The sequence below is a fragment of the Triticum aestivum genome, chromosome 3D (assembly GCF_018294505.1).
Source record: "Triticum aestivum cultivar Chinese Spring chromosome 3D, IWGSC CS RefSeq v2.1, whole genome shotgun sequence".
Lineage (NCBI taxonomy): Eukaryota > Viridiplantae > Streptophyta > Magnoliopsida > Poales > Poaceae > Triticum > Triticum aestivum.
Genome location: NC_057802.1, coordinates 237,034,931 through 237,179,109, shown reverse-complemented (window position 1 = coordinate 237,179,109; position 144,179 = coordinate 237,034,931). Strand labels below are relative to the sequence as shown.

The 144,179-nt window shown below is 46.9% G+C and overlaps 1 protein-coding gene across 5 annotated transcripts; it reads left to right on the top strand.

The window, feature by feature from the left end:
• The first annotated feature begins 64,545 nt into the window (after nucleotides 1-64,545).
• On the top strand, nucleotides 64,546-111,677 carry LOC123078303 (protein FAM91A1). Of its 5 annotated transcripts, none has more exons than XM_044500761.1 (10): nucleotides 64,546-64,925; nucleotides 76,711-76,828; nucleotides 78,798-78,894; nucleotides 100,552-100,658; nucleotides 102,966-103,088; nucleotides 103,211-103,364; nucleotides 108,624-108,684; nucleotides 108,800-109,164; nucleotides 109,426-110,965; nucleotides 111,206-111,677. In XM_044500761.1, exons 1-10 carry the CDS (start codon nucleotides 64,807-64,809, stop codon nucleotides 111,450-111,452), a joined length of 2,931 nt encoding a protein of 976 aa, XP_044356696.1. In that variant the 5' UTR covers nucleotides 64,546-64,806; the 3' UTR covers nucleotides 111,453-111,677. The 5 variants fall into 5 exon arrangements, with proteins under 5 accessions (XP_044356696.1, XP_044356699.1, XP_044356697.1 ...); XM_044500764.1 differs by lacking the exon at nucleotides 64,546-64,925 and adding an exon at nucleotides 76,403-76,423; XM_044500762.1 differs by lacking the exon at nucleotides 64,546-64,925 and adding an exon at nucleotides 76,428-76,547.
• Nucleotides 111,678-144,179: the final 32,502 nt, after the last annotated feature.

The window sequence follows — 144,179 nt, the reverse complement described above, 5'->3', positions numbered from 1 at the left end:
AAAGTTGCTAAAATCTGCCAAGAACTAAAATTGGGAAAAGGCTAGATTTTTATTTGGTCAAGTAGTCTAATCACCCCCCCCCCCCTCTAAACATACTTTCGATCCTACAATAGCACACTAGGGTTCATCCATATCCCTGAGAACTAGGGGAACTACTCACTCATGAAGGAACAAACATCATAACATTAGTGATGGAAGACATGAATGAATCATACATGTAATATACAAGTCGCCCCCTTTAGGGTTCTTTCTTTAGATTTCAATGAATAGGATGTGGGTGATGATGATGATGACAATGGTGATGATGTTGAAGCCTTCCCGGTGACGGTGTCAGAGTCGACAACATCCTCCTTCAGATGGCTCCGGAGGCTAGGGTTCCTGCTTTTGGACTAGTTTCTGGTCTCCGTAGGTATCTGATCCATGATCCGATTCCACGGGGTGGAAATAGTTGATCTGGTGGCGGTGATGGCACTCCATACGACCGCCCATACGAGCAGGTGCGATCGTATGGAACACCGTCTTTTGCACTTGAGGCTCGGCGATGATTTCTTCTTTGACCTTTTTGCTTGATTCTTTTATGGTAAGTGATAATCACTTTAAATACGTGATTCCACTACCATTACCTGAGATTTCTTCCATAAAATATTGTTGGGTCCAAAAAAGCCTTATTTGATAAAAACGACAAAAAGAAGTGTGCGAACACTGTAAAATTCCACAAAGCCTACCGAGTAGGCACAAAAAATACTAGCAGAATAATCACATAATTTGGACTCATCAAATGAATCTAACCCTACAACCAAATCCCTCGGCTTATATAGGCACCGCGGGTACCTAGGGTTACATGTAGGTCGGCTACATCAAGGGATAAACATGTCGATGATTCAAATGTATCTTGGAGTATGCGCCAAGTCTTCGGAAGATTCCATCTTGAGGCAAATGTGTCCCACGGCTGGGGGTCCTCGGCCCAACCAATGATTGGGGGACCGACGTGGCTAGCACCCTCTAATTCAGGACACCATCACCATGCAACCCACATTGCATTGAATAGTGTCACATGATTATATGATTTGGTTGTATGAACCCTAGAGAGAGCATTCTATCACACCTCATTTATCATCTCTTCCGGTTCTATTAAAAAGTTAAGTTCCGCAACTTCCTTCCCATGCAAATTTAGCCCCTCAAAACGATCCTCCATAGTTGGGATTATGTCACGCCCAATATGTGATCCTATCAGAGAGGAACTCGAATGTCCCACCAAGGATAGAGCCACATATGCAAACGCTTTTGCAAGGTGGATATCATTACATTGTACCATTACATAATAGATGGGGATACATACAAAGGGCATACAAATGCCACAAGAATACATCAACATCATACATGAGAACAACATCCGACTATGGATGAAACACAAACAGAAACTCAAACAACATCCACCCTACTAGCCCAGGCTGCCGACCAGGAACCTATTGCTACCTCTTGAGCATGCGTTGGTTTTCCCTTGAAGAAGAAAGGGTGATGCAGCAAAGTAGCGTAAGTATTTCCCTCAGTTTTTGAGAACCAATGTATGAATCCAATAGGAGGTTACACGCAAGTCGCCTTGTACCTGCACAAACAAATAAGAACCTTGCAACCAACGCGATAAAGGGGTTGTCAATCCCTTCACGGCCACTTGCAAAAGTGAGATCTGATAGAGACAATAAGATAAATATTTTTGGTATTTTTATGATATAGATTGGAAAGTACAGATTGCAAAATAAACGGCGACAGAAATAGCAAATTGATAGGAAAATAATATGATGGAAGATAGACCCGGGGGCCATAGGTTTCACTAGTGGCTTCTCTCAAGATAGCATTATCTACGGTGGGTGAACAAATTACTATCGAGCAATTGATACAAAAGCGCATAGTTATGAGAATATCTAGGCATGATCATGTATATAGGCATCACGTCCGCGACAAGTAGACCGAAACGATTCTGCATCTACTACTATTACTCCACACATCGACCGCTATCCAGCATGCATCTAGAGTATTAAGTTCATAAGAACAGAGTAACGCATTAGGCAAGATGACATGATGTAGAGGGATAAACTCAAGCAATATGATATAAACCCCATCTTTTTATCCTCGATGGCAACAATACAATACGTGCCTTGCTGCCCCTGCTGTCACTGGGAAAGGACACCGCAAGATTGAACCCAAAGCTAAGCACTTCTCCCATTGCAAGAAAGATCAATCTAGTAGGCCAAACCAAACTGATAATTCGAAGAGACTTGCAAAGATATCAAATCATACATATAAGAATTCAGAGAAGAACCAAATATTGTTCATAGATAATCTTGATCATAAACCCACAATTCATCGGATCTCGACAAACACACCGCAAAAAGAATTACATCGAATAGATCTCCAAGAGAATCGAGGAGAACTTTGTATTGAGATCCAAAGAGAGAGAAGAAGCCATCTAGCTAATAACTATGGACCCGAAGGTCTGTGGTAAACTACTCACACATCATCGGAGAGGCTATGGTGTTGATGTAGAAGCCCTCCGTGATCGATTCCCCCTCCGGCAGAGCACCGGAAAAGGCCCCAAGATGGGATCTCATGGGTACAGAAGGTTGCGGCAGTGGAAATAGGGTTTTGTGGTGCTCTCGGATGTTTTCAGGGTATATGAGTATATATAGGTGAAAGAAGTAGGTCGGTGGAGCCACGAGGGGCCCACGAGGGTGGGGGCGCGCCTCCCTACCTCGTGGCCGCCTCGTTGCTTCCTTGACATCCACTCCAAGACTCCTGGATTGCGTTTGTTCCAAATATAACTCTCCCGAAGGTTTCATTCCGTTTGGATTCTGTTTGATATTCCTTTTCTGCGAAACTCTAAAATAGGCAAAAAAAAACAGCAATTTGCACTGGGCCTTTGGTTAGTAGGTTAGTCCCAAAAATAATATAGAAGTGCATAATAAAGCCCATTAAACATCCAAAATAGATAATATAATAGCATGGAACAATCAAAAATTATAGATACGTAGGAGACGTATCAAGCATCCCCAAGCTTAATTCCTGCTCGTCCTCGAGTAGGTAAATGATAAAAACAGAATTTTTGATGTGGAATGCTACCTAGCATAATTCTCAATGTAATTTTATTTATTGTGGCATGAATGTTCAGATCCGAAAGATTCAAGATAAAAGTTTAATATTGACATAAAAATAATAATACTTCAAGCATACTAACAAAGCAATCATGTGTTCTCAAAATAACATGGCCAAAGAAAGTTATCCCTACAAAATCATATAGTCTGGCTATGCTCTATCTTCATCACACAAAATATTTAAATCATGCACAACCCCGATGACAAGCCAAGCAATTGTTTCATACTTTTGATGTTCTCAAACTTTTTCAATCTTCATGCAATAGATGAGCGTGAGCCATGGACATAGCACTATATGTGGAATAGAAGGGTGGTTGTGGAGAAGACAAAAAGGAGAAGATAGTCTCACATCAACTAGGCGTATCAACGGGCTATGGAGATGCCCATCAATAGATATCAATGTGAGTGAGTAGGGATTGCCATGCAACAGATGCACTAGAGCTATAAGTGTATGAAAGCTCAACAAAAGAAACTAAGTGGGTGTGCATCCAACTCGCTTGCTCACGAAGACCTAGAGCATTTTGAGGAAGCCCATCATTGGAATATACAAGCCAAGTTCTATAATGTAAAATTCCCACTAGTATATGAAAGTGACAACATAGGAGACTCTCTATCATGAAGATCATGGTGCTACTTTAAAGCACAAGTGTGGTAAAAGGATAGTAACATTGTCCCTTCTCTCTTTTTCTCTCATTTTTTTATTTGGGCCTTTTCTATTTTTTTATGGCCTCTTTTTTTTCTTTTCGTCCGGAGTCTCATCCCGACTTGTGGGGGAATCACAGTCTCCATCATCCTTTCCTCACTTGGGACAATGTTCTAATAATGATGATCATCACACTTTTATTTACTTACAACTCAAAAATTACAACTCAATACTTAGAACAAAATATGACTCTATGTGAATGCCTCTGGCGGTGTATCGGGATATGCAATGAATCAAGAGTGACATGTATGAAAGAATTATAAAGGTGGCTTTGCCACAAATACGATGTCAACTACATGATCATGCAAAGCAACATAACAATGATGAAACATGTCATAACAAACAGAACGGTGGTAAGTTGCATGGCAATATATCTCGGAATGGCTATGGAAATGCCATAATAGGTAGGTATGGTGGCTGTTTTGAGGAAGGTATATGGTGGGTGTATGTGAAGGAAATATGCCCTAGAGGCAATAATAAAGTTATTATTTATTCCTTATATCATGCTAACTTTTTATTATTCATGCTAGAATTGTATTAACCGGAAACATAATACTTGTGTGAATACATAGACAAACAGAGTGTCACTAGTATGCCTCTACTTGACTAGCTCGTTGATCAAAGATGGTTATGTTTCCTAACCATAGACATGAGTTGTCATTTGATTAATGGGATCACATCTTTAGGAGAATGATGTGATTGACTTGACCCATTCCGTTAGCTTAGCACTCGATCGTTTAGTATGTTGCTATTGCTTTCTTCATGACTTATACATGTTCCTATGACTATGAGATTATGCAAGTCCCGTTTACCGGAGGAACACTTTGTGTGCTACCAAACGTCACAACGTAACTGGGTGATTATAAAGGTGCTCTACAGGTGTCTCCGAAGGTACTTGTTGGGTTGGCGTATTTCGAGATTAGGATTTGTCACTCCGATCGTCGGAGAGGTATCTCTGGGCCCACTCGGTAATGCACATCACTTAAGCCTTGCAACTAATGAGTTAGTTGCGGGATGATGTATTACGGAACGAGTAAAGAGACTTGCCGGTAACGAGATTGAACTAGGTATTGAGATACCGACGATCGAATCTCGGGCAAGTAACATACTGATGACAAAGGGAACAACGTATGTTGTTATGCGGTCTGACCGATAAAGATCTTTGTAGAATATGTGGGAGCCAATATGAGCATCCAGGTTCCGCTATTGGTTATTGACCGGAGACGTGTCTCGGTCATGTCTACATAGTTCTCGAACCCGTAGGGTCCGCACGCTTAAAGTTTCAATGACGGTTATATTATGAGTTTATGAGTTTTGATGTACCAAAGGTTGTTCGGAGTCCCGTATGTGATCACGAACATGACGAGGAGTCTCGAAATGGTCGAGACATGAAGATTGATATATTGGAAGCCTATATTTGGATATCGGAAGTGTTCCGGGTGAAATTGGGATTTTACCAGAGTACCGAGGGGTTACCGGAACCGCCCCGGGACTTAATGGGCCATAGTGGGCCTTAGTGGAGAAGAGGAGAGGCGGCTAGGGCAGGGCCGCGGACCCCTCCCCCTCTAGTCCGAATAGGACAAGGAGAGGGGGGCGGCGCCCCCCCCCCCTTTCCTTCCGCTCTCCCTCCTCTCTCCCCCCTTCTCCTAATCCAACAAGGAAGGGAGGGAGTCCTACTCCCGGTGGGAGTAGGACTCCTCCTGGTGCGCCTCTTCCTGGCCGGCCGCATCTCCCCCCTTGCTCCTTTATATACGGGGGCAGGGGGGCACCCCAAAGACACAACAATTGATTTGATCTTTTAGCCGTGTGCGGTGCCCCCCTCCACCATAGTCCACCTCAATAATACTGTAGCGGTGCTTAGGCGAAGCCCTGCGTCGGTAGAACATCATCATCGTCACCACGCCGTCGTGCTGACGAAACTCTCCCTCAACACTCGGCTGGATCGGAGTTCGAGGGACGTCATCGGGCTGAACGTGTGCTGAACTCGGAGGTGTCGTGCGTTCGGTACTTGATTGGTCGGATCGTGAAGACGTATGTACATCAACCGTGTTGTGCTAACGCTTCCGCTTTTGGTCTACGAGGGTACGTGGACAACACTCTCCCCTCTCATTGCTATGCATCACCATGATCTTGCGTGTGCGTAGGCAATTTTTTGAAATTACTACGTTCCCCAACAGTGGCATCCGAGCCTGGTTTTATGCGTAGATGTCATATGCACGAGTAGAACACAAGTGAGTTGTGGGCGATATAAGTCATACTGCTTACCAGCATGTCATACTTTGGTTCGGCGGATTGTTGGATGAAGCGGCCCGGACCGACATTACGCGTACGCTTACGCGAGACTGGTTCTACCGACGTGCTTTGCACACAGGTGGCTGGCAGGTGTCAGTTTCTCCAACTTTAGTTGAACCGAGTGTGGCTACGCCTGGTCCTTGCGAAGGTTAAAACAGCACCAACTTGACAAACTATCGTTGTGGTTTTGATGCGTAGGTAAGAACGGTTCTTGCTCAGCCCGTAGCAGCCACGTAAAACTTGCAACAACAAAGTAGAGGACGTCTAACTTGTTTTTTGCAGGGCATGTTGTGATGTGATATGGTCAAAGGATGATGCTAAATTTTATTGTATGAGATGATCATGTTTTGTAACCGGGTTATCGGCAACTGGCAGGAGCCATATGGTTGTCGCTTTATTGTATGCAATGCAATCGCCCTGTAATGCTTTACTTTATCACTAAGCGGTAGCGATAGTCGTAGAAGCATAAGATTGGCGAGATGACAACGATGCTACGATGGAGATCAAGGTGTCGCGCCGGTGACGATGGTGATCATGACGGTGCTTCGGAGATGGAGATCACAAGCACAAGATGATGATGGCCATATCATATCACTTATATTGATTGCATGTGATGTTTATCTTTTATGCATCTTATCTTGCTTTGATTGACGGTAGCATTATAAGATGATCTCTCACTAAGTTTCAAGATAAAAGTGTTCTCCCTGAGTATGCACCGTTGCCAAAGTTCGTCGTGCCCAGACACCACGTGATGATCGGGTGTGATAAGCTCTACGTCCATCTACAACAGGTGCGAGCTAGTTTTGCACACGCAGAATACTCAGGTTAAACTTGACGAGCCTAGCATATGCAGATATGGCCTCGAAACACGTAGATATGATCAACATAGTGATGTTCACCATTGAAAGCTACTCCATTTCACGTGATGATCGGTTATGGTTTAGTTGATTTGGATCACGTGATCACTTAGAGGATTAGAGGGATGTCTATCTAAGTGGGAGTTCTTAAGTAATATGATTAATTGAACTTAAATTTATCATGAACATAGTACCTGATAGTATCTTGCTTGTCTATGTTGATTGTAGATAGATGGCCCGTGTTGTTGTTCCGTTGAATTTTAATGCGTTCCTTGAGAAAGCAAAGTTGAAAGATGATGGTAGCAATTACACAGACTGCGTCCGTAACTTGAGGATTATCCTCATTGCTGCATAGAAGAATTACGTCATGGAAGCACCGCTAGGTGCCAAACCTGCTGCAGGAGCAACACCAGATGTTATGAACGTCTGGCAGAGCAAAGCTGATGACTACTCGATAGTTCAGTGTGCCAAGCTTTACGGCTTAGAACCGGGACTTCAACGACGTTTTGAACGTCATGGAGCATACGGATGTTCCAGGAGTTGAAGTTAATATTTCAAGCAAATGCCCGGATTGAGAGATATGAAGTCTCCAATAAGTTCTATAGCTGCAAGATGGAGGAGAATAGTTCTGTCAGTGAGCATATACTCAAAATGTCTAGGTATAATAATCACTTGATTCAACTGGGAGTTAATCTTCCGGATGATAGCGTCATTGACAGAATTCTTCAATCACTGCCACCAAACTACAAGAGCTTTGTGATGAACTATAACATGCAAGGGATGGATAATACGATTCCCGAGCTCTTCGCAATGCTAAAGGCTGCGGAGGTAGAAATCAAGAAGGAGCATCAAGTGTTGATGGTCAATAAGACCACCAATTTCAAGAAAAAGGGCAAAGGGAAGAAGAAGGGGAACTTCAAGAAGAACAGCAAGCAAGTTGCTGCTCAAGAGAAGAAACCCAAGTCTAGACCTAAGCCTGAGACTGAGTGCTTCTACTTCAAGATAAGAAGGATGGCAAGGTGAACAAAGGTATATGTGATATACATGTTATTGATGTGTACCTTACCAGAGCTCGCAGTAGCACCTCGGTATTTGATACTGGTTCTGTTGCTAATATTTGCAACTCAAAACAGGGACTACCGATTAAGCGGACACTAGCCAAGGATGAGGTGACGATGCGCGTGGGAAACGGTTCCAAAGTCGATGTGATCGCCGTTGGCACGCTACCTCTACATCTACCTTCGAGATTAGTATTAGACCTAAATAATTGTTATTTGGTGCCAGCGTTGAGCATGAACATTATATCTGGATCTTGTTTGATGCGAGACGGTTATTCATTTAAATCGGAGAATAATGGTTGTTCTATTTATATGAGTAATATCTTTTATGGGCATGCACCCTTGAAGAGTGGTCTATTTTTTATCGATCTCGATAGTAGTGATACACATATTAATAATATTGAAGCCAAAAGATGCAGAGTTGATAATGATAGTGCAACTTATTTGTGGCACTGCCGTTTGGGTCACATTGGTGTAAAGCGCATGAAGAAACTCCATACTGATGGACTTTTGGAATCACTTGATTATGAATCACTTGGTACTTGCGAACCATGCCTCATGGGCAAGATGACTAAAACGCTGTTCTCCGAAACTATGGAGCGAGCAACTGATTTATTGGAGATCATACATACTGATGTATGTGGACCAATGAATATTGAGGCTCGCGGCGGGTATCGTTATTTTCTTACCTTCACAGATGATTTAAGCAGATATGGGTATATCTACTTAATGAAACATAAGTCTGAAACATTTGAAAAGTTCAAAGAATTTTAGAGTGAAGTTGAAAATCATCGTAACAAGAAAATAAAGTTTCTACGATCCGATCGTGGAGGAGAATATTTGAGTTACGAGTTTGGTCTACATTTGAAACAATGCGGAATACTTTCGCAACTCACGCCACCCGGAAAACCACAGCGTAATGGTGTGTCCGAACGTCGTAATCATACTTTACTAGATATGGTGCGATCTATGATGTCTCTTACTGATTTACCGCTATCATTTTGGGGTTATGCTTTAGAGACGGCCGCATTCACGTTAAATAGGGCACCATCGAAATCCGTTGAGACGACGCCTTATGAACTGTGGTTTGGCAAGAAACCAAAGTTGTCGTTTCTTAAAGTTTGGGGCTGCGATGCTTATGTGAAAAAGCTTCAACCTGATAAGCTCGAACCCAAATCGCAGAAATGTGTCTTCATAGGATACCCAAAGGAGACTGTTGGGTACACCTTCTATCACAGATCCGAAGGCAAGACATTCGTTGCTAAGAATGGATCCTTTCTAGAGAAGAGGTTTCTCTCGAAAGAAGTGAGTGGGAGGAAAGTAGAACTTGATGAGGTAACCGTACCTACTCCCTTATTGGAAAGTAGTTCATCACAGAAACCGGTTCATGTGACGTCTATACCAATTAGTGAGGAAGTTAATGATGATGATCATGGAACTTCAGATCAAGTTGTTACTGAACCTCGTAGGTCAACCAAAGTGAGATCCGCACCAGAGTGGTACGGTAATCCTGTTCTGGAGGTTATGTTACTAGACCATGACGAACCTACGAACTATGAAGAAGCGATGGTGAGCCCAGATTCCGCAAAATGGCTTGAGGCCATGAAATCTGAGATGGGATCCGTGTATGAGAACAAAGTGTGGACTTTGGTTGACTTGCCCGATGATCGGCAAGCCATTGAGAATAAATGGATCTTCAAGAAGAAGACTGACGCTGACGGTAATGTTACTGTCTATAAAGCTCAACTTGTTGCGAAAGGTTTTCGACAAGTTCAAGGGATTGACTACGATGAGACCTTCTCACCCGTAGCGATGCTTAAGTCTGTCCGAATCATGTTAGCAATTGCCGCATTTTATGATTATGAAATTTGGCAAATGGATGTAAAAACTGCATTCCTGAATGGATTTCTGGAAGAAGAGTTGTATATGATGCAACCAGAAGGCTTTGTCGATCCAAAGGGAGCTAACAAAGTGTGCAAGCTCCAGCGATCCATTTATGGACTGGTGCAAGCCTCTCGGAGTTGGAATAAATGTTTTTTTAGAACAGAGACGCTAGGAGCGTCCGGCTTTAATTTAATAAAGCCCACAACATAGGCAGCGTAACAGACACAGTTTGAACCTCGAACACGAGCACGGAGGCTCGGGCCACGACGACGCGTAGGCACAAGAGTTTAGACCGGGCCAACAGACGCACGCAGCAATGCAATACAGGCCCGGAGGCAGAGCATAGAGCACGCAGGCTCGCTCGCTAGACAAAAGGGCCACTTCACGACGTAGAAGTGGCGGATGGCTCCCTAGCCAAAACGTAGATCTGGCGAAGACGTTCTTGGGCATGCTTCAGTTTTTCAGCATCCTTGCGCCTCGCCAACGGACTCCACTGCTGCAGAAGAAGTTTGCATTTGTAGATTATGTTAGCAGGGTGTGATGGGAAGATACCCTCGATTGTGAGTTTGTTCCTAGTGAGCCAGACGGCCCAGGTCAAGGCGCCGATGCAACTCCAGAGCACACGTTTGTTGCCACCGTGAACCGAGTCTACTATGGTAGCGAGGTCGGACGCGGACCGGGGGTCCCAGGAGGTGTTGGCCGCTGCACGAACGGCGCTCCAAGCAAAACGTGCCAGCGGACAGCGGAAGAATACATGGGTCGCATCCTCCATGACGTTACAAATCGCACACAGGCCGGTCGACGGCCCATTGCGTTTGGCGACGTTTGCCGAAGTGGGCAGTCTATTACGGAACAGTTGCCAAAAGAACACCTTAATCTTAAGCGGAAGGCGCGCGCTCCACAAGCCATTTGGCACCTGGAAGGATGGGCCCTGGCAAAGCTTACGGTAAAGAGACTTGACCGAAAACTTGCCCGACGGGGTGAGGGCCCAGGTGACTGTGTCCTCGGTCGACGACAGCGAAACCGGCGCAATGCAATCAAGCAGTTCCGTTAAGTGAGCTTGTTCTGCTCTCGTTAACTCTCTCCGAAAATGTAACGCCGGAGGGGAAGAGGCAAGAGCCATGGAAACTGTTTGCTCTGGGTTCACAGCCAGAGCATAGAGGTTTTGGAAATCAGACCAAAGGGGTTGGGATCCCACCCAGTGGCCGAGCCAGAAACGAACCGACCGACCGTTACCAATGGAGAACTTGGCTCCCATAGTGAAAGCCGGCCGGACCGCTTGGAGATCGTTCTAGAAAGGACATCCCCTCGTCGCACCCTCGAAGAAATTCCCGTTCGGGAAGTACTTGGCACGCAACAGGTCGACCCACAGACCCGTCGCTCCCTGCGAGAGCTTCCAAATCCATTTGCACATGAGTGCAATGTTCTGGATTCTGGTATTTGTGATCCCTAGCCCTCCTAGGTCCTTGGGACGGCACACCGCAGCCCACTTCACCATGTGATACTTGCGTTTTGGTCCCGATCCTTCCCAAAAGAAATGGGACCGCGGTGTGTCCATCTTGGCGTGAACCCCTTCCGCCAGGAGGAACAGACCCATAGCAAATTGCGGCAGCGAGGAGAGGCTCGCGTTCGTTAGCACCAGCCTAGCTGCAGAGGATAGGAACTTCCCCCTCCGCGGGCAGACCCGCTCTCCCACCTTGGTCCAGAGCGGAGCCCACCCGTCGATCTTGATGCGTTTGGCATCCAACCGGAGACCGAGGTAGGTAAACGACATATTGCCAAGTTTGCAATTGAGCAGGTCCGCAATACGTCTACCTTCAGCCACCTCCATGCCCATGGGCATCACTTCACACTTGTGGAAGTTGATTTTAAGCCCTGACATGAGCTCAAAGCTAATCAGCAAGGCTTTGACCGTAGCCACACTATGGAGGTCGGGTTGGAACAACAATAGCGTATCGTCCACGTATTGCAAGTGTGAAATCCCCCCTGGGATGAGGTGTCCCAACACCCCTTTTATGTGTCCTGCCTCCGTTGCTTTCCGCAGCATAGCCGCCAACGCATCGGCGACAAAGTTGAACAAGAGCGGCGACATGGGATCGCCTTGGCGTAAGCCACGCTTGTTCCTGGAGAAGTGCCCTACTTCTCCATTCACCGATACCGCAGTTTGGCCCCCCGAGACCAATTGCATGACTCGGTGCACCCATAACGGCGAGAAACCTCGATTGGTGAGGATCTGCCTGAGGCCAGTTAACGCGGTCATAGGCCTTCTCGAAGTCTAATTTAAGGAGGATCGCGGGTTCGTGCGTGCGCTTAAGCTCGTGGAGGGACTCTTGCAGAGCTAGCGGCCCCTCCAAAATGTTTCTACCACGTATGAACGCCGATTGAGAGCGACTAATGGTGCTATGGGCGATCGGTGAGAGCCGAGTGGCGCAACCTTTGGCGCAGATTTTTAACGGAACGTTAATCAGCGTGATGGGTCTGTACTGGCGAATGTTTTCTGCCCCAGGCACTTTTGGGATCAGCGAGAGTACGCCGTAGTTTAACCTAGCATTGTCCACAAAGCCACGCATGAAGCCATTACACACCTCGTATATGGGATCGCGAAGCAATGGCCAAAAGTGCTTAAACATCGCCACCGGCCACCCGTCCGGCCCCGGAGCCGTGTCTGCTCTCATGCTTAGGAGAGCGTCATCAATCTCCTTAGGGAGAAACGCGAGCCCCAACTCTTCGTTCTCGCTATGGAGGACCTTTTGGGATGGGAGCCACACGTCCGCGCTCAGACACGCGTGTTGCGCCTCGTCAGTCCCCATCAGACTTATGTAGAAGTCGTAGATATGTTGGGTAATCTCCAATTGTTGCAGAAGAGGCCCCTACTCCGTCTGCAACCTAAGAATTGAGCATTTCCTGTGCCTGCCATTCGCGTACGCGTGGAAATACTGAGTATTCACATCTCCTTTGACCATCCACTTGAGGCCTCCCCTACGCCTCCAGTATTCCTCCTCAGATCGCAGCAGAGCTTCGACTTGCCCTTCCAAGGCGTATCGATGCGCCCATTCTTGCTCTGAGAAAGGACGTGTGTCCGCTTGATTGTCTAGCAGAGTTATTTCATCAAGTAGCCTCTCCCTGAGGACCTTGTCAGCATGCCCCTGGTTCGCACCCCATCCCTTTAGGCTTGCGCGGAGGCGACCCCCGACAGCGATCCAAAACTCCATAGGGCCGCGTTGCTGGCCTGCGAGTTGGACGCTTCACAACCATCTCTCCCTAAAGATGGTGTCGAAATCAGGAACCTCAAACCACGCGGTTTCAAAGAAGAAACGCGTGCTGCGGCGAATCCTATCTTCCCCTGAAGATAAGATGAGGGGAACATGGTCCGATCCGATCCTTGTTTCAGCAAGGAGCGAACATAGCGGAAACACCACTTCCCAGTCCGGAGACATGAAAACACGATCCAAGACAGATCGCACCGGGGCTAGTTGCTTGTTAGTCCAAGTATACCTTGCCCCAGTTCTGGCCACTTCCCTAAGTGCCATAGACGCAATAGCATTGTTGAACATGGCCACCCTTGGCCAATTGATATTGTCGTTGTTTTTATCTGCACCCAAACGAATCAGGTTAAAGTCACCTCCCACCATTAACGGGATTTGAGCTGCCGAAACCTCCCTCACCTTGGCTTCAAGTTCTCCCAAGAACTCGGCCGAGCGTGAGTGATCTGCTGATCCATAGACTTGCACGATCACAAGCTCGCGTAGCGACGCTCGCACGCGGATGTTAGCAGCAATGAAGAAGGTGCCGACCTCCCAGGTCAGCACCTCGAACGTGGCGTTGCAGAAACCGAGCAGCATACCGCCCGAATGGCCCGTCGCCGGCTTATGGTGCCAAACAAAGCGCTCTAGGGGATCTATGGCTAGGATATCGTGGTGTCTAAACTCTGATCTAATCGTTTCCTGAAGCCCTACGATATCGATGGCTTCTTTCCTAATATATTCCTTGAGTTGGATGCGCTGACCCGCGTGACCGAAGCCACGAATGTTCCAAAGGAGCGCACGCATCTAGATGACGCGGTTGCGCAGGCGCACCCCCCTGGAGGTGATCGCCTTGGCCACGCGCCTGACCTTGCCGCAGCGAGGCGAGGAAGGAGCAGCAACCCCTGTTGCTGTCTCCCCTTCGGGCCGGATCGCTAGCGACGTCGAGGGCTCAGCCTCAAGTGCCAGACGATCCGCGTGTTGAGCGGCCGCCGCTGCCAGCGCCGTCTGCGCCATCTCCTTCGCACGCACCAACGAGATGAGTTCGCTCACCCCTCCCTCACCCATCGATTCCACCCCACTCACCCCCCAAAACCTCACTCAAATGATCATCCGAAAAGGAGTCCAGAATTGTAAAACGGGGCAAGGGGTTACCGGAGGTTTCCAGGTTCTTCTGGGCTTGTAGGAGTTGGGCGCGTTGGAGAGACGGAAGGTTCCCTTTGGCACCCTTGGCCCGTGCACTGACCCGCACTGGAGCCGCCTGCCCCCCCCCCCTACCACGGCCTTGGAGCGCTTGGCCTTCGGGAAGGGCGCCGTCTTGGACGCCTCCTGAGCGAGCGGGCCGGGGATAGGCACAGCCAGAGCCATCAATGCCTGGCGCGGTGTCGCCGGAGCCCCTAAGAGCTCTGCAGCACGCCCGGCCTCCGCGGTGACCTTGCGAACCGCCACCTTCTTGAGCTGCTTCACCGCGCCAAGCTTGTTGCTGCTGCGGCCGCCTTGGGTCGGAGAGCGCGAGGAGAGAGGCAGCGAGTCCACCGACGCCGCGCCAGGGGTGCGGGCATCGGCCAGCGGCTCCACCATCAGGTCCGAGACCACCGCCACCGCCATCCTCGCCGGAGGGGACGTGACCGACCCCAGGTTGGAGCCGTACTGGTTCGGGATCGAGAGCTCCATCTCCGCGGACCCCCCCCCTCCCCCCCGCAAGTGGCTGCTCCATCATAGGCATCTGCACATGATTCGCCGCCCCGCCTTTGTTGGTGATGCCCAGCTTCTCCCACGCCGCCGTATCGATGGAGTCGTCCTCCATACTAGCATCAAGGTCCTTGTCACCAGCCTTGTCATCGTTACGCCCCATCCCATCCGGACCCTGGCTGCGGTTGGGGGGAGGGGGGTTAGGGGAAGGGAGGGCAGGCGCCTCGAGTTGCTCCGGGGGAAGCTCGGGCTCGACGGAGATGTTGAAGCCTTCGCCGTTAAACCAAATCTGGACCTGACCGCGGATCTTGCTTGGATTGCGGCAGGCGAAACGCATGCGGACCGGCCCCGGACGGATCAGCGACTCCTCATCAACCAGCAGTGGACGGCCGAGCATAATGGTGGCCGCCATGAGCCGGTCGGAGCGGCGCTGCTTGGGTGGGATGCCGCCTAGCTTGACCCACACCTCCGGCATTGCCAATCCCTTGGGCGCATCGAGGACCGCATCTCGAATATCCACCATGAGGTTGTTGAGGGATAAGAAAAGCTTGCCGCTCCGCGTAGCCATCCTGAGCATCGCGGGATCTGGGAACACCACCATGAATGCGCCACCTTGGAGAGGAGAGCTCTGCCAGTCCCAAGCTCCCTCAAAAAGGTGCGGCAGCTCCACTTCTAGGATCTCTTGCGTGAGCGCACCTGAAGGCATGGAGAGCACCGCCGTGTTGGCCCCCAACAGGATCTGCGGCTCCTCCAACGCCTCTTCCGGGAACTGGAGGCAGAAGAATCCCTCGCCGGAGATGGCGTGCCCCGTGGTTTGGAGGAGCAGGGGCTTGCCACGGGTCGGGCACTGCGCCGAAGTGTGCCCCTCCTTGGTGCACACCACACACAGCGGCTTGAAGGTGCAGAGGTTCTGGAAGTGGCCCGTGCGTCCACATTTGAAGCACTCCGGGCCGTCGACTTCTGCAATGGGGATCGGCTCCTCCTCCGTGCCCTTGGACGAGCCAGGCGCCTCAGATCTGGGCGGGAGGGGCGGTTTGGGGACCGCCGCCCCCGCAGACTTGAACTTCTGTTTCTTCGCGAAGGGGTCGCCGACGCGGTCGCCACCCGCAGTGGACTGCTGCCCCTTGCGCTTGAGCTCGAGACCGCGTTTCTTGTACTCTTCCTTCTTCTTCTTCTTTCGTTCCTGCTCCTTGAGCCACCAGGCGGGAGGCGGACCCCATCCGCCCTCATCGTCGGCCCGCCCGCGGTTGCGATCCCGCGGCGGCTCCATGGGCGGCTTCTCCCCCCGGCGGTCTTGCTTGGATCCCATCGCCACCACTTCCGCGACAGATCTCAACAGAGGAGGTGGGGAAGGAGTGGGTGAGGGAGTAGGTGTGAGAAACCGGGCAGAGTGGCCGAAACGCCGCACCTCCGATTTGGAGGCTGGAAACCCTAACGAAATGTTTAGGGTTCCACGGGGTAGCCAGAGCCATTTATATGGCTGCGCGGAACGTGGGGGCATGGGCTGGGCCTCCACCAGTGGACCGGGCTGGGTCCTGAGAGCGGGCGAGACCCCCTGCGCCACAGGCGCTACCCGAGGCTGGGCCGCCGCGCGCGTTTGCCCCGGACTTGGGCCGCTTGCCACCCGATGGGCCTGGCCCGCCAACGCCCCCGGCGAGACATCCCCAACCCTAGCCTGCGCTCCGCCAGGATCCGCCGGCGCCACCACCGTGGCCGCGGGGGCCGCCCGCACCGGCCAGCGCAGAGGCTGCGCTGGCTGCAGGAGCAGCCCCGCGTCGGAAGCTTCAGGGCTGCCTCGGCCCTCACCCCGCGGAGAAGCGCATGGCACCCTGCCCCCGGCAGCGCGGCCCACCTTGGGCCATGACCTCCGGGCGCAAAAGCACGCCGGCACCTGGCCTTGAAGGAGCCCCCGAGCTCCTCCGCGCGCGACACGAAGTCACCAATGGAGCAGGCCGCACGGCCGCCCGCCCCTGACCCCGCCTCGTCACACGGCTCCACCTCCTCTTCGCCGTCAGAGACCTCGTCTGCCAGAACCCAGAAACGACTCCCCGACCACTTGGCCGCGCCCTGGGAAGGCACAGCCGCCCTCCTGGCCGCCGGCGAGACGGCCACCGACCAGCCTCCCTCCAAGGCCTGAGCACCAGAGCCGAGGTCACCGGGAGCGAGGCCAGGTGCGGAATCGCCACCAACAGCGCCTGGGGCGCCCGCAAACGCCTCCATCTCACTCGTTCAGCTCGCAGGAATAAATGTTTCGATAGTGTGATCAAAGCATTTGGTTTTGTACAGACTTTTGGAGAAGCCTGTATTTACAAGAAAGTGAGTGGGAGCTCTGTAGCATTTCTGATATTATATGTGAATGACATATTGCTGATTGGAAATGATATAGAATTTCTGGATAGCATAAAGGGATACTTGAATAAGAGTTTTTCAATGAAAGACCTCGGTGAAGCTGCTTATATATTGGGCATCAAGATCTATAGAGATAGATCAAGACGCTTAATTGGACTTTCACAAAGCACATACCTTGACAAGTTTTGAAGAAGTTCAAAATGGATCAAGCAAAGAAAGGGTTCTTGCCTGTGTTACAAGGTGTGAAGTTGAGTAAGACTCAATGCCCGACCACTGCAGAAGATAGAGAGAACATGAAAGATGTTCCCTATGCTTCAGCCATAGGCTCTATCATGTATGCAATGCTGTGTACCAGACCTGATGTGTGCCTTGCTATAAGTCTAGCAGGGAGGTACCAAAGTAATCCAGGAGTGGATCACTGGACAGCGGTCAAGAACATCCTGAAATACCTAAAAAGGACTAAGGATATGTTTCTCGTTTATGGAGGTGACAAAGAGCTCATTGTAAATGGTTACGTTCATGCAAGCTTTGCACTGATCCGCACGATTCTAAATCGCAAACTGGTTACGTGTTTACATTGAACGGTGGAGCTGTCAGTTGGTGCAGTTCTAAACAAAGCGTCGTGGCGGGATCTACGTGTGAAGCGGAGTACATAGCTTCTTCGGAAGCAGCAAATGAAGGAGTCTGGATGAAGGAGTTCATATCCGATCTAGGTGTCATACCTAGTGCATCGGGTCCAATGAAAATCTTTTGTGACAATACTGGAGCAATTGCCTTGGCGAAGGAATCCAGATTTCACAAGAGAACCAAGCACATCAATAGACGCTTCAATTCCATCCGGGATCTAGTCCAGGTGGGAGACATAGAAATTTGCAAGATACATACGGATCTGAATGTTGCAGACCCGTTGATTAAGCCTCTTCCACGAGCAAAACATGATCAGCACCAAGACTCCATGGGTGTTAGAATCATTACTGTGTAATCTAGATTATTGACTCTAGTGCAAGTGGGAGACTGAAGGAAATATGCCCTAGAGGCAATAATAAAGTTATTATTTATTTCCTTATATCATGATAAATGTTTATTATTCATGCTAGAATTGTATTAACCGGAAACATAATACTTGTGTGAATACATAGACAAACAGAGTGTCACTAGTATGCCTCTACTTGACTAGCTCGTTGATCAAAGATGGTTATGTTTCCTAACCATAGACATGAGTTGTCATTTGATTAACGGGATCACATCATTAGGAGAATGATGTGATTGACTTGACCCATTCCGTTAGCTTAGCACTGGATCGTTTAGTATGTTGCTATTGCTTTCTTCATGACTTATACATGTTCCTATGACTATGAGATTATGCAACCCCCGTTTACCGGAGGAACACTTTGTGTGCTACAAAATGTCACAACATAACTGGGTGATTATAAAGGTGCTCTACAGGTGTCTCCGAAGGTACTTGTTGGGTTGGCGTATTTCGAGATTAGGATTTGTCACTCCGATCGTTGGAGAGGTATCTCTGGGCCCACTCGGTAATGCACATCACTTAAGCCTTGCAACTAATGAGTTAGTTGCGGGATGATGTATTACGGAACGAGTAAAGAGACTTGCCGGTAACGAGATTGAACTAGGTATTGAGATACCGACGATCGAATCTCGGGCAAGTAACATACTGATGACAAAGGGAACAACGTATGTTGTTATGCGGTCTGACCGATAAAGATCTTCGTAGAATATGTGGGAGCCAATATGACCATCCAGGTTCCGCTATTGGTTATTGACCGGAGACGTGTCTCGGTCATGTCTACATAGTTCTCGAACCCGTAGGGTCCGCACGCTTAAAGTTTCGATGACGGTTATATTATGAGTTTATGAGTTTTGATGTACCGAAGGTTGTTCGGGGTCCCGGATGTGATCACGGACATGACGAGGAGTCTCGAAATGGTCAAGACATGAAGATTGATATATTGGAAGCCTATATTTGGATATCGGAAGTGTTCCGGGTAAAATCGGGATTTTACCGGAGTACCGAGGGGTTACCGGACCCCCCCCCCCCCCCGGGGACTTAATGGGCCATAGTGGGCCTTAGTGGAGAAGAGGAGAGGCGGCTAGGGCAGGGCCGCGCGCTCCTCCCCCTCTAGTCCAAATAGGACAAGGAGAGGGGGCGGCGCCCCCCTTTCCTTCCTCTCCCCCTCCTCTCTCCCCCCTTCTCCTAATCCAACAAGGAAGGGAGGGAGTCCTACTCCCGGGGGGAGTAGGACTCCTCCTGGCGTGCCTCTTCCTGGCCGGCCGCACATCCCCCCTTGCTCCTTTATATACGGGGGCAGGGGCACCCCAAAGACACAACAATTGATTTGATCTTTTAGCCGTGTGCGGTGCCCCCGTCCACCATAGTCCACCTCGATAATACTGTAGCGGTGCTTAGGCGAAGCCCTGCGTCGGTAGAACATCATCATCGTCACCACGCCGTCGTGCTGACGAAACTCTCCCTCAACACTCGGCTGGATCGGAGTTTGAGGGACGTCATCGGGCTGAACGTGTGCTGAACTCGGAGGTGCCGTGCGTTCGGTACTTGATCGGTCGGATCGTGAAGACGTACGACTACATCAACCGCGTTGTGCTAACGCTTCCGCTTTCGGTCTACGAGGGTACGTGGACAACACTCTCCCCTCTCATTGCTATGCATCACCATGATCTTGCGTGTGCGTAGGAATTTTTTTGAAATTACTACGTTCCCCAACAGTATGATACCGGCGAAAGGTGCGCAGTATTAGAGAGGCTAGCAATGGTGGAAGGGTGAGAGTGTGTATAATCCATGGACTCAACATTAGTGAGAAAGAACTCACATACTTATTGCAAAAATCTATTAGTTATCGAAATGAAATACTACACACATGCTCCTAGGGGAATAGATTGGTAGGAAAAGACCATCGCTCGTCCCAGACCGCCACTCATAAGGAAGACAATCAACAAATAAATCATGCTCCGACTTCATCACATAACGGTTCACCATACGTGCATGCTACGGGAATCACAAACTTTAGAACAAGTATTTCTCAAATTCACAACTACTCAACTAGCATGACTCTAATATCACCATCTTCATATCTCAAAATAATTATCAAGTATCAAACTTCTCGTAGTATTCGATGCACTTTATATGATAGTTTTTATTATACCCATCTTGGATGTTCATCATATTAGGACTAATTTTTATAGCCAAAGCAAATTACCATGCTGTTCTATAAGACTCTGAAAATAATATAAGTGAAGCATGAGATATCAATAATTTCTATAAAATAAAACCACCACCGTGCTCTAAAAGATATAAGCGAAGCACTAGAGCAAAATTATCTAGCTCAAAAGATATAAGTGAAGCACAAAGAGTATTCTAATAAATTCCGATTCATGTGTGTCTCTCCCAAAAGGTGTGTACATCAAGGATTATTGTGGTAAACTAAAAATCAAAGACTCAAATCATACAAGACGCTCCAAGAAAAACGCATATCATGTGGTGAATAAAAATATAGCCTCAAGTAAAGTTACCGATAGACGAAGACGAAAGAGGGGATGCCTTCTGGGGCATCCCCAAGCTTAGGCTTTTGGTTGTCCTTGAATTTTACCTTGGGGTGCCTTGGGCATCCCCAACCTTAGGCTCTTGCCACTCCTTATTCCATAATCCATCAAATCTTTACCCAAAAACTTGAAAACTTCACAACACAAAACTCAACAGAAAATCTCATGAGCTCCTTTAGTATAAGAAAACAAATCACCACTTTAAGGTACTGTAATGAACTCATTCTTTATTTATATTGGTGTTAAACCTACTGTATTACAACTTCTCTATGGTTCATACCCCCCCCCCCCGATACTAGCCATAGATTCATCAAAATAAGCAAACAACACACGAAAAACAGAATCTGTCAAAAACAGAACAGTCTGTAGTAATCTGTATCAAACATATACTTATGTAACTCAAAAAATTCTGAAATAAATTGGTGGAAATGAGGAATTTGTCTATTAATCATCTTCAAAAATAATCAAACTAAAAGCACTCTCCAGTAAAAAATGGCAGCTAATCTCGTGAGCGCTAAAGTTTCTATTTTTAACAGCATGATCATAAAGACTTCACCCAGGTCTTCCCAAAGGTTCTACTTGGCACAAACACTAATTAAAACATAAAACCACATATAATCAGAGGCTAGATGAATTATTTATTACTAAATAGAAACAAAAATCAAGAAACGAAAATAAAATTGGGTTGCCTCCCAACAAGCGCTATCGTTTTAATGCCCCTAGCTAGGCATTGACAATTTCGATGATGCTCACATGAAAGACAAGAGTTGAAGCACAAAGATAGCATCACAAATCTCATGAAAAACACATCTAAGTCTAAGATACTTGCTATGCATAGGCATTTTATAAGCAAACAAATTATCAAGACAAGCAAAAACTAGCATATGCATGGAAGAAAAAGGAAACGATAGCAATCTCAACATGACGAGAGGTAATTTAGTAACATGAAAATTTCTACAACCATATTTTCCTCTCTCATAATAATTACATGTAGGATCATAAGCAAATTCAAAAATATATCTATCACAAAACATATTCTTAACACGATCCACATGTATGCAAAGTTGACACTCTTCCAAAATAGTGGGATTAACATTAGCTAAAGTCATGACCTCTCCAAACCCACTTTTATCAAAAACTTCATAAGATTGAACATTCTCCAAATATGTGGGATCTAAAGTTGACACTCTTCCAAACCCACTTTCAATAATATTGCAAACACTATTATAAATCTCATATTCATCATGTGGCTTAAATAAATTTTCAAGATCAAAAGAAGAATCACCCCAATCATGATCATTGCAACAAATAGTAGTCATAGCAAAACTAGCATCCCCAAGCTTGAGGTGTTGCATATTATTAGCACAATTGACATCAAGAGAATTTATAGTAAAATCTTTGCAATCATGATTTTGATTCAAGGAACTATCAAGTATGGGTGCAATAGCAATAATCTCATGTTTAACATAAGGAACTATAGAAAATTCATCTCCATAAATATTGACATCATGGCCATAAGAATAGCAAGCATCATGTTCATCAAGGGATATTTCAATCAAATCATCGGAATCATAATTGTCTATAGATTTGTGCATATCATTATTTTCTTCCAAAGCAACGGTCATTCTCTCAATAAATTCCTTAACATAGGCATTATGAGCATAGTTTTCATAGCAATATTTAAGTATGTCGGAATTTTCAGATTTGTAGAGATTAATATCATACTTTTCAATCAAAGAAGCAACTTCATGAGCACCCTTAAAAACGACAAATTCTTCAATTTGTTCGATATCATAGTAACTATAAACACCCTTTCCATAAGAAGATAAGATTTCATTATCATTAAACTCACATAGGTAGGGAAGGTGTTTTTTAGGGTTCTTAGAGCAACAAGTAAAATCATAAATTTCACAAAGATTCCAAGCATAGCATAGCAAACTATTTATTTGATACCATAAGAGCTTCCCCTTTTCAGACTAACGATGGCGCACAAAATGAGCATGCTCATCTAAAGATTTCCCATCAACTAGGCTAGTTGGGGTTTCAGCATGAGCGCATAAGGATCGAAGATGATCCAAGTAGAACACTTTAAGTGGACCCATATTATAGATTTTTAGCAAGAAAAGATGCAAGAAAATACAAGGCACATGGAAACACAAACAAAGATACATACGGGAAGAAGGCGAAGAAAAGGCAAAGGTGAAGTGGGGGAGATGAAAACGAGAGGCAAATGGCAAATAATGTAATGCGAGGGATAAGAGTTTGTGATAGGTACTTGGTATGTCTTGACTTGTGCGTAGATCTCCCAGGCAACGGCGCCAAAAATGGCTAGTTGCTGGGAGATCAAATCTTGACTTGAGTTGGCGTAAGCCTCCCCAGCAACGGCGCCATAAATCCTTCTTGCTACCTCTTGAGCATGCGTTGGTTTTCCCTTGAAGAGGAAAGGGTGATGCAGCAAAGTAGCGTAAGTATTTCCCTCAGTTTTTTGAGAACCAAGGTATCTATCCAGTAGGAGGTTACACGCAAGTCGCCTTGTACCTGCACAAACAAATAAGAACCTCGCAACCAACGCGATAAAGGGGTTGTCAATCCCTTCACGGCCACTTGCAAAAGTGAGATCTGATAGACACAATAAGATAAATATTTTTGGTATTTTTATGATATAGATTGGAAAGTAAAGATTGCAAATAAACGGCGGCAGAAATAGCAAATTGATAGGAAAATAATATGATGGAAGATAGACCCGGGGGCCATAGGTTTCACTAGTGGCTTCTCTCAAGATAGCATAATCTACGGTGGTTGAACAAATTACTGTCAAGCAATTGATAGAAAAGCGCATAGTTATCAGAATATCTAGGCATGATCATGTATATAGGCATCACGTCCGCGACAAGTAGACCACAACAATTCTACATCTACTACTATTACTCAACACATCGACCGCTATCCAGCATGCATCTAGAGTATTAAGTTCATAAGAATAGAGTAACACATTAGGCAAGATGACATGATGTAGAGGGATAAACTCAAGCAATGTGATATAAACCCCATCTTTATCCTCGATGGCAACAATACAATACGTGCCTTGCTGTCCCTGCTGTCACTGGGAAAGGACACCGCAAGATTGAACCCAAAGCTAAGCACTTCTCCCATTGCAAGAAAGATCAATCTAGTAGGCCAAACCAAACTGATAATTCGAAGAGACTTGCAAAGATATCAAATCATACATATAAGAATTCAGAGAAGAACCAAATATTGTTCATAGATAATCTTGATCATAAACCCACAATTCATCGGATCTCGACAAACACATCGCAAAAAGAATTACATCGAATAGATATCCAAGAGAATCAAGGACAACTTTATACTGAGATCCAAAGAGAGAGAAGAAGCCATCTAGCTAATAACTATGGACCCGAAGGTCTGTGGTAAACTACTCACACATCATCGAAGAGGCTATGGTGTTGATGTAGAAGCCCTCCGTGATCGATTCCCCCTCCGGTGGAGCACCGGAAAGGCCCCAAGATGGGATCTCACGGGTACAGAAGGTTGCGGCGGTGGAAATAGGGTTTCATGGTGCTCTCGGATGTTTTCGGGGTATATGAGTATATATAGGTGAAAGAAGTAGGTCGGTGGAGCCACGAGGGGCCCACGAGGGTGGGGGCGCGCCTCCCTACCTCGTGGCCGCCTCGTTGCTTCCTTGATGTCCACTCCAAGTCTCCTGGATTGCGTTTGTTCCAAACATAACTGTCTTGAAGGTTTCATTCCGTTTGGATTCCGTTTGATATTCCTTTCTGCGTGAAATAGGCAAAAAAGCAGCAATTTGCACTGGGCCTTTGGTTAGTAGGTTAGTCCCAAAAATAATATAAAAGTGCATAATAAAGCCCATTAAACATCCAAAACAGATAATATAATAGCATGGAACAATCACAAATTATAGATATGTTGGAGACGTATCACCTATCCCAAGATCGACGAAGAAGAAGAACTCCAAAACAAGTAAACATCGCTCTCACGTCATGATCATCGCATTACGTGTACCTGCAACTGTTGTTGTAGTAGTCTATGAGCCACGAGGACTCAGCAATCCCATTACTATGGGTATCAAGACTAGCAAAGCTTAATGGGTAAGGAATGGATAAGTGGTGAGGTTGCAGCAAGCGGCTAAGCATTGTATGGTGGCTAGCTTACAAATACAAGAATAAGATGAGAAAATACGCAAACGGTCGCAAACTAGTAATGATCAAGAAGTGATCCTGAACTACTTACGTTCAAACATAACCCCACTCTGTTCTCTTCTCGAACTCACTCGAAATAAGACAGTCACGGTTACGCACGCGGTTGGTGTATTTTATTTCAAGTCTGGTGTCAAGTTCTCTACAATCGGATATTAAAAATTCCCATCTGCCACATAACCGCGGGCACGGATCTCGAAAGTTTAAACCCCGCAGGGGTGTCCCAACTTAGCCCATGACAAGCTTAGGATCCGCAGAGACAATCCTCCATTGCGGGACCCTTCGATCAGACTCGGAATCCCAGTGCACAAGACATTTCGACAATGGTAAAACAAGTACAGCAAGACCTCCCGACGTGCCGACACCCTGATAGTAGCCGCGTGTATCTTGTCTCATGCCACGACGGATGAGTGACGGTACAGGTGCCAAAATAACCCAGGTTGCCCCGGGGCGGCCCCGCACAATGCTCTAGTTTGGACCAACACTCATGAGGAGCATTGGCCCGGGGGTTGATTAATAATCCTCGGGTGCTAGCCGGTCCCTATGCAAGTTTTAGTTGTTATTAAGCAAATGGTAAAACCAATGTTGGGCCTTGCTGGAAGAGTTTTATTCAAAGTGAACTATCAAGAGGGGCCCATAAACCCTCATCGTGGTAGGGACGCAAAATCAAGGAACATAACACTGGTATGACGGAAACTAGGGCGGGAAGAGTGGAACAAAACACCAGGCAAAAGGCCGAGCCTTCCACCCTTTACCAAGTATATAGATGCATTAATTAAATAAGAGATATTGTGATATCCCATGATATCCATGTCCCAACGTGGAACAACCTGCAACTGCACCTGCAACTAGCAACGCTATAAGAGGGGCTGAGCCGGTAACATAGCCAAACAACGGTTTGCTAGGATGGTGGAAAAGGTTAGAGGCTATCATGGCAATTTGGGAGGCTTGATAAACAAGTGGTAGGTAGCGCGACATAGCGATAGCATCGAGACAACTAGCATAGCAAAGATAGTAGTGAGATCCAAGGTGATGGTCATCTTGCCTGAAATCCCGCTAGGAAGAAGAACGAGTCCATGAAGAAGACGAACCAACATAGCCAAACGAATCCTCACGGTCGCAACGAAACAGGAACTATCGAGAAGAAGCATGATAATCCACAAGTATAGGGGATCGCAACAGTTTTTGATAAGTAAGAGTGTCGAACCCAACGAGGAGCTAAAGGTAGAACAAATATTCCCTCAAGTTCTATCGACCACCGATACAACTCTACGCACGCTTGACGTTCGCTTTACCTAGAACAAGTATGAAACTAGAAGTACTTTGTAGGTGTTGTTGGATAGGTTTGCAAGAAAATAAAGAACACGTAAATAAAAGCTAGGGGTTGTTGTAAGTAAAGAAGCAATAAAGTAAATATAGCGAGTGTGGAAAAGTGGTGGTAGGAGTTGCGAAATTGTCCCTAAGAAATTGACTACTTTACTAGACCGATAGCAAGTTTCATGTGGGAGAGGCCACTGCTAGCATGTCAACCCTTACTTGGAATTCTATGCACTTATGATTGGAACTATTAGCAAGCATCCGCAAATACTAACGTTCATTAAGGTAAAACCCAATCATAGCATTAAGATATATTGGTCCCCCTTCAATCCCGTATGCATCAATTTCTATGCTAGGCTGAAGCTTCTGTCACCCTTGCCCTCCAATACATAGTCCTATCACCATACAACTAACCCTATGGTGTGATCCACGCGCACGCTCGTATGATGGGCACCAAAGGACAGCAACATAACCACAAGCAAATTAAATCAATCATAGCAATTCATCAACCACCGATAGGACAACGAAAATCTACTCAGACATCATAGGATGGCAACACATCATTGGATAATAATATGAAGCATAAAGCACCATGCTCAAGTAGGCATCTTACAAGCATCAATACAACATGCTACTAGAGCAATATTGACACAACAATGACATGAACTTGAATAGCAGGTAACATGCTTCAAATAACATCAAGGTTCAGGTTCATAGTCATCAGGATTAATCCAACATGATCAATGCAACAAGCCACTTTATAACACAGATTATGACTTGGTGAAAAACAGGGCATACAAGTGAGCAGGAATAACATGTTGACATGTTGGTGTCATGAAACAATGATGCGACAGTGAAAGATCGTAGCAACCAAAAGTATGGCATTAAAGTATAGGCTATAAGTGGCAAAACATGATTAGTAAGCATCTCCATATAACCTCCAGATCAATGGCATTCATCAAGACAATATTGCAAGTTATAACAGATTCTCAGACTTGTGAAAAAAACCAGAGCAAGGCTGAAAACAGATTTATGATGCATACTTTGATACAACAAAAGTACATGCTACAGGAACATTTCATGGCATAAAAGGGCAAGGTAAGTATGTACATATCATGAACTACAAAACATGAACTCTGAGCTACTGCTAGAAAACAATAGAACATGCTCAAAACATCATGGCAAGAACGCAAACGATAACAGATTCACAGACAGTGGAATTTACTGGACATAGCAGGAACAGCTACAAGTAGACATGCTTGCAAACTTGTTTAACTCAACGTAATGCATATAATGGAAAGTGAATGCAACCAACAGTAAGATGGCATGTTTATGCAACTACTCATGTCAAGACCATGGTCATAGGATGCATAGAACACTAGCTATTCACATGGCAAAACTGAACTTACTGATAACAGGCTGACAAAAACATTATTTAGCAAGTTTCGAGCACGGTAATGACAAGCTAAAGCAGGCGACGATTACAAACAAGGGCATGTACTAAAAGAGCATAACAAGATCTACAAAACATCCTTACTGAGCATCTCTAGAGTATGCATAGATTCACTAGTAGCATCAAGTTAACATGGCAACATAATATAGCAGGTTCAGACTTACCAGAAAACACCGTCACTGAAATCAGTAACAACAAGTACCGTACTTTGCATGCTTGTGCTAGTCACCACAAGGCATATCAAAATACATGGATTGCACCACAGCAAATATGGCATGAATGTGCTCCTAAAACATCTGGCCATGATGCTGAAAAGAAAATCACACAAAATACTATGAAAAAGACAAATAGGCATGTTATGACAATTTCCAGCAGATAACATCACTTAGCACTTTTGCAACATGATTATGACATGAAGATGCACCCTATCATGAATGTAACCACCACCATCATCAAGATCACAGAGAGCAGATCATTTGCATATGTAGATCATTCCAATCGGACAAACACACACATACTTATGACATTCACAAAATGCATGTATGATATGAATGTCCAGGGACTTGGCCGTTTTGAAGCGAAACAGAGTGAGCGCGAGATAGTTATGGAGTGCACAGGGCGGAGGATAGGAGGGCTCGCTCACCTCGGGCCCGTGGGCCGGCTCGGGGCGGATTGGTGGCGGGCCGGTCCGATTCGGCTGAACCGGACGGGTCCTCTCCGGTTCAGGGGTGCGGGTGGCCAGGCCCATACGTCGGTGACGCGGATGAGGCCAGCAGGAGGGCAGGGCGGCAGGGTGGTACTCTGGTGAGGGCGCGAGGGCGGCGGCAGGATCCAAAGGGGCCGGGGACGGGCGGAGACGGGCGCCGGCGGCCGGATCCGGGCGCGGCCCTCCGGATCGGAGCACGGGGCGGAGACGGCGGTGGTGGGCAGCGCGGGACGGCGATGCGGCAAGGTGGCGGCGCACACGAGGCGGAGGCGGCGGGGTCGGCGACGAGGAGGCGCGGGGTGCTCGGGGCAGTGGAGCTCGGCTCCTGGGCGGCGTGCGCTTGGCAAGCGGGCGGCCAGCGGCGCGCCCTTCCGATTCGATCGGGATCGAGCATGAGGAGCGGCGCGACTCGGGAGCGCGGGGTGCTCGGGCCCAGGGCGGGCCGCGGATGGGCCTGGCGGCTAGTGCGGCGGTGGACAGCTGGGGGGCCGACATGGCAAGCGAGGAGTGGGCGAGGGGAGCGACTGGCGGCGGCGCCACTGGAACGCCGCCAAGTGGTGAAGCGGGGTTTGCCGACACTGAAAACGAGGCCGGCGGTGGCTGAAGGTAGGTGGGGGTAGGGTTTCCGAAAATGGGGGGTGTAGGGGCCTATATATATGCATGAGGGGCTAGGATTAGGGGTTTTAGTCCGTTTTCGGACCTTACGATCTCGATCGTGCGGCTCCGAGTGGAGGAGGGGGTTAGGTGGGCTTAGATGGGCTGTGTAGAGCGGGTTGGGCAGAGAGGAGAGGGGAGAAATGCAGCCCAGCAAGGTTTCCGGAGACCGAAAACGTCCGACGAATAAACCAGCAACGGTGTCGCTACGAATGACGGTTGGGCTATCAAACGGACTCCGAATGCGATGAAATTTGGCAGGCGGTCTACCTACAGCATAACGAGACCGCACGCCAACTTTCACCCCATTCCGAGAACATTTTATGCCACTTATAAAATAATATTTCGGAGGTGTCGCGGGAGCGTGCAAGTGTAGCTGGGCTCAGAACGGGCAATAGGGAGAACTAGGAGACCCGAACGGATGCAAGTTTTGAAAAACATGCAGATGCAATGCACATGATGACATGGCAAAGTGCTACACGCAAGCGAATGACACGGCAATGACGGTGAATAACTGGAAGACACCTGGCGCATCGAACTCGGGGCGTCACAACTCTCCTACACTAACAGAAGATCTCATCCCGAGATCTAGGGATGAAAACCGGAAGGGAAGAGGAAGATGCAAAACAAAGTTGCTCCTTCGACAAGTGAGTGAAACCAACGAATCTTGGAAGGTTAGAAACATATGAAGAATGGTATGAGGAAGAAGCAAGAATTTAAAACCACTCCGGTTGAAACCAACTGAGAAAGGAAGAATTTTGGCATCACTCTTGTTGAAAAGAGGGCAAGACTTGATAAACATGAAACAAAATTGAATAGAGGACACAGCACTCCTGTTGAAAAGAGAACCAAAACTTAATGAGATGGAAAGAACATGGAAAAGAGAGTAACAACACAATGCCTGTGGAATAAATGAACAGAGAAGAACTAGCATCTTCTACCACAAGTTAATTTGAAAGCATCCTTGCGAAGAAGGATTGAATGGAGTTGTTGGAAATTCAACAACGAAAAGAATAAGCTTGTTGTGGGCTTATGGAAAACATCTCAAAATTATGAGGTGATAACCGGCCACTACCAAATGATTGAATAGCTCGGAGGAATGAAGAAATGCAAAACTCCACTTCAAAAGACTACGGAGAATTATTTGCACCTCAAGAAGTAAGAAGAAGAATACTTGAGCTTCGCCTACAAGAATCTTGATGAACACTTGAGGAATGACTTAAATCATGAAGAACCACCATGAAGAACTCCGGTAACAAAAGGATGACGAGATAGAAATGAAGGATGAAAAGAGTAAGATTAAACCTTGCGGTGATTTAGATGGAGGTTCCGACGAGATAGCCGAGAAAACTTTGAACTCCAGAAAGAAAAGATGAAAACACTTGGGATTAGAATTTATTCATCATGAACAAACTCTGAAGGAAGGGATTAATCAACTTGATGAAAGAAGAATAAGAATTATGTTATGCTTATCCTGCATCAATTAAATTGATGAGAAGCAATGGATTTACATACAACTTATTCGCATTGGATAAGATTAAGGGGAGATATAGCGCAAAACTTGGGAAGGTCTTCCTGAACCAGTGATAGGACTGGAAAGAACGAATGAATTGATATGATAAAAAAGGAAAAGGAGTCTTGAACGAACCACCGTGAGAATTTTAAAATGAATAAAGAAAGAGAATTACTCTCCAGAAATCATTACAGACGCATGAAGATACTTGAAGGAATTTTTTACAAGAGAACGAAGAGATCACGAGCCGATTAGAGGATAGTTGAACGATGCACCGGAAGAATATGGAGACGAACGAAGAGGCATCAATTCCAAATAATTGGAGAATGAAGTTGAAAACTTAGAACAAAGAAACATTCTGAAATGAAGGCCTCCGGATAATCAAAACGGAAAACAACTCCTGAAATACTCTGCATGGTAAGAAAAGAATCGCACGCTTGGAAACAATTTGAGAGGATAACATCGAGCTAGCACCGCGAATCTTCAAGAGAACGGAGCAAGATTTAGAGAAAAACTCTTCTTCGGTCTTCCAATGTTGAGAATGACGACGAGGAACACTGCCAAAATTGTTGAGATACTCCGGAAGAATGAAAAACCCAAAGTTGAAAAGAATTTGAAAGCGATCTTGGAGAAGACATTTGACTGATGAGAATTCATTCTTACATCAAACTTTGACAGAATTTGATAATAACTCCTTGAAAATATTAGAAGATCCAGGTAAGATCCTGGGAAAAGACCTGTGGGTTAGCGCCCACTGAAAGAAACACCGTTGAGAATGATCGGTTGAGAGAGAGATGATACGCCGAAACGATTGAAAGACTTAAATGAGGTGATAACCTCGAATTAACTTGAATGCAACCGCGAATCTTCTGAGATGTCCTCAGCACTCCGAGATGATTTAATGACGAGAGGCGAACGATCAAGGAAAGCATTTGAGCCAAGGCAAAGAATACGATCAACAACGAAAAAACTTGAATTGGATCCACCAGAAAGAAAACGAGGCGAACTGATACGTCCATTTTGCATCATGTTTTTATATCGATATTTATTGCATTATGGGCTATTACTTCACATTATGTCACAATACTTATGCCTTTTCTCTCTTATTTTACAAGGTTTACATGAAGAGGGAGAATGCCGGTAGCTGGAATTCTGGGCTGGAAAAGGAGCAAATATTAGAGACATTCTGCACAACTCCAAAAGTCCTGAAACTCCACGAAAGTCAGTTTTGGAATATATTAAAAATATTGGGTGAAGAAAGCACCAGAGGGGGGCCACCCACTGTCCACGAGGGTGGAGGGCGCGCCCTACCCCCTGGGCGCGCCCCCTGCCTCGTGGGCCACCTCGAAGCCCCCCGATGCCCATCTTCTGGTATAAGGTGTCTTTCACCCTGGAAAAATCAGAAGGAAGCTTTCGGGTCGAAGCGTCGCCGTCTCGAGGCGGAACCTTGGCGGAATCAATCTAGGGCTCTGGCGGAGCTGTTTTGCCGGGGAAACATCCCTCCGGGAGGGGGAAATCGTCACGATCGTCACACCATCGATCCTCTCATCGGGAGGGGGTCAATCTCCATCAACATCTTCACCTGCACCATCTCCTCTCAAACCCTAGTTCATCTCTTCTATCCGATCTTTGTCTCCAAACCTCAGATTGGTACCTGTGGGTTGCTAGTAGTGTTGATTACTCCTTGTAGTTGATGCTAGTTGGTTTATTCGGTGGAAGATCATATGGTCAGATCCTTTATGTATATTAATACCCCTCTGATTATGAACATGAATATGATTTGTGAGTATTTACGTTTGTTCCTGAGGACATGGGAGAAGTCTTGTTATAAGTAGTCATGTGAATTTGGTATTCGTTCGATATTTTGATGAGATGTATGTTGTCTTTCCTCTAGTGGTGTTATGTGAACGTCGACTACATGAAACTTCACCATTATTTGGGCCTAGGGGAAGGCATTGGGAAGTAATAAGTAGATGATGGGTTGCTAGAGTGACAGAAGCTTAAACCCTAGTTTATGCGTTGCTTCGTAAGGGGCTGATTTGGATCCACATGTTTCATGCTATGGTTAGGTTTACCTTAATTCTTCTTTCGTAGTTGCAAATGCTTGCGAGGGGGGTTAATCATAAGTGGGATGCTTGTCCAAGGAAGGGCAGTACCCAAGCACCGGTCCACCCACATATCAAATTATCAAAGTAACGAACGTGAATCATATGAGCATGATGAAAACTAGCTTGACGATAATTCCCATGTGTCCTCGGGAGTGCTTTCCTTTATATAAGAGTTTCTCTAGGCTTGTCCTTTGCTACAAAAAGGATTGGGCCACCTTGCTGCACCTTGTTTACTTTTGTTACTTGTTACCCATTACAAATTACCTTATCATAAAACGGTCTGTTACCGATAATTTCAGTGCTTGCAGAGAATACCTTATTGAAAACCGCTTGTCATTTCCTTCTGCTCCTCGTTGGGTTCGATACTCTTACTTATCGAAAGGACTACGATAGATCCCCTATACTTGTGGGTCATCAAGACTCTTTTGTGGCGCCGTTGCCGGGGAGTGAAGCGCCTTTGGTAGGTAGAATTTGGTAAGGAAATATTTATATAGTGTGCTGAAATTTACTGTCACTTGTTACCATGGAAAATGATCCTTTGAGGGGCTTGTTCGGGGTATCTTCACCCCGACCAGTAGAGCAAAGAGTTGCTCCTCAACCTACTGAACCTACTGAAAATGTTTACTTTGAAATTCCTTCGGGTATGATAGAGAAACTGCTAGCTAATCCTTTAACAGGAGATGGAATATTACATCCCGATATGCACAAGTTTGTGGATTATTTAAGCTTGCAGGTATGCCCGAGGATGTTATCAAGAAGAAGGTCTTCCCTTTATCTTTGAAGGGAAAGGCATTGACATGGTTTAGGCTATGTGATGATATTAGATCATGGAACTACAACCGATTGAAATTGGAATTTCATCAGAAGTTTTATCCTATGCATCTGGTTCATCGTGATCGTAATTACATATATAATTTTTGGCCTCGTGAAGGAGAAAGTATCGCTCAAGCTTGGGGGAGGCTTAAGTCAATGTTATATTCATGCCCCAATCATGAGCTCTCAAGAGAAATTATTATTCAAAAAATTTATGATCGGCTTTCTCTCAATAATCGCTCCATGCTCGATACTTCTTGTACTGGTTCTTTTATGATGAAGACTATTGAATTCAGATGGGATTTATTGGAAAGAATTAAAAGAAACTCTAAAGATTGGGAACTCGACGAAGTTAAGGAGTCAGGTATAACACCTAAGTTTGATTGTGTTAAATCTTTTATGGATACCGATGTTTTTCATGAATTTAGCACTAAATATGGACTAGACTCTGAGATAGTAGCTTCTTTCTGTGAATCATCTGCTACTCATGTTGATCTCCCTAAGGAGAAGTGGTTTAAATATCATCCCCCCATTGAAGTAAAATTTGTTGAACCTATTAAAGTTGAAGAAAAGACTATCACTTATAATGTTGATCCTATTGTTCCTACCGCTCATATTGAGAAACCATCTTTCCCTGTTAGAATAAATGATCATGCTAAAGCTTCAACTGTGGTTCGTAAGAGTAATGCTAGAACATGTACACCCTCTGAGAAAATTAAAGTTGAACCTAGTATTGCTATGGTTAAGGATCTCTTGGTCGATAATATTGATGGGCATGTTATTTACTTCTGTAATGAAGCTGTTAGAATTGCTAAACCCGATACTAAAAATAAACATAGACCTGTTGTCGGCATGCCTGTTGTTTCTGTTAAAATAGGAGATCATTGTTATCATGGCTTATGTGATATGGGTGCTAGTATGAGTGCAATACCTCATTCCTTATACAAAGAAATTATGCATGATATTGCACCTGCTGAGATAGAAGATATTGATGTTACAATTAAGCTTGCCAATAGAGATACTATTTCACCAATTGGGATTGTTAGGGATGTTGAAGTCTTGTGTGGGAAAGTTAAATATCCTACTAATTTTCTTGTTCTGGGTTCCCCACAAGATGACTTTTGTCCCATTATATTTTGTAGACCCTTCTTGAATACTGTTAATGCTAGGATAGATTGCGAAAAGGATATTGTTACTGTTGGTTTAGGGGATATGTCTCATGATTTTAATTTTGCTAAGTTTCGTAGACAACCCCATGATAAAGAATTGCCTAGTAAAGATGAAATTATTGGTCTTGCTTCTATTGCCGTGCCTCCTAATGATCCTTTAGAACAATATTTGCTAGACCATGAAAATGATATGTTTATGAATGAAAGAAGGCAAATAGATGAAGTATTCTTTAAAGAGGGACCTATTTTGAAACACAACTTGCCTGTTGAAATTCTAGGGGATCCTCCTCCACCCAAGGGTGATCCCGTGTTTGAGCTTAAACCATTACCTGATACTCTTAAATATGCTTATCTTGATGAAAAGAAGATATATCCTGTTATTATTAGTGCTAACCTTTCAGAGCAGGAAGAAGAGAAATTATTGAAAACTCTGAAGAAGCATTGTGCTGCTATTGGATATACTCTTGATGATCTTAAGGGCATTAGTCCCACTCTATGCCAACACAAAATAAATTGGATAAAGACGCTAAACCGGTTGTTGATCACCAACGACGGTTAAATCCTAAGATGAAAGAAGTGGTAAGAAATGGAATACTAAAGCTTCTGGAGGCAGGTATAATTTATCCTGTTGCTGATAGTCAGTGGGTAAGTCCTGTCCATTGTGTCCCTAAGAAGGGAGGTATTACTGTTGTTCCTAATGATAAAGATGAACTGATCCCACAAAGAATTGTTACAGGTTATAGAATGGTAATTGATTTCCGCAAATTAAATAAAGCTACTAGAAAAGATCATTATCCTTTACCTTTTATTGATCAAATGCTAGAAAGATTATCCAAACATACACATTTTTTGCTTTTCTAGATGGTTATTCTGGTTTCTCTCAAATACCTGTGTCAAAAGAGGATCAGGATCTTATAGACGTATGCCTTTTGGTTTATGTAATGCACCTGCTACCTTTCAAAGATGTATGACTGCTATATTCTCTGACTTCTGTGAAAAGATTGTTGAGATTTTCACAAATGATTTCTCCGTGTATGGAACTTCTTTTGATGATTGCTTAAGCAACCTTGATCGGGTCTTGCAAAGATGTGAAGAAACTAATCTTGTCTTGAATTGGGAGAAGTGCCACTTTATGGTTAATGAAGGTATTGTCTTGGGGCATAAGATTTCTGAAAGAGGTATTGAAGTTGAGAAAGCTAAAGTTGATGCTATTGAAAAGATGTCGTGTCCCAAGGACATCAAAGGTATAAGAAGTTTCCTTGGTCATGCCGGTTTTTATAGGAGGTTCATTAAAGACTTCTCAAAAATTTCTAGGCCTCTGACTAATCTCTTGCAAAAAGAGGTTCCTTTTGTCTTTGATGATGATTGTGTAGAAGAATTTGAAATACTTAAGAAAGCCTTGATTTCTGCACCTATTGTTCAGCCACCTGAATGGAATTTACCCTTTGAAATTGTGTGTGATGCTAGTGATTATGCTGTAGGTGCTGTTCTAGGACAAAGAGTTGATAAGAAATTAAATGTTATCCAATATGCTAGTAAAACTCTAGACAGTGCCCAGAGAAATTATGCTACTACTGAAAAATAATTTTTAGCAGTTGTATTTGCTTGTGATAAGTTCAGACCTTATATTGTTGATTCTAAAGTAACTGTTCACACTGATCATGCTGCTATTAAATATCTTATGGAAAATAAAGATGATAAACCTAGACTTATTAGATGGGTTATCTTGCTACAAGAATTTGATTTGCATATTATTGATAGAAAGGGAGCTGAGAACCCCGTTGCAGACTTGTCTAGGTTAGAGAATGTTCTCGATGACCCACTACCTATTGATGATAGCTTTCCTGATGAACAATTAGCTGTCATAAATGCTTCTCATACTGCTCCATGGTATTCTAATTACATTGTTGCTAAATTTATACCACCTTTCACATACCAACAAAAGAAAAAAAATCTATGATTTAAGACATTACTTCTGGGATGACCCACACCTTTATAAAGGAGTAGATGGTGTTATTAGACGTTGTGCACCTGAGCATGAACAGGAACAGATCCTACGCAAGTGTCACTCCGAGGCTTATGGAGGACACCACGCTGGAGACAGAACTGCACATAAGGTATTGCAATCCGGTTTTTATTGGCCTACTCTTTTCAAAGATGCCCGTAAGTTTGTCTTGTCTTGCGATGAATGTCAAAGAATTGGTAATATTAGTATACGTCAAGAAATGCCTATGAACTATTCACTTGTTATTGAACCATTTGATTGGGGTTTTGATTATATGGGACCTTTTCCTTCCTCTAATGGGTATACACATATTTTAGTTGTTGTTGATTACGTTACTAAGTGGGTAGAAGCTATTCCAACTAGTAGTGCTGATCATAACACCTCAATTAAGATGCTTAAATAAGTTATCCAAGGTTTGGAGTCCCTAGATACTTAATGACTAATGGTGGTTCACATTTTATTCATGGTGCTTTTCATAAAATGCTTGCTAAGTATGATGTTAATCATAGAATTGCATCTCCATACCACCCACAGTCTAGTGGTCAAGTAGAACTGAGTAATAGAGAAATTAAATTAATTTTGCAAAAGACTGTTAATAGATCTAGAAAGAATTGGTCCAAGAAACTTGATGATGCATTATGGGCCTATAGAACTGCATATAAAAATCCTATGGGTATGTCTTCGTATAAAATGGTTTATGGAAAAGCATGTCACTTACCTCTTGAACTAGAACATAAGGCATATTGGGCCATTAAAGAGCTCAATTATGATTTCAAACTTGCCGGTGAGAAGAGACTATTTGACATTAGCTCACTTGATGAGTGGAGAACCCAGGCCTATGAGAATGCCAAACTGTTTAAAGAAAAAGTTAAAAGATGGCATGACAAAAGGATACAAAAGCATGAGTTTAATGTAGGCGATTATGTTTTGTTATACAACTCTCGTTTAAGATTTTTTGGAGGAAAACTTCTCTCTAAATGGGAAGGTCCTTACGTTATCAAGTAGGTCTATCATTCCGGTGCCATAAAAATGAACAACTTCGAAGGCACAAATCCAAAGGTGGTGAACGGTCAAAGAATCAAACATTATATCTCAGGTAATCCCATAAATGTTGAAACTAATGTTATTGACATCGTAACCCCGGAGGAGTACATAAGGGACACTTTCCAGAATGTTTCAGACTCCGAAAAGGAATAGGTATGTGGTACGGTAAGTAAACCGACTCCAAAACAGTTCTAATAGCAATTTTTCTCCGTTTCAGAATATTTAAGAAAATAGGAAAATAAGAAGTAGTCCGGGAAGGACACGAGGCATCCACGAGGGTGGAGGGCGCGCCCTACACCCCTGGACGCGTCCACCTGCCTCGTGGGCACCTCGTGTGCCCTCCGGACTCCGTTTTCTTGCACAATACTTCTTTTAGTCGGTAAAAATTCATTATATAATCTCCCGAAGGTTTTGACCACGATACCATGACAAAACCCTCTGCTTTTGTTTCGAGCTGTTTTTCTGACAGATCTAGATCACCATGACGTCTTCAAGTGCCCCCAAGGACAAGTTTTTCGAGAAGGTCATCAACCCCTACCTCGCGGAGCTGCTGCAACACCCTCAAACCATTGAGATGCGTGAGGGGGTGCTGCACATCAGCGATGTTGAGGGACCAAGGAGGACCGGAAGCATGGAGACAAGACTCGAAGTAATGGAGCAACAAGTTTTCAAGTGCCAGGGGATGGTGGAACACGGACTCAACACCAACCACATGATGATTGGTGAGTTCACCAACAACCACAAGCTAGATGCCAAGAACATTGGGGAGACCATCTTCAAGCTTCACGAGAAAATCGAGCACCTCCAAGCCCAGATCTATGACTTGCAAAACCAAAAGTGTGAGTATGAATATAGATTCAAGAGGATGAGTTTGGCTGCAGATTTGTGGATCCTGGAGACTCGATCATCCTTCTATGATGGTGAGCCTATGCCTTGGAAGATGGACGACAAGCCTACATCATCAACAACTCCATCATCACCACCTCCGAAGAAAGAGACATAATCACATGGGTATGGGCACTCCCCTTGGCAACTGCCAAGCTTGGGGGAGGTGCCCCGGTATCATATCACCATCACACTTCTATCCTAACCGTTTTTCTTAGCTCGATCCTTTTGGTTATATCTTGATCTAGTAGAATAAAGTTTAGTATGATCTAGCTTTGAGTTTTTGTGTTGATTCTTATCTATGTAATCGAGTTCGTGAGCTATATATAATAAAGATTAGTCTTGAGTCGAGGGCTTGGTTATCTTGCTATGATCTTGAGGGAATAAAAGAAAAAAGAAAGAAATAAATAAAAAGATCATATTAATCTTATGGAGAGTAATGACTTCACATATAAAGAGTATGATCAATAAAAGTTGTTGAGAGTTGACAAACATAGTTTTGGTCATCGTTGCAATTAATAGGAAGTAACAAAGAAAGAGAGGTTTTCACATATAAATATACTATCTTGGACATCTTTTATGAGCACTCATTAAAATATGACATGCTAAAAATTTGATGTTGGACAAGGAAGACAACGTAATGTGTTATGTTTTCTTATATCCGAAATAAATTATATTGTCATGGATCTCCAACATGTTGAGCTTGCCTTTCCCCCTCATGATAGTCAAATTCTTTGCACCAAGTAGAAATACTACTTGTGCTTCCAAATATCCTTAAACCCAGTTTTGCCATGAGAGTCCACCATATCCACCTATCGATTGAGTAAGATCCTTCAAGTAAGTTGTCATTGTTGCAAGCAATAAAAATTGCTCTCTAAATATGTATGATCTATTAGTGTGGAGAAAATAAGCTTTATACGAGCTTGCGATATGGAAGAAATAAAAGCGACATACTGCACAATAAAGGTCCCTATCACAAGTGGCAATATAAAGTGACATTCTTTTGCATTAAGATTTTGTGCATCCAACCATAAAAGCACATGACAACCTCTGCTTCCCTCTGCGAAGGGCCTATCTTTTATTTTTGCCTTATACCTTATACAAGAGTCATGGTGATCTTCACCTTTCCTTTTTACACTTTATCCTTTGGCAAGCACTATGTGTTGGAAAGATCCTGATATATATATCCAATTGGATGTGGGTTTTCATAAAGCATTATTGTTGACGTTACCCTTGAGGTAAAAGGTTGGGAGGCAAAACTATAAGCCCCTATCTTTCTCTGTGTCCGATTAAAACTTCATACCCATAAGTCTTGCGTGAGTGTTAGCAACTGTGAAAGACTAAATGATAGTTGAGTATGTGGACTTGCTGGAAAGCTCTTATCTTGACTCTTTCCGATGTTATGATAAATTGCAATTGCTTAAATGACTGAGATTATAGTTTGTTAGTTTTCAATGAAGTTTCTGATTCATACTTTACATTGTGAATAGATTGTTACTTCAGCATAAGAAATCTTATGACAATATATATATATGCTGCTGTTTTAAGAATGATCATGACGCCCTCATGTCCGTATTTTATTTTATCGACACCTCTATCTCTAAACATGTGGTCATATTTTTCGATATCGGCTTCCGCTTGAGGACAAGCGAGGTCTAAGCTTGGGGGAGTTGATACGTACATTTTGCATCATGTTTTTATATCAATATTTATTGCATTATGGGCTATTACTTCACATTATGTCACAATACTTATGCCTTTTCTCTCTTATTTTACAAGGTTTACATGAAGAGGGAGAATGCCGGCAGCTGGAATTCTGGGCTGGAAAAGGAGCAAATATTAGAGACCTATTCTGCACAACTCCAAAAGTCCTGAAACTCCACGAAAGTTAGTTTTGGAATATATTTAAAATATTGGGCGAAGAAAGCACCAGAGGGGGGCCACCCACTGTCCACGAGCGTGGAGGGCGCGCCCTACCCCCCTGGGTGCGCCCCCTGCCTTGTGGGCCACCTGGAAGCCCCTCGATGCCCATATTCTGGTATAAGGTGTCTTTTGCCCTGGAAAAAAATCAGAAGGAAGCTTTCGGGACGAAGCTCCGCCGTCTCGAGGCGGAACCTTGGCGGAGCTGTTCTGCCGGGGAAACATCCCTCCGGGAGGGGAAAATCGTCACCATCGTCATCACCATCGATCCTCTCATCAGGAGGGGGGCAATCTCCATCAACATCTTCACCAGCACCATCTCCTCTCAAACCCTAGTTCATCTCTTATATCCGATCTTTGTCTCCAAACCTCAGATTGGTACCTATGGGTTGCTAGTAGTGTTGATTACTCCTTGTAGTTGATGCTAGTTGGTTTATTCGGTGGAAGATCATATGTTCAGATCCTTTATGCATATTAATACCCCTCTGATTATGAACATGAATATGATTTGTGAGTAGTTACGTTTGTTCCTGAGGACATGGGAGAAGTCTTGTTATAAGTAGTCATGTGAATTTGGTATTCGTTCGATATTGTGATGAGATGTATGTTGTCTTTCCTCTAGTGGTGTTATGTGAACGTCGACTACATGACACTTCACCATTATTTGGACCTAGGGGAAGGCATTGGGAAGTAATAAGTAGATGATGGGTTGCTAGAGTGACAGAAGCTTAAACCCTAGTTTATGCATTGCTTCGTAAGGGGCTGATTTGGATCCACATGTTTCATGCTATGGTTAGATTTACCTTAATTCTTCTTACGTAGTTGCAAATGCTTGTGAGATGGGTTAATCTTAAGTGGGATGCTTGTCCAAGGAAGGGCAGTACCCAAGCACCGGTCCACCCACATATCAAATTATCAAAGTAACGAACGCGAATCATATGAGCATGATGAAAACTAGCTTGACGATAATTCCCATGTGTCCTCGGGAGCGCTTTCTTTTATATAAGAGTTTCTCCAGGCTTGTCCTTTGCTACAAAAAGGATTGGGCCACCTTGCTGCACCTTGTTTACTTTTGTTACTTGTTACCCGTTACGAATTACCTTATCATAAAACTATGTGTTACCGATAATTTCAGTGCTTGCAGAGAATACCTTACTGAAAACTGCTTGTCATTTCCTTCTACTCCTCGTTGGGTTCGACACTCTTACTTATCGAAAGGACTACGATAGATCCCCTATACTTGTGGGTCATCACTAACAATGATTAAGTAGACGAAAATTCACCGGTTGAGACCATTGAGGAAAGAATGAAGAGGCTTCGCACGGATGAAATTGATGCTCGCATAAAGGCTAAGACTCCGGGAAGAAAAGGGGTGGGAGGGCGGGAAAAACGAAGGCAACTTGGAACGGGGAACCAACGAATAACTTGAAGAGAAAAGCACCGGTTGAAATAATTGAGGAAAGAATGCAAAGGTGAAAGAACATGCGGTGCCCCCATCTTTGGTTTTGGTAATTGATGACAATCTCTATGGACTAATGGTTGCCTTGAGTTATATTTGAAGGATTTGTCCATAGGCATTTCTTGAAGTCCATGTGTTGGTTTCAAGGAGTTTATGTGGTGACCAAGGTGTTATTAAGGAATTATCCAAAGATTGGTCATGTGAGAGTTGAGCTTATTGCAAGCATGTCTTGAAGAAGAAGATTGTGTGATCATTCATGTTTACCTTCAAGACATCATCCAAATGAAGAGAGTTGGAAAGAGTCAAGGTTGATCAAGACTAAGTCAAGAGTGAATCAAGTTGATCAACACACAAAGCGCACAAGATGTACCAAGGGATCAAGCGGTCCCATGGTATGGTAAGCATTGTCAATTACGCTTTGTGTACTAACCCATGGTCTTCGTGAGAGTTCTTTGTGGGGTTAGGTTGCGGTGTGCAAGTTCAAGTGAAGCGGGCAAGTTCAAGTAAAGCATCACGAAGAGATCAAATGCTTGAAGCCATTGTGGTGACAATGGTCTTGTGAAGATGTGTGGAAGGGTGGCTCACCCATAGTGGAGTATGGGGGAGCAATCAACTAGTCTTCATCGAGCCAACGCAATCAAGAAAGGTGGTCCATCTTGAGGGAGTCAAGATCGTCATCATCTAGCTCAAGTGGACCATGTGCAAGGCAAAGGTTTGCTCTTGATAGGTTTTCTATTTTACCGGTCTCATGATGGTAGTTGGGAGACCGGGTTATAGGATCGATTGTCGTACTATCAAGGGGGGCTCTCGATGAGTAGCTTGATCGTATTGTTCATAGAGAGCTCAAACCATTGCATCCTTGCATCATCTTTATTGGTTCTTGTTTGGTTCTTCTCTTTGTGAGTTTTGGAGCTTATGGTCATCTTGATGACAAGCTCGAGTTCATCAAAAATGGAGTTCACTCGCATCTTCTATGATGTTTTTGATGTTGGAGGTTATGCCGGTTCTTCTCGGTTGGAGGTTTCACTCCTCTATTTGTTGGCATACCTCCCCTGCCTCTTCTTACTATAACCGCCGTTTTGATGCTACTCGTCGTCTTGTATCCAACAAGCTTGAGTTTTCTCAATTCGGAGCTCATATGAAGAAGTTTTGGCAGTTCTGTTTTTCTCCCTGCGGTAGTACCGCGGTGGCAGCGGTAGTACCGCTTGTAGCGTCAAGCGGTAGTACCGCTCCAGTACCGCTCTACTACCGCCTCGATTTTGGGTCTGCTCTTTTCGTGTCGGGTTCAGCGGTAGTCGCGCGGCAGTAAGGCACGGTAGTACCGCCTATTAGCAGTAGTACCGCTCCGGTCGAGCGGTAGTACCGCTACTACACTACTGCCACCGTACTCTGCTCTGTCCTGCCTCCTTTTGTCCCGTGTTCTGCTCCTCCAGCGGTAGTACCGCTGGGGTGAGCGGTAGTACCGCTTATCGGCGGTACTACCGCCCCAAGGTTCTTGTTTTGTTGCTCCTTTTCACTGCTTCTTCCGCCCGAGCGGTAGTACCGCTCGTGTGCGGGCTGAGCACATAACGGTTGGATTTTCCCCCTCCTATAAAAGGGGGTCTTCTTCCCCAATGAACCTTATCCTTTGAGCTCGTGTTCTTCCCCCATTGTTGACCTTCTTCGAGCTTGCTAACTCTCAATCCCTCCATGGATTCTTGCTAGTTTTTGAGGGAAAAGAGAGGGGAGATCTAGATCCACATTTCCACCAATCACTTTCTCCTCTATGTGAGGGGAACCCCTTGGATCTAGATCTTGGAGTTCTTGGTGTTCTCCTTCTTGTTCTTCCTCTCATTTTCCTCCCTAGCATTAGTTGCTTCGGTGGGATTTGAGAGAGAAGGACTTGGGCACTCCGTGTGCCCTTGCCATTGCATTTGGTGCATCGGTTTGAGTTCTCCACGGTGATACGTGGAAGTTACAAGTTGAGAAGCTTATTACTCTTGGGTGCTTGGTACCCTTGAGCTTGTTCCTCTTGGGTGCTTGGGCACCCTAGACGGTTGGTGGTGTTCGGAGCTCAATCATTGTGGTGTAAAGCTCCGGGCAAGCGTTGGGGTCTCCAATTAGGTTGTGGAGATTGCCCCGAGCAATTTGACGGGTTCTGGTGACCGCCCCAAGGGTTGCCAAAGTGTACGGGTTCGGTGACCGCCCCCAAGGGTTGCCATTTGTACGGGTTCGGTGACCGCCCTCAAGGGTCCCTTAGTGGAATCACGGCATCTTGCATTGTGCGAGGGCGTGAGGAGATTACGGTGGCCCTGGTGGCTTCTTGGGGAGCATTGTGCCTCCACACCGCTCCAAACGGAGATTAGCATCCGCAAGGGTGTGAACTTCGGGATACATCGTCGTCTCCGCGTGCCTCGGTTATCTCTTACCCGAGCCCTTTACTTATGCACTTTACTTTGTGATAGCCATATTGTTTCTTGTCATATATCTTGCTATCACCTAAGTAGTTTTTCTTGCTTAGCATAAGTTGTTGGTGCACATAGGTGAGCCTAGTTGTTGCAGGTTTTGTGCTTGACAAATTAACCACTAGGTTTATTCCGCATAGGGGGCTCCTATGGTCGGTTGAGGCTCTGATACCAACTTGTCACGCCCAATATGCGATCCTATCCGAGAGGACTCGAATGTCCCACCAAGGATAGAGCCGCATATTGAAACACTTTTGCAAGGTGGATATCATTACATCATACCATTACATAATAGAACGGGATACATACAAAGGGCATACAAATGCCACAAGAATACATCAACATCATACATGAGAACAACATCCGACTACGAATGAAACACAAACAGAAACTCAAACGACATCCACCCTGCTAGCCCAGGCTACCGACCAGGAACCTATCCCAAGATCGACGAAGAAGAAGAATAACTCTAAAACAAGTAAACATCCCTCTCACATCATGATCATCGCATTACCTATACCTGCAACTGTTGTTGTAGTAATCTGTGAGCCACGAGGACTCAGCAATCCCATTAGCATGGGTATCAAGACTAGCAAAGCTTAATGGGTAAGGAATGGATAAGTGGTGAGGTTGCAGCAAGCTGTTAAGCATTGTATGGTGGCTAGCTTACGAATACAAGAATAAGATAAGAAACTACGCAAACGGCCGCAAACTAGTAATGATCAAGAAGTGATCCGGAACTACTTACGTTCAAACATAACCCCACCGTGTTCTCTTCTCGAACTCACTCGAAATAAGACAGTCACGGTTACGCACGCGGTCGGTGTATTTTAGTTCAAGTCTGGTGTCAAGTTCTCTACAACCGGATATTAAAAATTCCCATCTGCCACATAATCGCGGGCACGGCTCTCGAAAGTTTAAACCCTGCAGGGGTGTCCCAACTTAGCCCATGACAAGCTCACGATCCACGGAGACAATCCTCCATCGCAGGACCCTCCGATCAGACCCGGAATCCCAGTGCACAAGACATTTCGACAATGGTAAAACAAGTACAGCAAGACCTCCCGACGTGCCGACACCCTGATAGTAGCCGCGCATATCTCGTCTCATGCCACGACGGATGAGCGATGGTACAGGTGCCAAAATAACCCAGGTTGCCCTGGGGCGGCCCCGCACAGTGCTCTAGTTTGGACCAACACTCATGAGGAGCATTGGCCTAGGGGTTGATTAATAATCCTCGGGTGCTAGCCGGTCCCTATGCAAGTTTTAGTTGTTATTAGGCAAATGGTAAAACCAATGTTGGGCCTTGCTGGAAGAGTTTTATTCAAAGCGAACTGTCAAGAGGGGCCCATAAACCCTCATCGTGTTAGGGACGCAAAATCAAGGAACATAACACCGGTATGACGGAAACTAGGGCGGGAAGAGTGGAACAAAACACCAGGCAAAAGGCCGAGCCTTCCACCCTTTACCAAGTATATAGATGCATTAATTAAATAAGAGATATTGTGATATCCCATGATATCCTTTATATCCATGTCCCAACGTGGAACAACCTGCAACTGCACCTGCAACTAGCAACGCTATAAGAAGGGCTGAGCCAGTAACATAGCCAAACAATGGTTTGCTAGGATGGTGGAAAATGTTAGAGGCTATCATGGCAATTTGGGAGGCCTGATAAACAAGTGGTAGGTAGCGCGACATAGCGATAGCATCGAGACAACTAGCATAGCAAAGATAGTAGTGAGATCCAAGGTGACGATCATCTTGCCTGAAATCCCGCTAGGAAGAAGAACGAGTCCATGAAGAAGACGAACCAACGTAGCCAAACGAATCCTCACGGTCGCAACGAAACAGGAACTATCGAGAAAAAGCACAACCGGAAAGAAGCAAACAACATGGTAAACACACAACACATAACATGGCATGATGCTCATTCAAGTATGATGCATAACAAGGCTATATGATGCTACTCATGGCAAGAGAGGATGCATACTAGAACCACACATCAAAGCAAGTTTAAATGAGGCCGGAATCAACATACAACAATTCCGGAAACTCCCCATATGCAAATTTCGAAATTGGTCCAGATCTGAATAACACATTATGTTGAAGTTGTTAAAAGCAGGTTAAGGTGCACCATGATGATCTACGCATCTTTCTAGTCAAGTTACATATAAAGTTTATTTAATTCGGAGCTACGGCCTAGAAGATATGAGCAAAACAAGTTAAACATGGCATTGATGCAAATGCAAGCAAAACACAATCACAAACACTCCAAAACATGGATGCAACAAGGCATGATGAAACTACATGCAAAACCATGAAAGTTTCATATAGAGCACGCTCAAAATGGAGCAACGGTTCAACACATACACATGAAACAAGTTTAGAGGACAAGCTGTCCAAAACACTAGGCATCTTACAAGCATCAATACGACATGCTACTAGAGCAAGATTGACACAACCATGACATGAACTTGAATAACACGTAACATGCTTTAAATAACATCAAGGTTTAGGTTCATAGTCATCAGGATTAATCCAACATGATCAATGCAACAAGCCACTTTATAACACAGATTATGACTTGGTGAAAAACAGGGCATACATGTGAGCAGGAATAACAGGCTGACAGAAACATTATTTAGCAAGTTTAGAGCATGGTAATGACAAGCTACAACAGGCGACAATTACAAACAAGGGCATGTATTGATAGAGCATAACAAGATCTACAAAACATCCTTACTGAGCATCTCCAGATTATGCATGGATTTACCAGTAGCATCAAGTTAACATGGCAACATAATATAGCAGGTTCAGACTTAGCAGAAAACACTAAGTCACTGAAATCAGCAACAGCAAGTATCCTACTTTGCATGCTTATGCTAGTCACCAAAGGTGATGAGGACATCAATACCATTGTTACACCCACATCCCCTGCTGCTATACATACTGGACCAATTACTAGAGCTCGCGCACGCCAATTAAATTACCAGGTACTTTCGTTTCTTGGTAATGATTCTAATGTTCATGAGAATATGATGCTGCCTAAATTGGATACATTTGTTTTGCTTACAAATGAAGGGCCTAGCTTTGAGAAGGATGAACATTGGAGCAAGAACAAGCATGGAGATGATGGCATGCGCATGGGGGACAAGAACGGAGTTACAAGTGATGATTTCAGGACGTTGAAGCCACCATAATGCGTGCATGAAGCCTTGGACGAAATATACAAGATGCTACTTCATAACTTTCGTCCAGAGGCTATTCTAGGTGCTGCGTCACCTTATTATTGGGCCAGGCCCACGTAATTTCGAAATACTTGAGTATAGGCTATTTTTAGAGTCCGTATGTGTGGGGAAACAAGAGATAGGGTTGGTTTCGGACCCCTTCCCCAAGGGCCACGAAATTCCCCCCTCTTCCTCCATATATACAGCCCTTAGGGTGTCGTTTAGTTTGGGGTTTTGTTTAGATTAAAATTTCGCCATAGCTGCAACTTCGCGTACTTCGTTTGTGTTCAACGACCAGACAAAGGCGTCACAGAACCCCACCTTGATCAATAAAGCTTTCATCTTATATTCGCAATATCCAGATTGCAATCTCAGTTTCTTGCTTGTTCTTCGTTTGCTAGCAGGAAACAGACCCTCGTGGTCAGGTTGATCGTGCTCCGGCGTGGTCAATAACCTCTCAGAGTTGGTTTAGCGATTGCTAAGGCGCGACGTCCTCGCACGTTCGTAGTCGGATCGTCAAAGTCGACTTCCATCAAAGCGATATCCATCATCTCATCGAAAGATGGGACACCTTTGCCTCTATCAAGTGGTATCAGATTTCCAGGTTGCTCGGTGAGATTTTACAGTTTTTCGTAGTTTATATCAAGTCTGTTCTTCATACCTACAGTCCACGAAAAAGCCACAAAAAAATTAGGGTTAGTTCAGTATATCCGAACCAATCTGAGCATTTGCATAATCTTTTTAGGGTTTTTGCTTTGTTGAATTTGCGGTTGCATCGTCGTGTCAAGTTGCTGGTCTTAGAGTCTAGTCTTTTAGAGTTTCGAGTTCTGGTCATAAGTTGTCACGTCGCCGCCGCACCATCATCATCGCCTTGCCATCTACCACTATTGCTTATCTGCCACCACTCTGAATCCGTATCCATATACCACCACCAATCCGTATCCATATACCACCACCGCTACCATATACCACCACCGCTGCCATATCCTACCACCATATATCCACCACCAATCCGAGTTCTTTTCATATTCGGTTTGTTTTAGATATCCATCTATTTTCCGTTTCGTGTTTCCTTGCCTGAGTAGGTCTCGAAAAAAAAAGTCTGGAGACCCCCGGGCAGTTTTTAGGCCAAAATTTCGGCAACCAATTTTTTTCCCTATCCTATTTTTAGGTCCCGGGGAGTGTTTTGAGACACTCGCCATCATAGTGATTTTTTTGTCGCACTTTTTCGTCGTCGCTGCCCTGATTTCCGAAAAAAATAGTCAAAAAGATTTTTGCCCATCCTGTCAGTTTGACCTGGGAAGAGTTTTGAGACACTCGCCATTATAGTGATTTTTCGCAAAAAAAAGGAGCGCAAAAAGAAGAGAGCGAAAAAAAGAGCAAAAAAAATTCCAGTGTGTGCTTTTCCCTTGTTTACGTGCAGCGCCGTGATTTTGTTAGTGTTCTAGGCTCGCGTCTCTAGCACGGTCTAGCCTAGGACCAGCACAGTACCGTCGTTGAGCGTTTCTTCAACTTTGCATCTCTGAATTGATTATTGCAGACCATTTTTGCTACCATATTATAAGCCTTCCCAGCTCCACATACATCTACATCGTGCGTTTGACTCTCCCTGGTAATCGCTCTATCCAAGCTTTGAGAGTTTTGACTACAACGGTTGCCGATCACCACCTGCTGCTGGGTAAGAACTGGTAAGAATTTGAGATCCGCTTGAAGGTTTTGTGACACACCACCATTTCCTAGTAGTCTGCAGGATCATATTCTTTTGTGTTTCTATTGCTGCTAACTATGGCAGGATCACAAGCCGATGAGACTGATTGGGAGAACATGACGAACAAGGAGTTGCATGATAAATTTCAGCAAATGATGAGTGGCCAGGTGGGAGATGTGCTAAACAGTTTTGAAGAGGCTATGGAGAAGATAGATGCCGTGGAGAAGTCGTTCGAGACAAAGCTGGATAACAAGTTTACTGAATTACTCAAGCGTCTTCCCCAACCACCACCGGCTGCACATGTGGCACCTCTACAACAAAAACAACCACATCTCCAACGCCGCCTTCCAAATCAAGTGGGACGAGCACAGCGCGTTCCAATTGAGACTGGTCAAAATTCGGGTGCCGCTGCACCTACTGTTGATGCTTCTTTGGCTCCTGCTACTGCGGCGGCTGAGGAGGATGACGATTATGCAGGCGATTATGAGGATGAGGTTGATCAAAATCAGAACTACGTGCAGCCACCAGCACCACCACCAGCAGGTCAACCTCAGGTATATATTCGCAACGGTAGGCCGGCACCACCACCTCAGGTACGAGATCATGACCATCTCCCTAAACTGAAATTGAATATTCCACCATTTGAGGGTAGATATGTTCCGGATATATATCTTACTTGGGAGTTAGAAACTGAACAATGATTTACATGTTTACAATATCCTGAGGAGAGACGTGTTCCTGCTGCTGTTTGTGCTTTCACTAGCTTTGCATGTGTTTGGTGGTCTGAACATTGTAGATTATATCCTGTTCCAGCTACTTGGGCTGCTTTGAAAACTGCTATGCGTACTCGTTGGGTTCCACCATATTATCAACGTGAATTACTTCAAAAATTGCAGCGCTTAAGACAAGGGAAAAATTTATTAGAAGAATATTACCAGGAATTACAAACCGGCATGATTAGATGTGGTATTGTTGAGGAGAATGAAGCTATGCTTGCATGTTTTATGGGTGGATTAAATAAAGAGATTCAGACCATTCTAGAGTATAAGGATTATAATAATATCACTCGTTTATTCCATCTTGCTTGTAAAGCTGAACGTGAAGTGCAGGATCGACAGCCATTGGCGCGAACTAACTTTTCTACAGGTCGACCTTCATCATGGACACCGCGTGCATCTTCTAATTCCACTGCACCAGCACCTCCATCAGGTTCCACCTCTAGCCGTGATACAAGAAAGCAAGCACAACCACCACTATCTGCCAAGAGCGCACCTGTCGGGCCTGCACAGAGCTCTTCCTCTTCCATGGCATCGACAGGGAACACAAGTGATATTATTTGTCGTCGTTGTAAGGGAAGAGGACATTATGCGAGAGAATGCAAATCTCAGTGTGTAATGATTGCTACTGAGGATGGTGGGTATGAGTCTGCTAGTGACTATGATGAGGAGACTTTGGCTCTTATTACACGTGAAGAACATGGTGGAGATGATTCTGAAAATGAGACGCAATACATGGCTCCTGAAGACGCTGACAGGTATGAATGTTTAGTTGCTCAACGTGTTTTGAGCGTGCAGGTCACACAAGCAGAGCAAAATCAGAGGCAGAATTTGTTCCATACAAAGGGAGTTGTGAAGGAACGTTCTGTTCGCGTCATCATAGATGGAGGGAGCTGTAACAACTTGGCTAGCATGGAGATGGTGGAGAAGCTATATCTCACCACAAGACCACATCCACATCCTTACTACATCCAATGGTTCAACAACAGCGGCAAGGTTAAGGTAACACGTACTGTTCGTGTGCATTTTAGTATCTCTACATATGCTGATTATGTTGATTGTGATGTGGTACCCATGCAAGCATGTTCCTTATTACTTGGTAGACCATGGCAATTTGATAAAAATTCTGTACACCATGGTAGAAACAATCAGTATACTCTTGTTCATAAGGATAAAAATATTACTTTGCTTCCTATGACTCCTGATTCCATTTTGAAAGATGACATTAATAGAGCTAATAAAGCAAAACAGGAGAAAAATAAGAGTGAAAATCAGATTGTGGCAAAAGAATTTGACCAACAAATGAAACCTAATAATAAACCATCTAGTGTTGTTTCTGAAATTAAATTGAAAAGTGCATGCTTACTTGCCACAAAATCTGATATTGATGAGCTAGATTTCAGCAAATCTGTTTGCTATGCTTTTGTGTGCAAAGAGGCATTATTTTCATTCGAGGACGTGCCTTCCTCTTTGCCCCCTGCTGTCACTAACATTTTGCAGGAGTTCGCTGACGTCTTCCCACAAGACGTGCCACCGGGATTACCACCTATTCGAGGGATTGAGCATCAAATTGACTTAATTCCCGGTGCATCGCTACCCGACCGTGCACCATACCGTACCAATCCAGAGGAGACGAAGGAGATTATGCGTCAAGTACAGGAGCTGCTCGACAAAGGTTATATACGCGAATCTCTTAGTCCTTGTGCTGTTCCTATTATACTAGTGCCTAAAAAGGATGGTACGTCGCGTATGTGTGTTGATTGTAGAGGCATTAATAATATTACTATTTGTTATCGTCATCCTATTCCTAGGCTAGATGATATGCTTGATGAATTGCTCTACAATATTCTCCAAAGTTGATTTGCGTAGTGGATACCATCAAATTCGTATGAAATTGGGATATGAATGGAAAACTGCATTTAAAACTAAGTTTGGTTTATATGAGTGGTTAGTCATGCCTTTTGGGTTAACTAATGTACCTAGTACTTTCATGAGACTAATGAACGAAGTTTTACGTGCTTTCATTGGACGATTTGTGGTAGTCTATTTTGATGATATACTAATTTATAGCAAATCTTTGGAAGAACATTTGGAACATTTACGTGATGTTTTTATTGCTCTACGTGATGCACGTTTGTTTGGTAACCTTGGGAAATGCACCTTTTGCACCGACCGAGTATCTTTTCTTGGCTATGTTGTTACTCCACAGGGAATTGAAGTTGATAAAGCCAAGATTGAAGCTATTGAGAGTTGGCCGCAGCCCAAAACGGTCACACAAGTGCGGAGTTTTCTTGGACTCGCTGGTTTCTATAGGCGTTTTGTGAGAGATTTTAGCACCATTGCTGCACCTCTCAACGAGCTTACAAAGAAGGATGTGCCTTTTGTTTGGGGTACCGCACAGGAAGAAGCCTTCACGGTATTGAAAGATAAGTTGACACATGCTCCTTTACTCCAACTTCCTGATTTTAATAAGACTTTTGAGCTTGAATGTGATGCTAGTGGAATTGGATTAGGAGGTGTGTTATTACAAGATGGTAAACCTGTTGCATACTTTTCTGAAAAATTGAGTGGGCCTAGTCTGAATTATTCTACTTATGATAAAGAACTATATGCTCTTGTTCGGACTTTAGAAACATGGCAACATTATTTATGGCCCAAATAATTTGTTATACATTCTGATCATGAATCTTTGAAACATATTAAAAGTCAAGCTAAACTGAATCGTAGACATGCTAAATGGGTTGAATTCATTGAAACTTTCCCTCATGTCATTAAACACAAGAAGGGTAAAGAAAATGTTATTGCTGATGCATTGTCTCGTCGCTATACTATGCTTTCACAACTTGACTTCAAAATATTTGGTTTGGAGACCATCAAAGATCAATATGTGCATGATGCTGATTTTAAAGATGTTTTGCAGAATTGTAAAGAAGGAAGAACCTGGAACAAGTTTGTCGTTAATGATGGATTTGTGTTCCGTGCTAACAAGCTATGCATTCCAGCTAGCTCTCTTCGTCTTTTGTTGTTGCAGGAGGCGCATGGAGGAGGATTAATGGGACACTTTGGCGTGAAGAAGACGGAGGACGTACTTGCTACACATTTGTTTTGGCCAAAGATGAGACGGGATGTTGAGCGTTTTGTTGCTCGCCGCACTACATGTCAAAAAGCTAAGTCACGAATCAATCCTCATGGTTTATATATGCCTTTGCCTGTACCTAGTGTTCCTTGGGAGGATATATCTATGGACTTTGTTTTAGGTTTACCTCGAACAAAGAAGGGGAGGGATAGCATATTTGTTGTCGTGGATAGATTCTCAAAAATGGCACACTTTATACCATGTCATAAAAGCGATGATGCTGTTAATGTTGCTGATTTGTTCTTCCGTGAAATTATTCGTTTGCATGGTGTGCCAAATACTATTGTTTCAGATCGTGATACTAAATTTCTTAGCCACTTTTGGAGATGTTTATGGGCTAAGTTGGGGACTAAACTGCTTTTTAGTACTACTTGTCACCCCCAAACTGATGGACAAACTGAAGTAGTCAATAGAACATTGTCTACTATGCTTAGGGCTGTTTTGAAGAATAATAAGAAAATGTGGGAAGAATGCTTGCCTCATATTGAGTTTGCTTATAATCATTCATTGCATTCTACTACTAAGATGTGCCCTTTTGAAATTGTGTATGGTTTCCTACCTCGTGCACCTATTGATTTGTTGCCTTTTCCATCTTCGGAGAAGGTTAATTTTGATGCTAAACAACGTGCTGAATTGATCTTAAAAATGCATGAGTTAACTAAGGAAAACATTGAGCGTATGAATGCTAAATATAAACTTGTTGGAGATAAGGGTAGAAAACATGTTGTGTTTGCACCTGGAGATCTTGTTTGGTTACATTTGCGTAAGGATAGATTTCCTGATTTGCGAAAATCAAAGCTAATGCCACGTGCTGATGGTCCTTTTAAGGTGTTAGAGAAAATAAATGATAATGCATATAAACTTGAGCTGCCTGCCGATTTTGGGGTTAGTCCCACTTTTAACATTGCAGATTTGAAGCCTTATTTGGGTGAGGGAGATGAGCTTCCGTCGAGGACGACTTCATTTCAAGAAGGGGAGGATGATGAGGACATCAATACCATTGTTACACCCACAGCCCCTGCTGCTATACATACTGGACCAATTACTAGAGCTCGCGCACGCCAATTAAATTACCAGGTGCTTTCGTTTCTTGGTAATGATTCTAATGTTCATGAGAATATGATGCTGCCTAAATTGGATACATTTGTTTTGCTTACAAATGAAGGGCCTAGCTTTGAGAAGGATGAACATTGGAGCAAGAACAAGCATGGAGATGATGGCATGCGCATGGGGGACAAGAACGGAGTTACAAGTGATGATTTCAGGACGTTGAAGCCACCATAATGCGTGCATGAAGCCTTGGACGAAATATACAAGATGCTACTTCATAACTTTCGTCCAGAGGCTATTCTAGGTGCTGCGTCACCTTATTATTGGGCCAGGCCCATGTAATTTCAAAATACTTGAGTATAGGCTATTTTTAGAGTCCGTATGTGTGGGGAAACAAGAGATAGGGTTGGTTTCGGACCCCTTCCCCAAGGGCCACGAAATTCCCACCTCTTCCTCCATATATACAGCCCTTAGGGCGTCGTTTAGACTTTGGGGTTTTGTTTAGATTAAAAGTTCGCCATAGCTACAACTTCACGTACTTCGTTTGTGTTCAACGACCAGACAAAGGCGTCACAGAACCCCACCTTGATCAATAAAGCTTTCATCTTATATTCGCAATATCCAGATTGCAATCTCAGTTTCTTGCTTGTTCTTCGTTTGCTCGCAGGAAACTGACCCTCGTGGTCAGGTTGGTCGTGCTCCGGCGTGGTCAATAACCTCTCGGAGTTGGTTTAGCGATTGCTAAGGCGCGACGTCCTCGCACGTTCGTAGTTGGATCGTCAAAGTCGACTTCCATCAAAGCGATATCCATCATCTCATCGAAAGACGTGACACCTTTGCCTCTATCAAAAGGCATATCAAAATACATGGATTGCACCACTGCAAAGATGGCATGAATGTTCTCCTAAAACATATTGCTATGATGCTGAAAAGAAAATCACACAAAATACTATGAAAAAGACAAATAGGCATGTTATGACAATTTCCAGCAGATAACATCACTTAGCACTTTTGCAACGATGATTATGACATGAAGATGCACCCTAACATGAATGTAACCACCACCATCATCAAGAGCACAGAGAGTAGACCATTTGCATATATAGATTGTTCCAATCGGACAAACATGCACATACTTATGGCATTCACAAAATGCATGTATGATATGAATGTCCAGGGACTTGGCCGTTTTGAAGCGAAACAGAGTGAGCGCGAGATAGTTATGGAGTGCACAGGGCGGAGGATAGGCGGGCTCGCTCACCTCGGGCCCGTGGGCCGACTCGGGGCGGATTGGTGGCGGTCCGGGGGGGTTTCCGCGGGCCGGTCCGGTTCGGCTGAACCGGACGGGTCCTCTCCGGTTCAGGGGCGCGGGCGGCCGGGCCCACGCGTCGGTGACACGGACGAGGCCAGCAGGAGGGCAGGGCGGCGGGGTGGTATACCGGTGAGGGCGCGAGGGCGGCGGCAGGGTCCAACGAGACCGAGGACGGGCGCCGGCGGCCGGATCCGGGCGCGGCCCTCCGGATCGGAGCACGGGGCGGCGCTGGGGTGGAGACGGCGGCGGTGGGCTGCGCGGGGCAGCGATGCAGCGAGGTGGCGGCGCACACGAGGCGGAGGCGGCAGGGTCGGCGACGAGGAGGCGCGGGGCGCTCGGGGCAGTGGAGCTCGGCTCCTGGGCGGCGTGCGCTAGGCAAGCGGGCGGCCGGCGGCGCGCCCTTCCGATCCGATCGGGAACGAGCAGGAGGAGCGGGGCGGCTCGAGGGCGCGGGGCGGGCCGCGGATGGGCCTGGCGGGCCGGTGCAGCGGTGGAGAGCTGGGGGCCCGACGTGGCAAGCGGGGAGTGGGCGAGGGGAGCGGCTGGCGGCGGCGCTGGCCACTGGAATGCCGCCAAGTGGCGGAGCAGGGCTTGTCGATGCTGAAAACGAGGCCGGCGGCGGCTGAAGGTAGGTGGGGGTAGGGTTTCCGAAAATGGGGGGGCTAGGGGCCTATATATAGGCATGAGGGGCTAGGATTAGGGGTTTTAGTCCGTTTCCGGACCTTATGATCTCGATCGTGCGGCTCCGAGCGGAGGAGGGGGTTAGGTGGGTTTAGATGGGCTGTGTAGAGGGGGTTGGGCCTAGAGGAGAGGGGAGAAATGCAGCCCGACAAGGTTTTCGGAGACCGAAAACGTCCGACGAATAAACCAGCAACGGTGCCGCTACAGATGACGGTTGGGCTATCAAACGGGCTCCGAATGCGATGAAATTTGGCAGGCGGTCTACCTACAACATAACGAGACCGCGCGCCAACTTTCACCCCATTCCGAGAACATTTTATGCCACTTATAAAATAATATTTCGGAGGTGCTGCATAGCTGGGCTCATAACGGGCAACGGAGAGAACTGGGAGACCCGGACGGATGCAAGTTTTGAAAAACATGCAGATGCAATGCACATGATGACATGGCAAAGTGCTACACGCAAGCGAATGACATGGCAACGACGACGAATAACTGGAAGACACCCGATGCATCGAACTCGGGGCGTCACAGATTAGTCGTGCGCTAGGCTCTCCATTATCGTACTCACGACCACTACCGCCACTTCCCCCACCATCCATTGTCGGCGGACCACCCGCAACTCCTTCGTTTGCCCAACCATTGACGATTCCCCTGACATCGATTGGATCCTTCCCCATGTTTTCGCGAGTGCCTTTCCCCTTGTGTTCTTGTTCCACCATGTAAATCTCTAAAAAACTCAACAAACACAAGAAACCTAACACTCTCAACCGCCTAGGAAGGTCTGGCGGGGATCAGCCGGAGAGAAAGTAAACCCTAGCGTGACCATAGGGGAAAGATTTCGCGCTTAGGCAGACCTCACAGAATTATGTAACCTGTTTTAGAGATGGGGGTGATGCAGCTGAATCAAAAAGTTTAGCACAGCATATACACTTCTTTAAACATACTCTACTATCGTTTTTGCCTTTGGGCCATGAGAAACGTAGTGTATATACTCTCCGAGAAAGGAGAAAACTGGACATTGACGTGAAGTAGTGAGGAGACCCGTTTGACATGGTAGTCGGTGTTCCGCAACTCCGCCGGCGAGTCCGGTCCGAGGTTGCGGAGCGAGAGCGAGCGTCGTAGACGAAGTAGTCGAAGTATGCGAAAGTAAAAGTGACACAGGGAGATGGACGAGACCAGCTTTATTAATCAATGATCAGGTGTTACAATGATGGCTCCTCGTTGCTTTATATAGGGGGTAGGTGGTCAAGGGATAAGTACCCACTTAGCAAAAAGAGGGGAAACGGGAGGGGCCGGCCTGTAGCGTTGCACGCGGCCACCGCCACCCCATCCGGGTGACCCGGTTTCCCAACACTCCCCCTTGGGTAATTATCCGTATATCCATGCCTCAAAACTCCGAAAAACCCAGTGGGAAAAAATGTGGAGAAAGAACACACAGTATACGTTGTTGTATTGCACGAATTGCCTCGTCAAAAACCTCGTGTGAGAAACATCAGGAAAACTCACTCAAGGGAAAAAGAGTACAATCCACTCAACCATCAAGTTGAGTACTCGATCATCAGGATTGAGATTTTAGCGACGAGTTTGTGAAGTTTCTCCCCCTGAACCTTGCATCTCTCTAAGTCTCATCATACCGATTCCACGCACACACCTCTCTAAGGTTGATGCCGGTAATGATTTAGTGAACATATCAGCAAGATTGTCACAGGACTTAGTATGCAAAACTCTCACCTCGTTCAACTGTTGCAGCTCATGTGCATAGAAGAACTTGGGACTAATATGCTTTGTGAGGTTACTCTTCACATAACCCATCTGGACTTGTGCAACACAAGCAGCATTATCTTCATAGATAATGGTAGGGGTTTGTACGGTGTTCAGCCCACATGTCTGCTGAATGTGGCCGATCATCCGCCGAAGCGATACACACTCTTTTGACGCTTCGAATAGTGCCATGATTTCCGAGTGGTTCGTGGAAGTCGACACAAGTGTTTGCTTGGACGATTTCCAGGAAAACGCAGTTCCACCACAAAGGAAAACATAGCCAGTCTGCGATTTGCAATCATGCGGGTCCGACAGGTACCCAGCATCGGCATAGCCTGTAATAGATAGGTCTTGATTCCTATTATAAAATAGACCAAGATCTTTGGTCCCTTGCAGGTAACGGAAGACGTCCTTGACACCTTTCCAATGTCTTTTGGTAGGTTCAGAACTGTACCGAGCAAGCAAACTGACGGCGAACGCAATGTCTGGCCGTGTACAATTTGCGAGGTACATGAGTGCTCCAACTGCACTCAGGTAAGGAACCTCTGGTCCCAGAGTTTCCTCCCCCTCTTCCTTTGGCCTGAACGGGTCCTTGTCTGGCTGTAAAGATCTTCCGACCATCGGGGTCTTAGAAGGATATGCCTTATCAAATCCAAATCTTTCCAACACCTTCTGGGTGTAGGCCGACTGGTGCACTAGAATCCCATCAGGGGAATGTTCAAGTTGCAGACCTAGACAGAACTTGGTTTTACCCAAATCCTTCATCTCGAATTCCGACATCAGGTAGGAACTCGCTTCCTCAATATCCTCAGGTGTACCGATTATGTTTAAATCGTCCACGTACACCGAGATTATACAGAATCCATCTTGGGATCGCCATATAAAAACACATGGGCAATCTTTATTGCTCGTGTAGCCCTTCTCATGAAGGAAATCACTTAAGCGATTGTACCACATTCTACCGGACTGTCTGAGTCCGTACAGTGCCTTTTGAAGTTGAACACTGTATAGACCCCTATTTGCTCTATCATGGTTCGGAACAGGGATACCTTCTGGAACCTTCATGTATATGTTCGAATCCAAGTTACCATATAGGTAAGCAGTGACAACATCCATTAGTTTCATTTTCAAGCCCATGTTTACTGCCATCGAGATCAAGTATCTAAAGGTAACTCCATCCACGACTGGGGAATAAGTCTCCTCAAAATTGACACCTGGTCGTTGAGTGAACCCTTGAGCAACGAGCCTTGCTTTGTACCGTACTACCTTATTATTTTCATCTCTCTTTCGAACAAAAACCCACCTATGGCCAACAGGGCGAATGTGGGGAGGAGTTCGACAAACTGGTCCGAACACCTTCCTTTTGTTGAGAGATAATAATTCGGCAGTAATTATCTGCTGCCAATCTTTCCAATCCGACCTTTTCTTGCAATCAGCGAGCGTGTTAGGCTCAGGGTCAAGATCTATGATTGAGGCAATTTTTGTAGCAAAGTTGATGTCGACAATCACCGTTGCTCGGTTCAGGGACTCCCCCGTATCAATATAATTTATGGCCATTTCGTCATGGAGCGCATCAGGCGCAAACACTTGCTCTACCAAATTTCCCATTATGGGAGCAAGGTCCGTTAGATTTCCCGCGCCGATGTGTGCGCTCACATCTCCACTGGGTGTTTCCCCTATGGGAAAGTTTAAGTCCGGAATTTCGTGCACTGAATTTTCCGTACTTGTGCCAGGTCTCGACTGGCTCCCCGTTTCAATTTGGGGTACTTTGGTGACAGGCTGTGATAAATCTCTCTTATCCTTTTTCGTCGGGCGTCCCCGAGTACTTGGGATTTGAGAAGCCGGATTTCTCGTCCTTTTAGGCCTTTGGACGGGAGCGGGCATACCATCATTTTTCTTCGGTATTTCAACCCTTTCCGGTGCATTGCGCGCGTGCACATGTGATTTTGTCACAGTCTTTAAGTCACTAAAGTGGTCGGGCAGTTGATTTGCTAAAGACTGCAAATCTATTATCTTTTGGACTTCTCTCTCAGTCTTAGCAGTGCGCGGGTCATGAGCGTGGATCCCCGTGGCTTGCCACGTGATTTCTCGACTTTTAGCATCAAGGTGTTGATTCTCTCCCCCTAAAGTCGGGAAAAGATCCTCGTCAAAAATGCAATCAGCAAAGCGAGCCGTGTGACAGTCTCCTGTCATGGGGTCCAGATACCTGATTATGGACACAGTCTCATAACCAACGTATATCCCCGACTTACGGAGTGGGCCCATCGCCGATCGCTGAGGGGGTGGTATTGGTACATATACCTGGCAACCGAACCTACGAAGGTGGGAAATTTTCGGTGCCGACCCTTGCACAAGTTGAACAGGAGAGTGGATGTTGTAGGCCGACGGTCGAAAGTTGATGAGATTAGCCGCGTGTAACACCGCGTGGCCCCAACATGTAGTTGGTAAATTACAACCCTGAAGGAGCGGTCGGGCAATGAATTTAATTCTTTTAATCAATGCCTCGGCAAGTCCATTTTGTGTATGAACATGTGGTACCGAGTGCTCAACTTTGATTCCCATTGCCATGCAATAATCATCGAACGCCTTTGAAGTAAATTCTCCGGCGTTGTCCATTCGAATAGACTTTATACGATAATCCGGGAAATTATTCCGCATTTGGATGATCTGTGAGATCAATTTGGCAAAGGCATGGTTCCTTGTTGACAGCAGGCAAACATTGGACCATTTAGAGGAAGCATCAATGAGCACCATGAAGTACCGAAACGGCCCCGTGAGGGGCTGAATTGGACCGCATATGTCCCCTTGGATACGTTCCAAGAACGCGGGGATTTCATCCCTCACCTTGAGGGGCGATGGCCTAATGACTAACTTCCCCTTAGCGCATGCGGAGCACACGAAATCATCAGGATTCGGGAAGTTCTTCACGTTAACATTATGGCCATGCGAGTTGTTAATTATATTTCTCATCATCCTAAGTCCGGGGTGGCCTAACCTATCGTGCCAGAGGCAGAAGAGTTCAGAGCTTCTAAAGACGGTCTTGAGGGTAGTGTACACGGGCGGTGCTACTATCTTAGTGTAGTATAGCCCTGTGTCAAACGAAGGAAGCCTCTCGATAACATGTTTACCACCTTCATCCCGCTTTGTGATGAGTAGGCATTCCTTGCCGTTTTCATCATCGGTCTCAACATGGAAACCATTAGCGCGGATGTCTCTAAAGCTCAATAGAGTACGAGTCGACTCCGGGTACAACAACGCATCATTAATGAGCAAAGTTGTTCCCATGGGGAGTATAATAGTGGCTCGTCCGGAGCCAACTATGTGAGAACCGCAGCCGGCGATTGTCATAATACTTCCCGGAGATTTTTTAATGGACTCAAAGTACTTAGTTTCTCGTAAAATGGTATGAGTGGTGGCGCTATCGGCAAGGCACGTTTCCTCCATTCGGGCGCCACACGCGTTCTAAAATATGACATCTAATTAATGTAATGAGGAAGAAAATACATTAAAAATAAATGCACACATCTCAGAACATAACAGGCTATCATGTATAAATAATGGAATAAATGAATAAATGTCATCCAATCGCCAAAGTAAAGAATAAGTTTATGCTCTCATAGAGCTTACAACCAAATCGAATTTATTCAATTTTATTGTAGCAAAGCACGGAATCGTGATAACCAAAGAGGTATGCTAAGTGGACTCGGTGAAGAAGCCATTCACTTCCGCCGCAATCTCCATACTAGTGAGCTGATCCTCCTCAGAAATTATCTTGGAGGCAGCATCAATGTCTAGTGGCGGCGCTGCCGAGGCGGCCACATGGTCAACCTCCATGGCGACGTGGGCCTCGGTAGAGACCGCCAAAGCTGCCGCGATGGGCACCACGGGGGTCGCATCTATAGGCGCAGCAGGGGGGTAGCAATCATCACGGGTGCCGCCATGGGCGCCGGTGGAGCTCCCTCCTGAACCAAGGCGAGGTGCGTCTCACGCGCCTTCCGAGCCTTATATGCAGCAACGACCTCCTGTGGTGCGCGGCACTGGCGGGAGAAATGCTCCACCGAGCCACAACGGAAGCAGTCCTGAGGCCGTTGTCCTCCCTTGCCCGGCTTGTTCTGCTTAGCCGGGGCGGGGGGGTGAGGGCCCTTCTTCTTGCCCTTTCGGCCCCTCTTCTTCTGTTGAGGCTTGCGGACTTTGAGAGCGTGCACCTCCTGGCGAGAACTCCCCCCAAGTGGTTGCGCGACAAAGTTCTTTTTGAGAACCTCGTCTTGCGCCTCCGCCACCTGGAGGACGTCAATCAACTCTGAATACCTCGTGTAGTTCCCCTGGCGGTAGTTCCGTGAGGACTGGACCGCGTCGGGGTGGAAAGTGGATAGGGTTTTCTCAATCTTCTGGGAGTCGGTAATCTCAGTACCACACAACCGAAGAGTCGTACAAATCCGGTGCAGAGCCGAATTGTACTCCCCAACCGTCTTGAAGTCCGCAAACCTCAGACGGATCCACTCTGCCTCTGCACGTGGCTTCACAGTGTACTTCAGCCGCTCGAACCGCTGCTTAAGAGCGGTCCAAAGGCCAGAAGCACTGCGCTCAGCCATATACTCATCTTTCAGAGTAGGTGACAGGTGATGACGGAGAAAGTGCAGAGCCTGCGCATTCTCAGTCTCGAACTTGGGATCAGTGACGGCCAGCTGGGCCCCCTTACCGATCGCCCTCAGGAGGGTTTTGCCCTGGAGAAAGATCTCGCAGTCCGAGGACCATGACAGGTAGTTCAATCCTGTCTGGGCCAACTCAGGAAACTCCTTGTGGGCAATTCCGGCCATCTGCGATTTATGCAAAAATCATGAGATTACAGCAGGTAATCTTTTGCACAAAGCGATGTTGATAAACTTATTCAATAAAATGACGTTCCACTATTTAAAACATGCTATTATATGACATACTAAATGATTAAGAGTGCTAAACAATTAATCTACAGCAGTAAAATCATACAATAATATCATGTTACAAAAAATAGCATGTTAAGCGGATCTAGTATGAGAAAACTAGCCCAAAAATTGAATTCCCGAGGTATTTTTAAGCCCGAATACGCATTTTCAGCGAAAACAGACAGTTCCAGGGGGTTCTACGCGAAATATTGCTGCAGGAATAAAAATCGCGCAAGAACTGAAAAATGCAGGGGCTAAACCGCAATTTTTACGCGACAGCCAGCGCCCCTCTTTTTTTTTATTGGAGGGATCCCACGGCCGCGGCCCATCCGGCCCAACAGCCAGTGGGCCGGCCCAGGCGCTGCGCTCGGATTAGGCACGCGCCGCTAGGGGAAACCCTAGCGCCCAGGGGCGGCGGCGGCCTGGGGCCGGCCAGGTCGCGCGGCGGGGGCGGGCGCCACCCGGCGGCGGCCTGGGTGGGCCAGCTCGCGTGACAGAGCCTGCACGCGGGGGGCGGCTGGGGCTGGCCATGGCCAGTGGCTCGGCGCGGCCAAGGCGCGCGGCGCGGCCACGGGACGGCGCGGCCACGGCGCGCGGCGCGCGGCCACGGCGGGGCACGGGGCGGCCAGCTCGAGCCCCGGCGACGACCGGCGCGACGGCGGCGGCCACGCCACACGACGCGGCGTCGAGTCGACCATCGAGACGGCGGCGGCGGCGTCAGCAGGACGCGGTGCAGCGTGCTTGGTACGGTGTCATCTGGACGCCGGCCTCGGGATGCGGATCTTCGTCGTGTTCGTCCGGAACTCCGACGGCGCATGGCACATCTGGTGCATTTGCGGCGGTACCGCGACCATCGGGGTCACGATCTGTACCGACTCCCTATAGTGCAGTCAACAAGTCCCTCGTAGTCCAAGAACATCGACATTGGTCGGCGACGTGTTCGTCCGCTCGGTTCTTGGGAGGAAAATCCGCACCATAGGTAGATGTATCCGAAAAAAAAACTAATCGCAAAAACGGAATCGTAGGAACGAGAGTAATCCATTTTGCAAAGAGTGGGGATCGGATCTTATACCTCCGCGGGATCGACGAAAGCCTGCGTGATGCAGGCTTGACGCAGGCTTGACGGAGAGTTGATGAAGCGAAGCGTGCTGATAACGTGTTCCGCAACTCCGCCGGCGAGTCCGGTCCGAGGTTGCGGAGCGAGAGCGAGCGTCGTAGACGAAGTAGTCGAAGTAGTCGAAGTATGCGAAAGTAAAAGTGACACAGGGAGATGGAGGAGACCAGCTTTATTAATCAATGATCAGGTGTTACAATAATGGCTCCTCGTTGCTTTATATAGGGGTAGGTGGTTAAGGGATAAGTACCCACTTAGAAAAAAGAGGGGAAACGGGAGGGGCCGGCCTGTAGCGTTGCACGCGGCCGCCGCCACCCCATCCGGGTGACCCGGTTTCCCAACAGTCGGCAAGTTTCAAAGCTTCGTCTGCGGTTTAGGAAGTCCTCCCTCTCTTCACGGCCCTCCTACTACTCCCCACCCCCAGCACAGCGACGCATCACCGCGGGAAGCACGCACCGGCTTAGGCATCGCAAGCTCCCTAGTCCCCTTCCCACCCCACACGGCGAGATCTTGGTCTGATCTCGCTAGCGCGTGGTCAGATCCACCACACCCGCTCACCAAGCCATCGCGCGGCGGAGACCCGATGTCGGCGGCGGTCGAGGAGCAGATGGTAGTGAAAGCGATCCGGGAGGAGTGCCCGTGGGAGTCCCTTCCCAAGCGTCTCCAGTCCACTCTCCACACCAAGGACGAGTGGCACCGCAGGTATTTAGAGCCTGTTCGTTAGAGCTCCAGATCCTCATTTTACAGCTCCCTGCTCCTGATCCTCCGAGAATCCACTCCCATGAGGATCTGGATGAGGTGGATCAGCTTTACAAGAGTGTTGGGCTATCTCCTAAAACACTGATTTGTGGGTTTAGGAATAAATAGACCATACTACCCTTGATTGTGATACTTTTGTCACTCCTCTGCATATACGTCCGGCATACCATGACATGTTGTGAACATTAACATATTACTACCTCCGTCCGGAAATACTTGTCATCAAAATGGATAAAAAGGTATGTATCTAGAACTAATATACATCTAGATACATCCCCTTTTATTCATTTTGATGACAAGTATTTCCGGACGGAGGGAGTATATAGGAATAGGAATATTGTATGGAGCGTTAGTTGACAATTCATTTTGAGCTTTTCTGAAGCATCATCTTACGTTGATTGCAATTATAACCATCACATGTGTGTGCTACAAGTGGTCCCATTATTATCACACAACAACAGAGTGGTCTATGTATATAACAATATATGTTATATGTGTAGCAACTTATCCAAGTGTATATAATGAACATGATCAATCTAAATAGATGAAATAAAATGTTCTACCCATAGTTGTCTCGGAACAAAAAATAGTATGACATAGAAAATATTCACAACATCTAGCTTGTAGATTCAGCAATTGCCTTTGCAAGGTCATCACGGAACTTATCCATTGACCTACCACTCGTGCTTGATGTTGATGAGTCTGATGCATCTTGAGAAATAATATATTTCCTATACCTCGTCGGTATTGTCGGTACATAGTTAGGACTCCAATCAAATCTACGAAAATGCTTATCAGTCATACCATGCTCCCTTATGAAATTGTGCAAAGCCATGGTTGCTGCAACAATCATCTTTTGCTTGTACAATGGGTAGCTTGGCATCTTGAGAAGAATTCGCCATTTCATCTTCCATACACCAAAAGTTCTCTCAATGACATTCCGAATACTTGAGTGCAGATGGTTAAATTTTTCTTTCTCGCCACTAGGAGCAACACCTCTTCGGAAGTCAGGAACGTGATATCTTTGTCCCTTAAATGGTGAAAAATAGCCTGGACGATTTGGATAGCCAACATCAGCAAGATAATATTTTCCTGAAATATAGATGTGTAAGTCACACCAACATGAAATAGATGCAATAATGCACAATCTGATATGAACATACAGTAGAAAAATACCTTCCGGAGGATGCAGGAAGACATCTTTATCTGCGACTAATGCATGATAAAGCACACTATCGTGCATAGCACCTGGCTGGCCAATAGACGCATATGTGAAGCACATGTCAAAATCACATACAGCCATCACATTTTGAGTTGTACTACCTGATCTGCCAATATATCTAATGACATCCTCAGGCTTAACAGTTGCAAGTATGTGGGTTCCATCAATAGCTCCAATGCAGTCTTTGAAATGTAGCCACATCCTCCTATCATTTCTGATCCTATCATGAACAGTAGAGAAGTTTGGATCTTTTGGTCGCACAAAATCTTTAGACATCTTTACCAAGCTGTGCAGAACAAGATCAAACTTTCTACTGATTGTGCCACCGGAATGCTTAAATCGATTTTGCACTCCCCGATTTGAGTGACATCCACCACAGATGTACAAGAAGAGTGGTAGAGCTTCAAAAGTACTCATATGCGTAGTTGATTTCAGACCATACGTACTCACCAAAAGATCATGCAGATTGTGAAACATTGTAGAATTCATACGGAACATGCGGTGGCTCTCCCCTGGAGTGCGCAAGGTTTCTTTCACCCAGCCCATTCCACTGAGAATTGAAGTCCTAGGTTCATTCTTATCCAAGTAGGCCATGTGGTACTTTTCAACAACAGTTACAACAGAAGCAAGATTGCTTATCATCATTTCATGTAGGTGCATCAGCTGTACATCTTCGTCATTGTTATGGCCGGTTTAGCTAGGCCCACCGGGCAATCTTAGCCCACAAGTTATCTTAGGTTAATTCTTATGCAAGTTATCTAGGTTATAAATATAGGCTGTAAGACTCTTTTTGGAATCAAGCAATAAGAATATAATTATCCCTATTGCCCGGCTCCCAGAGTAGCCGGAACCCTAGCCGCCGCCGCCATCTTCCTCCTACGCGACGGTGCCCAGCCGCCGGCGCGCCCGCTCATCGCCTCGCCCCACTCCATCCTTCCCCTACAACCTACGGAGCAGGTCCGGTAGGATCCCTGGTTCTACCAATTTGGTATCCAGAGACTCGGGTTCGATCATGTCGTCATCAACACCCACGCCGCCGCTGCCCATCATCACCACCGCCCCGATGACCACTGCTGGGTCCCCAACGCCGCCGGCCCCGGTCACCTCCGCTGCGCCGACAACCGCCGTTTTCACGCCGGAAGAAGTCACCAGCATCTTGCGGGATCTCGTGACGGCCGTCCAGGGCATCCATTGGTACCTGGCCGGGCCGCCCGCACCTCCGCCGGCTGCGACTACCGCCGCCTACGGCCACCCTGCGCTGCCGTGGCCGTCCCAGGGCGCGCCTGCAATGGGCGGGCCACCGCTGCCGCCGTTCCAGGCGGGGCACCCCAGCGGGCTGCCTCCGCCGCTGCTGCACCTGCCCTGGTCCTCGGTACCCGCGGCGATCGCCGGGGCCCATCCGTCGTTCCAGCCGCCGCCCGCCCCAGTGCCGTCCTGGCCGCAGTGGCCCGTGGCGGTTCTCGCGGCGCCATCCGCGCCTTCCGCGCCCGCCCCAGCGCCGCAGTGGCCGCACTAGCCCGTGCCAGCCCCAGCCGCGCCGCCCGCGCCGGTCCAGCTCCCACCGCCGCCGCCCAGCTCCGAACTGGGCCAGTCCACATTGGGAGACCTCCCGATCCAGCAGGTCCGGTTTCCGCCGTCACCGTCCCAGATCCCGGCCTGGCTAACCGGGACGTCGCCATCGCCAGTTTACACGGAGGCCGGGAACCCACCGGTACCCACGCTGCAGTCTGGGGCCTCGTCCGGCTCCGCGGGGGCCTATGACGGTCTCCCCACCGTTGACCGGGCGCCGTCATCATCACTGCTCCGCACCGTTGAGCCGGTCGGCCATGGCGCGCCGACCCAGACGCCGCCACGGTTCGCCAAGATCGACTTCGCCACTTATGACGGCACGGAGGACCCGCTTAACTGGCTCAACCAGTGTCAGCAGTTTTTCCGTGGACAGCGCACGCTCGCGTCGGAGCGCACTTGGCTGGCATCCTACCACCTCCGCGGTGCAGCCCAGACCTGGTACTACGCCCTCGAGCAGGACAAGGGCAGCATGCCTCCTTGGGAGCGCTTCCGCGAGCTCTGCCTCCTTTGTTTTGGGCCCCCGACCCGCGGGAGCCGCCTGGCGGAGCTAGGCCGCCTTCCCTTCACCTCCATGGTTCAGGACTTCGCCGACCGTTTCCAGGCCCTGGCATGCCACGCGTCGGGCGTGACGGCGCAGCAGCGGGCCGACCTCTTTGTCGGTGGACTTCCGGATCACATCCGCGTGGACGTGGAGCTTCAGGGACCCCAGGATATCCAGACGGCCATGTACTACGCCCGTGCGTTCGAGCGCCGCGCGGTGGCCGTCCAGCAGGAGTCACCGTCCCGGTCCACTGGGTCGCTACCCTGGCCAGATCCCGCTTCGTGTCGGCCTGTTCAGGCTTCCGCGGCACCCCTCGCCGCGACCGCGGCGCGCCCGTTCCGCTGGCTCACCTCGGCCGAGCTACTCGAGCGTCGCCGCCAAGGGTTGTGCTTCAACTGCGACGAGCCCTACACGCCCGGCCACGCCTGCCCGCGACTCTTCTACCTGGAGGTTGCAGACTACATTCCGGAGGACGCCGTCGCCGCCGACCTGGCCGCCCCAGCTGTCGAGAAGGTGTTTGACGCTGGTTGATCGCCTTGAGGATTCCGCAAGCGCTTCCCCACCTTACAGCTCGAGGACGAGCTGTTTGTGCAGGCGGGGAGAAGTGTTATGGCCGGTTTAGCTAGGCCCACCGGGCAATCTTAGCCCACAAGTTATCTTAGGTTAATTCTTATGCAAGTTATCTTAGGTTAATTCTTATGCAAGTTATCTTAGGTTAATTCTTATGCAAGTTATCTAGGTTATAAATATAAGCTGTAAGACTCTTTTTGGAATCAAGCAATAAGAATATAATTATCCCTATTGCCCGGCTCCCAGAGTAGCCGGAACCCTAGCCGCCGCCATCTTCCTCCTACGTGACGGCGCCCAGCCGCCGGCGCGCCCGCTCATCGCCTCGCCCCACTCCATCCTTCCCCTACAACCTACGGAGCAGGTCCGGTAGGATCCTTGGTTCTACCAGTCATGCTCTTCATTTGAGTAATTACTCCCTCCACTATCACTTTCGCTTGAGGACATCTATGCATATAACATACATGAGACAATTCACAATGAGAAACGAGTCGATGGCAATAATGACATACATAAATAGGAATAAGATTCAAATGACTGTATTCATATAGATAATTTGTGACAAACCGGACAGGGTCTTACAAGCCAAATAAATTACTAAATGGAACTTGAAAGATAGGAGTGTTGAAGGCATATTACTTATAGGAATGCCTTAACAATTACAACCAAAATATTATAATCTATTTGCCATACTTGGCATTATATTTCCTTTTAAGCCAGTCAAATCGTGCACGAGCATCAGGTATGGTCATAAACATTTCTCTTTGCTCCTTTACAAAAATTTCAAAAGCAATGAAGCGCTCATTAGTGCCAATGACACCACCACATTCTGTAACCAGAGTCATGGCATCTTTGATGGTACAAACTTAGGCATCCTCCCTCTTCTGAGCAATGGATTCAATGGCTGCTTGCGACTTCTTGCTCAGCTCAACAATTTTGTTCAAATGGTCTTGCATGATCACATAACCACTCCTTGACTTTTTTCCTTTTCCGTCTATAGGACCACCTGCTCTTTTTCCTTTACTAGCAAGATGCCCGCGCATTGCACGGAACATCAAGATGCATTTTTTTATAAAACACCTGTTGTGATTGACCCATGCGGGAGTAATCCCATGTGTAAAAACTAATGATATCTTGAGAAAGAGGAGAGATAAGGTGAGGAGGAGTAGGGCGTGGTGGTGATTGGTGGTTGGACTGAGCGGAGGCATGGGGATGGACGACGCCGGCAGCGGCCACCATGCCAAATTGTTCCAGAGGCTTCCTTTTTTAATTGCTCAACAATGAGGTTGTGGGAGATAAGGATGAACGAGGGAATGCCTTATCTGCAAATGTGGAGAGAGGTGCGGGTATCTTTTTGCAAAATTGCCATAGTTTGCTTTCTATCCGTCAGATATAGATCGGACGGTCTATATTGCAAGATGGCAGGCACACCATCATCACCAACTCGGTTTTTTATAAGAGTAGAGATTATTAATAATTGGCGACTCATCTTCGTCCTCACTTTCTGTCGTTGTTCTCATCTCTTTGGTCTTCAGCATCAACATTCTGAGGACTTTGAGGCAAGCTACCATTAGCAGGAGACCAATGGTCTTCACCAGTGTTGCGCAAGTCTTCAAAGATCTTGGCCAAAAGGTCCTCATTTTGAAGTCCAGCCTTCTGAAACCTACCACAACCTTGGTATTTCTGTCAACACCAAGTACTAAACGTTAGACATCCACGGATGGTGAAGCATGTTTTGTATGTGCAGAAAATAAAAAACGACTAGTACCTCACTTTTTAAAGATTTTTCCAACGCTCCGCAGAAGCTGTAACCGTTTGCTTCACAGAATCCCAGCCCATACCTGTCTCCTTTTTCAAACTCTTCCAAATGTAGTACGCACTTTTTAGTTTTATCCCATTTGTTCTTAAACTGTCTTTTGTTGTACTGTATTCCAGTCTTCTGGTAGAATTTATCAATCACTGTCATATACCCAGTATTTTTCATATGTGTATTTGGGCGATTTCCAGCCTCAGCTTGTTCCTTGAACAACTCACAAACCAAGCGAGTGTGTTCTTCATTCCACTCAGCAGTTGCTTCCATTGCTACTGTGTTCGGCATAAATCCACGTAAGCAACGGTACCAGCTGCTGATAAAAATTAAATGAAGTTGGAGATATGCACGGAACAAGTCTTCTAATATTATTACTAATATATATGAAGGTATAAGTACCTCACAATAAATAAATTAGCTAGTACTACTACTAAGAAATCTGATAGTACGTCTAATCTATTATTTAGGGAAGCGACTCATTGGCAGCATATATATAAAAGGAACAGAACACACTCACATTCAGTAATCAGCTAGTGAGAGGCGTACATCTGCACTTCGTACTAGTTATCTACAGCCAATCTGAAATCTATCTTGAATATACATGATTTTCTATGAAACCGAGTTCCTCAATCAATCGTGGCACATGTCGTGTTGGAATTAGAGAGGGGATGGGAAAATCTTGATACAAGCAATGCGGACAGGTGAACATGAACCAATATACAACCTAGGGTTTGGGGATGGGAACCATACCTTAACAGGATAAATGAAAGAAGCGAGTCAGCGGTGTAGCAGGTCGCCTTCATCGGTCTCCGGTGACGGCCGTGGCTGCCGCCGGTCGCCTCTCTCTGTTCCTCGTACGAGAGAGAGAGAAGATGGAACAGATTAAGCAAAGCGGTATGAGATTTTAGGGGTTAGTAATGGCAATGGTGGGTAATATCTCTTAACTTCTCTGTGCCTTTTGGATTCCACAAAAATAGAATCGACCTGTTGGTCGCTTCTCCGCGCTAGTGTATTTTCTGCTCCGCTCCTTGCCGATCCCCGGATCGTATTTTCTCGGAGCCCGGGCATTCGGCTCTGCTCCCTTGACTCCCGTACAGAATCTGAGAGCAGGATCCGTACCGAACACAACTTCCTCTCTTAACTCTCCATGGTTTCGCTCTGCTGCAACCTGCAATCCGTGGTGGTTGCTTTTGAGTTCAAAAAGCGACTACAATTAATCAGTAGAGACAATTCGACACAGGTTCAGCTATATACCTGGCACTTCCCTAGCTCTCATCCTTACTAGCTGCATTCAGGTAGGAGGCTTCGGAGTGGCATGTGATGGTCTCAGTTTGGTGTGGAACATTGCAGGGCTTGGGTTTAGAGTACATCATAGGTGAAAGATGGACTCTCTTGTTACCTCTCGCATAAGCTTGTGAAAGCTTTTTGTTTGGTATAGGTAGATTGGGTGAAAGTGAACCAAGCCTGTCAAGTTCCCCCGAAGCCTGTGAAGCACATGATATTCGGTTTCTTTAAAGAGCATACAACATGTAACTCTAATATAGTTTCTTGTGATTTGAACCTAGGACCAACCAATTGTTTGTAGAACGAGCTAGCCATGACACCAATGCAACTGTTATGTTCTGTATGTAGAGGTCTGTTGTCGCTCTGTTCCAGAATATAAGGTGGATTGATTTCTGTGCAAGTCAACCATTTCAATGTTTGACCAAGATTATAGAATAAAACAACAATATCTGCAATACCTAATAGATAAAATGTGAAACTACTTTTCATGATGCATCAAATATATAAATTTCATATTGTGGATATTGATATATTTTTTCTAAAAACTTAGTCAAACATGCACTCGTTTGACTTTTGAAAAAACAAATACACCTTATATAAAGGAACGGAGAGAGTATATGCAAAAGGAAGTGAAATCCATGTGCTAGATTTGTTTCCAAGTAAGTCTAATAACATGCGCACGTGCTAGAATGTGTATAAGTAGGAAAAATAGAATTAACTCAATCCCACAAGTATGCAACATGATTAATTTCCTAGATCCACAACCCGTTGATGTTAGTAGATCTTAATTGTTAATATGAATCTCAAGGTGACAGAGCGCTCAATACCCAGCAAAAGATGGCTCCGGGCAGATCTCAAGCGGAAATGCCTGGGTCTGGCCTCCTGCAGTGAACCATTGCGTGTCAGAATTCGCGTATCACTTACCTTTTCGAGTGGGATGAGAATACAACGTTCTTTCATGCAAATGCGGCAAAGCGTCAGCGGCGTAACATCAGTTTAAGTTGAGGAAGGGGGTGGTACAATGCATCGATCAAGAGGGCATGCAAGAGCTCGCCTTCAGCCACTTCGTGCAGCTGTTGGGAAGCACGGCCGAGAGGGAGCACACGGTTAACTTGGCGGAGTTGGATCTATCTCACGAGGAGCTCGCGGAGCTTGACAAACCTGTCACGGCGAAGGAGGTTTGGAAGGCCATCAAATCGTTGCCAGCCGACAAGGCCCCTGGGCCAGATGGGTTTACGACACAATTTTACCAAGTAATGTGGGATATCATCAAGGCGGAGATGCTGGCCGCAGTGCAACAGTTCTTTCATGGGGATAACCGCAGCTTTGAATTGCTTAACGAAGCCCTAATCATCCTGCTACCAAAGAAGGAGGATGCGGTGGACATTGGCGATTACCGGCCCATAAGCCTTCTTCATAGTTTTGCAAAGATCATCGCAAAGATTCTTGCGGGCCTTCTTGCAAAAAAGTTGGGCAGTCTAGCGGGGCGCAATCAGAGTGCATTTACTTCAGGAAGAAGTATTCAGGACAACTTCGCCTTGGTCCATCAGACGGTTAAGGTTTTACACAGTAAGCAGGTGCCGTCGTTGTTTCTCAAACTGGACGTGGCAAAGGCATTCGACTCGCTTGCTGGAGGTGCTCGACCGCAGCGGTTTTGGTGTGAGGTGGAGATATTGGATCTCTTCGATGTCGGCACCCATGAGGGTGATGATCAATGGCTTGTGGGGCAATTTACAATTGCCATGATCATTAATTCTGCAGGTCGTGGGGTAGCGTGCAGAGGGAGGCCGAACACATGAACGGCGAGCCAGACACATTCAGATGGATCTGGAGGAATTTGGGTGCTACTCGGCAAGGACTGCCTACCGTGCTTTCTTCTTTGGCTTAACTGAGATGCCTGTAGCAAATGAAGTTTGGAACTCTTGGGCGCAACCGCAATTGAAGTTCTTCGCGTGGTTGGTCGTCAAGAACGGGGCTGGACCTCTGATCGCCTTGCCGCAAGGGGCCTACCACACCAGCCGAGCTGCCCGATGTGTCTGCAAGAGCCTGAAACTCTTGATCATTTGCTTGTGCAATACTCTCTGGCGCGCACGGTGTGGTTCGAGGCGTTGAGGGTTAAGGGCTGGGAAAGCTTCAACCCATCCCAGCAGGACGTGGTGGTGGACTGGTGGACAACGACTAGTAACACCACGGCGGCGGCAAGGAAGGAGCTGAACTCTTACATCATCCTAGTGCTGAACTCCATCTGGAAGGAAAGGAACAGGAGTGTTTTTGACAAAATCTCCTTGACCACTAGTGGAATAACGGCTCACATCGCTGATGAGTGGAAAGTGTGGTAGTTTGTGCAGCAGAAGAGGCGGGTAATTCGTGAAGCTGTGGGCGACTGAGAGTAGTCTGTCTTAGGTGTGTGTGGTGGATGGTGGACAAGGGTTTCGGCTAGCCTAAGGGCCGGCCTCTTGTAATTCTTAAACTTGCTTTCTCTCTTAATTTATGAACGCGCAATTCTCATGCGCGTTCCGGGAAAAACTCATAAGTTCATCAAAATGTCGAAGAAAGACGAGGTTCTAGCGTACATATTCATTCTTTTTGGAAAATGAAAGCTCTATTACCTCACCATCTGCGTTGAAAATCTAGCATACGCGGTACCCACAATACTAAGACAATTGCTTTGTACTACATCGCGACAAAATTTATTTGTAATCATAAAAGATCATGTGGACTAGGCAATGAGTAATAGGATGAGACATGCCTTTACTTTTTTCTCTTCCTCCCTTTTTGGCTTGGACTGCCCCTGTATCTTTGGCCCATAAGAGTTATGTTGCGCCGGAGAGATAAAGGAAAAACATATTGTCCATGTATTGTAATGGGGCATAAATATGTTATATGCATCGCCATGATTTATTTGTCATTTTATTGTTATAAGATCATGCAAGAATATGTAGAGTGCTATCTTATGTTTCTTTTGTTCCTTGGCATTCCATCTCCCACCTCACCTCCATCGTTTCATGTTTTGACGATTTTTTCTGACCGTTTTTCTTGAAAACTGCTTCTACTGCTCCATGTTGTATTGATAGAAAGGGCTAGGCAATCTACATGTACTCTTCAACACCCTCTCTCACGTGTGACGCGCGAAAGTCAACACGTGAATAGACTCAGAGGTATAGCTCAAGAGGCCTATACGTGATCACAGAGGGAGGCAGCAGCAGTTTTTGGATAAATTACGAAAGCCAGGACTTGAACTCAAGACCTTAAGCCCTGATACCATGTTAAGCTTCATGCACTAGTCAACGCAACCAAAAGTCCGAACTGATGGAAAGGGCTAGGCAATCTACATATACACTTCAACATCGCACACTGCCCTTGGGCCGGCTGCCCGCCTCCTCCACGCTGCTCTGCTCGCTGGCTTGCGCACTTTGTTAATGGGCCATGTTGGCCCTTTGCGTCGGCCTGTCCGCTAGTGCAGCGACAATAGCGGTTTAGAAAAACATGGGCCAACCCCTCCATGCTGCGCTGCTTGCGCACTTTGTTAATGGGCCACGTTGGGTCTCTGCGTCAGCTTGCCAGTGTGGCGGCAATCCGGCTTAGAAAAATAAATGCCTGTCTCTAGGATTTGAACCCAGGACGCAACCTCAAGTGGTATGCACAAACCTACTGGTCTCACGTACCTTTGTGTCAAAGAAGGGAACATATTCTTTATATCTGTTTCCTGTTCCAATATTTTCGTCCGTCACGATAAGTACCGGAAAAATTCAAAGATCTGGTCTTCCTTATCAGCCGTGTCCGATTGTGACTCATGCATGATTGATTTCAATAGCCCAGCAATACGTCGTCATGACTTTCGTGCAAAACACAAACACTCACAGCCGCGCCTAACCCTCCTCCTATAAATACAACAGCAGCCGAGCCTCCTCCTTCGCTCCACTGCACTGGAGCTCAACTGCATGTCTAATTTCTTCTTTCAGGTCCAGAATGAAATGAGTGACTAACATAGTCTCACTAACTACACCCTCATACAGTCTAACCTGGATTGGTTAAACTGACTACAATACCCCACTGATCCCTGTTGCTTCAGCACAAGCAAATCTCGCATACAAGTTCTGTGCACATTCATATAAAATTTCTGTAAAATAGCAGCACCGAACTGAGGGGACGCCTGAAACCATTGTGCTGCATTACCATGCAAGTGCAGAGATGCAGACATCAATTTGAGCGCCTCTGGAATTTGGTACAAAAGAAATATGCGTGACCAAATACGAAACCCTTCTCCCTCAAATCTGGGGAACTCCATTTTCGGCATCCAGGGGCGCTTGTGGCTGTTCTCGTCAGGCGGGTGTGACGGGTTCAGAACCTGCGTTACCTCAGGTATACGCTGTTGTGGTGGTGCATCCGAGAGATGACAATCCTGCAACAACAAAGACAAATCAAACAACTCTTCATGGTCAGCGGAGGTACGCTGGTTTTGTAGGCTGGAGTGCAATCCATTCTTCATGACTTGGCACACAAAAATATTGATGTTTGTGGAGTGGGTGTAAAGGAGGGAGCCTTCTAGTTAAGGGTTGGTGTTCTAATAAGGTACCTTTGTACCAATACTTCGTGTCTTACAAATATCATTGTAGGTTCCTTCATAAGAGGCCTTCCCAAAGAACTCCCTTGTAGTACTTCGTATCTTGATTCCCGTTCTTGACATAGAGTTAAATTTTCAGGAGTAATCTTGTGTTGTTAATTTTTGTGGCAGGATTGTGGATTATTGCATCCGAAAACGATTACAATGGAATACCTGCTTTGCCCGTCGAGTTTACAGGGAAGGGGAATACTATGAAGAAATGATGCGCTATCTCCGGCGCAATCTTGCAGTACGTTTCTAATACCTCCCATTTTCCTGATAACATTTTAGAATAATTTTTTTGCATAAGGTTGGGCACTTGTTGAGGGAAAATTTCAATCCTCTCTTGATAAACATTCACTAGCGCATTACTATACCCTTTTTTTAACCTGTTATGAGTAAAATACAGTGCGAATACAACATCTTTTGTGCTGGGTGCAACCAAGTCACAGAACTTCACAAGTCTTCATTTCGGTCCCATAACTTGATCATTGGGTGCAGTCCTGATCAATTAGGTGCCACCCTGAGTGTCAAGTGCCACGCTCAGGCCTCAGGCCTCCTGAAATTTAAAATCACCACCCGCTGGACATGCCACACTTATCTTTTTTCCCTACCGCCCCCTCCTGATCGCTGCACCTTTTCTCTAACTTCTCATCTTCTGCACCGTCAATCTTCCCCAGACGGTTTACCGGTTTAGTACTGATGGTGGTGGACAATCGTCAAAGGTGGCTGCCCTTTTGTTCATCAACTGCGAGACGCATGCATCACCAACTTCATTTGATGCCTTTTCTCACACCAAGTCTAACAGTGTGACGCGAAAGGTTGGAAAAATACACGAGATCATGCCGAACAAGGGCAGCACCTAATCACGTGCATTGCACTGCGTCGTGCGTGCCTATCAACATGTCCCCATAAATATGTTATCTTTTTGGGAGAACAAAGCAATCTATTCTTGGCCGCAGCAGCAGAATGTTCTCTATCTCTCAGGCCAGCCTGTTTGTCTCCATGTTCACTTTGTCAGAGAAGACAAATCACAAGAATGTAACACAAAGGTGAACAGAGTGGAGGAAGAAAATGCTATGGCTAGGTTCAGTGGGATGTTTTGCAAAATTCCAAGAGACCCACACATAGAATGTGATACATCGGCCCCTGGGCAAGTGAGATTATCCCAGGTGTCACCTTGACCTGTCCTGCGTACACTATTAAGTTTGTGACCAAAATTAGGACAGTAAAGTTTTTTTTTGAACTTTTGAGGAATATGACGGTGTTTACCCCATTTGGATTTTGCTGCCACACTTGACCCGTAGCTGTTATGTCGTGTCAAGTTTTTCCAATTTAATGAATTTTCTCTGATTTTGACCAGTTAGGTCCACATGTTTGGATGACATGGCTAGTGAATTGGATCCGAACTCCAAAGCGCAAACCAGCTCGGTGCGTCTTCCCTATCCGCACGACCAGACCTGCTTTCTTGCCCACCAGCACAATCCGCAGACCCACCTTAGCCCAGTAGACTGCACCTGTTTGGTGGTGTGGTCAAGCCAGATTCACTCTGTGCGACTACATGGTAGGCTAGAGATGAGCAAACAGCGGCAAGGAGGAGCGGCAACGCGCGATAAAGCTCGCCGGCAGCACTCGCTGGTTACTCCACATGGGCGGGTTTGCCGGTAAGGCGGTCAGGTTGTTTGGGTAGGTAGTACACTCCCAACTGGTTTACGCTTCCTAGTTGGAATGCTAGTCACCAGCCATGTCAGCCTGACAAGTGGACCTAGCCTCTCCAAATTGTCGCAAATTATTATACTGGGTTGAACTTGACACAATGTAACAACTTTGGGGTAAAATGTGGCAGAGAACTTTAAATGAGGTAAACATCAAACGGGTAAAATGTGGAATTTACTCTTTGATTTTAGATACCTTGTTTTCATACTGTATCTTGCCAGTTACAGTTTCTATTATTTTTCTGTAATTGCTTCTGCAAGCTCATGTTGCTCTTTTGTTGATGTGTTCTGATGGTTGTTGGGTATATGGTATGATTCAACATTCTCTTATCTTGAAAATATGAAACAACACTTGGAATTACATCTTGCATGGAACTGTCATTTTTGTTAATGTAACAGAAACCAGTCTAACCCAACCCAGCTTGTTACAAAGAATGGCTCTCCTATGGTAAATAGTTCACCTGAAAAGCTCAAATATCTCACTTCATACATAATGTTTTGCAGTTATACCCATACCATCTTGCAGACTATATGTGCCGAGTATTGAGGATCTCACCATTCAGATATTACTGTGACATCCTGTTCGAAACTATGAAGAACGGTAATCTGTTGTTAACAGCAAGATTCTTTCAAAGAATTCTATCTTGTGCTGCAGTCCTACAGATCAGTTTTAATTATTTTCTGCTGGAAAATTTCCACATTTATAAAGTAATAATGGGCTCCTTTGAAATCTGCTGGTATCCCAGGTTGATTCAATTGTTTTTCATCTGTTCAGTTTTGTAGAACAGGGAAATGTAATGTTAGGTGTGTGCCAGCCTTCACCCCCCACCCCTCAACCCCCACAATTTTTTTTGGTTTTCCACCTCTTGCTTTATCATGGGCACTTGGAGCAAGTCCAGCTATCATCACTCACTAATGATAGTAGAAGAAAAATATGGCTCTTCAGTCTTTTTGTAAATTTCACATACGTCCTAGTGTACAACATGCCGGTTGCCAATGGCTGTTTGTTGAACTCTCCTCCCCTGTCATCCGCTCTTGGGCGCCTCCCTACATGGATCTCGGCTGCGCGCTGGTGCTCACGGTGGCTGCGCTTGGGTGGTGTGTTTGCAGCGACTTGGCTTCACTCCATGCTCTTGGTAGCAAGCAGTAGCTCTCCCCCCTCTTGTTAGCCAACATACCTAACCTAGCACGGCCTGGTGGACGCAGGTGGCAGATTGTTGCTTGTGGAGCTGTGGTGCTCCTGCTGTTCAGGCTCGCGAGTGGGGCTGTGGACTGTGCTGGGCACTCGGAGCCCCGTCTGATGGTGTCCTGGATTAGGGGGTACTCACAACGTCGACCTACCATTCATGGGCCGGGCCGAGGCCCACCGACAACCGAAAAATGGGCCATGACCCTCGGCGTACTCAAGATTGAATCTTCCGAAGACTTGGCACACACTTCAAGGCATATTCAAATATTCGGCATGTTTATCTCTAGATGCAACCGACCATGTGTAACCCTAGGTACCCCCGGCCCCTATATAAGTCAAGGGGTTTAGTCCTTAGAGGCAAGACTTTTAGACTCATTCATACGATCTTGAGGTAGATCAACGTGTACTTTATACCCCATCCACAATCAATACAATACAAGCAGGACGTAGGGTTTTACCTCTTCGAGAGGGCCCGAACCTGGGTAAACACCGTGTCTCCTACTTCCTGTTACCATCTAGCCGAGATCACCAGCTCGGGACCCCTACTCGAGATCTGCCGTATTTAGCTCCGACATGGCTGGCCTATGCAGGTTCCGCTGTGTGGTCACAAAGGCGCGATGGCTCATCTTCGGATGACGACAACATTGGCTGCGGGAAGACCTTCCCCGGACAACCTTTTGCCTTCGGCAACATTGTGTTGCACGCCGACTCAACTGCCACCTCGGCTAGGTCGAGAATCTCGCCCCAGGCTAGACCATCAGGTTTCGCAGTCTAGAGTATGCCGTGACTCCCGTGGCGAGCTAACCTTTTCGGGCTGGGTGTCGGACCAGACTGGAGATCTCACCGACGCCATCGTCCTAGCACCAGATTCAATCTCGGAGCAGGGCCTTGGAGCCGCCCAAACCTCGGGTCTAGCCTCGAGCTCGCATCCGAGTACTACCCCGTCGAGTCAGACGTCAGATCTTACCGACGCAACTGCCGAGGCCGCATCCAGTGGCACCTCTGGCGAACTTCAGTTGATCCCCGCCTACCGTTAGATGGGCGAGGCCGACATCACCCTTCTGAACGAGATGTTAGATCGGATTTAGAACCTTACTCTTAGACGATCATGCCTCGATCTACGATCGGATCTGGGAGAAGGTTGGAGAGGTCGGAATTTTCGGCCCACCCTCTACCCACCTAGTCGCAACCGTCGAGGACTTGACTGATGTTTTAGCAAGCACCTCCGAGGAGGCAGTCACCGGTGCATGGTCGGCTACCTCTACCTATGATGTTTACATGGTGGACACCCTTAAAGATGGGGGAGGAAGCGGTAAACCACCCAAATGCCGCTGATGAGGCCGCCGTAATGGTGGCATAGGCAACAGCGACGCAAGTAACGGGGGCACAAGTGGTGGTGACAAGACCAACGGCGGCACCGCTCATGACTGCAACAATGACCCGCATGCCGGCGGTGACCTCGGCGCGAACAACCACAACGACGACGCTATCAAGGGAGACGACGTTGACCCAGCCGCCGCCGCCGCCTATCTTCCCGAGGAGGAAGACGACATAAGCCTCGGTCCCGAGGAATATGATGCTTACGAGGAGCCCTTCAAGGAGCCTCGGCCAGAGACACTCCGCAAGCGCCTGACCAGCACACCCAAGAGCTACAAGAAAAAATCCCAGCAACTCAGAACCGATCAGGATCAGCTCAATGATCGATGGATTGAGCTCCTGAGGGTCGAACAAGAACTCGAGGATAGACATGCCGTCGCTAATTGGTTATACCCCCAAAGGAACCTGTTGTCGGAGCTCGATGGGGAGGCCGATGGCAGCGTGCTACCAAAGCGTGACTGGGCCGAAGTGCCCGATCGCCCTCCTCGCGGCCGAGATTGGCCTACCGGCAGGAATGAGGAAGTCTTCGAGACAACCGGGTGCCGAGGAGGAGTAAATCCAGCTCAGCCCCCCAAGAAAAACAATCTACGGGAGAGGCCACCATTAAGGACAGAGCCTCCATCTTGATCAATTTACAAATCCAGGGAACGCCAGCCTGCTGGACAGGCGGGCTATCTGGCTTGGCTCACCAAGCATGGTGACGTACGAAACTACACGCGTGACCGACACGTTACCGGGTCCGATGCGTGTCATGCTACAGCCAGGGTCCAAGGAGCTGTCCACCCTATGTGCTTTACCGATGAGGTTATGTGGCACCAGTTTTCTTTAGGGTTTAAACCCATAACATTGAGTAGTATGATGGAACTACGGACCCCGCTATGTGGATCGAGGATTTCCTCATGAATATCCACAGGGCCTGAGGCGATGATCTCCACGCCATAAAGTAACTACCCTTGAAACTCAAGGGATCGGCTTGGCATTGGCTTAATAGCCTGCCTAAAAATTCATCGGCAACTGGGGGGACCTTGAGGATGCTTACTAAGCAAATTTCCAGGGCACTTACGCCCGACCCCTGGATGCCGATGACCTCGGCCATATCACATAGAAGCCAGAGGAGTCGGCCAGAAAATTCTGGAATCGGTTCTTGACAAAGAAAAATCAGATAGTGGACTGCCCGGCCGACGAGGCAATCACCGCTTTTAAGCACAACACCCGCAATGAATGGCTCGCTAGAGAGCTCGGACAGGAAAAGCCTCGGTCTACGGCGGCCCTCACACTTAATGCCTTGATTCTATGTAGGCGAAGATGCGTAGGCGAAGACAAGTGGCTAGCTCGGAAGAGTAACCACGGTGGATACCCAAGCACCTCCGCAGCACGCGATGGGAACGAGAAGCCTCGGCGAAACAAGAATAACAAGCGCCACAATAGAGGACGTAAACATGATATATGTTACACACGTCACTAAAATGAGAGGAAGCACACACTACGCGAGGTCTACACCGTTGAGCCAGGTGCGCCAAAATATAACCCATGATCGGAAATCCCGATTGTTTTTGACCGAAGAAACCATCGGACTAGCATCCGTCATGGAGGCACGGCAGTGCTGGTGCTCGGTCCCATAGTGGACGGTTTTCATTTAACCCGAGTCCTCATGGACTGGGGAAGCAGTCTCTATGATATACATCGATACAGTAAAATGCATATCGACCCGGCGAGGATCAAACCAAGTAGCACCACCTTTAACGGTATCATACCGGGAATGGAAGCACATGGCTTGGGAAGCATAACCTTAGACGTAGTCTTCGGCACCCCTGAATTTTTTTGAAGCGAGGAGTTAATCTTCGACATTGTTCCTTTCAAGAGTGCCTATCACGCACTCCTCGGGCGAACAACATTCGCTTGTTTCCACGCCGTCCCGCACTACGCTTATCTAAAGCTTAAGATGCCGGGGCCAAATGGCGTCATAACAGTCAATGGCAACATGAAGTGCTCTCTCCGAACAGAAGAGCAAATCTAGTCTTAGCGACCGAGGTACAAGCCGTCGAGGAGGCATCAAAAGCTCGTGATGTGTCAACCAGCCGAGACCATATGAAGCGTCCAAAATTAGGTCGCGGTGCATCAAACCACGCCCAGAATATGGACATCTCCTCGGGGCAAGCAGATGACGGCCCTAAATAGGGATACACCCTCCACTGCCCCCGCTACATGACCGAGGCCTACGTTCCTCGGGTGCACAACTTGTTAAAAATTCCATAGGGTGGTGGAGCATCAAAACACAAGGGATTACTCATCGGATAAACCGATGACTATCTCCGGATCTTCGAAATCGAACATCAAGCTCGAAGTTCCAAACTCAGGGCAACATGTCACGATGCGTGCCTAAAATTTGCTTGTGCCATAAGGGCACGCGCTCAAAGTACAGTCAAGAACTGTTGGAGGCTCGACAGTACACCACCTCGGCGATCAAGCTACGTATGTTTGAAACACAGATAGCTCGGCCAGGGGCTAGCAAGTTGCCTAGAGCTAATAACGGCAACCTCCGCTGAAGCATGCTCTCAAAGCATCCGACTGCCATCAAAATGCCTTAGAGTAGAAGGGGCACCAAGGATAAAGCGGAGCCTGTTGTCCTTAGATTTGCCGTGGAGCCGTTGGGTGGACGGTTCCAAGGGAAAACGTCTGCCGTGCACCTTCAAGGCACACCGAACGCTTCCACAATTGACCTGGGCACCAGCTCCGTGAAGGCGGTGCACCAGCCCGAAGAAGCTGCTCGGTAGAGGATCGCTCGGCCACAGGGCCTTGCAGAGGTCCTCCATGGCTGGTTTGGCCGCTCGCTGAAGCTCCGCCAACTGTTTCAATTAGTTGCCGAGGATGGGAGCACCCGCAGTCTCATTGAATTGCAGCTAGAAGGCATCTGCTAGGCTGCATCTTCGCGCGAGCTGAAGTACTGTCACACATTATCCACGCTTCGCGAGAGTTTCGAGAAGGCGCTTGATATTCGTCAAACTTGGGTCAGTTCAGAGAAGCGTTGGCCGAAGATACACTGCAGTAAATACGGCTTACCGGCAGCTATCTCGGTCGCCTGCCGCAGCTCCTCCTTCGCAACATTTGCCCGGGAGGTGGCCTCTTGGCGCTCTTGCGCAAGCTTCTTGAGCTCGGCAGCGTCCTTCTCCTTGGAGGTCTTCAACGCGTCGCGTTCCTTGGCGTCCGTCAGCAGATTCTCCTCCACCTTTGTGATGCGGGCGTGCGCAGCTTGGCTAGTTTTTTTGCTCCTCTGCAAGTGCGGTGTCATCTTTTTGCGCCGCGACTTTTTGCTGCTCAGCCTCCTTCCGAGCCTTTTCGAGCTCGGCTCGCAGTTCGGCCAGATTATTTTTGCCCGCTGTACAATTTGAATAGAAAAACTAAATTAGGTTTAGAACCATTTCAGCAGCAGTATGTGATATGTATGCATTCCGTATCTGCTGCCTTCTCCGCCTCCCGCCTGAGACGAACAATTTCCTCCTCGGATTGCGCCAGGCGACGAGGCATGGGAGGTGGAAACCTACAAACATTACGCACAAGCAGATCAGCAAAATACCCAAATATATTAAAAGATTCAATCCTTTTGTTGACTCCTTTGTGAGCCAACACGAGTCTTGGGGGCTACTTCATATTCGTGTTTGTTCGAAAATAAGAACATCAAATCTAGATACATCGACCCTCAAGCCAGTTCGGTAAACTGACTTAAGGCTCGAGGGCTACTGCAATTACGCTTTCAAGCAAAATTCCGAAATCATCCAAGTTCTTTTATGCTGTCTGCGGATGATGCCTCGGCATCCTCCATGAGGGCTACTGGTTATACCTGAATATATTGTTCGAGCCATCAAAATAAATTGTAAGAACTTGGTAAACAACATACCTCAAAGCCTTCACTAGGCCAAGGAATGCCTCAAGTATTCTAGCTTTGGTGGACCGAAATTGGTTGTAGGCTGTGCTGAGCATGGCACGGTGGTCGGGAAGGATGGAGGACTATTCAAAGCTACCTCCATCGCCCGCTGGCGCTCCAACAACTCGGCCTCTCCATGGCCGAGCATCTGACGAGTAGTCCTCGACGCCCCGCCCTTGGCTGGCGGTGGAAGGGGCGCCCCTTGTTGGTCCCGTGGCTCTAGAACCACATGGATCGGGGAGGCCAGGCGGCTGAGCGCCGGGTCATCATGACCAGAGGGAACTTTTCCCCTCCGGTCCTTACAATTCTTCTCCACGATCGAGGATTGAACCTCGGCCACGGGAATATCAGTCTCCTCCCCAGTGCCAGAGGCTGTGGGATGTGGCTGCGATGTAACCTCCCCTAACCCGATTTGGGTGAGGAGAGGATTTGGCACCGTATCAGAGGAACTTATGGCCAGCGATGGCCTCGGAACGCCATCGCCACATTGTGCCCTATAAAAGGAAGAAAAACAAATGTGAAGACTTCATAACCTAAAAACGCCTTGTCAATCAAAAGTAAAATTGTTAAGCCCTTTACCTATGGGCGGTAGGGCGTTCGCGGATACGCCGTGACTCCTCGGAAGAGTCCAAGCTAATCTGCTCGGCGGGCCCCGAGGACTCGCCCGTCGCGGCGGTCTGGGCCCTCCTCGAACGCTTAGGTCCGAACAGGAGCAACCACCTCGGTGCCCTTCGATACTGCCCTCTTCCTCTTCCCACTTGGGGAAAAATGAACCCTGCTGGAATCCTCCGGCTCCCCGGAGCTGGAGCCGGAATCCGAACCTTGCTGACTCTCAGCAGGAGGGTCGGCTGCGCTGCCTCGGGAGGCTGGGACCTCGTAGTCATGGTCTTCTTGACCTCCTCCTTCGTTTTGACCGGGACCTCATAGGGGTCCTCGGCCAACAACCCCTCCAATATGGAGCTCATGGGCTCCTCCCCGTTGAGGTGTCGGAGATTTAATTGACTTGGCGCGTGTGTGCCAGTCCTGCAAAATAAACATGTAAAGCCGACCATCAGATAAAGGATGCTATGGAGACTTAAATAGCAAGTCAAAGCGGCGAAAGAGAAATTTACCTCGGCAGCGGGGTGTGATATGCAGTAGCCAACGTCATCCCCCTCGGTCCGGAACTTTTTGTCCTTAGTGTTGAAGAGGATCTTCAGCATCCCACCGAGGTCCTTCCCTTGGAAGAAGTTCCGAACTATCGAGTCCTCGCCCCCGACACATACCTCCATAGTGGAGATGCTCGGGCTTGAAGGGGTTGTACCCCGTGAGGGATCATCATGTGGATCACATCCACCAGGGTGACGCCCTCATCAACAATGGCCTTCACTTGGCTCTGGAGTTCTGCCACCCCCTCCTGGTTCCCCCAGTCGAGGGCCTTGGCGGTCCAAGAGTGCAGCCTCATAGGCGCGACCAAGGAGGCAGGGGCCCACTCCTGGCCCCCCGGTGGCATGTCGGTCATATAAAACCATTCTCTTGCCACAGCTTCACTGTCTCGATGAATTTGCCTCTCGGCTAGGAGACATTGTTGAGTTTGCTGATAATGGCACCTCCGCACTCCGTCAGATTGGGGCCGTTGTTGTGCGGTTTGATGCAAAACAGCTTCAGCCAGAGCCCGAAGTGGGGCTCGATACGGAGGAAGGCCTCGTAGAAAGTTATGTAGGTGGGTATGTGGAGGGTGGAATTGGGCTCTAGGTGATGGAACTAGAGCCCATAAAAGAATAACGGCCCCGAAGAAAGGGGTGGATTGGGAAGCCGAGGCCTCAGATGAGGTGAGAAACGAAGACGACCTGCTTACCCTCCCGAGGAATTGTGATCCTTGAAGCCGAGCAGATCATGTCCCCGACAAGGGGCGAGCGGCATTTGACCACGCCTTGTGGCGTGAGGTAGCCGCTCTTCTAGAGCTCGGTGAAGTTGCCCATGGTGATGACGGAAGGCATCTAGAGCCCCCTCTTGCTCGCGGCCTATTCCTCGACCTTGGCAATGGCACCTTTCCCCTTGCTAGCCATCTCTTGAGGATGCAGGGGGGAATGGGTGGAGAGGAAGGAAGGCAAGATGTGTTGCAAGTCTCCGGGCGCTAGAGCTCGGGAGTTTTTTGGCGATGGAGCAGAGAAGGAAGCGTGCGGTGAATTAGATTCATCCATTCCCTTATATAAGCCAGTGAAAATACCAAGGGGCACTATGCCACACAGTAAAACCGCCAGTTCCCAAGGCGTCGTGAGGTATGTGCGTGCGCGATTAAAGGGATTTCGTTAATGATATCGTGGAAACCCGGGGCATGATCCCTTTATCAATGGGATGTGCCAATAAAAACGTCCCCGAGTTGCGATAAACTCTGAGTAATCGCTATTGATGGGACCTATTGGTTCCATAGTGAGTGGTGGTGGTTCAGTTTTTGGACAGAAGTTGTCAGGGCGCAACTCGACCGTCTCACTACTCCCACGTGGCAAGCCTTAGCTGTTAAGCTAAAGGGGTCTTCGGATCCAGAAAGAGTGCTTGAAGGAGGGCCTTATTAAAAGAATGCCCCGGTTACCTAGAAGACGTTTATCCTCGGGTCTACACATGGTAGCAGTAAAAGATGTCAAAAATTAACTTAGAGACCTCAAAATTCGAGGAGACCTCGGACATGAAGCCAATTCAGAAGATCGAACTCGCGTACGAAGCCGAACACCTGAAGATGAAGCTGTCCTGAGGAATACTTCAAAGTCCTCGGCTTGAAGACCAGTTCAGGGGCTACTGATGGTGTCCTAGACTAGGGGGTACTCACCGCGTCGGCCTACCATTCATGGGTCGGGCCAAGGACCCACCGACAACCGAAGAACGAGCTATGACCCTCGGTGTACTCCAGATGGAATCTTCCAACGACTTAGCGCACACTTCAAGGCATATTCAAATATTTGGCATGTTTATCTCTACATGCAATCGACCATGTGTAACCCAAGGTACCCCCCGGCCGGCCCCTATATAAGCCTTGTAACCCAAGGTACCCGCCTGCCGGCCCCTATATAAGCCGAGGTGTTTAGTCCGTAGAGGCTAGACTTTTAGACTCATTCGTACGGTCTTGAGGTAGATCAACCTGTACTTTGTACCCCATCCACAATAAATACAGTACAAGCAGGACGTAGGGTTTTACCTTTTTGAGAGGGCCAGAACCTAGGTAAACACCGTGTCTCCCTACTTCCTGTTACCATGTAGTGGAGATCACCAGCTCGGGACCCCCTACCCGAGATCTGCCAGATTTAGCTTCGACACCGTCCTCGCGCTAGTGATGGTGCCGGGATGTTGTGTCGTGACTCTCGCCTTGCTCCTGGCAACGGGATGGCTTGTTCTCGGCTTGTCAAGTTACAGGAAAAACCGTCAGCCTAGCAACAAAAGACTTCTTTTTCTATCCTTTACTCCAGCCCTTGCCCTGCCTTACATATCTCTGGCGGGGCTAGGGTCACAAAGATTCCTACTCGGGTAGGAACGTCAACTTGGGGTTCGCTCTGAGATCCTTCTCCCTCAAATTGTTCTGCTAGTCTCCGAGGACTTCTCCCTTCATAGGGCTTGTCTTTCTAGGAGGTCGGGTGGAGCTCCGTGAATTCCTGGAAAACAAGACACGCATGAGGAGATAGGAAGGAGTGAGAGCCTAGCGACGCTTACCCCTCTAGGAGATTCTTTGTGACTCTTTGTGAGCTACCAATGGGTAAAGCATGGTGGTATCTGATAGTTCCTAGTGGGGGGATTTGCCTAGTGGCCCATTGTTGGGCACAAAAGAATTCTACTCAGAATGTTGATCTCCTGACAACAAAACTGAGCAAATAGTCTATTTGATGGTGGGCGGTTGGTATTTGGAGATAAAAAAGGCCATTCATTCCGTCATAGTTATGGGTGGGACCTGTCAGATTGGGGTTGTCAATCCTAGCTAGTGCCCCTAGGGTAGGCTGCCACGTCTCTCTCCAGAACCGACCACGGCGTCCGATGCCCTCTGAGAGGGGTTTGGCTTGCAACCCCTGAGGGTACGATGTGGCCGTCCTTCATTCGGGTGTACTCTGACAGCTTAGGGCGGCGGAGGTCAGCTGCCGATACCCTTGATTTCTGCTGCTTGTGGGTCTGATGAAGTTCCCTTCACGGAGGCCTGCGAGCGGCTTGTCAGTGGAACGTTGCTCCCGTGCATCGTTCAATGCTGCGGTTTGGTGTGGAAAACAGAGCGGTTGCCTCCCATTCTCCTTTGTCTTGATAGTGCACGCCTTCCTTTGCCTTTGGGGATTACTCGCCGCGGGAAAGGCGGTACCAACGCCGCATACGTCTTGGACCTCCGGTTGTCACGTAGTTACCAGATTCGCTAAAACAGCCTTCGGATCCCGATTCCTATGGATCGATTTAGAACGGGGTTCGTATTTGCTCAGATCGCTAGCGAATCAGCGCCCAATTCGTTGAACCCAAAATGAACCAAAAATATGTAATCGTTGGCTAACCTGGTGCGGGCATGTGTGTAGCTGCTCGACCCTTCTACTGCTGGCCAGTGGATATGCAATTGCGGCACAAACTTGGTGGCCGAGGAGCAATGACCTCGACACGGTGCATGCATGGTAGTGATGCACGGCACAACGACGGTGACCAGGACGGGGTGGCGGGAGAACGACGACGACTGTCAAGACCTGGCGTGACAACGACGAAGATATCGAGTCTGACAGCTTGACTTCGTTCAGCAGCGCCCTGCTTTTTCGCATCACCCCGCTTTATATATAAAGCAAACACCAGAGCCAGAAAGATACAACAGATAAGTTCACACCACACACACAGGTAGCACACAAACATAGCACAACAGGGTTCTGCTGAGGGCACAGCTCAACAAGCCCTAAACGAAAGAAAAAGGAAGCAGAGGCCAAGGGGGCGCCCCAAAAGGGCCAGAGCGGCACCCAATGCCTAATCCAGCTTCGGAGGTGGTGGGGGAAGTGGATGAGCCAAGCGGAAGGCCAATGGACGAAGATCTGCAATGAAGCTGTCGATGGCGTCCCGATCCTGCGGGTGGCTAAGCGGCCGCCAGAGCTGCAAATAGCCACACATTTTGAAAATTGCGTCAGTAGCACGTCGAAGAGGCGCACGTTGAATCACAAGCCTATTTCGGACCGTCCATAGCGTCCACGCAAGAACCCCAATAGCTGTCCACCTAATGTGGCGGGAACGCAGGGTGGATGTTTGGAGTTCCTCGAATAGGTTGGGGAAATTGGTTGGTGTTGCACCAATGACCGCCGACCACCTCGCAGAAGCAGCTCCAGAAGAATTGCGCGGACACGCATGTGAAGAGGGTGTGATTCAAGTCCTCCGTCCCGCATAGCGGGCAGATCCTGTCCGCAGGGACGTTTCTGTTGAGTACCTCCACCCTTGAAGGTACCCGGCCCCAAATCCATTGCCAAAGGAAGGTCCGAATCTTCAGTGGGAGTCAAATTGCCCAGACAAGGGCTAGGGGCTCCGGGCCAGGAGATGTAGTGGCCTAATAGAGTGATTTGGTGGACAAGTGGCCAGACGTCTCCAGGTGCCAGGAGGTGCGGCCGTATGTCTGATCCACGTCCGGGACTGGAGGGAGATACTCTCAAGGAGCTCGTGCCAGGCGGCAAGTTCCAGAGGCCCAAATGGCCTCCGAAACACGAGGCACACTAAGTCAATAAGGGCCACCTCGACAGAGATCCTAGGGTCCACCGCAATGGAGAACAAATCTGGGAATCTTGCAGCGCATGGGCGATCCCCCGTCGACCAGTCGAACCAGAGTAGGGTTGATGCGTGGGACCTCACCGAGATTGTGGTTCCGATGCGAAGGCCGAAAGGAGTTGTATAATGGACTGCCAGAATTGTGAGCCGCCAGTTCGCTGGCAGAAGGCGAGCGGTTGGCCCCGAATGTATTTGTTTCGGATGATGTCAAGCCAGAGGCCACCCTCCCCTTTCGCAATCCGCCAAAGCCACCGCGTCAGGCGGTCAGCAATACTCTGGCGCTCGGCAGGCGAGTAGCCCAATATCATTACTTTGCTCTTTTTGAAGTTGACCATGAGGCTCGACATCTGTTGAAAGCACAAAAGGAGGAATTTCAGATTTGTGATGTCGGCTGTGGAGCCATCTACCATCATAATGGTGTCGTCGGTTTATTGTAGGAGACCCCAACCCCCTCCCACAAGATGAGGGACCACGCCATGGATATGGCCTGCGGCTTTGGCTTTGTCTAGGATGGCTGCGAGGGCATCGACCACCATGTTGAACAGAAAGGGGGAGAACGGGTCACCTTGTCTAATCCACAAGGGGTGGGGAGAGAAGCAACCAATCTCCCCGTTAATGTTAATCGCGGTATGTCCGCTGGACACCATCTGCATAACTCCGGTGACCCAGCGATCATCGAAGCCTTTACGAAGCAAAACTTCCCGAAGGAAGGACCAATGGACCGTGTCATTGGCTTTATGGATGTCGATCTTTCAGAAGATCGCCTTCTGTTGTCTAGCATGGACCTCATGAAGGACCTCATGGAAAACCAAGACCCCATCCAAGATGTATCGGTCTTGGATGAAGGCCGATTGGTTGGGATCGATCACCCTATAGGCGTACCCCTTTGCCAGACTGTGGAAGATCACATTTATCACCGTGATCTGGCGAAATTGGCGGATGTCTGAGGCCCCGGGCACACTGGGGATTAGAGTGATAATCCCGTAATTAAGCCGGGTAAGGTCTATGGAGCCCACATAGAACTCCTCAAACAGTGCCATAACTTCTGGCTTGATGACACTCCAGAAGGACTGGAAGAACTTCATCGGGAGACCATCGGGCTCCGAGGCGGAATGCCGGATTCATGGCATTAATGGCCGCCAGGACCTCCTCGGCAAAAGGGGCCGTGAGGGCGGCGTTATCCACTGTCTAAACAAGCTGGTGGCCCGTCCAAGTATTAGGAGCAAGGGCCACTCCTCCCCTAGGGGAGTGGGAGAAGAGGGTTTTGTAGAATCAATCGACGTGGGCGCGAATGTCAGACGGCCATTGGAGGAGGTCATCACCGTCCTAAAGGAGGGGGATGGTGTTGCAACGCCTATTAGCAATTGCTTGGAAAGTTGGAAGTATGCCGTATTAGCGTCGCCCTGGAGGTCCCACCGCCTGGGTACCTCGGCGCCAGTAGGCCTCCTCGTCGGTGTAGATGATCTTGAGCTGGCCCTCAAACCATCCACCTGTCAGGAGACAGGCCCGAGGAGTCAGCCCGGAGGTCTAATGCCTGGATGGAGGCAAGGAGCGCTTTCTTACGCTCCATCAGATTCCGGCCCAAGTTAGCCCCTTAGCTCTTCATGAACTGGCAAGCGTGCTTAGCGTAGAAGTGCCAAAAGTCAACCACCAAGAGGGAACGGTGAGGGGTCACACGAGCCGCAATCCACCGACCGCAGACGGCCTCGACGAACCCTCATTGATTAAGCTAGAAGGTCTCGAAGCGCAACTGTGTAGGTTGCGAAGGCCGGTCGTTTTCCGAAGAGAGGAGCAGAAAGACGTGGTCAGACCCGATCCTGGTGATGGCACGGAGAGAAGCGAGGGGGCAGCGGAGCTCCCATTCCAACGACACAAAGATGCGGTCAAGAACAGACCGCGTCGGATCAATCTGTCTATTGGTCCAGGTGAACCTGACCCCAATCCTATCTAATTCTCTGAGACCAAGATCAGTGATGCAGTCGTTGAACATTTGCATCCGGGGGAGGTTGACTAGATTATTGCTTTTGTCCTCGACGGATTGGATGAGGTTGAAGTCGCCCCCAACCACCACCAGCAATTGGGCAGCCGAGACTTTCCTCTGAAGCTCGTCGAGGAAGGCCACTGATCGGCAGTAGTCGGCAGGGCCGTAGACTATGACAATCTCCCATTTGAAGTTGAGAGCCTGCTTGAAAATCTCCATGCTAACAAAAAAAAGCCCTTACCCATGCTACCCACCTCAAAGGTGGCATCCTTCACGCCTAAAAGGATGGCACCCGAATGGCTGGCGCTCCCACTAGAAGGGAGCCAGTGCCAGGCAAACAGGTGAGAGCTCGGCCGTTCTAGTTCTGGAAGGGCAAAGTCCGTTCGCTTAGTTCCTGAATGGCCACAATGTCGATCCTTTCGTCACGCATGTACTCGATGAGTTGGCGGCGGCGGCCATCTTGGCCGAAGCCGCGGATGTTCTAGAAGAGGGCCCGCATCAAGGAGCCATCGGGGGGCTGCTTGCCCTAGAATGAGGGAGGCACTGTTCACATAAGGCTGCGGTGCGGGAGCGTGTGCGGCCACGAACTTTCACCACCTCCGTCGAGGTAATTCCACCCACGGGGTTTGGGAAGGGTGGATGTCTTGGAGGTAGAAGCGCGGAGAAGGTGGGCGCGAGTCTCGGTCAGCCTCCCATCTAGGATCTCGCGAGCGCGAATCGCCTCAATCTGAACTAAGGAGCGACCTAATTCCCCGTAAAGACGATCGCCGTGTCTGCCGCGACCTTAGCCAGATGACCAATTGGAGCCGATTCTAGAGTAGAGAATGAGCAATTGGACGAACTAGCAAGAATTTCTGTAGTACCTGACTTGAGGTTTCGAAACGCCGCCCGGATCTCTGCCCGCTCGGGGCTATCCATCGGTCTGGCCGCGTAAGACGAGAGCTGCGACTAGAGGCCGTCACCAGAGTCGACATGGGCCTGGCTCACCTGGAGTAGGCCGCGGTCCGCGGTGGGTGGGGGTGGGAGGCCATTGGAGTGGTCACCACTGAGGCCTGCGGTCGTCGGGGTGCCCGGGGCCGCCGCGGTCAAAGCCTGAGCGACGCAAGGTGCAGGCCCCAACACCCGAGTGGGTGGAAGGCACAGAGTGCCCAGGAGAGGCGGTGTGCAGGAGGCGCAGCAGAGGGGAGCCTGCCCGGGCTGCTCTGTGGTCGGATGCACAGCCGGGGGAGGCGGCTCTTGCCCTAGCTGCTCCATGGGCGAAGGCACGACCGGGGATGGCAGCGCTGCATTGAGCTCGGGGTGGGTGGCCACCAGGCCGGGAGGAGGGGCCACCAAGGTGGGCCGGGTGACGGGGTCTTCAGTGGCGGTGGAGACGTTGATGGTGAGAGCCTCGGGAGGGGAGCGCAAGGAGGAGGCCGGAGTGAGGAGCAGTCCGGCACTAGATGTGCCACTCTCCTCCGCCGAGAGCAACGGGGAACCACCGCTGGCCGGGGAGAGCACTGGGTCCATCGGATCGGCGGATGGGACTGGAGACGGGTGGGTGGACTGGCAGCGCATCACGGGCTATGTTTTTAAGGCGTCGCCTAAGCGTCGAGGCGCCCCAGGATGGCAAGGCGTCCACCCCGCCTTAGACAGACATGAAGTGTACGGCTGTGGCTGCCCTAGTTGTGGCTGCTCCTGGGGCTTGGAGATGACGGCCCCGCTGTCTCCCGGGACCATGAAGAGGAGGGAGGTGTGACGCCCCCGATTCAATCGTACACTAATCATGCACGCAAATGTGTACGATCAAGATCAGGGACTCACGGGAAGATATCACAACACAACTCTACAACATAAATAAGTCATACAAGCAACATAATACAAGCCAGGGGCCTCGAGGGCTCGAATACAAGTGCTCGATCATAGACGAGTCAGCGGAAGCAACAATATCTGAGTACAGACATAAGTTAAACAAGTTTGCCTTAAGAAGGCTAGCACAAACTGGGATACAGGTCGAACGAGGCGCATGCCTCCTGCCTGGGATCCACCTAACTACTCCTGGTCATCATCAGCGGGCTGCACGTAGTAGTAGGCACCTCCAGTGCCGTAGGTGTCGTCGTCGACGGTGGCGTCTGGCTCCTGGACTCCAACATCTGGTTGCGACAACCAGGTAGAAGGAAAGGGGGAAAAGAGGGAGAGAAGCAACCGTGAGTACTCATCCAAAGTACTCGCAAGCAAGGAGCTACACTACATATGCATGGGTATATGTGTAAAGGGGCATATCAGTGGGCTGAACTGCAGAATGCCAGAATAAGAGGGGGATAGCTAATCCTGTCGAAGACTACGCTTCTGGCCATCTCCATCTTGCAGCATGTAGAAGAGAGTAGATTGAAGTCCTCCAAGTAGCATCGCATAGCATAATCCTACCCGGCGATCCCCTCCTCGTCGCCCTGGTAGAGAGCGATCACCGGGTTGTATCTGGCACTTGGAAGGGTGTGTTTTATTAAGTATCCGGTTCTAGTTGTCATAAGGTCAAGATACAACTCCGGGTCGTCCTTTTACCGAGGGACACGGCTATTCGAATAGATAAACTTCTCTGCAGGGGTGCACCACATAACCCAACACGCTCGATCCCATTTGGCCGGACACACTTTTCTGGGTCATGCCCGGCCTCGGAAGATCAACACGTCGCAGCCCCACCTAGGCTCAACCAAGAGGTCAGCACGCCGGTCTAAATCCTATGCGCGCAGGGGTCTTGGCCCATTGCCCATTGCACACCTGCACGTTGCGAGGGCGGCCGGAAGCAGACCTAGCCTAGCAGGCGTTCCAGTCCAATCCGGCGCGCGCCGCTCCGTCGCTGACGTCAAGAAGAGCTTCGGCTGATACCACGACGTCGAGTGCCCATAACTGTTCCCGCGTAGCTGGTTAGTGCGTATAGACCAAATGGCCAGACTCAGATCAAATACCAAGAACTCGTTAAGCGTGTTACGTTGAAGTAACCGCGGACGCCGTCCAGGGCCAGGCCCACCTCTCGCCTAGGTGGTCTCAACCTGCCCTGTCGCTCCGCCACAAAGATCCACTTGCGGGTACTCCTACGAGCCGACCCGACTTTAGTCACTACATGTGTCATGTATAGAGTATATAAGTATATACCCGTGATCACCGCCCAAGTGATCACGGCCCGATAGTATAGCACAACAGACGGACAAGAATGTAGGGCCACTGATGAAAAACTAGCATCCTATACTAAGCATGTAGGATTGCAGGTAAAGGTAACAACAGTAGTAGCAAGGATAGGCTATGCATCAGGATAGGATTAACAGAAAGCAGTAACATGCTACACTACTCTAATGCAAGCAGTATAGAGAAGAATAGGCGATATCTGGTGATCAAGGGGGGGGCTTGCCTGGTTGCTCTGGCAAGTAGGAGGGGTCGTCAACTCCGTAGTCGAACTGGGCAGCAGCAGCGTCGGTCTCGTAGTCTACCGGAGAGAAGAGGGGGAAGAAACAGTAAATACAATGCAAACATAAGCCTGACGATGCGTGACATGACAATGAGCGGTACTAGGTGTGCCCTAACGCGGCAGTAGGTGGTACCGGCGAAGGGGGGAAACATCCGGGAAAGTATTCCCGATGTTTCGCATCTTCGGACAGATGAAACGGAGGGGGAAAGTTGCGAGTTCGATATGTTAGGGATGTGTGGCGGACGAACGGGCTGCGTATCCGGATTCGTCTCGTCGTTCTGAGCAACTTTCATGTAGAAAGTATTTTCATCTGAGTTACGGTTTATTTTATATGATTTTCTAAAGTTTTAAATCAATTTTAGAATTTATTTAATTAATTTAATTCAACATTATCTAGAACAGTAAAAGATGACGTCAGCATGACATCATGCTGATGTCAGCAGTCAACTACGTGTGGGTCCCGCATGTCATACACGGCTTAGTTTAATTAGGGTTTAGCTAATTAATTACTGTTTTAATTAAATTAACTAATTAATTAGATTAATTTAAACAGGATTAATTAACTTAATTAATTTAGTTAATTAATTAAATTTATTTTTATTATTATTTTTTTCGTTCTAGGGGTGGGCCCCCCTAGTCAGTGGCCCACAGGGCCACCGCGGGGGCGCTAGCCCGTTTGGGTTACGGGCTTGCCTGTGCAGGCGCGGCGTCGGTGGGGCGCCGGCGGCCAAGTGCTCGGCCGGAGGCGGCGACTGGACCGGCGAGCGGGAGGCGCAGTGGCTGCGAGGGGGGGGGGCACTGCGGCAGTGGCCGCTCGGGGCATAGAGGGAGCAGGGGCGGCGCGCACGAGCGCGCGCGGCGGCGTGCCGGGCGGGGCAAGGCGTGGGCCATGCGAGGCCATGGTGAGGCGCCATGGCGCGGTTGCGGGCGCACCCGTGCGGGGCCAAGCCCGTGCGCGTGCGGTGCAGGGCGCAGGTCGCGGCCACGGCGCGGTTGGCGCGTGCAGCGGCAAGGCGACGGGCGAGCCGGCGCGGTGGTGCCCGGGCGGGGACAGAGGGGAGAGGGGGCCGGCGTAGGACGAGGAGATGCGACGCGACAGAGAGAGGAGGGGAGGTCGGAGCTCACGACGGGGGTAGGGATTATGGCAGCGTGCTCGAGGAGGACGGGGACGACGGCGAGGTCAAGGCGGTGGTGCAGCTGCGGGGCGGCGTGGATCGGCGACGGGTCGAGGCCGCGGCTTCCGGCGGGTTGGTGACGAAGCTCCGCGGCGTCGGGGGCATTCGTGCAGAGGCGGGAGGGCGTCCCGGCGAGGGGGCCCCGGCGTAGTGGCCGCGGGGATCGACGGCGGCGTCGGGCCGATGGGATCGGGGTTTGCCCCGATCCAGATCGGGCAGAGGAGGGAGAGAGAGGAGTGCGAGGGGGGGGGAATGGGGATCGGGCTAGGGTTCGGTGCCCCCAGGGGGTTATAAGCCAGGGGAGGGAGTGGGCCGGCCTGGCAGGCCACTGGCTGGGCCGAGGCCCAACTAGCCTGGGGGGTTTTCTTTTTCTTTTTGTTTTATTTTCCCTTTTGTCTTTTCTGTTTGCTTTTATTTCTTTAATACTTTATAGTTTTACAAAAATAAAACCCACACCTAAAATGGAGTTACAATTCCAACTACTGTCTTAAAAAGTTTTACCCCTGAACAAAATAGTTTAATATTTTATAAAATTCAAAAGGCCTTTATTTAATTGGTTTAGCTACTGTTTTATTCATTTTAGTTTACTTAAACATTTTATAAAAGTGTGGTTTCTCGACAATAATTACCTATGCATTATTTGGCACCAACCGAACATTTTAGTCTTAATATTTGAAAACCTTTAACGTTTGACTTGATTTCGAATTTTGAATTCGAACGGGATTTGAACCAGAGTGATTTTAGTAACAATAATAGTGGTGATGTGGCATCATTAGTAGAGGGTTACTGTAGCTTAATTATCCGGGCGTCACAGGAGGATTGGAGGCTCCTGGCTGCCCTAGTTGTGGCTGCTCCTGGGGCTTGCTGCTGTGAGGGAGAAGGGTGTGGCCATGAAGAGGAGGGGGGACTGGAGGAGGGAGGACTGCGAAGAGGAGGGAGGAACAGAAGGGTGTGGCGCCGTGGCGGCTGTGGTGGGAAAGAAGGGAAGGAGATAGTGGAATTAGGTCACGGGGGTGTATATGGCCACTAGATGGGCTTTTGGGCCACTGGGAGGTGCATAAGTAGTGGCCCATCTCTCAGCCATTGCTCTTTTTCTAGTATTAATATGTGCAGACCTATCGATAACTCTTTTCCTGCAATGTTTAAGGCGTCGCCTTGCCTCGCCTTGGCGCTTAGGCGTCAGAGCGGCCCTCCTCCGCCTTATGACGCTTTACCGCCTTAAAAACATAGATCACGGGTCTGCCTAACCACTGTGCCACCGCGGCCCAAGGCTGGATCCCAGGGCTCGTGTGAGGGGGAGCAGCTGCGTTCTGAGGTCTCATTGTCGTCCAAGTCGGAGTGGTGCCAGTGGCGGTGGCGCTGGCCGTGATAGTCATCATACCGTCCCGTGCCGCCCCCGTAGTGGCCATCATCCAAGTAGCGAGGGCATCCCACATGGTTGGGCGGCTCGGGTGCGATCTTGTGGTCGTAGCCTAGGTCGTTGAAGAAGACGCGAACGGTGGCCCGAAGCTTGGAGGAGTCCACCATTTTACGGTCGTTGAAGAAGAACGCGGCCTCCACCATTTCCCCCTCCGTGCCATGTTTTAGAACCAGTTCGGCGTACTTTTCAAGTTTACGCATTAAAGTGAACATTCATCTTCCGCATCACTTCCGTCGAGCAGCACCTTCTTTTTTGCGCGCGCATCACCTCCATCATTGGTAAGGCGTTGTGTCTCTCTACTCTGCTGGCTATCCGGATTTAGGAGCTCTGGATTTGGAGAACGCACGGGGTGGAGTTGGGGAATAGCTCGGGCTTCCTGCAGAAGACAATGAGTCTAGTTTGGATTCTTTTTAGAAGAATAAATCTGGTTTGAATGAGACTAACCAGTACGTCATCCAAGCGAAATCTGTGGTGGGAACTTTCTCTCCATTCATCTTCTAATCAGATTTTGATATTTGTGCCATTGATTAGAGCACTCATTAAGAGCTTTCTATGGGCGAAGAGTCAACAATGCAATGGCATTTTCCAAGTCCATTATCTGGTTTTTAACTATTCAACTTCCTTTTTTTTGCAGAACTTCCTTCTGTTCTTTGTGAAAATACTATTCACGAATCGGAGTCCTCTTTTTCATGAATCGGAATCATCTAATTCACGAAGCGGTCACCCGATTCACGAACTAGAGCTGTATACCCCCCACCAAACTCGATTCTTAGGCACTACCGAATCGCGAATCCCGAACCCGAATGGTGAATGGAGTGAACCCCGAATCCGGTAACTATGGGTTGTCATATAAGGTAACAGGGGGCGTGTCACTCGACCTTTCGTTTGCCGCTGCACCAAACCTTTTTCGTGCTCCGTCTTTAACAGGCGCCTCCTTTATGCTTTGTTCGTTTCCTCTTTGTCCAGACTCCTCGGGCTCTCTTTGATGGCCAGTGGGAATGGAAGGGGCCCCTTTCTTGGTCCATTGGCTGGTGGGGAGCCATGTTCGTGTTCTTTGGCGATCAAAGTGAAGTGGTGGCGTCCCTTCGGCGGCTTTGTTCGATTGGCGCCTTCAGCCGCTAGGTGGGCTAGGCTGGTGAACTGGATTCCTAGATCCAACATGTGAGTTTCTTTGGCGCCTTTGTTTTGGTTTGCTCTTCTCTTAGGCCACATGAAGGTTTTTGATTAGCAGCCGAGCCTAAACATTACAGCCGTGGCCCCAACTCCCCGGGCGTTGTCCTTCCCACCGGTGGTCGCTCTGCCCAAGTGCGGTCTTGGGATCGAGGGACCCCCAAGGGAGCAAGAATCCCTTGGAGCTCTGGTGAAAGCAACATCCTTTCTGAACGAGGGTGCTTACTTAGAGACCTCCCTGCCTGACGCCTTAGCAGGGGCCAAGCCTGGGGTTCTCGAGGGGTTTTGACTAACGGATGTTGGAGTATCTTGCGATGGACAAGGATCAAGGGATGCGGTGAGCTGTGGTGGCCTCGGCACTAGCGGCGGTGCAAGACCGGTGGTCCACGACGCCATGTGTCTTCTCTCCAAAGCGGGAGAGGCCCAACTTTGCCCTCTTCTCAGAGTTGGATTGTCGCTTCCTGTGGCGGGGTTTCCGTGCTGCGTGTTTGTGTGGATGGCTTCTAGGCTGGGGTTTGTTTGGTGGTGTCTGTTGTTGTGTCTGTCTAGCAGCCGCTGTCGTAGTCTTGTCTTGAATGCTTGTTTGTTTTGGCCTAGTCTTGGGCTTGTACGGTTGTAAATCTTTCTTCTACCAATGGATAGAAACACAAGCTTTGCCTTTTCTGAAAAAAAATGTGCGTCAGCATCCCACTTCTCAGCATTGGGACGTTGTGTTCTTACTGCTTATCCCAATAATAGTTTGGAGCCACGGTGAAATATGAGATGAAATATCACAACTGATGGGATTTTTACTTGCTTTATTCATCAACAATATTTATGTATATATTTCTTACATGTGTAATTACATTGCAGAACAACCATATGATAGTATTCCAAACTTCACTGCTGCTGATGCCCTAAGGCTGACTGGTATTGGCAGAAATGAATTTATTGATATTATGAACAAATGCAGATCAAAGGTAGTACTGCACTACTGTCAATGTTCTCATTACTTTATTTTCATGGTATCAATTGCCCTTTCAATCTTGTGAAACATACATAGGGTTTAAGGGGCTTTGGCTGAATGGATTGTGATCCAACACTTGAAATTCATCTATAAGTTTCGTTTCCATGAAATTGGCATTAGTTGCTAAATTCTGTTTTCCATTTCCAATTCTGCACTCCAAACTAACCATAAGAACACCATAGCATTACTATGAAATAAAATGGTTTCTTTCCATAGAAGTCTAAGCTCTGGGTTCACACCTATCGCCGTTGGTTGCATGAACTACCATGAGGAATAGGCTTGAGGGTGTGTAGTGCTAGGTTTGGTCCTCGGTTGTTTCCTTTCCCTTAAGATGAAAAGCCTGTCGTGACTGGACTCTTGTAAATTTGTTTTGCTTTTCTCCATATGATAGGAACTAGCCATGGACAGGGGTGCGTGGAAGCAGCTATCCATCTGCCAAAACCATGAGTTGTTTGCGAGATCTTATGGGTTTCAGTTCTAGCCTACCCCAACTTGTTTGGGACTAAAGGCTTTGTTGTTGTTGTTTCTTCGTATGATAGGATGTGCTCTTGCACGTTCTCTGTAATATGATCTAATTTCCTCTGTGTTTCCAGTCCTCTGTTTGCACATGCATTTATATCTGAGCCCTATTGCTTTTAGTATCGGCCTAAATAGTTGATTATGTGGGATTTTGATTTATCCATTAGAAAGATCAATAACATGCGATTTAAAGTCTTGGAAAAATAAATGAAATGCTAGCTTTTCTCATGCAAGAATAAATTCAATTAGCCATCAATCTGGTGAACCCTAGGGCATGCATAGTGCAAGGTACTTATGCGCGAGTGCTTAAAGGGAGAGTATCTAGCCACATCATCAAGCACTTAAATAAATTTTATCTACTCCAATGCAAGCCCCTACCATTGGCAAGCCTCGGGCACTTAAGGCAAAAGCTGATTAAAAAGGGCAGCCCGGTGCATGTGGCTCCCGCTTGCGTAGGGTCCGGGGAAGGATCCGACCACTTTGGGTCTATTGTACGCAGCCTTTCCCTACATTTCTGTAAGAGGCTGTTTCCAGGACTTGAACCCATGACCTCATGGTCACAAGGCAGCAGCTTTACCATTGCGCCAAGGCTCCCCTTCCCAAAAGCTGATTCATATATGAATTTTGTGCTAATTAAATACATAAGCACCTGTGTCTATCAAGCGCTCATGCTTCAAAATAAGCACGAATGCCATCCCACATGACAGAAATCGGCTTAGTTTGCTAAGCACCTCTCTAAGCACTTGCAAATTTTACATGCTCTTACTATGATAACTACAATTTGGTGTTATCAAGAAGACCAGAACATAAATGATTAATTAATGCAAGCCCCTACCTGCTGGTGCTTAGATGAAATTCGTGTTAATCAAATACATAAGCATTTCTTAAGTGTTGGTGCCTATCAAGCACTCATGCTTCGAAAAATAAGCAACAATGTGCGTACTTGCAAATTGTGCCTATGTTCAGGTGAGTAATCATGTAACAGGATTAAGTGGATTGGCACATCGTGCCTATGTTACAGTGTACCATGGATGGGCTCTATACCCTTTCTTCATACTCCCTCCGTTCCATAATGTAGTGCATATAGATTTTTTGAAAAGTCAAACCTCATAGACTTTGACCAAGTTTGTGGAGTAAAACATTTTCATCTAGAATGCCAAAGTTTTCTCTATAAACTTGGTCAAAGTTTGACTTTTCAAAAAAAAAATCTATACGCACTATATTATGGAACGGGGGGAGTATAAGATACGCACGCTTGTGTGTATTCTAGTAAAAAAATAAGCAACAATGCTGTCCACATGGCAAAACAAATCAGCTTAATTTGTTAAGCACCTCTCTGAGCGCTTGCAAACTGTACACGCTCTTATTACAATAACTAGTAATTAACTATAACTACTCGGTGTTATCTACATGACCAGAACATAAATAATAACTTAAGCCTAAGATCATAAATGAACTCTTGCATAGATATAAAAGTTAGTCAACTCTTTTTTTGTGAGAAATCTAAGTCAATCTGAGCTGTATAATGTTCTAGACCACACTGTGCATATACTATCAGGCTGGGGTTTTTTTCTCTTAAAAAAAATGAAAAATCATGTTAGTTTAGTTCATGATAAGTCTCGGAAATCAGGTTAACTTTGTTCTTAGTATACCTAGAGAGGTTTATCATGTTGGTAAACTATCTTGCAGCAAGATCGATCATCCTAGTAAATGATGGGTTTCCCTCTGTTTAATTCTTCAGAAACTAATGTGGAAGCTGAACAAATCAATCGCAAAAGATTTACTGCCTACACAGCCTGTTGACTTCCCAATCGAGCCTTGGTGGGGAGTTTGTCTGGTTAACTTTACATTGGAAGAGTTCAAGGTCAGGTTCCCTCTTTCTCAGTATGGAAGATGAGCTTCTTGTTTGGTCTATATGAAGCTATCATTTCTTTGTGAAGTCTTATGTAGAACTGATAAGAATTAATGTTTATTAATCTACTGTAGAAACTTTCAGAAGAAGAAACAGCAACCATAGACAAAATCTGCAAAGAGGAAGCCAATTCATACGTTCTTTTTGATATGAAGATTATAGATGACCTCTATAAAAGAGGGTTAGTGTACTTTGATGTGCCTGTTTACACTGATGACCGCTTCAAAGGTATATAGAGTTCATGGAATATTTTTTGAGGCTAAGACACCCATGTAATGCTTAGGTTAAAATTGTCTAGTGCTTTGTTTAGTTTGTTCATATTAAAATTACTCTAATTGATTGGCGTTGTTGCTCATGCTGTCTTGTATCTAAATCCCGCATTCATGTTTTCTCTTTGTGTCATGGGCATGTAATATCTTGTCTCGTGACTGCCAATAAATGATTTGGATAACCTTTTCCCTTTTCGATCAAGTTATGACGTAAATGATTTGTCCTAAAATTTCTTATCTTTGATAGAAACCAAACATATAGGTTGTACAAACATGCGAGTGAATAGTTTTTTTGCTTTGACAGGTTCAACATTTAATACATTGCCCGTACATTTTAGAAAAGTACTTAGCCGTGTACCCGTTGTATTTTCTCCGTTCTATAAGGGGTTTTCTGCATAATATATTGGCGGCCTATGACCACCTGGAAATACAAGTTGCATTTTTCCTAACATGGTTTCAGAGCCCTAGGTTACTTTTTTGCATGTGCAACTCGTGCTAAGGTCGGATCTCGCGCTGCAGCGTCATCTTTCCGGCCGCTGCTGTCCCTTCTTCCCTCGCCGCTGCCGTATCTCTGACTGCTGCCGCCGCCGTCCGCCTCCTGCTGCTGCGATTTGGCCGTTCGCACCGTCCGCCGAGGTCAAAACCCTGTTGGACGAGCTGCCACCTCAGAATCGTGCTGCCCCACAAACCCAGCTGTCCGGTGTACTAAAACAGGGTCCTTTAGTACCCCCAGACTTGTGCACAGGCAGTTGCAGCCCTCCGGACGGCAAGGGCTTGCAGGAGGATAGCTCAACCCAAGCCTCGCCTCTTGGACACCAAGACTGTGAAGACCTCTAGGCAGGTCATCAAGAAGTACTAAGTTAGTACCGAAGGACAAGACTTCAGTTGACGGCAAAGCTTCACATCGGCAAGCCAAGGCTCCTTGCCGGAAAGCTCTCCCTCTCACTCTCCGGCCGCTCCACCTCATCGACCAGCTGATGGCTTGTCAAGGTGAGGTGTTGAGCGGGCAGGTGGCCTGAGGGGAGTCAACAGGACGCATGTCGGCACCTCGCATGCAGATCAACTTTATTGACACCCGTCTAGTGGACGTGTCAAGAAGATAGGTTCATCCACGTCGACGGCACAGAAGGAGAGACACCTTTTGTCGAAGGATGGCCACCAGCTCACGGTGCATTAAATGCCCTTGTCCTACTCCGGCAGGATTATGGTGCATAGCATCGAGACTACTATTCACATACTTGTAATGAGCATGTTGCCACTGTGGTGACCCCTTTTCGTCTATAAAAGAAGGCCCATGGCTACCTTGGCACGGGTCGACCCCTGCTCACGCTTACACACTAGTTGCACCTTGCTCACGTTTTTCCAGCAAGCTGCACTTGTAACTTGAGCCCCAAGTCAAGCCACCCAAACACAGGAGTAGGGTTTTACGCCTCCATGGCGGCTCGAACCTGACAATTCCCCGTGTGTGAACTGTTGGATTTGTCATAGAGCGTGATGACAGGAGGGTGGGGTGCTTACTCCTCTTTCTCCAGGCTCGCTGAGGATGGACAAGTCATAGAGCGCAGCCGCCTCGGCTCCGGTCGTGGCGGGTGGCGGTGGAGGGCTCCTACCACGCTTCATCCTTGAAGGAGCTGGGGGTTGTGGAGCACCCACCTCTCCAGCAACCGACAAAGTCAATTGCCGGGATGCTGGGATGCGAGGGGGGTGGTGCTGAGAAGGCTGCGCACGAGAAGCCTTGCCGGCCACCTGGGTCCCAACAAGCTTCGTGCTAGCAGATCAAAGGCATGCTTCCCACTTCTTGTCGGGCCTTTTTGCAAAGGCACTTTTGGTGCGAGCTGGGGGAATGTAGTCATCTCCCTTCGTTTCTCCGGCGGGCACCTCCTCATCGTCCTCGTGCTCCCCGACGAGATCGTCATCCTCGGTGGTCTCGCCGGTATGCTCTTGGGCATCTTCCTCAGCGAGCTGCTCTTTGGCGTCATCCTCAATGGGCACTGGCCCCGTCTTCAGTGTGCTCCCCTGTGCTCCACAGCCTGCTTCCCCTTGCCGGTGGCCTCGACCTTTTGCCGGAGGTGTTTAGCCTTCTTGGCCTCTTCGGTTCTGGCCTTGAGGAAGACGGCCTCGTCATCTCTGGTGGGGTGAACCATGTCGTTCTCCACCCGGACAGCCTTCTCCTTCAAACCCGCAAGCAGTTTGTCCACCTCCGCCTTGGAGGGCTCTGTCCACCGCTCCACAACCCCCTTGGCGTCGGCGTTGCACTCCGGCATCTTGGCTAGGATCTCGCCCTTGGCGGAGTTGTTGCAGAGCAGAACCACCTTTTCCGGCAAGAGGAACTCGCAGCCCTTGTTGAAGAGCTGACATATAAGCAAGTAGTGCTCCATCACCGACAAGTTGCTGTCGGCCCCAGGGTGCAGGCGCATTGGGTAGTTGGGGTTCTGGTACTCCCATGCCCTTCGGCCTCCTCTGTGATGCAGCGGGGCGATCCGGCAACGGGTGATATCCGTCCCAACCACCTTTAAGGTCAGCCCGACGGCCTTGAGACGGTGGATTCTGTACAACGCCATCCCGAGCTTGGCGTTGCTGGGCCCGACATTGCTCCAAGTTCTTCCCTTCCCGATCCTCTGAGTCCGGAGGCGGCAGAAGGGAGGGATTTCATCTTGCGGATCCTGCTTAATCCAGCACCAATCCGCCCTCCACTTGTTCCACTTGGTGTGCAGCTTGCCCTCAAGCTGCTCCTTCATCCGCGTTCTTGGAATCCAGGTAATGCTGCCAGAGAGAGCGTTGTTCTCGATCTGGGGGATGAAGAAGTGCCGGAACAGGTCTAAGATTGGGTGCTATCCCTAGGAAGTTTTCGCACAGATGTGCGTAAATAGACACGCAGGTGATGGCATTGGGAGCAAAATCCAGCAAATGAAATCCGTAGGACTGCATGACCTCCATGAAGAATCTGAAAAAGGTGGGCAGCGCCCGCCATAGAAATACCCGGCAAAGAAGTGAAACTGGTTGTCTGCTGGATCAGCCGACCCCGGGAGGACTTCTGTAGCCGGATGATTGTCGGTCTGGCTCGACCAGACGTACGAATATCTTGAAGTTAGGTCGTTGGCCGTCAACGCCGGCGGGAAGATGGCGTTCTCCCGCCGCTGTTTCTCCCTCTCGAGTTTCTTCTTCTCTGCCTCCAGGTCCATCGCCTTCTTCGCTCTTTTTGGGGCCATGGTGAATGCGCTGGGGATTGAGGAATGGAGTGGTGGAGCGGCGGCGGAAGGAGCAGGGTGCTTTGTTCTTGCGCGAGGAGGAAGATGGAGGAGGCAGCTGCTAGATTGGGAGCGGAAGGGGGTAAATGAGCAGCGCCTCTCGAGGTTTCCTTTTAATGGGGAAGGCGCGGAGGCTGGCTCTTTTCCGTCCTACGTGGCTGCACTTTTCAGGGCGCTTTTCAGGTGCACTACCCTTGGCAGCCGTTTCGTTCCACCTCTCTCACGTTCCGCATTTAATGCGCATCGTGGGGGCGTGGTAAAAGAGAAGATTACAACAGTTATTCCCTGCCACGCGTGCCTGTGCACTGTTTGGGCCTAGCCCAACGACGCCTCGCATGCGTGTACGGTCCAGGCCCGGGGGCTCCTGTCGGTGTACTAAAACAGGGGTCCTTTAGTACTCCAGACTTGTGCACAGGCAGTTGTAGCCCTCCGGACGGCAAGGGCTTGCCGGAGGATAGCTCAACCCAAGCCTCACCTCTTGGACACCAAGACCGTGAAGAGGACCTCTAGGCAGGTCATCGACAAGTACTACGTTAGTACTGAAGGACAAGACTTCAGTTGACGGCAAGCTTCGCACCGGCAAGCCAAGGCTCCTTGCCGGAAAGCTCTCCCTTCCCCGTCGGCCGCTCCACCTCATCGACCAGCTGATGGCTTGTCAAGGTGAGTGTCGAGCGGGCAGGTGGCTCGATGGGAGTCAACAGGACGCGTGTCGGCACCTCGCATGCAGATCAACTTTATTGACACCCGTATAGTGGACGTGTCAAGAAGATAGGTTCATCCACGTCGACGGCACAGAAGGAGAGACACCTTTTGCCGAAGGATGGCCACCAGCTCACGGTGCATTAGATGCCCTTGTCCTACTCCGGCAGGATTAGGGTGGATAGCATCAAGACTACTATTCACATACTTGTAATGAGCATGTTGCCACTGTGGTGACCCCTTTTCGTCTATAAAGGAGGCCCATGGCTACCTTGGCACAGGTCGACACCCTGCTCACGCTTACACAGTAGTTGCAGCTTGCTCACGTTTTCCCGGCAAGCTGCACTTGTAACTTGAGCCCCAAGTCAAGCCACCCAAACACAGGAGTAGGGTTTTACGCCTCCATGGCGGCCCGAACCTGACAATTCCCCGCGTGTGAACTGTTGGATTTGCTCTTTGTGCGTTGTCGATAACCCTAGCCGAACTGCAAAGGGATCGTCGTACTCCGACACCCACCATCATGTCAGCTTTCCCCTCGAATGTCCAGTCTTTCGAGTGGGAACCAAGGAAGCTGAGCCAAGAAGTGAGAGGAAGTGATCGAAGAATGCCTCTGCCATGGTCGCATGGCTCGAGGCCCCTTGCCATGGATCACATTCTTTTGCTTTCTACTCCCTCCATCCATATATATAGGGCCTAATGTGTTTTTCGAGATTGCATTTGAGTATTGATAAGATTAATAGTATATGAGTTGTATAATGTGAAAATTATATCATTAGGAGCTCCTTTCACGTACGAATTTGACGGTATGCTTTGTGTAACTTGCATGTCATATATTATTGCTCTAACATGTGGTCAAAGTTAGTCTCGAAAAACGCATTAGGCCCTATATAGATGGATAGAGGGAGTATAAGAAATTGCATGCAAGGATGGCAAACAAAGCTATCTTAAAAACAAGATCTTTTATGGCTTTCCAATCTATGTGTAGCTCACCATGTTAGTATTGTTAGAAAAGAAAACAATATAAAACTAGTCATTCTTATGGATATGAAACCCAAGAGCATTGTTTGAAAAGAAATGCCATTTAATGCAATGGTGTCAATTTAATGCTGCTGATCATCATATCAAAATCTCCTAGTAATTTTCTTACTTCGTAATAAGAAAGGTAAATTGGCCGTGTAATGTTGTTCCTTTGATTGAAGTAATAAGCACGCGTTGCGATTTGTGCTAAGAAAACATGTGTTCAGGTTACTATATTGGTTCTTTTTGTTCAGTTTCTAGGCTTGAAGGCTTTGTTTCTAACAAGGATCAATCCTATGAAGACCCAATCGAAGAGTAAGTGCTAGCAATCCTTCTGTGTGATGATGACCTTCATTTCTTATTCAAATATATATTTCACTTGCATTGTTGTATTGTGATAAAATCCATTACCTGATTTTCTTGATTGCAGGCTACTTTATGCTGTATTTGTTGTGTCAAGTGCTAATGCTACTGTTGCTGAACTGGCTGCAACTTTACAAGCTGACCTTTATCAGCTGCAGGCAGCGGCATCATTTGCTTGCCGATTGGGCTGGGCTGTAAAACTTGTGGATGGTGACTCTGTATTTAAAGACGAAGGTGAACCTCCATCTCTCAGTAACATTCTTAGTGATGATGATGAAGGTTCAAATGCAAGTATCAACTCAGAAAAGTCCAATCAACAGTTGCTTAGCATCGATACTAATGGACCCAGGAGAATATCTGGGACAGCTCATGTAGGTTTTGTTGTTGATGCCAATGTTACTTCATACTTGATGATGGGTTCATTGTCCCCAGGTTAGATACTATCTTTATTTGTAATGCAGAACCTGTGAGATTTGGAGCTGAAATCTCTTGAACACCAATTGTTGGGACACCTTCCTGTTTTCATGTTTAAGATTTTACTTCTGTATATTTATATAATATATAGAAATATAGTGATCCCTTCTCCTGTACATTGCTGATCTACATGACGTCTGTAGTACTTATTAATAGTTTAATACCTAGTGCATTGCCTAAATAAGCACACTACTAAGCTCCTTAATTGACCTACTGCAGGTCTAAAATCTCATGCTGTCACGCTGTATGAAGCTGGAAAATTAGGTGATTCTTGCATTGCGGAACTATGCAGTGATCTGGCTAGTTTAGAAGGAAAGAAATTTGAGGGTGTGCTAGAGGAGTTTGCTAATCATGCATTCAGTCTGCGGTGGTCCCTCGAGTGTTTAAAGTCCGGTGGAGTTTCTACCGATGATAGTACTGATAAAGATGGTGAAACAATGACTCCAACAAATTTATTGCATGAAAATGTTACAGCCCATCTGGCCAATGCAAACATCGAGGAAAGAGCTGAGGATGGCCTTGATAAAGTGCCCCAGGATAACTGCTCTACTGGTGTTTTAGATAATAAAGATGAGAATATATCATCAGTGTCAATGGGTTTACCAGAACGTGGGGAAAACATGGTTAGAATTGAGGCTCAGAATGACTCAACTGGCACCAATGTGTTGATGATAAAAAGGAAGTACAGTGTTGATGTCCTCCGATGTGAGAGCCTTGCTTCACTTGCTCCAGCAACACTAGAACGGCTATTTCTCCGTGACTATGACATTATTGTGTCAATGGTTCCTCTTCCTTCTTCATCAGTTCTTCCTGGTCCTTCAGGCACGATTCATTTTGGTCCACCCTCTTATTCTGCGATGACACCTTGGATGAAGCTAGTATTGTATACTGCAGGCCATTCTGGACCACTATCTGCTGTTTTCTTGAAAGGACAACGCTTCAGATTGCTTCCTGAACCATTAGCTGGTTGTGAAAAAGCACTGATATGGTCTTGGGATGGCTCTATGGTTGGTGGACTAGGAGGGAAGTTTGAAGGGAATTTGGTCAAGGGCAATCTACTCTTACATTGCTTGAACTCGATGTTGAAGCAATCTGCCGTGTTAGTGCAACCGCTTAGAATAGATGATCTTAGCGCATCAGGAAACCTTGTCACAGTAGATATCCCTTTACCCCTGAAGAATGATGATCATTCAATTGCATCTGTGGTAGCTCAAGCGAATTTGCCAAAGGAACAGGTCTTTAATTTGACCTCAGTACTGAAAGACCTATCCAGTAAATTTCAGTTGACCACACTTGGCTACCTTCGTCTATTAAGACTTAACAATCTTGTCGAATCGGATAAGTTTCACCCAGAAAATGCAAGTTACCAGTGGGTGCCCTTGAGTTTGGAGTTTGGAATTCCCTTGTTCAATCCAAACTTATGTGAGAGGATTTGTGAAAGGGTGGTTGCGTCTCGTATACTTCAGAAAGATGATCTCACTGAACATTATGATGTGATGCAAAATGTAAGGAGGCGTCTCAGAGAACTTTGTAGTGAATATCAAGCAACTGGACCAGTAGCTAAGTTATATAACAAGAGGGGAAACTCAAAGGATCTACCTCGCACTTTAATCAATAGTATTAGTAGCAGATGGGATCCAGCAAATGATCCTTCAGCACCAACCAACACAAGAACCCCAAGTGAACACGAGAGGCTAAAACTTGCTGTCCGACAGAGATGCGGCACAGAAGTTGTGGGCTTTGATGGGAGGACTGTCAGGTACTCCCTCTGTTCGCAAATACTATAAGAGTTCTAACTTTTTTGTGAATTGGATGTATACATACACGTATTAGTGTGTTTGTTCGCTCATTTCAGTCCGTATGTAGTCCATATTGAAATATCCAAATCATCTTATATTTGTGAATGGAGGAAGTATTTGTGAATTTATGGTTTCATGTCATATGTTTCATATTCTTCTCATGTTTATTTATTTGTGACTAATGTTGTGAACCTCAAAAGGTCATATTCACTCTCTCCGGAGCAGGACGAGGCTACCACCAAACACATCTCTGACGAACAGTCATCCACCCATGAAGGAAAGCCAGATCAAGAAGATGCACACAGCAAGGATGTAACCTTGCCAGGACTAAACCTTATCTTTGACGGAGTTGAATTACACCCCTTCGATATTGGTGCTTGTCTTCAAGCACGCCAACCTCTCTGGTTGATAGCTGAGGCATCAACAGTTTCATCAACCCTCATATGATGCGTCCATGTGGTCATCTCGCTTTTGCCCCAATATCTCCGTCTATGCTGGTAAATCAGAACTGAAACTGTTGCAACTAATGCTTCTCGAAAGGCTTATTTCATTAATCTTGACTCTTGAGGGAATATTTTGTTGTACAAAGGGTTCGGTGCGGTTTGATGTGCCATGTGAGCATGTGGTGAGCTGATGTCTTTCACAATGACCAGACATTGCTCGGAGATTGCATTTGTCGAGTCCTTCCGTTTGCATAATTTGCAAGTGGACGTTTACGTTTTCAAGCCTTTTGCTCCTTTTTGTGTGCTAGCATTGGGAATTTCCGTCCCAAAGACCAAGGGGGTTGGGTATTCGTGACCTTAAGGTTAAGAACACTTCCCTTCTCGGTAGGTGGTTGTTTATAAGCTACTGACGAAAGATGGTGTAAGACAAACCCTCCTAGTGAGAAAATATGTTGGCTCAAAGGCAGTGTTCAAAGTATATTGGAAGCCCGAGGACTCGTACTTTTGGGCTGGTCTAATGGCTACGAAGATATTTCTTTCTCTATGGATCATTCTCTATTAGAAAGATGGCTCGGAAATTAGATTTTGGGAGGACAAGTCACTAGGTAATGCCACACTCTGGGAACAATATCCAGTTTTATATAATATTGTTTGTCATAAGGGCGATACTATCGCCACGGTGGTTCTGGAATCCATTCCTCCGAATGTGACATTTAGACGAGATTTAATAGGCCCCAAATTTGCATCGTATAACGATTTGATAAATCGCCTCGCCACGGTACATTTATCACAAGACCGTGATGAATTTGGGTGGAATCTAAATGCGAGTGGTAAATTCTCGGTAGATTCAATGTATAGAGCGTTGGTCCAATTAGATGTGCCAGTTGATAGTAATAAAAAGATCTGGAAGGTAAGATACTGCTTAAGAATAAAATCTTTGCATGGTATCTTGGCCCAGGAGTTATTCTTACCAAAGATAGTGTTGTAGGGTGAAACCTTAAGATGTATCTTTTCACACTTGGAGGAGGAAAGGGATGAACACCAAAAAAACACGAAGAGGAATTCACTCCAACAATACCCAATTACACATCCACTGGAGTAGCAACACAAGATCCACAAGTTCACAAACTCAATCAATGGAAAGATACAATGGTAGAGTTCTTCCCACTTCTAGGAGATGAGGTCTTGATGATGGTAGTCTTCTTCAAGATGAAGGTCTTGAAATCCATAAGTGGATCTTCTCATAAGAGGCCTTGATCTTCAATGGAGGTGGTAGAAGGAGCAAAGCTCTCAAATTCTCATCTATGTCTTTGCTGACCCTAACATATGGTCTAGGTACGAATTATATAGGCTTGGGGAGGTAGGAGACGAAGTGGATGCGAAGTGGAGGCCAAATAGCAATCCCAGCCGCACATCCTTTAGGGTCCGTGCGCACGGGGTAAGTTGGGCCTGTGTGCACGGTACACGCCCGTGCGCACGAGGTGCTACAGCCGTAGCTCCCTGTATAGTCCGTGGGCACGGGGTCGCATGGGATCTTCTGTCCAGATTCTTGGGGACTCCTTCCTCCTTGGCGACTTGGGGCGCTTTTCCTTAGACTTGGTGATGCTCCTTAGATGCTTGGTGGTGTTCCTCTTCATACCTAATGAGGCATAGAGTATCTTGGTGAGGTAGCAACCAAGTTCCGTTTGTGTCCATATGCATATCAAGTAGGAAGGAGTTCACCTCGGTTTTCATTGCACGTGCTCTAGCTCTTGTCATGGGTCCACGTGGTGCTTGATATGTTGGTGTAGAGTCCATGGGGATGATGGAAGGATGCTCCGCATCATCTCCCCCCTCCCTTGGGAGAGATCCGTCCACGGATCGTGATCTTCATCACCATGGTACTTGGACAAGTCTTTGACGTTGAAGATGTCGCTTACGTTGTACGTGTCGCGTGGGATGTCAATCTTGTAAGCGTTGTCGTTGTAGCGTGCTAGCACCTTGAAGGGTCCGTCGGCTCGTGGTAGTAGCTTTGACTTGTGCTCGGCTTACGTTGTACGTGTCGCGTGGGATGTCAATCTTGTAAGCGTTGTCGTTGTAGCGTGCTAGCACCTTGAAGGGTCCGTCGGCTCGTGGTAGTAGCTTTGACTTGCGCTCGTTGGGGAAGCGGTCCTTGCGAAGATGGAGCCATACGAGATCGCCCCGGTTGGAACACCATTGTTTTCTTGTTGATGTTGAGCTTGGTGGCGATGCGGTGTTCTTGACGCTCGATTGTTGCCCTTGTATCTTCATGCATCTTCTTGAGAAAACTTGCCCTTGCACCTGCATCCATGTTTGCGCGTTCTTGGAGCGGAAGGGGTAGAGTGTCCAATGGGGACAATGGGTTGAAGCCGTAGACAACTTCGAAGGGGGACTTGCGGCAGTAGTGTGTCGAGCTCGATTGTAGGCGTACTCGGTGATAGGTAAGCACTCCTCCCACTCCTTTGATGTTCTTCTTGATCAACACGCGTAGGAGAGTAGATAGCGTCCGGTTGGTGACTTCCGTTTGGCCATCAGTTTGGGGATGATAGGCCGTTGAGAATAGAAGCTTGATGCCGAGCTTGGCGCATATGGTCTTCCAAAAGTAGCTTAAGAACTTGATGTCATGGTCCGACACAATGGTCCTTGGTACTCCATGCAACCTCAAGATTTCCCTACAAAAAAGATTAGCAACATGTGAAGCATCGTCTATCTTGTTGCATGGTATGAAATGTGCCATTTTTGAGAATCAGTCCACAACAACAAAGACGCAATCCTTTCCATTTCGAGTTCTAGGCAAACCAAGCACAAATCCATACTAATATCCTCCCATGGTTGACCTGGAATTGGAAGTGGCATATGCAAACCATGAGATTGGGCTTTGGACTTAGCTTTGCGGCATGTAGAGCATTTGTTAGTGAAGCGAGCCACGTCGCGGAACATCTTTAGCCAAAAGTACTTGAAGGAGAGTGTGGCGAAGGTCTTGTCGCGTCCGAAATGTCCCATGAGTCCACCTCCATGAGCCTCTTGCAAAAACAACAAACGAAGAGAAGACTCGGGTATACAAAGTTTGTTAGAGGAAGACCAGGAGGTAGTTCATCGGGAAAGACATCCGCAAATTCCTGCAACAAGTTAGACAACACTAGAGGAAGAGGATTAGGAGTGTTAGTCTTTGCGACCTCATCTTTGCACACTAAGACATAGTGGATGACACTCTATGGGTTCTCACACACTTCTCTCATCTCTCTTTTTGTGGTTGGGAGGATTGAGTTTTTCTCTCTTGGTGAAGAGTCGCTCAATTTTGGCTTGTGGCGCTCACTCTCTTTGTGGTGGTTCACTTTCTCACTAGTCTCTCCACGATGTGTGGATGCTTGCTTGTCGGCGATCACTTGGCTTGGAGTCATAGGTCGTAGCACGTACTCCGTTCCCTTCATCTTGAATCTATAGTGGTTTGTTCGCCCATTGTGGATGACGCCACGGTCGAATTGCCAAGGTCTTCCCAAGAGAAGATGGCACATGGACATAGGAACCACGTCACATTCAATGGTGTCCTCGTAGGCGCCGATCTTGAAAGAAACGTGCATGGTGTGCTCCACTTGAATTGTGCCGGAGTCGCTTAGCCATTGGACCTTGTAGGGGCGAGGATGCTTCTTCTTGACCAATTGGAGCTTGCAACATAGCTCTTCACTTGCCAAGTTATGGCAACTCCCTCCGTCGATGATGACTTTCACGGAGCGTCCGTTGATGCCGGCCTTGGTGTGGAAGATGTGACACCTTTGGTCTTCGTCTTGTTGGTGTTGAAGCGTCAAGACCTTGGAGACGACGAGAGCGGGACTTGAATCATTGTCACAATAGACTTGAGCATCTTCTTCTTCGTTCACTCGACGGTGCATGGCGAGGTGCTCGATAGCTTCCATCTCATCTTCACTCATGGAGTCGTACGTACCATCATCATTGATGATCATGGTTCGCTTGTTGATGCATTGGAAAGACTTGTGTCCACGGCCACCACATGTGAAGCACTTGATAGAACTTGTCTTGACGAGATCGTCCGGTGGTGCCGAAGAAGAAGTCTTGTTCTTGTAGTTGCTTGCCGGAGGACGAGTCGAGGAAGGCGTCACTTGCTTGAAACTTGACGTGTCGCCGGTACTTGGTGATGCTCTAGTCGAGGTAGGAGGTGTCGAAGTCGAAGTAGGGGTAGCTTGAGTGTATGAGCTGGAGGTCTTGTATGAGTACTTGGCATACTTGAAGTCTTCTTGTACTTGTCGTTTCGCCTTGGTCGCTTGGTGAACTAGCTCGAGAAGGTTGGAGTAAGGTTGGAAATCGGCAATCTTCCGTATTGGGTGGTTGAGGCCGTTCAAGAAGCGTGCCATTGTTTGCTCATCTTCTTCTTTGACATTGGCTCGTATCATGGCAATCTCCATTTCTTGATAGTATTCTTCCACCGTCTTCATCCCTTGCTTGAGGAGTTGTAACTTCTTGAAGAGATCTCGTGTGTAGTATGTAGGCACGAAGGGTGCTCGCATGACGTCTTTCATTTGTGTCCAAGTCATGATGGGTGGCTCGTCCTTCTCGCGACGTCGCTCGATCACTTGTTCCCACCAAATGAGGACGTAGTGTTGAAACTCGAGGGATGCATGGCGATCTTCTTTTCCTCGTCGTAGTTGTGAAGACGGTGTATCTTGTCGAGTTTCAATGCCCATGATAGGTACTCCTCGGGGTCGTTGCTTCCGGAGAACTTGGGCATGGTGAACTTGAGCTTGTCGTAGCAGAGTTCTTCATCATAGTGACGATATTTATGTCGCTCTTGTCGAGGAGGAGGGTCTTCACGCACTTGCTCCACTTGGTGTTGCTCTTGGCGTGGAGGAAGATCGTTAACGTGGTTGCGCTCTTGAATAGAGAAGGGCGAGGCATGTGTTCCGGTTTCGCAGTTCTTGTTGTTCTTCACGTCGAGTGGCTTCTCCTTGTATTTCCCAACGAAGAGCTTCCTCTTGCTCACGTACTTGATGACTACGTTGGGCAACGACTCGAGTGGACTCTCGAGTGCGTCTTGAGCCGCTTGAGCTTGAGCTTCACGACTTTGTTGCTCTTGCCTGATTGCATCGCCGTCTTGAGATTCTGGGCGTGGACGATGTGGTGGTAGTTGCTCTTGATCCATGTCTTCTCGCTCTTGGCGTCGTGCTTGCTCTCGCGCTCGAACTCGGTCTCGGAGGCCATTACCATGGAATGGATTTTCTTGCGCTTGGCGATATTGAGAGTCGTTGCGTTGAGGAGGACTTGCGTCGGAAGAAGAATACGACAACGAGTGGCGACTTGAGTGGCGCCGTGAAGAGGTTGAGGAAGACGCGTGGCTCACGAGCATGTTGCGAAATTCATCCATTTGTTTGGAGGGCTATTTTGTGGGGATTTTCAAAATTGGGACGAATCGCAACAAAATTAGGCTAGAAAACAAAGAGGGAGGCTCCGAAATCGTGATCAACGTGGCTCATGATACCAAGATGGTGTAGGGTAGAACCCTCGCTGCCCGATCTTTCACGAAAGGAGCGGATCCCGCAAAGAACACGAGGAACACAAGGGGAAAACACAAGGGAACACACGGGAGAAATCACTCAAACCAACAAGATCCGGTTACACATGTGCTAGATCCTCGAAACACAAAATGATACAAGATCCACGATCAACAAGGGGCGATACATGTAGCACGTTCTTCTCCGTCAGGAGGTCTTGAGGGGTCTTCCCGTGAGGTGTCTTGAATCCACTTGGGGGATCTTCTCCGTAGAGGCCATGAACTCCTAAGGAGAAGGGGGTCAAGTGGAGAGCAAAGCTTCTCAATGAGCTACTACTTTGCTAACCCTAAAACGTAGGTAGGAGAAGAGTATATATAGTCATAGGGGCGAAAGGGTACATGGGCCATGGCCCACGTCACTTCGCACAGGCAGGGCCGGAAGTTCCGGGCGAGGACGGTAGTTCCGGGCCAGGTTCCGGGGAGGGTCCGGCCTAACCAGAGAGTTGGCACAGTGGGGGCTTGGCTGGTGTCCAGGGGCTGGAAGGTCCGGGGGCCGGAAGGTCCGGGCCAGGTTCGGGGCTGGTTCCGGCTGGTTCCGGGCTAACCAGAGAGTTGGCACGCCCGGGCTGGTCTGGGTCGTCGGAGGCCAGAAGCTCCGGGTCGGCCGGAGGTTCCAGGGGCCGGAAGTTCCGGGCTCTGGCCGGAAGTTCTGGGCTGGACAAAGAGTTGACGCATGTCTCTTCTTCTTCAGCTCTTGGCTCCATGGCTTGTGCGTTGTACCTGATCACACATAGTGTCTCGGACTTAGGCAGTAACCATATGTCACTCGAAGGAAAGGGAAACTCAAGTAGGAGTGATGTCACCTCAGAATAAATAGCACGAGCTCTTGCTCTTGTCATGGGTCCACTTGGAGCTTGGATAGTCGAGGTAGTGTCCATGGGGATGACCGTGGGATGCTCCGCATCATGTCCCCCCCCGGGAAAGATCCGACCTCGGATCAAAATCCTCATCACCATGGTACGGGGAGTGACCGTTGACGTTGAAGATGTCGCTCACGGAGTACTTGTCTCGTGGGATGTCGATCTTGTAGGCGTCGTTATTGTAGCGTTCAAGCACCTTGAAGGGTCCATCGGCTCGTGGTAGAAGTTTGGACTTGCGTTCGTTGGGGAAGCGTTCCTTGCGAAGGTGTAGCCACACAAGATCTCCAATGTTGAATATCATGGGTTGCTTGTTGACGTTGAGCTTGGTCGCGAGTCGTTGTACTTGGCGCTCGATGGTGTGCCTTGTATCTTCATGCATCTTCTTGAGGTAGCTCACTCGGGCACTCGCGTCCATGTTGATGCGCTCTTGTAGTGGTAGAGGAAGAATGTCCAATGGGGACAACAGGTTGAAACTGTAGATGACCTCGAAGGGGGACTTGCCGGTAGTCGAATGTCTTGCACGGTTGTAGGCATACTCGGCGATGGGTAGGCACTCATCCCACTCCTTGATGTTCTTCTTGATCAACACGCGAGGTAGAGTGGAGAGTGTTCGGTTCGTCACCATCGTTTGGCCGTCGGTTTGTGGATGGTATGCCGAGGAGAACAAAAGCTTGATTCCGAGCTTGGCGCATAGAGTCTTCCAAAAGTAACTCAAGAACTTGACGTCACGGTCCGAGACAATAGTCTTTGGAACTCCATGGAGGCGCAAGATTTCTCTACAAAAAAAGATTTGCAACATGTGAAGCATCATCTATCTTGTTGCAAGGAATGAAATGAGCCATCTTAGAGAATCGGTCCACAACAACAAACACATAATCTTTTCCATTTCTAGTTCTAGGCAAACCAAGCACAAAATCCGTGCTAATATCTTCCCATGGGTGATACGGGATAGGAAGAGGCATATAGAGACCATGGGATTGAGCTTTAGACTTAGCTTTGCGTCATGTAGAGCACCGGTTGGTGAAGCGTGAGACGTCGCGGAACATCTTGGGCCAAAAATAGTTCTTGGAGAGCGTAGCGAATGTCTTGTCGCGTCCAAAATGTCCCATAAGTCCTCCTCAATGAGATTCTTGTAAAAGTAACAAACGAAGAGAAGACTTAGGGATACAAAGTTTGTTAGCTCTCATAAGATAATCATCTTTGATGTAATAGCGTTCCCAAGATGTATGCGTCAAACATTTGGCATATGGAATAGCAAAAGTAGGATCATGCGCATACAAGTCTTTTATGTGCTCAAAGCCAATGACATTTAGTTCAAGTTGGGTAACAAGCATGCATATGCGGGAAAGAGCATCCGCCACTACATTTTCCTTACCTTTGATATACTTGATGACATAAGGAAATGACTCAATGAATTCACTCCACTTAGCATGACGCTTGTTCAACTTAGTTTGACCCTTAAGGTACTTAAGTGTTTCGTGATTGGTGTGAAGAATGAACCCATGAGGGAGAAGATAATGCTCCCAAACATGCAAGACTATCACTAAAGCATATAGCTCTTTGTCATAGATGGGATAATTGAGTTGCGCTCCGAAAAGTTTTTCACTAAAGTAAGCTATGGGGCGCCTCTCTTGCATTAACACACCTCCTATGCCATAACCTCTAGCATCGCAATGGATCTCAAAAGGTTTATCAAAGTTGGGCAAAGCAAGCAAAGGAGCATGTGTAAGCAAATTCTTAAGCTCATTGAATGCGGCATCTTGAGATGGTCCCCAAACAAAGGGTGCATTCTTCTTACTCAAAGCGTGTAAAGGTAAAGCAATGGTGCTAAAATCCTCCACAAATCTATGGTAGAAACCGGCTAAACCAAGGAAACTTCGCACTTGTTGCAAATTTGTTGGTTGGGGCCAAGTTTTAATAGCATTGATCTTAGATTCATCTACATGAACACCCTTAGAAGACACTACAAAACCCAAGGAAACAAGCTTATCAACACCAAAAAGGCATTTGTCCATATTAGCATAAAGACGCTCTTTCCTAAGGGTTTGCAACACGGTTCTAAGATGGGTGACATGATCTCTAAGAGATTTGCTAAAAACAAGGATATCGTCAAAATAGACCACAACAAATACACCAATATAGGGTCGAAGAACAAAATGCATGAGTCGCATGAAAGTGCCGGGTGCTTCAGATAAACCCATTGGCATAACAAGCCATTCATATAAGCCAAATTTGGTCTTAAATGCGATTTTCCATTCATCACCTTCTTGGATGCATATTTGATAGTAGCCACTTTTAAGATCAATCTTAGAGAAAATTGTGGCTCCGCTAAGCTCCTCTAGCATATCATCTAAGCGTGGAATGGGGTAACGATAACGCACGGTAATAGCATTGATAGGACGACAATCGGAACACATGCGATATGTACCATCTTTCTTGGGAACAAGGATTACCGGGACGACACAAGGGCTCAAGCTTTCACGAACTTGTCAGTTGTCGATGAGTTGTTGTACTTGCCGTTGGATCTCCTTGGTTTCCTTGGGATTGACGCGGTAGGGAGCCTTGTTACGAAGGGGTGCTCCGGGGATGAGGTCGATGTGGTGTTCGATGCCTCGTAGTAGAGGTAGACCCGGAGGTAGCTCGTCGGGGAATACATCTTGGAATTCCTGCAATAGAGAAGATAACACTAAAGGTAGATTGTGAGAGGTGTTAGTTTTTGGTGCCTCGTCCTTGCACAAAAGGACAAAGTGCATGACACTTGATGGGTTCTCACACACTTCTCTCATCTCACTTTGGGTGGCAAATATGACTAAGTTCTTCTGGTCGCTCATCGTGGAGGCACTCAATTTGGGCTTGTGGCGCTCACTCTCTTTTTGGTGGTTCGCTCTCTCACTATTATCTCCACGATGGGTGGCTTGCTTGTCGGCGATCACTTGGCTTGGAGACATAGGTCGTAGCACGTACTCCGTTCCCTTCATCTTGAAGCTATTTCGATTCGTTCGCCCGTTGTGGATGACACCTCGGTCAAATTTCCATGGTCGTCCAAGAAGGAGGTGGCAAACAGACATCGGAATGACATCACACTCCAAAGTGTCTTCGTATGCTCCGATCTTGAAGGAAACTTGCACCATATGCTCGACTTGGATAGTGCCGGAGTCGCTTAGCCATTGTACCTTTTAGGGATGCGGGTGTTTCATCTTGACTAATTGGAGCTTGGAGCATAGTTCTTCGCTTGCCAAGTTATGGCAACTCCCTCCATCGATGATGACCTTCACAGACCCTCCATTGATGCTGGCTTTGGTGTGGAAGATATGACATCTTTGGTCTTCGTCTTGTTGATGTTGAAGTGTAAGACCTTGGAGACAACGAGGGCGGGGCTCGAACCTTCGTCACAAAAGACTTGATCATCTTCATCTTCGTTCATGCGCCGGTGCATGGCCACTTGCTCAAGGGATTCCATCTCCTCTTCACTCATGGAGTCATATGTTCCGTCGTCGTTGAGGATCATGGTGCGCTTGTTGGTACACTCAAAGGACTTGTGGCCTCGGCCGCCGCATGTGAAGCACTTGATGGAACTTGTCTTGACGGTCTCATCGGTTGGAGTAGATGATGATGAAGCTCTCGGCTTGAAGTTGCTTGTAGTAGGAGGACGACTTGAGGTTGTCGAAGTTTTCTTGTAACTTGACTTGTCACCGTTGCTTGTAGTAGGTGTTGGAGTCGTTGAAGCTTGATTGTTGGAGAAACCATAGGACTTGGAAGAGAACTTGGCATACTTGAAGTCATCTTGCACTTGCCGCTCCGCCTTGGTGGCTTGGTGCACTAGCTCGATGAGGTTGGAGTAAGGTTGGAAGTTGGCAATCTTCTTGATAGGGTGATTGAGTCCATTCAAGAAACATGCCATAGTTTGCTCATCATCTTCCGTGACATTGGCTCGTATCATGGCAATCTCCATTTCCTTGTAGTACTCTTCAACGCTCTTTGTTCCTTGCTTGAGGAGTTGGAGTTTCTTGAAGAGGTCGCGGTTGTAGTAGGTTGGTACGAAACGTGCTCTCATGACATCCTTCATTTGCGCCCAAGTAGTGATGGGTGGTTCATCACTTGCCTCACGGTGCTCAATGACTTGTTCCCACCAAATCATGGCGTAGTCTTGGAACTCAAGGGATGCCATGGCTATCTTCTTCTCTTCTTCATAGTTGTGCAAAGGAAAGATTTTGTCGACCTTCAATGCCCATGAAAGGTACTCTTCGGGGTCATTGCTTCCGGTGAACTTGGGCATGGTGAGCTTAAGCTTGCCGTAGTGTTGCTCTTCATTGTGTTGGGGTCGAGGGTGATGATGCCCTTGACGTGGAGGGTTGTCAACCTCATGTTGCTCTTGGTGAAGTGGCGGTTCTTGTTGAGCTTGTTGTTCATGTCTAGCTTGAAGAGGAGCTTGAGGAGCTTGAGTTGCGAGCGTGCTTGATAGTTCCTCTCTTGAATTTCCTCGCTAAGCGCTTCTTCTTGCTCATGAGTTTGCCGGTTGCGCTCGGCTATGTTGCGACTTGTGTCTCGGAGGGCATGTTGCGCCTCAAGTGCTTGAGCTTCATGCCATTTTTGTTGAATACGTTGTGCCTCGGCATCTTGTTCGTCTTGGTGTTGTCGCGCTTGCTCTTCCTCTTGTTGACGTAGACGTTGTCGTAATTCTTGTGCTTGCGCAAGAGTAGCTTGATTTTGACGATGTCGATTTTCTTGCGCTCGAAGTTGCTCTTGATGATTGGTGTTGTGTAGAGGATTGCGGTTTGCTTGACGGTCTTGACGCGCGGCTCGACGAAGAGTGTTCGATGTTGGTGTACTTGAGTTGTTGGAGGAGTATCGACTTGAGTGGCTCCGTCTTGAGTAGGACGAAGAGGTAGAAGAGCGGTTGACCATCATGGTTCGAATATCCTCCTTGAGAGATGCCATGGATGTGTCGAAGTAGTCTCTTGTACGTTGCTCGGATTGTTTTAAGTCGATGGCGAGGTTGTCGATGCGGTCGCCCAAAGCTTGTTGTTCTTGATGCAAGCTCTTTGTGCACCGAAAAGGTGGCTCTTGGTTACGAAGGAGGTCATGTCGTCGTCTTGCTCGATGAAGAGTGGGTTGGTAGAAGTACTTGGCCTATCCATCATTCGAAGCAAATATGTGAGTGGGAGAAGGAGAAGAACTTATACCAAATGTACCTTGACCGATGTTGAGGGTGGATCAAAGATCACTCAATGACGTAACAAGGAAATAACACAATTGGTACCAACTCTTGTCGGTTCTCACACCTACACAAATAAAGCTTATAGTGGAGCTCGGTTAGGATGGTGGCACAAAATTGATGCAATTGTTAGTGAGACTCAATAATGTTGGAAAAGATTCGCAAATTTGCAATGCAACAGGTAGACCAATAGCAAGATATGGTACACGGAAACACACACACGGATAGATAAATGGGGTCGTGCAACCAAGGAATGAGCCAAAATGTGGAATCCACGAAAATGCTCTTGTTGCACAACTCTAGAGAGACGCTAGCACGATTGCACAATAGGCGGATACGAAACTTGTGCACAACCTATAAAGCAAACATGCAACGGCTTCTATCCCAAGTATGCTATTTGTATGGTATTTCTATGGTATGATCCAAGATGATCGAGTATGGCAATCTTAATGTAGTATGATGCTATGGTTCTTGCTTAAAAGCTCTTTGCTTATCTTTCTCTTTTGCTGAAAAGCTTGCTTGGCTCTGTCTCTTTTGAGCTCTTTCTCATGCAAAATTTGATGAACCAAGATAGCAGTTGTGTATATGCTATGACAACCTTGTGGCACAAGAGATGATATCAAGATATGGATACCAATGATGATATGATATATGCAACGAGATGATGATCATTAATGTGCACAAGTGATGTTGCCGGCAATACTCAAAGGCTAGTCTCGATGGGTAAGTGACGCAAAATGAAGGCTATGGGGTTATCAATGCAATGGCAAGGAGTGCACGAAGTGTCGTCGAGGTTACCGTTCTTGCTTACGGTTGAGAGTGTCAAAATGATGTGATTGTTGTCGATGTCGTAGTGCACGGTCTTCAGTATGTTGGCGAAGATGCCGCTGCACCGTAGCCGGAGTTGTCGAAGTAGCGGAAGTCGTCGAAGATGTGCGAACTTTCTGTCTAGGCCGGAAGTTCCGGGCAAGACGGAAGGTCCGGGGTCCGGAAGTTTCGGGCGGGGCCGGAAGTTTCGGGGGTCGCGATTCTGCAAGAACAGGAAGGGGATCGTGGATTTGGGCGGAAAAACTTCGGGAAAAACCTAAATCCGAGGGGGAAAAGAAAAATTTTAGGTGGATGGAAGGGTGGAGAAGCTAGATCTACGTGCCACACATGAAATCCATGGATCAAATCCAACAAAACTTCATCACACCAACAAATCACAAAAAAATTGGGAGGGCTATTTTTGTGGGGATTTTCAAAATTGGGACGAATCACAAAAAAATTAGGCTAGAAAACAAAGAGGGAGGCTCTGAAATCATGATCAACGTGGCTCATGATACCAAGATGGTGTAGGGTGGAACCCTAGATGCCCGATCTTTCACGGAAGGAGTGGATCCCGCGAAGAACACGAGGAACACAAGGGGAAAACACAAGGGAAACACGGGGAAAACACAGGAGAAATCACTCAAACCAACAAGATCCAGTTACACATGTGCTAGATCCTCGAAACACAAAGAGATACAAGATCCACGATCAATAAGGGATGATACAAGTGGCATGTTCTTCTCCGTGAGGAGGTCTTGAGGGGTCTTCCCGTGAGGGGTCTTGAATCCACTTAGGGGATCTTCTCCGTAGAGGCCATGAACTCCTAAGGAGAAGGGGATCAAGTGGAGAGCAAAGCTTCTCAATGATCTACTACTTTGCTAACCCTAAAACGTAGGTAGGAGAAGAGTATATATAGTCTCAGGGGCGAAAGGGTACACGGGCCACGGCCCAAGTCACTGTGCATAGGCAGGGCCGGAAGTTCCGGGCGAGGAAGGATGTTCCGGGCGCCGGAATTTCCGGGCGCCGGAATTTCCGGGCGCCGGAATTTCCGGGCCAGGTTCCGGGAGGGTCTGGCCTAACCAGAGAGTTGGCACGATGGGGGCTTGGCTGGTCTCTGGGGGCCGGAAGGTCCGGGCCAGGTTCCGGGCTAACCAGAGAGTTGGCACGCCCGGGCTGGTCTGGGTCGTCGGAGGCCGGAAGCTCCGGGTCGGCCGGAGGTTCCGGGGGCGGAAGTTCCGGGCTCTTGCCGGAAGTTCCGGGCTGGACAGAGAGTTGACGCCTGTCTCTTCTTCTTCAACTCCCGGCTCCGTGGCTTGTGCATTGTACTTGATCACACATAGCGTCTCGGACTTAGGCAGTAGCCATATCTCACTCGAAGGAAAGGGAAAATCAAGTAGGAGTGATGCCACCTCAGATTGAATAGCATGAGCTCTTGCTCTTATCATGGGTCCACTTGGAGCTTGGATAGTCGAGGTAGTGTCCATGGGGATGACCGTGGATGCTCCTCATCAGATTGCCGATGTAACAAGTACGATCCCACGTGATGCTATAATAGTAGAATTGGTACTGGGTATTGTTCCTCACACCTACAAGTAAAAGGCTTCTAGAAGAGCTTGGTTAGGAAGCGGCACAAATAATTCAAGCAAATGTTAGTCAAGATGTTGAAAGAGTTCAGAAGATTCACAAATGGCAAGTAAGACAAATAGATCAAACCCAAGGATAACACTAGGAACACACACACGGAAGATAAATGGGATCCGGACAACCAAGGAGTGAGCCCTAAGATGTGGAACCACGGCAATGCTCTTGTTGTACGGATACTAGAGAGACGCTAACTCGATTGCTCTAATGGGCTAGATACGCTAGTGCACCAACCTAATAGAGAAACGGGTCGTCTCACTATCCCAAGTATGCTTATGTATGTATGAACCAAGATGATGAACTACTCAAAGTGGCTCAGTGCTATTGCTTACAAGCTCTTGCTTCTCTTCTCTTTTGCTTAAAAGCTTTTCTTCTTCTTTTTGACTATGCCAAAATGCTTGATATATGAGCCACAATGCGAGGTAACAAGTGGTATATGCACGGGAGAGATGTAAAACTAATGGTGCACTAAAGGCGTGGCCCGACAATACTCAACAAGCTAGTTTCGATGGGTAAGCTACGCAAAAGAGGGTCGAGGCTATCAAGGTAATGGAAAGGGTAAGACAATAGTGTCATCGAGGTTACCGTCCTTGCTTACGGTTGGTATGAAGATGGAGTGGTCAAAGCCGATGTGGAGTCTGAGTCGATGATCGAGTGGCGGTGATGATGACGTTGAATCGCGCCTAAGTAGCCAAAACACCTTAGGACACGAGAGAAACCGCAACCCAAAACGCAAACAACCACGAGAAATATTGCAAAAGAAGACAAGTGATGGTGGGGTGTTAAAATGGTGGAAAACAGAAAATTTCTGAAGTGCTCTGGATGGTCCGTGCGCACGGGGTAAGTGAGGCCCATGTGCATGGGGTCCCGATGGCCCGTGTGCATGGGGTCCTCTGGAAGCGGATGAAAAGCTTCGGATCCGTGGTGATTTTCAACTTTGAGGCCAAATTCGATGGGTGGAAGGGTGGGGAAGATGGTAGGGGGTAGATCCATTTGCCAAACACCAAATTCGTGGATCAAATCAACCAAATCTCACAAGATCAACAAGTTGCAAGAAAATATTTGGGGCTATTTTTGGTGGGAATTTTCAAATTAGGACAAAAAACAACAAAATCAAGCTAGAAAATGGAGGGTAGGGACTCCAAGATGTGAATCAACCTTGCTCATGATACCAATATGTTGTAGGGTGAAACCCTAAGATGGATCTTTTCACACTTGGAGGGGAAAGGGATGAACACCAAGAAAACACGAAGAGGAATTCACTCCAACAATACCCAATTACACATCCACTAGAGTAGCAACACAAGATCCACAAGTTCACAAACTCAATCAAAGGAAAGATACAATAGTACAGTTCTTCCCACTCCTAGGAGATGAGGTCTTGACGATGGCACTCTTCTCCAAGATGGAGGTCTTGAAATCCACAAGTGGATCCTCTCCTAAGAGGCCTTGATCTCCAATGGAGGTGGTAGAAGGAGCAAAGCTCTGAAATTCTCATCTATGTCTTTGCTGACCCTAACATATGGTCTAGGTGGTGTTCCTCTTCATACCTAATGAGGCATAGAGTATCTTAGTGAGGTAGCAACCAAGTTCCGTTTGTGTCCATATTCATATCAAGTAGGAAGGAGTTCACCTCGGTTTCCATTGCACGTGCTCTAGCTCTTGTCATGGGTCCACGTGGTGCTTGATGTGTTGGTGTAGAGTCCATGGGGATGATGGAAGGATGCTCTGCATCAGACATCCTTATTCAGAGGACATCAGCAAGCTTGAACACCCTCGGGCGCACAAATATTCCCAAATAACTCCTCGACCCTGATATTCTCTCAATGGATGTGAAAGTATATTCTTCAGTGGTAAGCTTGATAATCCAAGTTTCTTTATGAACAACAACAACAACAAAGCCTTTAGTCCCAAACAAGTTGGGGTAGGCTAGAGGTGAAACCCCTAAGATCTCGCAACCAACTCATGGCTCTGGCACATGGATAGCAAGCTTCCACGCACCCCTGTCCATAGCTAGCTCTTTGGTGATACTCCAATCCTCCAGGTCTCTCTTAACGGACTCCTCCCATGTCAAATTCGGTCTACCCCGCCCTCTCTTGACATTCTTCGCACGCTTTAGCCGTCCGCTATGCACTGGAGCTTCTGGAGGCCTGCGCTGAATATGCCCAAACCATCTCAGACGATGTTGGACAAGCTTCTCCTCAATTGGTGCTACCCCAACTCTATCTCGTATATCATCATTCCGGACTCGATCCTTCCTCGTGTGGCCACACATCCATCTCAACATACGCATCTCCGCCACACCTAACTGTTGAACATGTCGCCTTTTAGTCGGCCAACACTCCGCGCCATACAACATTGCGGGTCGAACCGCCATCCTATAGAACTTGCCTTTTAGCTTTTGTGGCACTCTCTTGTCACAGAGAATGCCAGAAGCTTGGCGCCACTTCATCCATCCGGCTTTGATTCGATGGTTCACATCTTCATCAATACCCCCATCCTCCTGCAACATTGACCCCAAATACCGAAAGGTGTCCTTCCGAGGTACCACCTGGCCATCAAGGCTAACCTCCTCCTCCTCACACCTAGTAGTACTGAAACCGCACATCATGTACTCGGTTTTAGTTCTACTAAGCCTAAACCCTTTCGATTCCAAGGTTTGTCTCCATAACTCTAACTTCCTATTTATCCCCGTTTGACTATCGTCAACTAGCACCACATCATCCGCAAAGAGCATACACCATGGAATATCTCCTTGTATATCCCTTGTGACCTCATCCATCACCAATGCAAAAAGATAAGGGCTCAAAGCTGACCCCTGATGCAGTCCTATCTTAATCGGGAAGTCATCGGTGTCGACATCACTTGTTCGAACACTTGTCACAACATTATCGTACATGTCCTTGATGAGGGTAATGTACTTTGCTGGGACTTTGTGTTTCTCCAAGGCCCACCACATGACATTCCGCGGTATCTTATCATAGGCCTTCTCCAAGTCAATGAACACCATATGCAGGTCCTTCTTTTGCTCCCTATATCTCTCCATAAGTTGTCGTACCAAGAAAATGGCTTCCATGGTCGACCTCCCAGGCATGAAACCAAGCTGATTTTTGGTCACGCTTGTCATTCTTCTTAAGCGGTGCTCAATGACTCTCTCCCATAGCTTCATTGTATGGCTCATCAGCTTAATTCCACGGTAATTAGTACAACTCTGAACACCCCCCTTGTTCTTGAAGATTGGTACTAATATACTCCGTCTCCATTCTTCTGGCATCTTGTTTGCCCGAAAAATGAGGTTGAAAAGCTTGGTTAGCCATACTATCGCTATGTCCCTGAGACCCTTCCACACCTCAATGGGGATACAATCAGGGCCCATCGCCTTGCCTCCTTTCATCCAAGTTTCTTTATGGTGGCTGTTTTTTTACTTTGGTTGTTGTGTTTGAGGAACAAAAACACACTTAATATATCCTTTGACATCTTTTTATGATGAATTTTACTCTTGTCAAAATTGGATAAATAAGATGTTGTTCTGTGCAAGACTAACCCATGTAGGAAGATGAGCTTCAAATAGATAAGAGATGCTCCCAACTCAATTTATATGAGGACCCACTACAAGTTTAACTACGTGATCAAGTTCGACAACAAGCCCAAGGTATGTCATCACATATTAGAGAAGCTTTGCTCCAAGTCATGAGTCAAAGCCACTCAACAAGATATGAATACATTGAAACGCTTAAATAAAAAATGGTAACCTCATTTGAGCTTGACGATGAGTATGACCTATGATCAAGTGATCTCACTTAACTCCTAAGTCAATATACTCTAACATATGTGACTTAGTCGCCGACCCCCTTCAGATGAAGTTCTCTGGTGTTTCCTTTCCTTAGTTGCACTTCTTTTGCCTTTCTTTTGCTAGAGTGGCTTCTCCTTTAAATCAGAAAAATACACTTTATCTAGATTTCTTCTCTTTATTTTCTTGTGTTTTTAGTTAGACTCTGGTAAATTCATTGCAAATCCTATTCGAATTCCCTAAAAATATTTGTGAGAACTCTATTGCAAGTGAGCTGGGTTGACAAAATTTTCCTTCTGTGCTAAACTCGGTCTCTCCGATCTGAACCCACCGGCCATACCGAAGTGCAATTAACCCTGCACGCAGTTCATTGGTTCCACCGAAAAGGACGAATTCGGTTCCACCAATGCGCTCTATCTGTGATTCCTCAATCTCGGAGTCACCGATGTCACCGTTGGGAGAATGTTTTGCCAAATCTACTTATTCTTTCCTGCATTCATGCTCTACTCAATGATTCTTTTTCCTTTGTCTGCATCCAAAGCTACACTATGCCTAGCTGTGCTTCTAGAGGACTCTACTCACTTAACTCTCAACCATGAAGCTTACCCTTCTTGGAAATTGATGTCAAAGATGGATAGAGATGCACATCAAAGCTTATCCTTAAATCTCTTTTAAGAAAGGAAGAGAGAGATGCATTTTCATAAGAGGAGAAAATTTACATGTCACTAAGAGGGGAGAGATATGTTGTCAGTTTATCTTTGTTCTGAGTTAGTTTGCTCTGATTTTGTCTCACCCTACCTACTCCCATTATCCTATGCTAGAACAGGGGGAGAGGAAGTTCAATCTTAGGGGAGAAAAATCCTTGGAAGTCTATTGCAATTTTTTTGGGGACGTGTCTATATCTAAAGGAGCACTCACCTAGTGGTACTTATCCAACACATGTCATCCCAGTCTGGTACTCTTGTGGATCTTGTGGCTTCTCTCTTGTTGAAATTTCCTTGTGTTGTCTAACATTGTTTTCTCAAGATCGTTTCTTCAAGAATTAGTTGAAGGACCACAAGGTAAGTATATGCATCTCACTCATGTACATGATGATCTCTTATTTCTTGCACATATTGTTTGCAAGAGGGAATCATAAGCATGAAGGTACATCTCTCATCATTATTGCTCTAATGCATATAGCCAAGATACATGTAACTCATTACTCATTCTATCATGTTGTGCATTCACATGTCTTAAACTCCTATCATAAACATGATTGCACACCTATAGGGGGAGCTTATGCATGTTACATGTTCCTTCAAAGCTTGAATGAACCACTCATTACGTTCTCACTTGAAGCTTTGATGTATGTTGTCATCAATTACCAAAACAATGGGGAGATTGAAAGCACATTTGCTCCCTTGGTGGTTTTGGTAATTAATGTCAACATATTCCTTGTTGGACTAACGGTTTTACCTAGAATATTTCATATAAGTCCAACGGTGGCATGGCAAGGACAAGAGGATGTGGACCATTCAAAATGCTAAGGACGTGGATTGGCAAAAGCTCAAGACTCTACGTTTTTGGTTAAGTGATCCAAGATCACATCGAGTCCATAGGAAAGCCAATACTATTAAAAGGGGATGGGGTTTTGATGATGATCTCGTTGCTCAAGTGCTTAGTGATATTGCTCCAAAACCCACAACCACTTTCTCTATCCAAAATGTCCAAAACCCTAAAAGCCAACTTGATCCCACCGATTCTTACCTACCCGGACCCACCGAGTTCATCTGGACACTGCCACAGCCAAACTCTAACAAATCGGATCCAACGATATGGATCTCGGTCCCATCGAGATGGCCTTGCCAACTCTCTGTCATCTGTTGCAATTATTTCTGTCTTACTGAGTTTCACAATCGGTGCACTGAGATGGCTTGCCAATCTTCTGTTGTATTGCTTTATTTCGGTCTTACTGAGATGATGCAATCGGTGCCACCGAAGCGAGGTTTTTCCCTACCATTGGACATCGGTCGCTCCAAGATGTTTCCATTCGGTCCCACTAAGACCTCCAACGTTCACATCTTTTACACTGGTTGGTGCCACCAAGATTTCTGATCGGTGCCAACGAGTTGGGTCAAATGTGTGTAATGGTTGGATTTCATGTGGAGGCTATATATACCCCTCCACCCCCTCTTACTTAGTAAGAGAACAATCAGAACGTGACTACACTTCCACCATTCATTTTCCGAGAGAGAACCACCTGCTCATGTGTTGAGATCAAGAGATTCCATTCGTACCATGTGAATCTTGATTTCTAGCCTTCCCCAAGTTGCTTTCCACTCAAATCCTTCTTCCACCATAGCCAAATCTATTAGAAGGAGTTGAATGTTGGGGAGGCTATCATTTGAAGCACAAGAGCAAGGAGTTCATCATCTACACACAATGTATTAACTTTTGGAGAGTGGTGTCTCCTAGATTGGTTAGGTGTCGTTTGGGAGCCTCCGACATGATGTGGAGTTAAATCAAGAAGTTTGTAAGGGCAACGAGATCGCCTACTTTGTGAAGATCTACCCGAGTGAGGCTAGTCCTTCGTGGACGGAAGCCATGTTGGAATAGAGAAGGTTGCTTCTTCATGGACCCTTCGTGGGTGGAGCCTTTCGTGGCCTCACGCAACCGTTACCCTCCGTGGATTGAAGTATCCATCAACATGGACGTACGATAGCACCACCTATCGGAACCGCTAAAATCCCCGCGTCTCCATTGCGTTTGCTCATTCCAATTCCCATCCCTTTTACATTCTTGCACTTGCATGCTTTACTCTTTTCGCTGCTTATACTCATGCCATGCTTGTGTAAAATGTATTGTGTGCCCTTTAACATGTGCTAAACTCAGCCTTAACTTGAAGAATTGTAAAAACTGCTACCTTTACTTGTTAAGGGTCTAATCACCCCCTCTAGACCCCTCTTCTCGATCTTTCAAATGGAAGTTGCTGAAAATTCCCATCCTGACGTTGTTCGCGAGCCACAAAAAGTCATTGTGGAGCCCTTGAGACTCCAAGAACGCGGCACATTTCCTCTTCGTGGGGGTCATCCCCCGGCCATTCACCCACAGGTAGTCCCTGTTGGTAGCAGCACAGAGGTCACCCCCTCGTTCCGGGCACGCTTGGAGAACGAGCTCACGTCCCTCTTCCCCGTAGAGATCGCCGATTTCATCATTTCCTACAGAAAACAAAAATAACAACAGAAAAAATGTTTTACGTGGGGACCGAGTTCTATACTACATATGATTGATTCTAACCTATTACTTTGAATCCTAACATGATAATGGAATGGAAAATTCAAAAATATTTGCATCTCAGCTAGACTATGAATATGAACGAAGTCACCATCAAAATTTACAAATGAACAACGGATCGGATGAGAAACTTACTGAGGACGAAGGTGCACGGATCAAATGAACGAAATCCGCGAAGAAACGGAAGATTTGAGAGGTTTTTTAGGGTTTGAGAGAGAGGGAGAGATCTGAGGCTTGGGCGCTAGGGGTAGGAGGAATACCCCTTGCGCCATCGGCCTCCATATATGAAATTTCGGGTGAAACGATTGCTCATACGGGTGGTAGTATCTGTATGGAACGTCGTCTCACGTTACTTTCGGCCAACCTAGGGTTTATGTACCTGGGAAGGACGCTCATACGGGCATGGGCGTCCATATGGAACACCCTCTTTCGTTCTGAACTTTGAAGACGCGCGGCGCAAGGTGCCAAACGAGCACTATCACTCGTTTAATAGTTCGTCTTTTCTTCTGCTCTTTCAGACGAGTTTGGTTGAGGGCTCAAACGACCGCCCATACGAGCGTTCTCCCCCGTTTGATATGTCGTCTTCTCTTTTGTCTTTTTTCTGCATTTTCGGCGAGGATCCCATGCGACCGCTCATGCGAGCACTGGTGGTCGTATGATACACCATCGTTCGTGCTGAACCTGTTTGACGTTTTTGGGGTCCCTTATGCGACAGCCCATCTGAGCGCACGTGCTCTCTTAATACGTCGTCTTTCATTCTATTTACTCTTCTTCTCAATTATTTTCCTTCTCCTTTGTTTCTTCCCTTCTCCTTTCTATTTCTCCTACAACGTAAATTCAAAAACAATTCTTCCTAGAGATTTTCATCATATTGGTAATTAAAGCAAAACAACTAGGACAAAAATTCTACAAAACAATGGGTTGCCTCCCATCAAGCCTTGATCTTTTGGTTGCAGAGCTCAACCTTGTACCTTATTATCACGTTAAGTCTCCGGTGGCCTAAGGTTCTCCTTGCTTACCGTACGTATTCGCTTAGGTGGAGGAACGTACTTCTCGTTTGCTCCTGGTTTCTTTGACAAGTACTTCACAATTCCTTATTCACACATTCTGAAGGTTACTTTCCCTTCGGAGCAATCCAACGCGGCACCTACGGTATTAAAAAATGGCCTACCAAGAATAATTGATAAATTTTCATCTTCAGGCATGTCAAGAATGACAAAGTTAGTTGGTATAACATGCCCATCTAATCTTAGCGGAACATTCTCAGCTACCCCTACTAGCTTCTCTGTGGATTTATCCACCATCTACAAAGTTATACTGGTAGGCAGACAATCAACTAGATTCAACTTATGATAAAGTGTCAGTGGCATCACGCTAACACCTACCCCTGCATCACAAAGAGCATTATTCATATCAAGATTACCGATTGAGTAAGATATTGTGTGTATACCTAGGTCTCCTAATTTTCCCGGCATCTTGTTCTCAAAAGGATACTCTATTATTATAGCCACATGTTCCTTCAAATTCACACTCCTTTTATTGTTAACAACATCATGCATTAGTTTAGAGAAGGTAGGAATCTTTAACATATCAGTCACATGCATTGACATTTTGAGATCAACTATTGCTTGTAAAAAGGAGGAATAAAGTGCAGTATTTGAAGGTGGCCCGCCTTAGGGTAAGGAGGAGTTTCTTCATCTTACCTTTTTCTTTCTCTTTACCTCTCGTTGCCTGATTACTTCTTTCTTTGGAGGGATTAGGAGGTCTTCCCGCCTTGATTTTTCAACCCCTGCAGTTTCCGGGGTTTCTTCTTCTTCTTCGTCATTGTTACCATGAATTGTTTCAGCATCAGGGTCAACCTCTTTTTCAGCTTCCGCTTCATCTCCCTGAGCATCTTCGTGGATCTATTCTTCCAGTTCTTCCTCACCAAATAGGAGTTCCCTATTCTCTTGAGTTTGGCTTTGACTTCCCCTTCTTCTCCGCTCTTGCTCCTTCTCATACCACTCAGGGCTTTTATGATCCTGCGTTCTTTTACCACTACGATTCAAAATTTCATTAGTAGAAACATGATTCTCTTTATCTAGTTGGGCAAGAATCAAAGAGTGTGTTTCAGAGATTTGAGAGCATTGAGTTTCTATCATGCGAGAGTGTTTATCGAGGTTTTTTTACCGCTTGACTCAGTCCTTCCTTTTCATTGTGATAGATACATCTTCAAAAATCCCTACTGAAGTTGTCTTGATGGAACTTAAATTTGTTCATCGCCTCCTGTAGTTCATCCTCCTAGCGATACATACTGAATATATCCACTTTTTCAATAATAACTTGTTCAATACACTTACCTTTCTCTTGAGTAACCTTCTTAAATTCTTCCATATCCTCAGCGTGATAAAATTTTCCTTTGGGCTTAATTGGCTATGGTGGAATTTCAATCTTCTCAATATGTTCCTTTCCTTCTTCTAGGGTTAATGACATGAATTATCCTCCTGCACTCAAATCAAGAATAGATTTTGATTCATCGTTAATTCCGTGATAAAACATATGTAGTATAACATATTTATCATAACTGTGGGTAGGACATAGGCTTAGAAATCTACAACATCTCTCCAAAGGTTTACTCAATGATTCACAATCTTCCTAGACGAATGAGGTAATGTTCTGTCTCAATTTAGTGATCTTCGAACTTGGAAGGAACTTGGCCATAAAATTTTCAGCACACATAAGCCAACTAGTTATACTCCCTTGGGGTAATTGATTATACCATTTTTTGCATCATCCTCAAAGAAAACCTGAAGAGCCTTAATAATATGAATTCTCATGATACATCTTTCAATTTAGAAGTTCCATATAAGGTACCAAAGAACATTAGATGTGCTTGAGGGTCTTCTTCTTCAGTTCGTGCAAAGGCATGCTTTTTAACTTCTACAATAAGATCATAGTCAATTGATGTCTACTACACAACTTGTTCTTGTAGACTCGTGTTGGGCCTCCAAGTGCAGAGTCTTGTAGGACAGTAGCAAATTTCCCTCAAGTGGAAGGCGTAGGATGAAGACGGTCTCTCTCAAACAACCCTGCAACTGAATAATAAAAAGTCTCTTGTGTCCCCAACACACCAAATAAAATGGTAATTTGTATAGGTGCACTAGTTCTGCGAGGAGATGGTGATACAAGTGTAGTAATGATAGTAGATATTGATTTTTGTAATAGGAACAATAAAAAACAGCAAGGTAGCAAGTAACAAAAGTGAGCACAAACGGTATTCCAATGCTTGAAAACAAGGCCTAGGGTCCATACTTCCACTAGTGCAATCTCTCAACAATGCTAATATAATTGGATCATCTAACCATCCCTCAATGTGCGATGAAGAATCACTCCAAAGTTCCTATCTAGCGGAGAACATAAGAAGAAATTGTTTGTAGGGTACGAAACCACCTCAAAGCTATTCTTTCTGATCAAGCTATCCTAGAGTTTGTACTAAAATAACACCAAGCTATTCTTTCCGATCGATCTAACCAAGAGTTCATACTAAAATAACACCATATGATACACATCAATCAACTCTAATGTCACCTAGATACTCCAATGTCACTGCGAGTATCCGTGAATTGATTATACGATATGCATCAAGCAATTTCAGATTGATAATACTCAATCCAACACAAAGAACCTCAAAGAGTGCCCCAATATTTCTACCGGAGAAACAAACACGAGAACGTGCATCAACCCCTATGCATAGATTACCGCAATGTCACCTCGGGAATTCGCAAGTTGAGTGCCAAAATACATATCAAGTGAATCAATATGATACCTCATTGTCACCATGAATATTCATCGCAAGACATACATCAAGTGTTCTCAAATCCATAAAAGTATTCAATCCGATAAGAACGAAATCTCAAAGGGAAAACTCAATTCACAACAAGATAGAGAGGGGAAAACACCATATAATCCAACTATAACAAAGCCCGCGATACATCAAGATCGTGACATCTCAAGAACACAAGAGAGAGAGAGAGATTACACACATAGCTACTGGTACAAACCCTCAGCCCCGAGGGTGGACTACTCCCTCCTCATCATGGTGGCCGTCGGGATGATGAAGATGTCCATCGGTGATGATTTCCCCCTCCGGCAGGGTGCCAGAACGGAGTCTAGATTGGTTTTTCGTGGCTACATAGGCTTGCGGCGGCGGAACTTCTGATCTAGGGTTATTTCTGATGGTTTCTCTATTTATAGGATTTTTTGGTGTCGGTTTCACGTGAAGATGGGCCTCGAGGTGAGCACAACCCACCGGGGCAAGCCGGGCGCCTCAGGCGCGCCCTGGTGGGTTGTGCCCTCCTCGTGGCTCTTCTGGCCCTCGCACAAAGCTTTGGGGGTCTCTTTTGTACCAAAAAAATCGTCAAAAAGTTTCAGCTCATTTGGAGAACTTTCATTTCTACACAAAAAACAACACCACGGTAGTTCTGCTGATAAATTCCTACTCATCCTTGAGTAGGTAAATGATAAAATAAATAGTTTGTGAAGTGTGAATGCTAGCAAAGTGCATAAGTTTGATCAATGATGATTTTAGTCACTTTTCCTAGCATCATAACAACAATTCTTTCTCATAAAACTTCTCATGTTAAAGTAGCAGCCAATTCAGATGTTAAGGTCCAAACAATGAATTCTCTTGAAACTCAACAACCTATGTTCTCAGTCATGATACAATTGCAATTCAACTTATTCAACAGAGTCTAAGTAAGAGCTCCACATACTCAATCATCGTTAGTCTTCCATGATTTATAGTACTCAAAGCATATTCTTAGAACAAATGGCATCCATCAAACACAGAGAAAGATAGGGGCTTAATATTTTGCCTCCCAACTCATTTATCATAGAGATAATTGTCAACAATAATAAATCATGATCAAATATATTTGACTGGTCATATGTGCCTAGATCTTTCCCCACCACAAGATGCTTGCCAACTAGAGAATAGTTGAGGTTGAAATGAGAATTCACACTATTGACTCTTTGCATAAAAGTAAATACTGAAAAGTAAAAGATAGGCCCTTCGCAAAGGGAAGCAGGGGCTGTCATGCTGTAACACCCTGGATGTAACTTTCCATATTTGTAACTCCAACTCTTGCCATTTTCGGCTATGTGTTATGATATTCCCTCCGTGGTTGGATTTTGTTTTTCGTTTTGCATTTTGTTCATGTCATGCATCTCATATCATGTCATCATGTGCATCTCATTTGCATACGTGTTCGTCTCATGCATCCGAGCATTTTCCCTGTTGTCCGTTTTGCAATCCGGCACTCCCACCTCCTCCGGCGCACCCCTCTTGTTTCTTTTCGTGAGCGGGTGTTGAACGTTCTCGGAATGGACCGAGTCTTGTCAAGTGGCCTTGGTATACCACCGGTAGACCACCTGTCAAGTTTCGTTCCATTTGGAGGTCGTTTGACGCTCCAACGGTTAACCGGGAAACCGCAAAGTCCTTTTGTGTGTTGCAGCAAAACCCTCTCCAAAAAGTCCAAAAACCCATCTAAGTCACTTCCATGCTCTCGGTCGTTCGATCACGATCGTGTGGGCAAAAACCGCACTCCATTTGGAGCCTCCTAGCTCCCTCTACCTATAAATATGTGTTCCCCTCCGAAATTCCGGATCCCCGAAACCCTAGCCCGCTCCTCCGCGCCGCCGGACGTGTCCACCCGCCGCCGAACGAAATCGCGCCACTGCCGCGCCCGCACCAGTCCCGTGGTGACACGTGTCGTCGCCGCCGCCCGTACGCCCGCGGCCCGGAGAGCCTACCGCAGGCCCTCCTGGCCCGCGCCTCCTTCGCCCGAGCCCGTGCGCCGCCCCGCCGCCTCGGTCCCGCCTTCCTCTCCGCCGGCGCTGCCTCGCCGCCGCCGCCGCGCGCTATCCCCGCCGGTCGCCGCCGGAGCCCGCGCCGCCGTCTCCTCCAGCGCCGCCCCGGAGCCCGCGCGCCGCCCGCCGGCGCCGCGCCCGTCGCCACCCCGAGCTCTGGCTCCTCTCCCTCGCCATCTCCTCCTTTCCAACTCCGGCCGTCGCCGCTGCTCCGGCTAGCTCGCGCCGCCGCCACGCCCGATCCAGATCGCGAGCCCGAGGGTCGACTTTCTTCCTCCCCTTAATTTCTCTAAGTCTGGAAATTTTTGCATTACATGGTCATGTTCATCGCATCATAACTCTCTGCATATAGCTCCGTTTCGTGCGTGTAATATATTCAAATGTTCGTCTCGAGATGCTCTTCACTTTGTTCCATTGTGCCATGTTCATTTGTGTCCATCTTGATGCCCAAATCTCTGGTGCAAGAGTGCTATATGCTGTTAACTGCTGTTACTTATCAGAACTTGAGGATTTGTTATTTTTGTTGCATTTGATGTGTGCATCTTATGGGCATGAGCTCTACATATGTTTTGATGTATGCCATGCCATATCTATGTGGTGACTAGCACAAGCATGCAAACTAGGCTTCGTGATGTTTCTGATTTCAGGGACTTGGTAATTTTACCGAGTCTGTGACTGCTGTTATTTTGTTGCTATGTATCCATGTGGCTACAGAGAGATCCATGCTTATTTCGGAGATGTTCAGTAAGGATGTTTTGTATATATAGTTGTGCTCTATGCATCCATGCCTCTTTTTGCAATTATGGAGTACCATAGAATGTATTAATCTTGCTCTACTTTTGCTATAAAATATTTCTGGCAGAATGTTAATATGATATTCAATTTTGCCAAAGTTGTTGTAGTTGTTTCATACATGCGATGAACTTGCTCTTGCCATGGATAGCTTCATAAACATGCCATCTTGCTGTAGGTATGCTTGTTTTGTGTTGAGTGTACCAAGCTCACCAAGATGCCCTCATAATGTCTGTTTCTGCCATGCTCTGTTTTCTGCTAAGTCTGAAACCTGTTAACGAAACTTGCTATGTTTACATGGTTGCCATCATATCTTCTGGCCCTTATTGGCTCATGGTCAGTAAGGGACTTTTGTTCTATGAATTTAGTAGATTCATGCCATGCCTTGTTTTGCTATGTTAAGTTCCTGTAGCATGTTGATTGTTTGCTCTGAACATTGCTACCTGATGCTGTTTCTGCCATGTCCAGTAATTTCACCAAGTCTGTGAACCTGATATCTTTTGCACTTTTTCCATGCTTGTTTGAACCTGTTATGTTGTGATCTAGCCGTAGCTCAGTGTTCATCTTTTTTCAAGAATCTCCTGTAGATTACTGCCATATGCTTTGTTGCTATGTTGGAGTGCTGTAATATAGTTACTTGTTGCATTCTAAGTGCTATAATGCTGTTAATCACAGATTCGTGTCATTCTTGTTTTGCTTGCCTTTTGCAAACCGTGCATCCGTTTCCGGTGATCTTTATATCGATTTCAACCGAAATCATCTCATCTTTCCAGTGGCATGCTTGGTTTGCCAAGTTACTGCCTTGTTCATCATTTTTCTTCCGGAGCACGCATACGCATTGCATACCACATCTCGCATATCATACATGTTTTGCATCATGTTGCTTGTGCATTTCCCGTGATTGATTGTGGTTCCGTTGCTTGTGTTCTTGTTTTGGGTAGAGCCGGGAGACGAGTTCGTGAACGAGGAACCTGTTGAGTACGCTTACGAGGATCAAGCTTTCGACAACTCTGAGAACCTTGCAGGCAAGATGACCATACCCTCGAAATCACTTCTATCTTTGCTTTGCTAGTTGTTCGTTCTATAGCCATGCTGCGCTACCTACCACTTGCTATATCATGCCTCCCATATTTCCATGTCAAGCGTCTAACCATCCTTTCCTAGCAAACCGTTGTTTGGCTAAGTTACCGCTTTTGCTCAGCCCTTCTTATAGCGTTGCTAGTTGCAGGTGAAGTTGAAGTTGGTTCCATGTTGGAACATGGATATTTTGGTATATCACAATATCTCTTATTTAATTAATTAATGCATCTATATATTTGGTAAAGGGTGAAAGGATCGGCCTTATGCCTGGTGTTTTAATTGTTCCACTCTTGCCGCCCTAGTTTCCGTCATACCGATGTTATGTTCCTTGAGTTTGCGTTCCTTACGCGGTTGGGTGATTTATGGGACCCCCTTGACTGTTCGCCTTGAATAAAACTCCTCCAGCAAGGCCCAACCTTGGTTTTACCGTTTGCCACCTAAGCCTTTTCCCTTGGGTTTTCGCGAGCCCGAGGGTCATCTTTATTTTAACCCCCCCGGGCCAGTGTTCCTTCGAGTGTTGGTCCAAAACGAGTAGACTGCGGGGCCACCTCGGGGAAACTTGAGGTCTGGTTTTACTCGTAGGATGTCTCATCCGGTGTGCTCTGAGAACGAGATATGTGCAGCTCCTATCGGGATTTGTCGGCACATTCGGGTGGCTTTGCTGGTCTTGTTTTACCATTGTCGAAATGTCTTGTAAACCGGGATTCCGAAACTGATCGGGTCTTCTCGGGAGAAGGTTTATCCTTCGTTGACCGTGAGAGCTTATAATGGGCTAAGTTGGGACACCCCTGCAGGGTATTATCTTTCGAAAGCCGTGCCCGCGGTTATGAGGAAGATGGGAATTTGTTAATGTCCGGTTGTAGAGAACTTGTCACTCGACTTAATTAAAATACATCAACCGTGTGTGTAGCCGTGATGGTCTCTTCTCGGCGGAGTCTGGGAAGTGAACACGGTTTGTGCTATGCATGAACGTAAGTAGTTTCAGGATCACTTCTTGATCATTTCTAGCTTCGCGACCGTTGCGTTGCTTCTCTTCTCGCTCTCATTTGCGTATGTTAGCCACCATATATGCTTAGTGCCTGCTGCAGCTCCACCTTTACACCATGCTTTCTTATAAGCTTAAATAGTCTTGATCTCGCGGGTGTGAGATTGCTGAGTCCTCGTGACTCACAGATTCTACCAAAACAGTTGCAGGTGCCGACGATGCCAGTGCAGATGATGCAACCGAGCTCAAGTGGGAGTTCAATGAGGAACGTGGTCGTTACTATGTTTCTTTTCCTGATGATCAGTAGTGGAGCCCAGTTGGGACGATCGGGGATCTAGCATTTGGGGTTATCTTATTTTCGTTTGGATTTGACCGTAGTCGGTCTATGTGTGGATTTTGGATGATGTATGAATTAAATTATGTATTGTGTGAAGTGGCGATTGTAAGCCAACTCTCGTTATCTCATTCTTGTTCATTACATGGGATTGTGTGAAGATGACCCTTCTTGCGACAAAACCACTATGCGGTTATGCCTCTAAGTCGTGCCTCGACACGTGGGAGATATAGCCGCATCGTGGGCGTTACACATGCGCTCTTTATTTTTGCATGCCCAAGCTCTTAATGCAAAGGAATGCACATTATATTGCCCCTTATGATAGCAACCTTTATTCTGCAGTCCGTCGCTTTTATTACTTTGCCATCACAAGTTCATACAACGCTCAATTTTCCCTTACAATAAAAGATCAAACATATCTAGGAGAAATTTTTATTGCTTTATGCACCGATGACGACTTACTTGAAAGATCTTATTCAATCCATGGGTAGGTATGGTGGACACTCATGGCAAGAAACTGGGTTGAAGGGTTTTTGGATGCACAAGTAGTATCTCTACTTAGTAAGAATTTTTGGCTAGCAAAAGATCCTAGGCAAACACCACATGTTGGAGGATCCATGACAATATAACTTCTATGCAAATATACACAACCATAACTCATTACATTGTCTTCCTTGTCCAACTTCAACTAATTTGCTCAAGTTTGTAAATAATTAATGGGTATTCACAATCATAGAAGATGTCCAAGATAATATATTTGTATGTGAAAGTTCTCTTCCTTATACTAATCATTCATGAATTGCTTGTATGCCCAATATTGTGATTGTCAAGGTTCAAAGGATTTCACTTTCTAAACCCAACGTGAAGCTACTACTAGGCATGATATGAACATATAATTCCAACTTCATGATATTCAATTCATTCAACAATTTACTTATATGATATAAGTGAAGCACAAGAGTAAATGACAAACTACTCCAAAAAGATATAAGTGAAGATCAAGTGAGTAGTTAAGTAAATGGGTAGCCATTTGAGGATTATCTCTTATTTAAAAACTCTCAGATCTAAGTATTTTATTAAAATAGCAAGCAAAACAAAATGAAATGGCATTCCAAGAATGGCACAACTCATGTGAAGAAGTAAAAACTTAGGCTCAACCGATACTAACCGATAATTGTTGATGGAGAAATGTGGGATGCCTACGGGGGCATCCCCATGCTTAGATGCTTGAGACTTCTTGGAATATTAACTTGGGATGCCTTGGGCATCCCCAAGCTTGAGCTTTTTTGTCTCCTTAATTCCTTTAATATAACAGTTTCCCTAAGTCTTAAAAACTTCATCCACACAAAACTCAACAAGAACTCGTGAGATAAGTTAGTATAAATCAATGCAATGACCTTATCATTATCTACTGTAGTAAATCACTAAAATTATTATTTAAAATTGCATAGTAAATGCCTCCACATATTTAATACTCCTATCCTCAAATAGAATCATTAAACAAGCAAACATATGCAAACATAACAGCAATCCATCTAAACAAAACAGTCCGTAAAGAATGCAAGAGGATTCATATTTCTCTAACTCCAAAAATTCTGAAAAATTACCATACTTTAGAACATTTATCATAGATTATTGTTCAAAAAAATTCAACATTTTATCAGTTTCTAACTTTTCTCTAGAATTCACGCACTAGCATGCAACTTTCTGTTTTCAAACAACCACATATAGACTTGCAAAATAAGCGTGGTAAAGACTATACTTGACATTTTTATTGAAGTAAAAGATACAAAACATTATTCTAAATAACATCAAGAAAATCCTAACAAAAGAAAATTACGCTCCAAGCAAAACTCATATCATGTGACGAATGAAAATATAGCTCCAAGTAAGGTTACCGATAATGGTGGAGACGAAAGAGGGGATGCCTTCCGGGGCATCCCCATGCTTAGTTGCTTGGATCTTACATGAATACTACCTTGGGGGTGCCTTGGGCATCCCCAAGCTTAGGCTCTTTTCACTCCTTATTCCTTCATCCATCGTGATCTCACCCAAAACTTGAAAACTTCAATCACACAAAACTTAACAAAACATTCGTGAGATCCATTTGTATAATAAAGCAAATCACTACTCTAAGTACTGTTGCAAACCCATTCATATTTTATTATTGCATTATATTCTACTGTATTCCAACATTTCCATGGCTTATACCCTTCAATACAGTCCATAGATTCATCAAAACAAGCACACAATGCAACGAAAATAGAATCTGTCAAAAAAGGAACAATCTGTAGTAATCTGGACTCTAACCATACTTCTGTAACTCCAAAAATTCTGAAAAATTAGCAAGATGTAGGAAATTTGTATATCAATATTGTGTAAAAAACTTAGAAGCTTTCGTCACTTCTATGATTTTCAAAATTGTTTTACTGGACACAAAAGTTTCTGTTTTCCAAGAAGATCAAATCAACTATCACCAAACATAATCCCAAAGGCTTTACTTGGCACTTTATTGAAACAAAAGCTATAAAAAATGAT

Bases quoted from the DNA above. Each gene is read 5' to 3' on its own strand.
- LOC123078303 (XM_044500761.1), top strand. From the start codon at position 64,807: ATGTCGGCGGCGGTCGAGGAGCAGATGGTAGTGAAAGCGATCCGGGAG. The intron at 78,895-100,551 runs GTAATCTGTTGT...ATTACATTGCAG, and splicing joins GTTCGAAACTATGAAGAACG to AACAACCATATGATAGTATT. The intron at 100,659-102,965 runs GTAGTACTGCAC...TTAATTCTTCAG, and splicing joins TGAACAAATGCAGATCAAAG to AAACTAATGTGGAAGCTGAA.